The sequence below is a fragment of the Rosa chinensis genome, chromosome 4, assembly GCF_002994745.2.
Source record: "Rosa chinensis cultivar Old Blush chromosome 4, RchiOBHm-V2, whole genome shotgun sequence".
NCBI classification, from domain to species: domain Eukaryota; kingdom Viridiplantae; phylum Streptophyta; class Magnoliopsida; order Rosales; family Rosaceae; genus Rosa; species Rosa chinensis.
This window is the reverse complement of record NC_037091.1, coordinates 55,224,425-55,364,074: the sequence shown is the minus strand read 5'-3', so window position 1 is coordinate 55,364,074 and position 139,650 is coordinate 55,224,425. Positions and strand designations below refer to the sequence as shown.

Genomic DNA, 139,650 nt, shown 5'->3' with positions numbered 1-139,650 from the left:
TAATTTGTTATAGACGTTGTTGTTAATTTGTTTGGGTGTCTATGCTGGGTCGACTCTCCGATGGAGAGCTGTAGATAGGTTTATGATAAGTCTAATTTATAGCCTTTTGAAAACACTTCTTATGAAATTTGAGGTTTACACTATTGTTGGTGTTTCAAAAGTAGCTATTTACTCAAGTAATTAATTACTACTAACTGTAAATTTTGATGACCATCAACAGAAGGCATAGGTTTCTAATGTCTGCACGTGTACATACCAAACATGGAACATACAATTATCTTAATCACCAGTTACTTACTAATACTAGATGAAAAGAAATGGAATCATTTTTTTTTTTTTAAATTTTATCAGATAAATAACTCAAATACTACAATTAGTCTTTCGTGAGTCGAACTCACAACTTTCCACTAGACCAAATGGTATTGGGCGGAATTATATGTTTTGTTAATGATTTTCTGTACACATGGGACCTACTTTCATCCTTGCTTTAATTTTTTCAATTATAAGTAATAAATAATCATGTGTAACATAATTCACATAAATATACACCATCAAAAATATTTTAGGTATCTCTCAAATACTTATAAGGTTAAATTATATATGAAAATTTTGTTATCCATTATTTTGTAAAACTTAAAGGGTTTTTGACCAAAAGCACTAAAATTAGCTAAAGTTATCCTACTTACCCCAACAAAAGATTTTTATTCCTACTAACTCAATTTTGACGCAAATGACAAATGTACCCTCAGCCTATTAGGGGGCAATAGAAGTTTATTACCCCTCTATTAGAAGGCAATAGGTGTCTATTGGGCGGTAATAAACGTCTATTAGGAGCAATAGACGTCTATTGACCGGTGACCGGAATCCGCCGATTGGTGACCGAAATCCAACGACCGGTGACCGGGCTTCAGCGAAGTGTCCTATGGTCTATCTCTCTCTCTTTAAGTAACACATGGGTGAGGGTAAAATGGTATTAAAAAAAAACAAAAACAAAAAAACTTTAGGGGAAATGATCATTTACCTGATTTTAGGTTAAAAATTGCATACTTACTCCACCAACTGTTTTTAACCCCATTTACCCAAAACACTCTAAGGGATTATTTCCCCTTTATCCAATTAATTCTTTTTTTTTTTTTTTTTGAGACTTTTTTGCCCTCTCCTTCTTTTTCACTTGGAGGGAGAAGTCATCCTCCACCTTGCCGGCCTCCGGTGACCGGAATCCGACGACCGTGACCGGAATCCGGCGACCGGTCCCTAATAATATCTAGTAACCATATTATTGCCCCCCAGTAATCATATTATTGCCTCCCAAAAATCATATTATTGCCGTCCAGTGAATTGTATGAACTCCCAAAACCAAAATGAATACACTACAGGCACAATTGATCAATTTATAATCATATTATTGCCCCCCAATACAAAGTCCAATGTCTCTACTGCCTCCCAATAGACCACCAAAAATGCACCTTTTTGTAGAATTCATAGATAATTTGACTTTAATACACAGAAAACAACATGTAACTTATCAAAACATCACACTATAGTGATCCCTGTCCCTCGTATCAAAGTCTACTGGGGGCCAATAATGTGTCTACTGCCCCCCAGTAGACCATCAAACAAACCCCACAGTTATATTGCAATGTCAGATTACTTACATTGTTGAACATATAGTAGATCATTGGCCTCCAATCCAATAGACATTCAAAAAAAAAAAAAATGCTATTCCTTGCAAAAAAAAAAAAAGAACTGAACAACAATACTTAAAAAAAAAAAAAAAAAACGCAGCAACCGGAGTAATCCATGTCACTCCTCCGGCGACACCAGCAGCGCCGTCGCTCGGCCCAGACGAACGAGGACCTGCAGCGCCTGGGATATGCAAAGAGAGGTGCAATGTCTCTGCGGCCGAGCACAAGAACCGAGGTGAGGAAGAATTCTTACAAGTCGGGGGTGGACGCTGACGTTCCTATCTGACCCGAATTCCCACATCAGGACCAGCGCCTCCGGGAGCTTCCAGCACTAGCAGCAGCGACTGGAACGATGGGCTTTGACGGTGGGCTCGAGGTCGGCGAAGATTACGCCTGGGACATGCTTGCCGGCACCGATCTCAGAGAAGATGGTGCTGAAGGAGTCGTGGCTCAGCATCTGGCCGTCCGGCTGGGGGGGAGAGAGAGAGAGAGAGAGAGAAATCGGTGAGGGGGGAGAGAGAGAGATTAAAATGAGGGTAATTATGTCAGTAGAAGTTAGATTGGGTAAATGAGGTCAAAAAACTCTTAGTGGAGCAAGTGAGCAATTTTTAGGTTAAAATTGGGTAAATGGTCACGGCCCCAAAACTTTATATGGGGTATTAGGGAAGACTTCCTTAGAGTGTTTTGGGTAAGGGGGAATTAAAAAAACTTAATGAGGTAAGTGGAAAAAAAATCTCTAGAAATGGGATAAATGGACAAAAACCCAAACTTAGACTTGAAATCTCCTAATTCAAGATTCAATTTATTAGTTTGATTCAAATGAACTGATGTACACAGATAACTACAACTACAAGCAGCCAAGTTAACTAGAAATTTAAAACTAATCCTTACGTGTATATATGGAAGTGCACTGCTTTAACAAGCACCACAGAATCCCAAACAGTATTGCATTAAGCCATCTGTGTGTTTATCTGAGAAAGAAGAAAAAGAGTGAGAGATGGAGATGCAAAAGAGAACCCCGAGAGGTCAGAGAGTGGTCCTAGTTCCAACTCCATGCCAAGAACACATAAACCCAATGCTTCAGTTGGGTACGTTTCTTCACTCAAAGGGATTTTCCATTACCATCATTCACACCCATTTCAACTCTCCAAGCCCTTCCAACCACCCTGAGTTCACATTCATTCCGATTCAAGACTGCCTAACTGTTCCTCTAGTCTCATCCGGGAATATAATAGCTATTCTATTGGCTCTCAATGCCAATTGCAAAGCGAGTTTCGAACAATGTTTGACTACTCAAGTAATGAAACAAGAACCGGAGAAGATCACCTGCATCTACGATGAATTCATGTACTTCTCTGAAGCTGCTGCTAATTATCTGAATATTCCAAGCATCATCCTCCGTACTACCAGTGCAGCCAACTTTCATGGTCGATCTACTGTCGTAGAACTTCATTCAAAAGGCCACATTCCCTTCCCAGGTATGTGTCATACATGGGTTCCAAGTATTAGTTTCATAATTGCTAGAAAATATACGCAGAAGATGCTTAAGCTTAGTGGCAGAGTTTATATATATATATTTTACTTTCCTTGTCACAGAGTCTATGTCATAGGAGCCGGTGCCCCAACTTCATCCCCTCAGATTCAAGGATCTGCCCATCTCAGTTCCAATAAGATTTCATTCTTGAACAAAAATCTATTTTGTGATTTATTTCATCTATTCCATGACCGGAACGGGGGGGGGGGGGGGGGGGAATACATGTTACACCACGATTTTGAATCACCCTGGGACACGTTAGAAAACTTCTTAAAACTAGTAGTTAAGTCACATGATGTTGGAAGATCTTCGGCCATCATTTGTAAAACCATAGACTGCCTTGACCAATCATCACTAGCACGGATCCAAAAACATTGCCAAGTACCGATCTTCTGCATAGGCCCTCTTCTCAAAATCACAACAGCGGCCTCTAGTAGTTTACTTGAAGAGGACACAAGCTGCATTGAGTGGCTTGACAAGCAATCTCACAAGTCAGTTATCTATGTCAGTTTGGGGAGTATAGCATCCATTGGTGAGAAAGAACTGGCGGAAATGGCTTGGGGATTAGCCAACAGCAAGCAACCTTTTTTGTGGGTGATCAGACCTGGCTCCATTACCGGCTCAGATTGGATTGAGCTATTGCCTCAAGAGTTTAGAGAAGCTATTGGAGAAAGAGGTTTCATAGTGAAATGGGCACCCCAAAGGGAAGTTTTGGCTCATGGTGCTGTGGGCGCGTTTTGGACCCATTGTGGCTGGAATTCAACTCTTGAAAGCATATCTGAAGGGGTTCCGATGATTTGCAAACCATGTTTTAGTGATCAGAAGGTGCATGCGAGGTATGTTAGCAAAGTATGGAGACTAGGTTTAGAATTGGAGGATGAGTTTGAGAGAGGAGAGATAGAGAGAGCTGTTAGGAAACTCATGGTAAATAGTGATGGGGAAGAAATAAGGGCGAGGGCCAAGGATATGAAAGAGAAAATACAAGTTTCTATGAGCAAGGGTGGATCTAACTACAAAAGAAAGAGTGAACTTGTTGAATTCATTATGGCATTCTAAGCTGCAACAACAGCAGTGTCTTCACAATTAGCTATGTCCTATCTGCACATATTGATAGATGAGGCTTCTAGCATCTGGGTGTAAGCAAACTTTTCTTTGCGGTCCCCAAGTCAGTTCTATGCTAATGGATTTTAAAATTTTCAACATTTCTTTACTGATAAAAGCATTTATCTTGCTCATCCTAAAACTTGTATAAATCTGGCTGTTACCTATCAAAACGTAGCCAAAGAAAATTCAGTTACTTAATGAAGCAAAGATGATACTTATCGGCTAGGTCTCTCCAAACTAAGACCAACCAAAGCCAATTTTCTTGCATTAATAATCAGCATTTGGCTCTCTCCTGCAGAATTTCCTTCCCAAAGCCAAATCCCAAAAGGTTTCCTAATCTTATCTTAAAGGATGTACTGTATCAAGTATCAACATAAGACACTCTGGAGATGAAATAATCCTAATTTTTATAGAACACCATGGTTTCCTAATCTTATCTTAAGAGGACATACAACATTTCAAAGCGAAAATCCTTATCCAAGGTCATCTTCAGCCATTATTTAGAACACCATGGATTGCCTCGAGCAATTGACGTTAACACAGATCCAGTAGGAATACGGAGTTTGCATTGTTCCCTATTGGCCCTGTGAAAACAGATTTGGCCACCTCCAGAAGCTTATCCAAAGAGGATTAGAGCTGCATTTCATGACTTGACAAACAATCACACAACTCCAGCCATCTACTTAAACATCCAGAATCTATTCCATGAACAATTCAGATCTAGACCTAGCTAAATGGCATGGGATCTCACCGACATCTAGCACCCTTTCTTGTGGGTATTCGGACAGAATCCACACCATTTCAGAAGGTTTCCAAATGGCTGTGGAGACAAGAATTGCACATGGCATGAATGAACCACAACTTGGTTAGACACAGAGTACCCTCTATAGTAAAATTATAATACATACATAAACAGAAGCAACTTTTGGGAGAGCCGAAGCTGTATTTTCTTTCTCTATTTTCTTTTAGATTCTATGTGGCTGCATTAACAATCTTACATATCCAAGAAACATAAGTTTCTGTAACTATAGAAGCCCTCACTTCTTCTTCTTTTTAGAATTTTTTTTTTCTTCCTATTTTTAACTCTAGTTAACAAAGTTCAATACTTTTCTTTTGTGTGCTTAGGAAGCTTGGGAAAATCTAACAACAGAAAGAACACAAGACATGGGAAACATACAACTCTAAATCAAACTTTTCACAGGATTTAGAGTTCAGGAAGTAAATGAAAAGATATTTTTAGACAAAGTAGCTTCTGGTTCATCAGAAATTCGTGTAAATGTAACTTTTTGCACTTTGAACTTGCACCAATGTTTGACAGCTTTGAAACAACCCTTGTCCAATGCAAAACAAACACAAAACATCCACCAGGTCAAACTTGGGGCTTAAGATTTTAGTCCCAAATGACTGTAAATGTATAAACACACATATTTTGTTCTAGCATTCCTTTCTTTTGTTCTCAACTTCACAATTCCTAAAATAAATCCTAAATGTACACACACAATGAATGCACACCAGTAAAGCATAAAAGGGAGGAGATTAAACATTCTATTCCTTTCTCTCAAAAAAACATTCAATGAAGCTTTACACATGCTCTTTGTAAGAGACAAAAAATTGCAGCATTGTATCGTAAACTAATAGATCTTACTCAAAAATAAAGCCATCAACAATTACATCAAAGCATGCTCCAATTCCGAATCAGCCAGATAGCAAAATGTGAGCCCCTGCAACATGTAAACAAATCTTTAAGCCAAGTATTCAGTAGGAAACAGTTACTCCTTTAATATATCAATCAATGATTCTACGTAAATCCAATGAAACAATTTATAGATTAATTCCTTATACATCATATAAAGATTTAGAGAATCAAGAATCAACCTTTATAGAATAGCCGTCACAATCAGAGCCCATGGTGGAAGATAAGATGCAGGGTTAGATATAGAAGGGCCCTCATCAATGTCACCAAGAAAATCGAGAAAGCAAGCAGAAGCACTTGGAATGATGAAGGCGAACCGAGGAAGTGATGGAGGAACAAGGCTACAACAATGGCAGACGCCAGGGGATACTCACTCAAAAATTGGTACATGCCAAGCGCCATGCGGATGCCAATTGGGCGGAGGTAGGAAACGCAGTTCCGTCGAAGGAGGTTCAGTCCGGTGAGAGTAGGGTTAGGGTTAGATGAAACGGCACCGGCGAGAGGAGCCAAATGTGAGGTGGCAGCGGCGCCGGCTGAAAGAGTGAGGGGTGAGGTGGCAGCGGAGGGAGGAGTTGCGCCGGCGGGAGGAGCGGCACCGGCGGGAAGAGTGAGGGGTGAGGTGGCAGCGGCGGGAGGAGCGCCGGCGGCGGGAGAGGAAGCAAGTGAAGAGGCGCCGGCAGGAGAAGCCGCCGTGACAGCAGCCGAGTTCGGAGTAGTAGTTGATGACATGGTTGGTTGAACACAGAAAAATCAAGATGTAGAGGAAGACGAAGAAGAAACGCTAGAGAGAACTTTAGAGAGCCAAGGAAAACGCATACTGCAAAATCTGAAGCTCTTAACAATCTCTAACAAACTATTATTATATCATGGATTTAGCTAGTTTAGGAGTGCCAGATCATCATCAGTCTGTTCGAGTCAACATCTTGACCAAGAGTCAAGGAATTGACTCCTCAACACCTCCCCGAACGATGCTCTTCGAATGTAGGACTGTGAAGACCCTTAATTAGTAGTAGACACACATGCAATCAGCTAAGTTGTGGGAACATAATGACCACGCGAGTCTTGTTTCTGCACACGTTTTCTTATAAAATGGAAATCATTATCAAGATGCTTGATTCTGGAATGAAAGACTGGATTAGAACAAAGAGCCAATGCAGTCAAATTATCAAATTTAAGCAGAGCAGAAGCTGGAAGTTTAAAAAGTCACAAAAAATGTGTCATCCAAGAGATTTCAGCAGCAGTGTTTGCAAGAGTCCTATATTCAACTTTAGTGGAGTTTCTGCTGTGCGGAAGCGTAACAAACAATGTATTGATATGAATTCAAGAGTAACAAGCAAAGTTAAAAGAAAGCAACCAATAAACAAACCACAAAGAACACCAAGATTTATAGTGGTTCACTCAATCGGTGTGATTGAGCTACATCCACTTTCGGAGCCAGCAAGATATTCCACTATGATCAATTTGAGGAAACATATATACAACTAGAGTTTATGACTCTCACTACCAAAATCCCCAATACACCCAAACCTATTGACTCTCTTCTTGATTCAAATAGAGAAGAAAAAGAAGAATACTTCTTATATACAATACATAGCAACACCAACAACTAAGCTTAAGAAGCTTCAACTATGGAGTAGCTAAGTCACAAGAAGAGGAAAGCTCTATGAGTATTCAAGGATGAATAGCTTTCAATGTTTCTCTCCACTTCTATATATCCCTTACGGCTGCTATGTTCAACATATATATACACACACATACACAGCAAGGTTCCAAAGATGACGTCCTTGATATAGTTAAGTTGCGGATGGGTCAAGCACAGCCGTTCATTGCTTTAAATGAAAAGCAACGGCCCAGATTCATCTCTTCCCAAAAACAATCGCGGGTCGAAGTAGAAAGCCTCAAACCCACTGTAGACTCTCCACTTTGATGCAACCAAAGTCTCTGGTTCTCCACTCTGATGAGTCTCTTCTCACCCAAAACCATTAACAGCGCCGGAGTGATTCCACCGGCGACGCCTGATATCAGTCCCCGCCGAACCTCGTCATCTCCTTAGTCTCTTTTCTGTATTTGGTATTTTTTAGATTTGGATATGATTTGGTCAGTTTAAGGGATATGGATTTTGTGGTGTGTTTGATTTGTTGAGAAATAGCTACTGTGATTGGTTTTGCGTTTGTTGAGAAAATGTGTTTGATTTGTTGAGAAATAGCTATTGTGATTGGTTTTGAGTTTGTTGAGAAATAGCTACTGTGATTGTGTTTGATTTGTTGAGAAATAGACTTGTGCTACTCAAAAGAGTCGAGGTTACGCCACTAGTTTTCCAACGTTTTATTTGTTTCAATATATCGTTTAAATGGTGAGCAATTCAAAAATAATCTCCAAGTAAAATAGTGGGTGTTGCTTGTTTAGTGTACTTCCTTCTGGGTTATGCTTGTTTAGTCGGTTTTAATTTACAAGTTGTATAGAGTATCGGATTCTAAACTTATTACTATGCTTCTGTTTGTGTGATGAAGGTGAAATATTGTGCAAATGGGTGGGAAGCTACTCAAGTGGGTTTAGATTAATTGAACAAGAATGGCTGCGTCTGTTTATCTTGCTCCAGAGCTCTTCCCTCTTGTCATTTCCAGGACAGGGAAGAATAGAATGAGACCTAATAAAGAGTGTAAGCACCAAAGTACTAATGGGTATAGATTTTCATTTCTATAGTAATACAGAAACAGAATGTGCAGTCAGTGGCGTAGCTAGAAATTATATTGAGGAGTGTCAAAATTTTAATAGCCAAATTACCTTATATGTTAAAGAATTATCGGATAATTAATACTTCATTTAGTTACAATTGTCCACCAAAATAGCTTCAATTTAAAAGATGAATATATTACATTGAATTGATTTATCCCAAAATTTTTTGAGATGCCTAGCAAAAATATAAGAAAAAGAATAGTCTAATGTGCTATTGTACTCGGTCTAGTGTGAAAGTTTTTTTTTTTGTTTTTTTTTTTTTTGAATAAGGTAAGTTAGTCTTGATCTTCTTTGTTCGGAGAATAAATGTATTAAAATATGTGAAGCTAATCATAAGAAAGTGGGCCCAAAGTTCAATTAGACCAATGAGCCTATCTTCTCACAAAAGGTCAACTAAAATCTAAAATCTCAGCCAATCAAGTTTAGTGTTATATCAAAGATGCTTAAATTTAAGCCAATCAGGAACAATTTTCAAAAGTTGAGAGGGGTCATCTGACCCTTCTCGCCCTATATTGGCTACGCCCTTGTGTGCAGTGTCATTTATGCTAGATCAAAAAATTTCATGGGAAAGTTGTGTAGAAGCTATAATAGTCTTCGTAAAGATCAAATTATTACCCCAAATCCAGCTACATTATTAACTTGATATGCTTCTCTCCTGTAACAGATCAAATGCACTCCAAGTGTGGATTACCTTCTCAAGGAGCTTCATCAACTCGCCGACTTGTAGTATATGCGGGTGCTTCTATCCTTGCGGTTCTAGCCACTGACTATGCGTTAGTGCCATTGCCTGTTTTGGCAGATGACAAGTCAAATGGTGAAGAGGAGAAGGATGGAGTTTTAGGTGCTATCCAGTCGCTGCTCGAAACCAATACGAAAACGAAGTCTGGAAGAGTGTTGCCGAAGGCATATTTGAAGACTGCAAAAGAAGTTGTGAAGACACTGCGGGAATCAGTACAGGAAGATCCCAAGGATAAAGCAAAGTTTAGACGTACTGCAGATGCAGCAAAGGAATCAATTTGAGAGTATTTGAGCAATTGGAGGGGACAGCCTGTAAGATCAAATATGGACATAACACATATCATCATAAAGTAATTGATGATTAGCTTAATATCAATCCTAGTTTAACATGGATACAAATAGTAAATCAATACTTGTAACTTAATGAAGCAGTGTATCTATTCATTAAGGTAAGTAATCCTATTCTTAGTCTGCAAGAAAGATTACAATGAAGTGTTACATTAAGAATCTAACTAGGAAACCTAAACCGATATGGATAGCTTTAATGGGAAGCTTCTTGAGGGTTAAGTCTCCTATATATACAGATGAATTGGTCCCTGATTACTACCGACGTTTTGCATATTGTTCTGTCCATTGAGAAGCAAGTTGGTAAGTAACAGAAGGCCATATTCAGTGTTCGTGTTTGTAGCATAAGATGGAATCCATGCCAGTGATTGCTGAAGGTAAGCCTTAATCCCTTTTATGATTGTGTGCATATATTGTGAGCATGTATATGGTTTTTAACAATTGGTATCAGAGCATAGGCTCACATATATCAAAATCGTTTTAGGGTTTTGCAAAACAAATACAAAAAAAAAAAAAAAAAAAAAAAAAAAGGTTTTTGCTTTACGGGTCAAGTAACTGACCATGTAACTGGTCATGTAACTTATCAAAGTAAGTTACTTAAGTCGATTGCTGCATCTGGTTAATTATCAAATTCACGCTTCCGCTGTGATTTTTAGCAGCAAATTGGGGAAAAAGCAAAAACAGGTTTTTCTATGGAAATTGATTTCGATTCATAGCATGATAAATGAATTTTGATTGTGCTCAAGAACACTAGTTGCATTTCCGGGCGTTAGGTTAGAGTAGATGGTGACCGGATGAAATTTACAATTTCTTGATTGTTCTGTGGTTTCTTGGAATCGAAACAATTTTGATTGTGCTTGAATATGGATGATGAATTGATTGATGATATGGTATTGTATCTGTGATTGTGTAAAAATTGCATGAAGAACAAAAATCTCCCAGAATTTTTTACACATTATTAAAATTGACAGATATGAGAGCTTAATTTTCTTACAAGGATGAATCTGGGTAGAATATAAAGTTAAAAGCTCATGGGTTTTGTGGTTTTCTGTTGGCATAAGTGATTATGATGCACAAAGCATTCTTCATTGATGTTGGCAGAAAACAATGATCAGGTAACTGACCATGTAACTGGTCGGGTCACTGACCAAGTAACTGGTCAGGTCACTGACCAAGTAACTGGTCAGGTCACTGACCATGTAACTGGCCAGGTCACTGACCATGTAACTGGCCAGGTCACTGACCATGTAACTGGCCAGGTCACTGACCAAGTAACTGGTCAGGTAACTAATCAAGTAACTGATCGAATAACAAAACTGAAATTGTGTTTTGTTTTTTAAAACTATGCTTCAGTTTTATCTTCCAAAGAAGTGGTCAAGTATGGTTTTAGAATACAAAACAGCAATATGCGTGCTTGATGAAAATAAATACGGATACTTAGAAATTTTTCTTCTGTCTAAAGATGTGGATAAATTTCTTTGGATAACTTGTTTTCATTGAACATGGTATATTGATAAAGAACTCCAGGATGTTATGCTTCTGCTCAAAAGTATTGCTTAACATTATTTTTGGTTATGGATTGATATGAATGCAAGTATGGATTGTTTAGGTTTTCTGTATGTTCTTGTTTTGGTTGCTTAAAGCTAAATAAAACACAGAAAACTTAAAGTTATTTTCTTTACAAATTGAGAACTCACACGAATTTTTGTTTTGCTCCTTAGGTAACTCTTACATGAACTTGAACAGTGTCTTGATGCTAACTGGAACCAACTATAGAGCTTGGCTAGATTCTGTAGAGAACTATATGGGAATGCATGAGAACATAGACTATTGCTTCACTGAGGACAAACCTGAAGAGTTAACTGAAAAGAGCACTAAGAAGGAAACTGATCTTTACAAGAAGTGGCATAGATCCAATAGAATGGCTAAGAACCTCATTCGTACCTCTATGTCCAAGACTGTCAGAGGAAGTATAGAAGAACCTGAGCTAGCATCAGATTTTTTGGAACTCATAGGTGCTAAGTTTAAAGAAAGTGAAAAGGCAGAAGCTGCTAGGCTAACCAAGGAGTTTCATGATTTGAAGTACATGGGTTCAGGGGGAGTTAGAGAGCATATTATGAAGATGATCAATATAAATGGCAGACTCAGGGAGCTCTTGATGGGGGTTAGGGATGAGCAGGTAGTGCATTATGCACTACATTCCTTGCCTAACAGTTTTAGTCATCTTAGGACCAGTTACAACTCTCAAAAGGGAAACTGGACTCTAGATGAACTTATATCCATCTGTGTGGATGAAGAATCTAGGATCAAGGAAGAAAAGGAACCTGCTACAACCATTAACCTCATTGAGAAGCCTAAAAGGAAAAAGCCCCAAAATAAACTCAAGCCTATCAAAGCCATAACTAAGAGTTCAACAGCTGCAGTGGCCAAGGAAAATAGGCCATTTAGGTTCAAGTGCTACTTTTGCAAAAGAGTAGGACACATGAAAAAGGACTGCACTGGCTATAAAAATTGGTTAGCCAAAAAAGGTAAGATTTTTTCTAATACAGTTTTTTCTTTAGAAATTAATCTTATAAATGTTGAACCACAGTCTTGGTGGATAGATTCAGGCTCACCTATTCATATTACTAATTCTTTGCAGGGATTCATAAGGAGGAGAATCCCAAAAAGTGATGAAGTGAACCTGTGTGTAGGCAATGGCATGAGAGTGGCAGTCAAGGCTATTGGAACCTTAAAGCTCGATTTAGGATTAGGAAAATTGTTAGTTTTGGACAATGTTTTTTATGTACCTTCCATGAGAAGGAATTTGGTTTTGGTTTCTCTTTTAGTGAAATCTGGTTGTAGACTTGTTATGGATAGTAATGGAATTCTTATTTCTAAAAATTCTGTTCAAATTGGTTCTGGTGTTATTATGAATGATTATTTACAGTTAAATTGTTCAATGGCTCAACAAGAAATTTTACTTGTTGAAAATAACACAAACAGTACTAACACTTTAACAGGTGTTAAAAGAACCAAACTAAATGAAAAGTCTGCATTTTTATGGCATAGAAGACTCGGCCATGTTTCAAAAGAGAGACTGAAAATTTTGGTGAAAAACAACATCCTAAATGAACTTGATTTTTCTGATCTAACAGACTGTGTTGAATGCTTTAAGGGAAAAATAACTAATACTAGAAAGAAGACTGCATATAGAAGCCAAAATTTATTAGAACTCATACACACTGATATATGTGGACCATTTAGGCATCAAATTATCTGTGGGAATGTGTATTTTATTACATTCATTGATGACTTTTCTAGATACAGTTATATTTATCTACTTTCAGAAAAGGCACAAGCATTGAAAGCCTTTCAAATCTTTAAGTCTGAGGTAGAAAATCAACTAGAAAAGAAAATCAAAACAGTGAGGTCAGATAGAGGGGGAGAGTTCTATGGAAAGTACACTGAATCCGGCCAACAAAAGGGTCCATTTGCCTTGTTTTTGCAAGACAATGGAATTAAAGCTCAATACACAACACCCTATAATCCACAACAGAATGGTGTTGCAGAGAGAAAGAATAGGACTCTTTTGAACATGGTTAGATGTATGATGTGTACAACTGGTTTACCTAAATTTCTATGGGGTGAGGCTTTAAAAACTGCAAATTTTATTTGCAATAGGACACCTAGCAAAGCCATAGAAAATACTGCTTTTGAGCTTTGGTGTGGCAGGAAACCTAGTCTTCATCACTGTCATGTTTGGGGATGTCATGCAGAAGCTAGGATTTATGATCCAAGCTTGAATGAACTTGACCCCAAAACTGTTAGTTGCTATTTTATAGGTTATCCAGATAAATCTAAAGGCTATAAATTATATTCTGCTCATCATTCACCTAGAATTTTTAAAACACATCAAGTAAAGTTTCTAAGTGAAAAAGTTCACAATACAAACCTTGAGGATTTAACCTCAAATTTTGAGGAAATTGTGTCAGATGAAAATATAAGTGTAGCATTGCCTTTAGAACAAGATGTAACTGATCATGTCACTGGTCACGTAACTGACCATGTCACTGACCAAGTAACTGTCCCTGGTCGAGTAAGTGACCAAGTCACTGACCATGTCACTGACCAAGTCACTGCCCATGTAACTGACCAAGTAACTGTGCCTGGTCAAGTCACTGCCCATGTGTCCCTGGTCGAGTAAGTGACCAAGTCACTGACCATGTCACTGACCAAGTCACTGCCCATGTCACTGACCAAGTAAATGTGCCTGATCAAGTCATTGCCCATGTCACTGACCATGTAATTGACCATGTAACTGTACCTGGTCAAGTAACTGGCCATGTAACTGAACCTCAGAATCCTCCAGTGGCTCTGCCTAGAAGATCACAGAGAGCAAGAAAACCAACTTATGGGGGGGAAGAGAGTGACTACATTGTTTATCTGCAAGAAGCAGAAATTGAAATGGATTGTGCAGAGGACAATGATCCAACTACATTTAATCAGGCCATTGAAAGTAGTGAATCTCATCAATGGCAACAAGCAATGGAAGCAGAAATTAATTCCATGAGTCAAAATGCAGTTTGGGAATTAGTTGAACCTGACCCCAACCAGAAGCCTATAGGTTGTAAATGGGTTTTCAAAACCAAAAGAGATGCAAATGGCAACGTAGAGAGACATAAAGCAAGATTAGTTGCCAAAGGTTTTACACAGAAGAAGGGCATTGATTTTACTGAGACTTTTTCTCCAGTTTCTACAAAAGACTCGTTTAGGATAATCATGGCTTTGGTGGCTCATTTTGATATGGAGCTGCACCAGATGGATGTTAAAACAGCTTTCTTGAATGGTGAACTAGATGAAGTGATTTATATGAGGCAGCCAGAAGGGTTTGTACAAGCTGGAAGTGAAAACTTAGTGTGTAAGTGAAGAAAATTAATTTATGGCCTAAAACAAGCTTCTAGACAGTGGTACAAGAAATTTGATTCTGTGATTTCTACTTTTGGATTTACAGAAAATCTTGTTGATGAGTGTGTTTATTTGAAGACTGTTGAGAACAATTTTATTTTTCTGGTACTCTATGTGGATGATATACTTTTGGCTAGCAGTAACATTAAATTGCTTAAAGATACCAAGAGTTTTCTGTCAAGGAATTTTGACATGAAAGACTTAGGAGAAGCATCCTATGTACTAGGTATTGAGATTAAAAGAGATAGGGCACAGAGACTACTTGGTTTGTCTCAACAGAATTATGTTACCAAAATTTTAAAGAGATTTGGTATGGAGAAGTGTGCAGCTGGAGAAGTTCCCATGTCCAAAGGAGATAAGTTAACCAAGAAGCAAAGTCCCAATAGTGATGTTGAGAAAGAAAATATGGAGTCAAAGCCTTATGCCAGACTTGTAGGAAGTCTCATGTATGCACAAGTCTGCACTAGGCCGGATTTGTCTTTTGCAGTAGGGATTTTGTCAAGATTCCAATCTAATCCAGGCCATGAACATTGGGTAGCTGGGAAGAAAGTGTTGAGATACCTGCAGAGAACTAAAAGTCACATACTAGTTTATAGGCAAATGGAGGATCTGAAACTCATTGGATTCTCAGACTCGGATTTTGCAGGGAATTATCCAGACTCCAAGAAGTCCACTTGTGGATATGTGTTCTTGCTTGCAGGAGGTGCTATTGCTTGGAAAACCATGAAACAAACACTTGTTTCAACTTCTACTATGCAAGCTGAATTTATTGCAGTATATGAAACTGTGTGTGAAGGACTTTGGATTAGGAATTTTCTCATGCAGACCAAAGTATTGAGTCACATTGTGGCTGGAACACTTGTAATTTATTGTGACAATGAGGCTGCAGTTTTCTTTAGCAAGAACAGTAAAAGGTCAAATAATTCCAAGCATATTGATCTAAAGTATTACAGTGTTAGAGAAAGAGTAAAGCATGGTGAAATAGCTGTTTTGAGTATTGACACAAATTCACAGCTAGCAGATCCTTTCACCAAGGCATTGTCAGCAGCAGCATTCCAGAAACATACAGCAAGCATTGGAATTTTAGCTAATTTAGATGCTTAGGTTCAGTAGAGAGTTAGTCCAGTTGGAGCATTTAAAATTCTAAGGTTTTTTGAGTTCTTGTGTTTTAGTTGTGATCTTTTATTTTGTTTATCACAACTTGTTTGTAATGACAGATTTTATTATTAATAAATTTTGAGGTATTTTCAGATTTTGGTTATTACTGCAGTTTTTGTTGAATGTTCTGAAAATTATCGATTTTGTGTTTAAAGTTATACTTGCTATCAGATGGCTTAAATCATGTGAAGCATGATGTTAAGGTTCAAGCAATATCTTTAAGCCATCAGTGTTCAGTAAATTTGCTTGAGTTTCTGGTTTTAGAAACATAAAGTAGGACCTAATATATGTTTACTTGTTGATACACATTAACATATATTCTATCACTTCTGGTTTGACATATGTGGATTGCAGGAGCTTATGTTTGTGGTTTTGAAACTCTGCATTTTTGTTAAAATGTATACTGTTTCTTGCTCTGCATAAGTAACTGTGATCTGACCATGTTGGAATGGATTTTCGATTTGAGTTTGTTATCTGGCGCGCACTTCAGTAAGTTAAGTAGGTTTTGATGTTCTCTGGTGCAAATCATCGAGCATGATATGTGTGAGTCCAAGGGGGAGATTGTAAGATCAAATATGGACATAACACATATCATCATAAAGTAATTGATGATTACCTTAATATCAATCCTAGTTTAACATGGATACAAATAGTAAATCAATACTTGTAACTTAATGAAGCAGTGTATCTATTCATTAAGGTAAGTAATCCTATTCTTAGTCTGCAAGAAAGATTACAATGAAGTGTTACATTAAGAATCTAACTAGGAAACCTAAACCGATATGGATAGCTTTAATGGGAAGCTTCTTGAGGGTTAAGTCTCCTATATATACAGATGAATTGGTCCCTGATTACTACCGACGTTTTGCATATTGTTCTGTCCATTGAGAAGCAAGTTGGTAAGTAACAGAAGGCCATATTCAGTGTTCGTGTTTGTAGCATAAGATGGAATCCATGCCAGTGATTGCTGAAGGTAAGCCTTAATCCCTTTTATGATTGTGTGCATATATTGTGAGCATGTATATGGTTTTTAACACAGCCAACGGTGTCTCAAGAGGAATCTTATGTCGAGTTAGAGAAAGCAATAAGATCATTGCCGGCTTTTACTCGAAGGCAGGACCATCTGCCCCATTGCCTGAAGAAGTGAAGTCAGAAATATTGAGGGATTTAGATACAGCTGAAAAGTTTTTATGAGATATCAATCAAAATGAGAAATTAAACTTTAGTTTTGGATGCATACATTCATTCTTGTAAGTTTAAGAACAAATTTGAACTCATTACTGTCCACCATTAAATCAGTGAAATTCGTTTGTATATGACCACATTTGCTTCTAATTGTAGCCAATCGCCCAATCTAACATCCTTAATTGTACCCAATCTGACATCCTTACGAGCAGCTGTATAAAATATTTATACCACAAAGAGTGCAAATATAGCTAAAGGAAACTTTTTCATACAAGAGGGAACAAAAACCATCCGTGACATCAAATCACCAATAACTTATTGCTCAATAATAATGTTACATATACAACACTGCATTAGTATTTAGCCCTATTAGCCACTAGCAACTCTCAAATCTATATTTTTAACTTGACATCTCTGGAATCACCAAGACTCCAGCAGATCTCGTCCAAACTTGACTTGTCATAACATGGCGGAGCTTTGACCGAAGCTAATTTGGAAACTTATCAGAAATAATCCATCTAAATCTCCTTAATTATATGTGGGAACAGGAAGCATCAAGAAAGTGACAGGACACCTTTCGAGCTGCACAAAATAGGAAGCTTATATGAGTTCCAAATGCCGAGTAAATATTATCACTGATTTACCAAAGAGCAAGAAAGATTCCTGGAGAAATTTATCCACTCAAGGTTCTTATCAAACCTTGGAATGCTCCCAAGGCGACGTGGGTCATATTCTAGTGCTTGTCGAAGAGCCCTTGCAAATTCTTTGAAGGTTGCCTCAATAATATGGTGAGAGTTCCTTCCAGCAAGCTGGGGCCAACCAAAATTTAGAAAATTCTGTCAAACACTTAAAACTGGAGGAGCGATTTAATGCCTGACAGTTGATGAGTTGAAAGAAAAAAAGTACTGAAAGGTTCATAACATGCCCATTTTCATATTACAGAAAAAGAATGTTTTGAAGTTGACATAATTGATCCATATGTAGAAACAGAGATGGCAATTCATTCAAAAAATTTTAGTCTGAAAATTCTTATTTTTGAATGTTTTAAGATTTCAAAAGCTCTGTGACGTACCTGCATGTACCTGCCGGATTTGAGGTGTCATACCAGAAGTATTCACCAAAGACTGAAAAAAATGTCCCACCAGCTACAAGAAGGATAGTTCTAGCAATTAATTAGTAGATCTAAATCAACACAAATTTCCAAAAGCAAATCGAAAGAATATAAACAGCTATATCCTGAAATCATCTTGCAAATCCAAAACCTGAAAAATCACACACACCACAAAATCCATAACTCTCAAAATCTGAAATCTGAAAAATCCCAATTCTTCAGACTCAGAAAACTCAAAGCTTTACCTTTAACGGCAACTTCGGGACCTTTCATCGGGGTCTTCACCGGTGATGAGCTCCGTTGACCGCGTCATCGTCGAACCCAAACGCCAACAGTGAGGAAGACTAAGGAGATGATGAGGTTCGACGGGGACTGATATCGGGCGTCGCCGGTGGAATCACTCCGGCCCTGTTAATGGTTTTGGGTGAGAAGAGACTCATCAGAGTGGAGAACCAGTGACTTTGGTTGCATCGAAGTGGAGAGTCTACAGTGGGTTTGAGGCTTTCTACTTCGACCCGCTATTGTTTTTGGGAAGAGATCGATCTGAGCCCTTGCTTTTCATTTAAAGCAATGAACAGCTGTGCTTGACCCATCCGCAACTTAACTATATCAAGGACGTCCTCTTTGGAACCCTACTGTGTGTCTATATATATATATATAAAGTTTCTCAGGTGCGGAAGTTCGTACCTAAGGATTTGGTACGGATTTCCATTTTTCCCCCCTTTCCGATCACATATTTAAATCTTAACCGTTCAGTTTTTAGGTCCTAATGTATAGATCATCTCTACAAAATTTCAGCTAAATTGGTGATCGTTAAGGCATTCAAAACTGCAATTTACAACAATGAATACAAACGGTTCCGGTAGGGGGGAAATGGAAATCCGTATCTAATCCTTAGGTACGGATGTCCGCAACCAAGAACTTCTGTGTGTGTGTGTCTATATATATATATATATATATATATATATATATATATATATATATATAGGGCAGAGCCACATAGGGGCATAGTGGGTCCTGTGACCCACTAGAGTTTAGGTACAAATATATATTTTGCTTCAACATAGTGTAACAAATCTACTCTGGTGTAGTGGTTGTTTGATTGAATCAATAATAGCATGGGTATAGGTTTGATGCTCCTTGTTGTAAGCTTTAGGGGTCTACTTTTTTTCTCTCTCTTTTTTTCTTTTTTGGTCTGAAAATTTGGGTTTATGTATGTAACTATATATTACATATGTAGTTAATTATATATTAGGGGAAATGTTCATTTACCCAATTTTAGCTTAAAAATTGCCCACTTACCCAAACACTCTAAGAGATTATTTCTCTATTACCCAATTAAGTATTTTTTAATTCTTTTTGGGACAATTTTGCCCTCTCCTTCTTTGTCACTTAGATAGAGAAGTGATAGGACCTTGCCGGACTCCCGTGACCAGTGGCCGGCCGTAGATTCCGGTGATGGGACTTCGGCGACCGGTGACCTGAATCCCGAATCTGGTTACCGGGACCGGTAACCGAATTCCGGCGTTTGATTTTATTATCCCTGTTTGGACCCAAAATGAGCATTTTGGCCTGACAAGGCATGTGTTGGAGAAATTGAGCCAATGTCAGTGGCTCAAGCTATATATTGTCGACAAGTTCGAAATATATTATTTAGATGCTAAATAAAGCCTAATATGGAAGATTATGCGAGCTGCAAGAAAAGGAAATGATGGAAACATGGAAATGAAAAGTCAACTTTAGCACATTTTCCTACTTTGACTAGGAGAAACCGAGCTAAACAAGGAAGGAGGGGCGGCAGACTAATCAAATGAAATCCAAATGAGCTAAAACTTTCCAGATTAATTTTAGAAAGCCCAAGGATCATTTCTTATGAAGAGTACCATAGCTATTTTTGAGTGAAAGGCCTTCAAACAATCAGTCCAATTTTCTGCATAAGCAAAACTGGAAAACTGGACCTGTAAGAGGTCCAGCAGCGTTTTCGGCCCAACCACTATACCAAAAGGTCTGAAATTTTACCAGGATGATCTACACTCATAGTGGAACATTTTTTATAAAGAAGTTGAAGGCCCATTCTGAAGTCTTGGTGGAGAAATAATTGAAGGAATAAAGGGGCAGAAACTGACCTAAAACCAACTCAACATTCATCATGTTCATGTTTCCTACCCACATGAAGAAAGCTAGATGCTTTTCTCTTTTTCCTTGGATATATTTTTCTACTACAATCTCTTTAATAGATCATCATCACTTCCATGTTTCTGCACCTTCATGCTTTGCTTTCATTTCATTATTACTCTATCTTTTCCATATTTTACAAATCACTTCCATACTCCACTTTCATTATTTTTCTTCCACTCATCATTTCACTCTTCTTTTTCTTCCCTATATAAACACTTTCTCCTCTCATTCTCAAACACATATTCACAACATCAAAACATCTCTAAGATGATCTAAGTTCTCTCTAGAGCAACTCCTCTCCTTCTCTTTTTCTTATCGGTGATCACACTCCTAGTCCTAGTCTTCTCAGAAGCCGACTTTTAGTGCCACCAAACCCTCTGCCAACGTACTTCGGTCCTAGTCTCCTCGGGAGCTGACAGTAGTGTCGCGACCACAACGGTTACAGAACCAGCCAAGCAAGGGTAACGCCCTCGCAAACCAGCCAAGCTAAAGTCACGCTTTAGCAAGTTCTCCTCACTTCCCAGTGGTTCTCGCTCTGCTCGATCTACAACATCGAGTATCGATTGTGATTTTCAAGAAGCTCAGTAAAAGTCCTCGCCACGAGGCACAAAGAATCCCGCGATGAGGTTGGTGCTCTCCTCGTCTACAATCGCTCGACAGAAGTCAGGTCAAGGGACACCCCTGACGACCGCACCTGACGGTGCTAGCACGCCCGCTCAAGAAAAGAGACTGTTGACTAGCTGCAATAAAATTGGAGCCAAACAACCCCCCCCCCCCCCAATAATACCCAGTAATCATATTACTGCCTCCCAATAAACATATTATTGCTCCTCAATAACAAGTTTATTGGGGATCAATAACTAGTGAAAAATGAAGATGTTTTGAATTTTGAAAGCTTTTGGAGGTTTATCCAAATAAATAATTATATTATTGCCCTAATAAACATTTTATTGCCCCACAGTAATTTTTTTATTTGTTTTGTTTCGGGTTTTCACGGAGGCGGTGAAAACAGATCAACACCTGCATCCTGGAACACTTCACAGAGATAGAAACAGAAGAAGACTATCTCATTCTCAAAAAAAAAAAAAAAAAAAAAAAGGCACCCAAAAATTTGCTCTAGGCACCAAATCGGAGCAAGCTTCAGCAACCCCCCCCCCTGGTTGGGACTTTTTCTCAACCAATCCTTCCAACAGCCACCTCCTCCTCCTCGCCGGCGACTGCCAGGGATGCATCGCCCTCCTCCTCGACCTCTGCCACAAGTCTCCTTCCTCTGGTTCGACGCTGACACCACCAATAACTCCGGCCTCGCCGTCCAGGCCTTCTGCTTAGTCTAGGCCCGATCCGAATCCTACCTCCTCAGCGCCATCTTCGGACTCTCTTTCCTCTCCGTCTACGACCCCAACGAGTAGTCGAATCCAATTACGAGATCGAGAAGTCGCCGAGCTTGTTGCAGCAGACAAGCATGATGACGGCGACGATGGAGGCATAGGCTTGACGATGGAGTGCGGCGGTGATGGCTGAGAAATTCCCATTGGTAGCCGGCGGTGATGGAAGCTACGAGGCCTAGGGCTTGACGGCGGTGGTCTGGGTGATTAAGGAAGCAGATGTGTGTGTGTGTGTGTGTGTGAGAGAGAGAGAGAGAGAGAGAGAGAGAGAGAGAGATGATTGTAATTTAATAATTAAAATAAGGTCAAAACTGTCAATAGTTGTTAGATTGGGTAAATGGGGTTAAAAAACTCTTAGTGGAGTAAGTGGACAATTTTTTTAAGCTAAGCGGGTAAGTGGTCACGGCCCCTAAACAATTTACAAGATGTATATCACTTTAGTTATTATTATTATTAGTTTTAATTAAGTTTTGATATTTCGTGAATGCCCCTCCTTATATCAAAATCTGGCTCCGCTATACATATATATATATATATATATATAATAGCTAAATTTATAAGCTATTGATTTCCTTATTCTCCTGCAAATATGTCAATTGTAATATAGGGAAATAAGGGTCTCCCACAGAGGATTAAGTTAAACTAAAAGCTTAAACAAAAGTCACAAAACGTGACTGCAGTTCCTACTGAACAGCAGTCGAAAAACAAACTAAAATCCTAAACAAAACAACCCAGAAAAATATGAAAATTTACAGAGTTGTACTGGACACACAATGCGTCCATCACACAAAATTTGGGAATTTTTAGAGTTCGTTTACTGTAGAAATAAAATACAGAAATACAGAGAACAGAAAGAAAAACGAAACTGAAACAGATTTGAGATTGGTTGATATTAAGATGATGAAACTAGCTAGGAAGGAAGTATCCACCTCTAACAATCACACACAACACACTTTGTCCAATTTACTTCCAATTAACTTAGTTGAAGACGCTCAGATTGGCTCGGTACGCTTGAACACAACCTATTAGTCTTTCTTACTTTGTACGCTAGGCAGGAAGTGCTCTACACTTAGACTACTCCCAAGCCGTGTTCTAAAACTCGGCCGCCCAGGCCGCCTAGGCGGCTCCTAGGCGCTGGGCGGCGGCTCTCCGACTCGAGTAATGCCAAATCGGAGGGGTTGGGGCGGAGAAAAGCTCTGTTGCATCATAAAACATTTCTAATTTGTCTATAATCTCTTTCGTCTTTGACCAATCATCTTCACTAGGGGAAAATTTGTATAAAGCATCACGATGTTTCAGACGAGGAAAAACATCTTCATATATCATTGCAGTGTTAAGCATAGTATACGTAGAGTTCCACCTAGTTTTGCAATCAAGTTCCAACTTTTTAGTGCTTGGAATTCTTAATTGCTTTGCTGCCTCAACAAATTTCTCCTCTCTATTTGGGGTAGCTGTCCAAAATGCAACACTATACCGAATTTTTTCAACACTATCTTTGATCACATCTAAGCCATCTCTCACAACTAAGTTTAATATATGAGCACAGCAACGCATGTGAAATAAATCTCCATCCAACAAAAGTGAACTAGAATCGATCTTACCCAATATTTTGTCAATCATGGCATCATTGGTGGTGCAATTATCTACAGTTAGAGTAGATAGCTTGCGGTCAAGATTCCACTCAAACAAGCAATTCACCAAAGCATCTGCAAGTACCTCCGCTGTGTGTGGACATGGTACATATATAAACCTAGCGAAAAATAAAATAAGTTCAAATTTAGTTAATAAAATCAGATAAAAAATCAAAAGCTCACGAAAGATTAATTATCAGTTTACCTTAAGAGTCGATTTTGCAAATTCCACGAATCATCAATGAAGTGGGAAGTGATTGTCATAAATCCTCTCTTTTGATTACTTGATGTCCACATATCCGTTGTAATGGCAATTCTGCTTCTATTCGAATCCAACAACTTCATTGTTTTCTCCCTTTCAACTTCAAAAATCTTAAATATATCTTTCTTGATTGTGTTTCGAGTAGGAACTAGGAACAACGGTTGCAGTTCAAAAGAATACCTTCTGAATCCAACGTGATCCACAATTGACAACGGATACTCATGAAGAATTATCATATGTCCAAGTTCCTTCCTGGCATTGTCTGGGTTAAAGCTATAAGTGCCCAGTTTAGTAGACCCATCACTAGATTTTGTAGGATGTAACATTGACTGATCTATGGTTCTTTGTTTCTTGTAAAGACAAGACTTAATATGATCATGTAAGTGTGTAGTTCCACTATTCTTTTCAGAAATCAATTGCTTCTTACAATGGTTGCACGCAGCTTTTCTTTTACCACCAATTACCTGTTTTTCAAAATGATCCCATACAACCGACTTTGGTGCTCTCATAAACCCTGGGCGGTTTACATTAGTCAACTCATTCGTACCTGTTGGTGTTGAGTTCTCCTGGTTCTCAGTTGGTGGTGCAGCAATGGTCGAATTCTCTATTGATGTGATAGGAATTGGAGGCGATATATTGATTCTCCATCGTTCCAGCATCACCATTAATTAGTGGTGGTTGATTGTGAAGAGGCCATCTATTGATCTGCTAAACATAATTAGAAACTTGATTCATGGAACCACTACGTATAGCAATATCATATGGATATATAATAGATTTGCATGCAAAACAAGTTTCTGGTCCCATGTGCTTGAATTGATCAAGTTTTTACATACTATAGAACTTTCGTAGATCGTAGTATACTTATAGCTAGGACTAAGCAAAAAAAGAAAAAGAAAAAAAAGGAGAAGGAGTTTTAACCTTTGTGGCAGAAAAACTTTTCTTTCTGGTGGAAGAATTTGCCGTCAATAAGGCAGAAGATATAGATCAAAGAGACAAAGAGAGAACGATAGGAACGGCTGGGTTGTCGTTTATGAAGTTATGGTTTATATGGTGCCTTTTATATCGTAAAAGTGTAGCCATTAAAATAAAGTAGTAAATTTGTATACATTTATTATTTATATTATAAAAAATAAAATAATATAAATTTTTATATATATATATATATATATTAAAATATATGTAAATTAAATATATATATATATATATTAATATATATTATTGGGGCGGGTTTGGGGATGAAGATCACAATACCATCCCCGCCCCATCCCCAATCTTAGATAGCGGGGATTGGGGATCCCCATCCCCATTCCCCATTTGTCCCCAAATCCGCCCCCCATTAGGGGCGGGTATCCAATGGAGCTCCGCCCCGCTGGGGATTTTTGCCATCCCTAGGTTGGGCGACCGGCTAAGCGGCTTAGGCGGCCGATTAGAGGCTGGGCGGTTCGGCGATTCGGTGCTGGGCGGCCTATCTAGGCGGGTTTCTGCCTCTCTCTCAGATCAGCGAGAGGAAGAGATTGAGGTGATCTAGAAATCAGATAGAGATTGATGGATTGACAAAAGAGATCGATGAGACTAAATCGATTGTAAGATTGATAGGGAAAGAGAGAGAGGATTTGTGATCTGAAATTGATCAAGACTCCAATCTGGTAGTGGATTTTGGCAACTCGATCTGGGTATACTTCAATGTTGTTCAAAGATAACTGGCTTGGAACTCGATCTGGGTATTTTCCATAGAAGTTCTATGATAACTGGAACTCGATCTGGGTTTTCCAATGATGTTCTTTGATTGAAAGACTTGATCTTGGGAAAGTCATTTGCTTCTTCTTCTTTTTCATCGAAGTGGTCAGTGGCTAGCTGGCATTTGAGAAGCAAATGTTTTTTCTTTCTTTTTTGAGAAGCAGTGAAAGCCAGCTCACGTTTGGTATTAACAAGGAGTAAAATAAAAAGGGTTGGTGATTGGAAACGACTTAAGCTAGAGTTAACCACCGAATAGGTTTATTTTATGAAACTACCATTATTAATTATTCAACTTAGCCCAGCAGTCATCAATTAATCCAATATATAATCAACCATTATATATAATAACCTCAGTTTAAGCTAGAATTAGATAAGTTGGGTAATGGAGTTTTATAAAGAAGTAAAATAATAATGCAATATGCTTGAATATGTTTTATATATACTTAATTATATAATTAAATGTTATAAAAATAAAATAAAGATTAAAAAATATAAAACCGCCTAGGCGGCGCCTACGCACCCGCCTAGCCGCCTGGGCGCTAGTCCCCTGGCTACCGCCCGACTAGCGCCTAGCGATTTTTCGAACCTTGCTCCCAAGCAATGCAACCTAAAGGTAAGTTTATTAGATTTAACATGCAGAGATCATTAAGTTTGAAAAGAGTTTGAGCAATCACTAGGCATCGCAATTGACTTAGAGCCTTGCTAAACCTAGGGTTTTGTTTACTTGCTAGTGAAAACTACCAATTACTTCTCTAGACAATTTGAGGAATCCAACTATTGATCCAGGCATCAAACAATCAAAGTATTAGAACCCTAGCATGCATACTAAGTAGGCCTCCAAATCATACAAACATAGAATTCATCAATGAGAAATTGGTAAACAAAACCTCAACTTTATTAATTAGAAAACAAATTGATTGTCAAAGCATGTTATGGATAATGTCTAGGGCTTCAACTGCCCCCTAACTACTGGAAATTTAGTTACACATAATGGGAATAAAAAACACAAAGGAGTTCATGGAGAAAGAAGACGACAAAAATCAGAAAATACGGATCGGCGATCGATCTTGGAAATTCCAACGATCGATCGTTTCTGGTGTGATTCTGCAGTCTTGGTTCTCCTCCAGCTCTGGTGCGTCTATGCTTCTTCGTATGTGAGATGATCTAGTTCTTCAACGTCCAAGGAGAGATTTTTATTCAGTTGTAACTCTTTCCTTCTTTTCTTTTGGGACTTTCACTCCTTGGCTTCAACGGTAATCCCCTTAGTTATGGTCTAATTGATTTAAGATTAATTGACAACATTCTATCCAATAGGAGCAGCCAAGAGAATTAATTGCTGAATATCTTTTTCTTCATGTTGCCTTAAGCTTCCTTGATTCATCAAGAGTCCACAATTCTCCATTATTTGCACATATCTCCTTCCTTTTGCTCTTATTTCTTTCCTTGCTTTGGAAAACCTAATAAACATAAAAACAACTAAATTAACCAGAAAATAAGATAAACTAACAAAGTAAATATGGGAATTAACAACATTATTATTGCATTATTATGCTCCTATCAATACACACACACACACACACACACACACACAGATCCTATCCAGAGCGAGGTTAGAGTTTAGGGTCACTTTTCGGTCGTATATCCACATCTCGACAGTTTAGTTTTTAGGTACTAATGTATAGATCATCTCTGCAAAATTTCAACCAAATTGATGATCTATAAGGTATCTAACTCGTTCAAACCAATAGACGAATTAAATCTGTCTAACTTGGACCGTATTAGCTTTAAGGCAGTTATCAATGCCTTAACGACCATTAATTTGACTGAAATTTGGCAGAGATGATCTATACATTAGTACCTAAAAACTGAACGGTCGAGATGTGGATATGCGACCGAAAAGTGATCCTAAACCCTAATCTCGCTCTGAAATTACCTAAAAACTGAACGGTCGAGATGTGGATATAGGACCTTCAGAGCGAGGTTAGGGTTTAGGGTCACTTTTCGGTTGCATATCCACATCTCGACCGTTCAGTTTATGGTCACTTTTCGGTCGTGTATATATATATGTCTACAGTTGGGCTATTAACCTAGCACATGCAGCTCACGTGATCAGACTAAAGCATATCACTTGGGCCAAGCCCATCAAGTGAAGGCAACATCAACAGTTTCTAGATACAAAACCTTGCTTCTTGGATTGCCAGGAATCCCAGGATACAAGACAGTGACCAGGGTAAACAATAAAGCCAGTTGTTGATCTTTTTCGATTTATCTCCCCAGCCCGGTCAACATCACAATAAGCATTAATATAAGGAAGACTTCTCCCAAATTTGTAAAACAACCCCAAGTCAGTGTACCTTGTAGATACCTCAAGATCCTTTCTCACAGATGCAAAATGGACATTAGTTGGAGATGAAATAAACTGACACATGTGTTGGGCTATATTTGGTCTGTAGCTGTTGTATGAAGTGCACCAATCACGAGAGTTATTCCTAATCATATAATCGATAGGTTGATGGGCTAAGATTCTAGGATATATGTCAGGAGTCTTTGCCAAGCTATACAGGTGTTGGCGTCAAAGTGGAAAGAAACAAACAGTGTTGGTGGGCCCACTTTCTGAATGTACGAATTCATGCTCGTGCGGTAATGATAGATGGTTCCGTATGACGACAGCAACAACCCAAGGAGAGGAGCACACCCTTCTGCATATTTGGATGGGTGCGATCGTCTTAGCCGATTAGCCAAACAGCTGGTATGGACCCAGTGACCTCCAACGCCTATATAAAAGGAGTCTTGCGTCCATGCTCGAGGTATTGATCATTCCTTACTCCCACCTATTTCAAAGATGGATTCCGCTTTGCTCCCCTCTTACTCGAGTGTTCGAGGAGCAAAGTCCAGATAACGTACTCCTGCCTTCCTCTTAACGGACGCTCTTTCTGTTTGCAGGTCTTGGCGGAAGAGTAGTTCAGCATACGAGACCAGTAAAGCCCTAATCAACTTGAGTATCCCAGCGGAATAACACACTAACACGGAGTAGGGCTGTCAATTCCGACACGACCCGATAACACGACTCGAAACCCGCCCGAAATAAAGCGGGTTGAACCCGCACGATTAAAAAGCGGGTCAGCCACGGGTCAACCCGCCATGACCCATTTAATAAATGGGTCGGCCACGGGTCAACCCGCCAACACGAAGTGAACCCGTATAACCCGATTATGCTATATTTTATCCTGAAATTTTAGACGTTGGGAGTATTTGATCATAGGATTAAACAATTTGAAATATTTTTCTTTATAATTATTGGATTTAATTATTTATGAATTATATATAATTATTTATATTCTTCGTCTTGTAGAGTTTTTAGCAAATTTAATCAATTTATGCATTTTTTTAGTTAAATGGGTCGCATTGTTAACCCTTAAATGAGTCATTTTGTCAAACACAACAGAACCTATTTATTAAATGGGTTAAGCGGGTTGGAAACGGGTAACCCGTTTAATAAATGGATTGGGTTTGGGTTTAAATTTTTGACACGATTATTAAATGGGTTGGGTTTGGGTTTGTATCTTGCAACACGATAAATACCTTGACCCGACACGAACCCAACCCGACACGACCCATTGACAGCCCTAACACGGAGTACCAAACATGTCTCCATTCACTAATGTGGCATAAACATAATATAGCTCCATTCACTAAGGAAAGCCACATGAGCTTGTTTCCCCCAGCCAATGCAATCTCATGGCTTTAAAAACTCACGTGGTGCAACCTATTAATAAAGAATTCCACAAAGTTGCTAGAAGACCAACCAATGTAAATAAGCAGAACTTAATAACACATCAAATGTTTCGCCATGAAGCGTTGAATAAAGACAAGAATTGAAAGACAACTAAGCTGTAATAACCTGTGATCTCAGAGGTATATGTGGAGCACGATACAACACACATGCATAACTTATACACAATTTTGACTACTAAAATATACAAGCTGAACCTGTATGAGGCCATGTTGCAAATCTTCTGAAAATTGGAATGGGTGGTTACAAGTATTGGTATATTCAATTATTCATCCATTCGTCACTGATCAGCGACCCTTACTAAATCCTAACATTCACTCATACTTTGCTTCACAATGATATTCTACATGGTAAAAGAAAATGAGCAAGAATCTTTCTATTCTCTACAATCTGCCAGAGATTTATCCCTCTAACAATCATACGAGAGATCCCAAAACCAACCGAATTTCTAGAGTGCACAAAACTAATGTTATTCGTTTTCAAATCTCAACTAATACGCAATGACCAATTCTGTAGACACTAGACGGACTCTATCCCATTTTTCCTGTGCTTGCACATAAGTTCGTCTTCTACTACTGTTTGAGGTCTTTTTATCTTCAAAATGAGAGAGAAAAAAAAAAAAAATACTTCGCAAATCTCATGTCTAGAGAGTGGATTTCTTATAGGGTTTCGTATTTACACCAAGTACCCTAAAATCCTACACTCACCAAATTTGAAAAAGAAAAATATACAAATAGTATCCGAATTAAGGCTCACTCTTAACTTTAGTACCCGACTATGCAAAACTATCACTTTAGTACCTCAAGTTTGAAGCTCGACCCAAGAATCGTACACGCCATCCATAATAATGTTAACTAACAATCTACATGCTAAATTTGGATAGGTATTTGGGTCATTTCGTTATCTAGACCTTATCTTTTGCAAATCCCTTCTTCTTCCTCTTGTCTCCTTTATCTAGGTTTTGAGCTCTCTGAGCTTGGAAATTACTAATACCCTCGTCTCTAATGTCTTCAAAAGACGAATTTGAAGCAAAGCATTGTTGCAGAGAAAAGCCAATGCCGGAGGCCAGAGCACTGTCGCTGGTGGCTGCAGGCTCCACCATCCAATTCCTCTTCCTCTCCTCAACTACAACTGTGGATGACCCATTTTTAGAGGTGGGTTTGTCTTCATGATAAGTTTTAAGAGGGTTTAGATTGGGAAGCCTATAGATCAGCGACTCCACATCGACGTTGTTCTTGATGGCAACGTAGAGTCTCGCGATTGAGACGGCAGAGACGAAGTAATGGACGCTCAATGCCACCTTGCCGTACTTCTTCAGGAGCTTGCAGAATCGACCACTATGACAACTTGCATAAGACAAAGACACCTATTCACCAATTCAATATTCAATCCTCCTCTCCCTCCTTCCTTCCGTATGATCACAAAAACAAGGAGCAACTATGGAGGAGAGGATACCTCACCTATTGCGCACAGAGAGACAGAGAGAGAGAGAGAAATCGAGTTGGTATGTGTTAAAAATAGGAAAATTTTCAATTTACTACCATGTGGTTTGCACTCAACATCATGTTAGTCCCTCACCTTTCAATTTCATTAATAACACCCGTGTGCTCAAAATTTTGATCAAGTGGGCCCATGTGATCAGTTTGTCACTGCCATATCATCACTTAACATCTCATTTGGATGATTTAGCAAATTTTGGATACGTACGGTTGATCGAAATTGAGAGCACAGGGTGTTGTTGATGAAATTAAAAAGGGAGGGACTAACATTATGTTAAGTGCAAACCACAGGATAGTAAACTGAAAATTTTCCTATATATATATATATGTATAATCTGGGTTAAGATAGAGTGATGACCAAAATATCCTTCAAAATATGCCACCTAGCGCAAGACTTGACGCCGTTAATAACAGCGTGTACGATTCTTGGGTCGGGCTTCAAACTTGAGGTACCAAAGTAATAGTTTTGCGTAGTTGGATACCGAAGTTAAAAGTAGACCTAGTTCGGGTAGTATTTGTATATTTTTCTCAATTTGAAAGGATTTTTTAAAATCTTGATTGAATACAACTAAATTTTTAAGGATTTTTCAAAAACAAAACAATCCGAGAGAAGATGAGAAGAACCTTGAAGCTTCGATCGAGAGATAAGAGTCACAGATGTCAAATCTCAGGGTTTTCAGCTTAACGAAGCTAGAGAAACCTGAATGCGGGAAGCGATGAGAAGGATCGTACACTTGACGAGCAAAGAGATGACCACAGGATCAAGAGAATTTTATAAATATCCGAGTCTTTTCAATTAATGATTTGAATTGCATGGTCATTTTCAATAACTACAATTGTCACTGCAACACTGAGTCCACAATGTAAAATATGATGCATCTGTGCATCCAGCTTGATTTTAACGATTCCAGTTCCAGGGTTGCTATCCTTCAGATATTGGAGTGGCAGACGGAGAAAAAATTGCAAGTTAAGAGACAGCTTCTCTTTATAATTCGAGTTTAAAACAATTATTTTGTCTGGGTTCCAAGTTCGAGTCTATACTGTGGAATCAAACTTGAGACTGAAATTCAAAAGAAAACGTATTCTTCATAAGGTTTCAAATTCCTTATTCAGGCTTCCATGTTCGAGATCCCATGTCCAAAGTTCTGAAACCCAATTTTATATTCTTTAAAATGGATATAAGAAGAAAAATAATATTCGTGTACATGGATGTAAACCATACAGGAAATTGTTTCAACACTAGATCAATCAATCAACTGACTTGCGGTAAACCTTGGATCCCTGTGGAAACTTGAACCCGAACTTCCGATCTGGCTAAAAACTCAGGTCGGAATTATCGCTTGTTGAACTTGGAATTCTAAGCAATTTTTTTCCATCATCAGGCGCAACATATGGGAAGACATCACTTTTTCCAAGTAGCATCAACAAAGTGCTTCAAAGATTCAAAACCTATTACCATAAAATTCCTCCATGTTCAAAGTTTCCAAGCATTGTATCAATTCTTAGTGATACAGAACCAGTTGATATTCTTTCCACTACTCCATTTCTTACTTTTGAACAGACAGCGATCACAACTACTTCTTTTTAAAGTGTGATTTTTTTTTTTTTTTTCATCTGTTGAATGTGAGGGAAGCGTCACTGATGGATGATCATGATGTCGAGATGCTATTGTAACTAAATAAGTTCTGCTGATCTTCACATAGTGGGGCAACGTTAAAGAATGATTAATGAAGTCTAAGAAATAAAATAAAATATGAGAATCATTTGGGATGAAAAATTGAAAAGAACAAGGACCAACGGAGTAAAGAAGAACAGAATTTAAATTATAATGTCAAAGAAAGGTACTGGGAAATGTAGTCGAGAAAAACAAAATGACCTAAAAGTTATCATATTACCATTTCTGATAGAGAACAGGAAAAGAGTGATGAACTAAAACCAAAATTTGACAAACATTGGTTAGTAAATAAGTTATCGTTTGTACCTGTTGGAAATCAAAAGCTAGGATTAACAGATGTTTGAATTCCCACAGGTCTTGCTGAGCACATGACCCAAGTGACCTGGTCATAGTACACGACCACAAAACACAATTCAGTTGAAATACTTCAGAACCACAATAAAGGGTAATTCCAACAAAAACAGGTCACAGAAATAAGTACCTATTGCTCAAATCGATTTAACTGTATAACTAGTGGTGATAATTCAAAAGATGGAAACCATACTGGGTCACATGCATAATTTAGGATAATAATAAAAAAGACCCCGAAACTCAACAATGCAACCTCAAACTTAAATCCAGCAGAGTATTAAGAATAATATCATGCATTGATCTGCAGAAAAATCAAACCACAAGCCCCAAACCAAACATTTGCCTAAAGATTTGCTATTTCATCTGAAGTCCACAACATTAGTAGCCAGAAACAAGTCTCAAACAGTCAACAACATTCTGAAAAAAGATTCATTATACAGCTACAGGCTTTATAAAATTCCCCGTGCAAATTTGTCACTAATTTTAGCAAACCAACAGAGACTAGAAAGTGGATTCACAAGATTCACATTCCAAGCTATTATGAGACCAAGCATAAGACAAATTCAAGAATAGAAGAACATAACTTACCACAGAACCCAAGAAACGGGACTTTGAGTGTAGAACTGTAGATCCAAGAGATGTAGAGAAAAGCCCAAGAGTGAGATCCAAGAGAGCAAAACATTAACTTCTTACGCTCCAAGAGGGTTATAGCACACGTATAATGAAGTTTTACTTCCCTACTTTTTCTAGGGAAATACCTGCAAAGTGATTGATATTGTTTGAACGGCAGGCACTGCTGAGATTTCCCAACTCTTTTCATGGAGAACAAAAGAGGTGCGAAAAAATGCTTGTGCTTTATAACCTACCAGCTTCATAAACTCCCATTAGAGTTTTGTCCACTTTTTCAGACTACAATTCAGTCCATCATCAAGTGAGAAAGAAAAAGAAGAATTCGTTGAAGCACAATAAAATAAAGTAAAATAACTATAAATAAATAAAACCATGCACCAACTTAAATAAACTGGGTCCAGTCCAAACAAATCATGTATCAGCATTAAGGAATACTGGGTATGAATGGAAGTGTGAGCAAAGTATGATTGAATATATCCAACTAAAGTCATATGATACAAAGCAACCAACCTTACCGTCTTAAAATCAGTCAAAATAAACATCAACAGCCCCCAAGGACATCCCATAAAGATACTATAAAAACTGAGTTAACTGAGCTACCAAGGATTTGGTGTGAACCAGACAGGTCGAGAATATAATTGGGTAAATGAATGTTCCTCGGGGAAGGTGACACATTTGATGCTCCTATTTGTCAAAGAAAACACCCCAAAACTCCGCCCCTTCGATGGCAATGTTAAACAAGAACTATGGTAAGCAAAATAGATACAGTTTCTTTGAAATGCTTTATCATTGAGACCATTATGATTAAGGAAATTGCTGGTAGAGATCATTTTGTTACCACCCACAGCCACAAATAATATCTGGTCACCGAGGTCAAGAACCTCTATCCACTGAGGACCATTAATCTTCCACTCCATCTTGAACACTCGAAATGCTTGAATCTGTGGTGGAAGGATAAAATCACTACCAAAGATCACATGCCAAGGAGATTGATCCTCCTCCAGAATAAAGGTAGTACTGCAGAATATCATAAACAACTCCTCTGATAGAGAATTTTTTGCTAGGGAAATGAGTTCGCAGTTTGAATGGGATTCAACTCCATCTGTTCTCCAAATATTAAGAAACATGTTAGGAACTGGACTGGGCTCAAGCATGACCAACCTTTCAGCCCTATAGCCAGGAGGGCCATTGCCATAATGGACATCAAATACCATTAAAAACTTGGATGCCTCCGTAGTTGCAGCATATATTTTCCCATAAATTATTTCTATATCACAAAAAATAAACCCTCTAGCGTCCCCCTGATCAATGAGAGTCCATGAATTATCATTGGGCCTACTGAAAGCCAAATGACCACTTATGCAAAGGCTAACGACATAACAGTCCTGGCTTGTTGGTACTGATGAGGCAGCTACTTTTAAAATGCAGAAGCCAGGTCCATTGCTGCAGTGACATGGAAGGGTGGATTTTGATGATGGGAGGTTCACTCGAACACCTGATAATGGATTCAAAAAGAAGAAGTTGATACTAAAAGTACTGGTATGATGATTATACAAGTAAAATGACCAGGGTTTCATAAATCTCTCAGGACGCCATAAAACACTATCAGCCATGATCAACCACCCATCAATTGACCCAACACAATCCCCCCTCTTCATATTATAGGTAGGAGCTGACTTGCAAATAAATTTCTTGTCATCAGTTAGACTTAGAAAGCAATTATCTTTTATGGAGAAGGGATGAGAACAGAGCATAAGCCATGGAAATTCCGGAGTAGGACGACAATACTTGCTGGCAATTGCCATATCAACAGTGGCTTGCCAAGAAACGCATACTGCACTGCACCGAAAGAAATCTGATAGGCATAACCGTTGTAGAACATTTTGCATGATATCTTCTGGGAGTTCATTGGACCACCTGCTGGTATCTTCTTCGCATTCAGAATGACATTTTTGTGTGTACTCTCGCACCCTTCTAATGGAAATAGTGAGCTTGCGTTCAATAAAATTTAGAATGTGAAATAACGTCAATCTTGACAAGCGGTAGTGTGTAAAAAGAACTTCAAAAATTCTTCTGAGAAGTAGAGCGCATTTAATCTTCTTCTCCTCAGAAATCCTTCTAACAAAGATGGTGAGCAACAACATCAATCCAACTTTGCAGACTATGCATATATCCCCCAGAAACCTTCGAAAAGATGGACTAACCAATTCCATCCTTGTCTGTCTATTCAAAGGACTACTAACCGCTCTTGAAAAACCTGAACATTTGGAATTAAACAAATTTAGTGAGTTTGGTTTTTAGGTCTGAACAAAAGTTAAATACTTTGATATAAACTAAAATCAGCTATAATAGGATATTGGATATGTAACTCTCAATGTACAAAAAATATCATCATCACATATGTATATATGTTATTATTTTAATTTCCCGTATGCTAATGATACAAGGGCAGGATTGTTTGATTTTTTTTTTTTTATTCAGTTTGACTTGGGGGACTAGACTTGATCAGGCAAAACAAGACAAATAGGACCTGGAGCCCAAACACCAAGCATCAATCATAAACGAAGAAAAACTGTCAGAGGAAGGGCATCGAGGATGGATGAAAGTGTGTTTCTTTATCTGTAACTATGGACATTAGATAAGTTGCTTCAAGTAAAACTTTCAACTTCTGATGAGAGTATCAAGAAGATGAAGATTGTAGTGAAAATCCTTCATCAAAACAACATGAACTGCTAAACTATTTATCCTTTGGACCCCATCCAGATCTCAAATTAGCAGTGAACCCACATATCCATTCCCTAAAATACCTCAATTTCCATTACATCTCAATTTAATTGTCTGTCTTCTACAAAAATTTTAGTCTCAAACAGAAATCCTTAAAAAGAGCATGTAGAACAAGAACAGATTATAAAGCTTTACAGTTGATAACCTGAACATAAACAAATGCTTAGAACCAATCGCTGCACACATACATTTCAAACAAGAAACTCACTATGGTTCATGAAACTAAAAGTTCAAATTTCTCAATGAATAATTAACCAATCGTTTGTAGAAGGAGACATTGAGGAGCAGAAAAGAGTTAGAAAAGAAAGCTAGAAACTTTACCTGAAGCAAACCCAATTCTCAAAATCTGCAGCTCCCAGTAGATAGAGGGAGAAGTAGAAACAGATCAAAACTAGCGAAAAAGTTGAAGGGAGAGTACACCCACGAAGAAAAGCAAAAGCTTTCGGTCAGTTTCGGAAGAATAATTTAGAAACTATAGCCTATAGGAGCGCCTATATATACATCATATATGATAAGTATTTGTCAAGTCGGAAATGGAATTCTCCAAAAAAAAAAGAGTAGGAAATGGATATCCTAGATCCAATCGATGAGGAAACCTGGGTTGAATAGGTTTTTCTAGTAGTTCTGCTCCCTTCCGGATGAGACCACGTTTTTTTTTTTCCTCGTAGTACTTTATTTAAAAATTGAAAAATGAAAACGAATTATTTGTTTTTTTTTTTTTTTATTCTATCCGAATTTCCTTCCTAACTACCCATGTTGTCAGATAAGGGGTACATTCTTTTGGGGCATTGTCGCATTGTATAGACCATATGTTAAATGATATATGATCTAACATGATTCTATTGATGCCATCAACAAAAATACAACTTACAAAATATGACATCATATCCCTAACTCTCTCCTTCTCTCCCCAAGAGTCTATAAAGGCTCTGCTCAACGTGTTTGCGACGATCTAGCTCCACTAGATATTCCAACACTAAAACACTAGATGGACCAAAGTTGACCGACCGATAGCTCGGTCTACACTCGCTAATGGACCAGATCGAGAGGCCGCCACCATCGACGGAGAAGCCGCATCTCCAGCAATGTCTCGGGTGCATGGCCACCACGCGTGGTCCTCCTTAGCCAGCGGAATCTCTAACATCAAAGGCCCGCAGAACTTTACTACCAAAGCTGTAACTCAGCAACTTGCTCCTTTGTCTCTCCTAATCTTATCTTAAAGGACATACTGTATCAAGTATCAACATAAGACCTTCTGGAGATGAAATAATCCTAATTTTTACAAGTTGATCAAATACTGTTGAAGTTAATATGTTTTATAATCCTAGCTGTACGTAATCAAAATATTAGGTTTACTATGTAGCTTAAGCCTTCATTAGAAATCAGAACACCTGACGAAAATAGCTTCAGGCAAAAATGACAGAATTTGGTTCATCTCATGTGTCATGTGTGACTGGAACCAAAAGAAGCCTCGTGTGGCTCTTAAAGAGACAGCAATCTGCTGCACCTTAAATAAACACACATTACTCTCTCACTCTGTTGCACTAGCTATTCCTCAGAGGTAGATGGAAAAACAAGGACATTGTGCTGCTTCCCCTGCCCTTTCTACGGCGCACAACCTCGATGCTTTAATTGGGTACTATCCTTCATTCCAAAGACTTCCATAATTTCTCACACGAACCTGCCAACTACCCTTATTTCAACTTCTTAGTGATGCCCATGCCAGAGTGTCGTCATACACATACAAGGTATACCAAACTGCAAAACCCAGCTTTGGGAGTCAATGAATATATATCAGAGATTAAGGATCCCTGATACCTTACCCACCTGGAGTTTAGACTCTATGACGCTCGAACTTGTTCTAGGACTTCAACCACTCAGATCTAAGAACCTATAAATTAAACTATAAAGACCATAACAAATATCAGACTTTTTTTGTTTTTTTTTGATTTGTCAATCACACGGTGTCCTCAAAGGCTTCCTAGGCCCAGAGACTAATCCGTGCTCGGGGGATCTTGTCAGAACGCTTCCTCCCCCCTGGCCACCAAGAATATATTGGGATTTAACTCCAATAAGAGTCGGCGGGATTCGAACCCGGGTGTGGGGGTTCCACACCTGGAGGCTCTTACCAACTCGACCACCTGTGGTGGTTTACAAATATCAGACTTAAATGACTTGCTACATGTCAAAGCGAAAACCCTTATCCAAGGTCATCTTCAGCCATCATCTGGAACTAGGGTGGGCTTGCGAAATTGAAAACCGAAAAAAACCGAGCCAAAAAAACCGAACCAGTTCGGTTCAGTTTTCGGTTTTAGGGTGTCAAAAACCAGTTCGGATCGAACCGAACCTAACCGAACATACTAAAACGACATCGTTTTACCATTAGGTTGAAAACAAACCTTAAAGTCGCGATATAAAAAGTCTCTCACACAGCCGCACGCCCTCACTTATTTAGTTCCTCTCTCTCTCTCTCTCTCTCTCTCTCTCTCTCTCTCTCTCTCTCTCTCTCTCTCTCTCTCTCTCTCGTGTCTCTTCGATGGTTCTGCACTTGTGCCTCTCTTCCTCTCTTTCCACTAAGAGGATTACACATACAAGGGAGGCTGGAGACGAGCCGTGATTGTTTGGTGCAGTCGATCCTCATCTAGAGTCATGCTTTTCCTTCTATGGTTTTATTGGATCTGCTATCGATCTGCAAAACCTATCGGATAGCAGATGCTGCTGCTGGAAGCCTGGAACAATCCAAGCCTAAGGTATGTTGTATCGAATTTCAATTAAACATTATTCAATCATTCTGATATTGTCGATGGTAATCCTGCATTTGTTTTGTTCGTTCATAGATCAGTGGCTAAACTTCCTCTGGGACTTTGGGAGCGGTGGATCTGAGGCTGATTTGGGCAAAGGCGGTAACTTGAGAAGAATCCTTAGGTTTGTGCTCCTGCAACAAAGTAAGTAACTTTCTCTCTAGTTCAATTTCTTCTGTAGATGATTAAATGCAAAAAGAGTTTGTATGCTTATGTTTCACATTGTCTTCACTAATTCTGTAACATAATCTTAATCATACCTCAGTTCAATTGTTTCACCATGTCATTTCAGGGGCAAAAGTCCAGATCTGATCATGTTCTTTCTGCACTTTCAAAGATTAAGAGTGATCTGGAGTGGGTGCTACTGGTATGCTTATGTTTTTCCAGATTCCCTACATGTGATGCAAAAAGATTTTGTTTGCCTTATAAATCATTGTTCAAATGCTCTGTATAGGTCAAATTGGGAGACAAGCCAGTGTTTCAGTTGCAGTGACAGATGGAAAACTGTAAGTTATACTCACTACTTGATCCTCTTCGTAGCCTAGTACTGTTTTATCTTCCGAGTAATCAAATTGTTAATTTCAGGTCCTCCCTGAAACACCTTTAACATTTTATGGGCCAAAGAGTCTTCAGATTCATATGGTACCCACTGATGAGGCAGATGCATTTTACCAGGTAATCAAGGTCCCACTTGAGATTTATGTTCTCTGATTTCCCAACTAGAGCAGACTTATGAAGCATTTGAAATATATTGAAAACATTTAGCAATCAAATCCTACTGGCAATTAAGTTACGTTTCCAATTTTCCTTTATACTATGTTTTCATGCTTTGATTTTCCATTCAATGACTAGTTAGGAGCATGAGCTAATAGTAAACTCTACTTGGCTCCATGCATTCCACATTCTACATTCCTTATGTGTTCATTTTTGTGTACGTGAATTTTTTCTATTTATTAGTTTTGTAGTCGTTATTCATTATGTTGTCTTCAAGTAGTTTTGGATGGCTTGAACTGGCAACTTGAAAAGAAATATGTGATGGTCTACAGTAGAAAGAATGCAATATTTTCACTTGCTTGCTCACTTGAATGTCAGCTCTACTGTGGTGTAGGATTCATCAAGTATTTGTATTATTATTCTTGTTCATATTGAGAATTCATTTATGATGCTTTCTTTCAGCCTGTGGAGTTGGTGTGCAAAGGGGCCTAAAAAAGACCGGCAAGGTTAGTCACTTAGTGTGTCTTCCATCATTATTTTTTACATCAGATTCTCAAGTTCCTCTTTTAGTTTAGTTTTTATGGGGTGCATCTTAATTCATTAATACAAATTTAAGTTCTACTGATGGATGAAGCCAACGAGTATAATAAAGGACTAGCTAGTTTGCAGGATACATGATTTCCTCTCTATAGTTGAAATAGTAACATTCAATTTGGGTTGTGCTAGAGGACAATGGAGCACACTGTAGGAAGCAAAAGATTTTGACTTATCCAATCTTGTTGCAATATGATGAGGAATTACAAGGTTTCATGCTCCTCCTCACTTTTTTCTTGATTATATATATCTTCTCGATGAATCATTCAATAATTATGGATCTATGCTATTTATGAATCATTCAATCTAACTAATGGTTTTATACAATGTAAGTTTGACTCTTAGTAATGTATATCTGTGGCATTTTCATATTGATATGACTTAGATTGACTCTCACAATGTATGCAGGAGCTGTGATAGAGATTACGTTGGACAGATTACAAGCACTAGTTTAGGACGAGGGGGATCGATTTTTTTAAATTTGCTTTTGTTTTTTGGGTCTTTCTATTTTATGAGTTGTTAATGGTTGCTCTTTTATTTTATTTTTTAGGGTCCTTGACCAAAATCCCCAAAATAAGCTAAAGTTATTCAACTTACTCCAACAACAGATTTTTCTTCCCACAAACTCAATTTGAATTGAAATAACAATTTTACCCTTAGTCTAATTAATGAATTACAACCACATGCCTTTCTCTCCTCTCTCTCTCCCCCTCTCTCTCTCTCTCTGAACCAGTGCACGGCCTTCAGCTCCGTTCTCTGGACTAGATGGTCGGCGGCGAGGACGATGATGATGTCGATGAAGGTGATTCTCGGTGAAGGCGCAGATCCGGCGCCATCAATCGTCGCCGATGTTGGGGGATCGGCTGTCCCGTGACCTGAACACGATGGAGGTAGCGGCGACTTCGGTTGCCACGTAGGATCTCGGGTTGTTCTAGTCGATTTTGTACACCGTGCGACGCGTGTCCATGTCTTCCGACCTCTCCTAGCAATTATGATCGAAGCAGGGGTCGCCAACCTGGACAAAGACGACGCTGTGAATCTCTCAACCCCATTCAATTCTTGTGGCAAAGGAGAAAGATGATTGGGTGCCCAGAGCTTTTCTCTGGGTGCCTAAATCAATTTTTGGTAATTTTTTTTTTTGGTAAAATGGGGGCAGAACTGCAGAAGACTCAAAATGGAAGAAAAAATAAAAATAAAAAAGTTCTATGGGGGCAATAGAAGTGTGTTAAAAGTATATTGGAGAGCAATAGGCGCATATTGGGGGCAATAGACGTTTTTAAATTGATATAATCTCTTCGTTTTTTTTCTTTAAACAAAGTTTTATTGTCTAAATTTAGGGAGATTAGTTCATATTCTGGCAACCGAAAGTTCTATTGGGGGACAATAGACGTCTATTGGGGGCAATACATGGCTGATAGTCGTCTATTGGGGGGCAATAGAATTGCCCCTCTATTAGGGCAACTCCAACAATAGGTTCTATTTGGGGGTGCTATTCTCATTTTAGCACCCTCTTATTACACTATTCATATATGACTTTATTCTCATCTCCAACAATGAGGTGTTATATGGGAGTGCTATTTTCACTATTCTTGGTTAAAATATAATATGAGTATAATGTTGATGAATATTATACTAAAAGTATGTTAATATAGTTAAATAAGGTAAAAAAATTTAATTTTAATTTATCATAATATTTAAAAATTATCTTTTCATTTAATTAATTTTTTATTAAATGAATGGAGGATATTTGGTGTGAAGGAGATGGGTGAATGAATGAAAAATTGTGAAGGAGATGGAGGATATTTGGTGTGAGGAAATAGAAAAGAATGGGTTGGTATTTATAGAATTTCCCACAATTTGCTGTTCCAACTGGTATATTTTTTCCCTCAATTTTCTAGTAATTTCTTAAATTTTTTTGGAACAAAATAGAAATAATAACCCTTGATTTAATAAGAGCTATTGATCACTTTTTTTTCCTCAAATCTGAGCCGTCAGATTAAATAGGGCCAATTTGAGTAAAAGTAAATAATAACCCATTTGCTGGGCCCCATGAATAGTATCCGAGTCTTGGTCTTGGAAAAGTCTCAAATATGAGACTTAGGATGAACCCAAGTCCTATAATTTTAGAACCAACTCCCCCTAAAAAACATTGTTGGAGATGAAAAGTCCTATAATTCAACAAAATCTGATTTAAACCAACCCTAAAATGCAAGTGTTAGATACACCATGTACTTCCTTCCGTTCTACTAAAATTGTCCTATTCTCAATTTATTGAAGGAAAGGAGAGAGAAAAAATTATTTGCATCTTGTTTAAGTAAATCCAGAATATGTGTCTGACCCAAACTTTAGGTTTCTTGACCTAGTTGTAATAAAGTTTTGAATTAGAAATATTCATAGATATCCGATTAATTGTACGATTATCTTTCCTTGTACAACTCTGATTCTATGTCTTGTAATCTTCTATATAAAGAGGCCCATATTATCAATGAAAGCATGACTCAATTATCTCTCAATTCAGTTTTTCTTAAACACGTTATCAGCACGAAGCCCTAACCATGAAACTCTAAAATCGTAGCCTTCAAACCTTACCAACCACCGCCGCATATATTGAAGCACCCAATCCCAGGAGTCTATAAGCGATCGGAAAATTACGAACCGGCCCTCCATGTGAGAAAAATATCCCTATCCGGTTCACAAGCTTCCAGACCACCTTTCACAGTCAAACTTGGTCAACACCGCCGCCCCGACGCTAAGCTTCAGGAACCTGGACCAGTACCCAGGAACCAGCCAAAAATAGACCGGATCGGCCGGCAGAACTTCTGCAACTTGAACCACCAGCCAAACCTGCATCTACACAGCCACCCAGCAAGCGACGAGCCTAGAAGAAAAAGAATAGCACGGCCTAAAAGGAAAAGAAAGGAAAAAAGAAGAAGAAGGAGGCAGCGGGCCTAGAAGGCGAGGCCCGCATCAGATAAAAAAAAGGGGCTTGGGCCGAGGCAGAGAGAAGAAAAAAAAAAGTGGGGGGGGGGGGGGGGGGGGGAGGCAGGCCTGGGCCAAACTAGGAAAAAAAAAAAAAAAAAAGGGAGGCAGCCCATCGGTTAACCAACTCCGGCCACCGGCAACTTTTCCGGCCAATTTCCTATGACTTTTCTGGCTAGATTTCCAGCGACCCATTTCAAAGTAATTTTTACTAAAAGTTCCAGTTTTTTAAGTTTTAATTCTTTTTCTCGGGGACTTGCAAACTCCCCTCTTCTATCCCCCTTTCTTCATCATAGGGGAGACCTACTTAAGCCAAACTGTGGGGGTTCGTGCGCACTCCAAGCTTGGAGCTTGTTGAGATCACCAAACTTAGAGTTTGTAGAGAATTTATGATCGACCACTTACGTCATTATTTCGATCTAATCCAATACTTCTTGAAATTGAATTTCTTGGAAGCGATTACGCTCAGAAATTCTAAATTTCTTGGGAGCGATTGTGCTCAGAAAGTTTATATGTTTTCATGGTAGCTTTTTCCGCTCCGAAACTAACCCTTTTTCTTGTTCTCTTTCAGGATGAGTAACCTGAACAAATTGGACTTTGCTCCATTGGGAACAACTGGCTCTGGATATCACAAATGGGTTCGTGATGTCCGCCAGCATCTCAAGGCCGATGGAATCCTGGATACGATTCTCGAGCCTAGCAAGGACGTGCTAACTATTGAGTAAGCTCAAGCTTTGGAAGTAAATAGAGCAGCCTTAGAGGCAAATAAGGCGAAAGCCATCATCCTAATGACTCGTCATATGAATGATTCGTTCTAGTACGAGTGTATGAATGAAGAAGACCCCAGAAGGCTATGGGTCTCACTCGAAGAAAGATTTGGCAACGTCCGTTACTCCCTGCTTCCTGACCTAGAAGTGAGATGGCATAGCCTCTGCTTCTATGATTTCAAGTCAGTTTTTTACTTCAACTCAGAATAACTTCACAATAAATCCTTAATGGAATTCTATGGTAAAGATATCACAGATGCGATGTTGATTGAGAAGACTCTCTCTACCTTCCCCGTCTCTGCATTGATGGTTACTAAGAACTATCGAATCGATGTTATTGCAGGATGGATCACAAGGTTTCATGAGCTCATTGGAGTTATGAATGTCGCTGAAAAGCATAACAACATCCTTGTGAAGAACTATAATTCGAGATCCGTGGAAACATAGCAGATTCCTGAATCCAATTATAGTCATACCCCTAAGAGAGGGCGCCAAGAGCGAAACCCTAATCTTAGGGATACTTCTGGACGTTCTGGTCCATATAATTGCTCTACTTGGGAAGGTAACTGCCAAAATAGGCGAACCCTGAACCGAAGAGGTCAACGTGGAAAGAGAGAATGAGGCAACGCCTCTGGCCATGTTGGTGGCGCCACTAACACTAAGAGCCATCTAAATGACGCTTTCAAAGCGCCTCAATCAATGGAATCTGAGCAAAGAGATATATATTCTCGATGTGGAGTATTCGGTCATTGGACACACATTTGTAAAGTTCGTGAAGAAATTGTCACCGTCTACAAAGCATATTGTGAAGCAAGAGAAACTCACTATGTGGAACAAGAAGATCAAAAAGATGATCTAGAGTGAAGGGTTGAAGACTACAAATCTGACTGGGATCAATAGATTGCCAATTATGTTTAAGTCTTTATTTTTCGAAGAGATGTAATAGGCAATTGCCATATTCTCTGTAGTAAATGCCATTGGTTTAGTTTTTCTTCACATAGGCTCATCCAAAATGAGTATGATGTCTAGGAAGGTTTTGAGATAAGTGGTACTTAAGCGAGCTTTGCTCCTCTGACATCTCTCTACTCACCTGGTCATATTAATTTTGGAGTTATTGAAAGAAGTCAAACGACTACATTTGTTTTGCATTGGCTAGCATTTGGATTAAATTCTCCTAATGGTTAAGAGACAATAATGTACTCCGTTGGCTTATGAATAAAATTTCGAGTTCATTTCATTATGACTCCATTTTGATTCTGAGCATATTACTTTGTGACTACGATGGCTGGACCATCAGTATTAATTCAAGGACATGGAATAGTCCAAGTTCCCCTTGCCAAATGGCACTTTGATTACTGTCACTGAAACTCTCTATGCTCCTAGGACAAATCGTACCCTATGAATAACCAACAGATTCCATGTGAAATCGCATGTAGAGAACAGAAATGAGTTCCTTTGCAATACCTCTAATGATTGCGAACAAAGGCGAATCTTAGAGAAGTTTATGTCTCTCTAGTGGATTTTATGTCACCACTATTCGAGCTATTAAATCCAATAAAGTCATGAGAGAAGATCTCTTGGATTTAAACACATATTGGCTTTGTCAAGACAGGATAGGTCATCCTGGTCAAGATATGATGATCCGTCTACTAAAGACTTCACACAGACATCCATTCTCTCAAGTGAAACGAAGCATGAATCAAAAGTTGATTTCTGGACTGAGTGTGATCGCCGCCGCTGCCTCTGGCTCTGCCGTCGTCCACCACCAGCCTAGGGCTGGCACAGTCCTTATCCATGACACCATGGATTGCGTCCATCATGGTGATGGCGCCCTAGGTAATGCTGCAATCACCAACTTTACTTCAAATAGCATTTCAGACGCTCAGGCCCAACCAAAATCCTCATTGGTTGCTTCTGAAGCCTCTTGCTCGTTTTACAAAGCTCGTTCCTTAGGGAAATTAGGACTGAGACCGTCCTATGCAAAGGATATGACAATACTCATTCTGTTCTTACATGGATTCTGTGGATTAATTCAACCAACTTGCGGACGTTTAAATATCTCATGATGTTGGTTGACACACAAACATGCTGGTCACGTGTTGTGCCATTGTCCACCTGTAAATGCTGCTTATGCTACACTCCTAGCACATATCATATGACAACGGGCACACTCCCGGATCATCTTATTCAGTTAATTGGATTTGACATTGCTAGAGAGTTTACATCGAAGACTTTCGATGGTTATTGCAGTAGGACTGATGTTGGCCATCATATTCCCATGAACACACCCAAATGGTCTCGCGGAAACGACTACGATGGTAGTCCGGACATTGGTAATGCGCACCCATCTCTTTATATTCCCTTGGGGTGATGCAATATCGCATGCAGCTATGCTAATTCGTCTACGACCCACCGCCACTCAATCTACCTCTGCGTTACAGCTAGTGACTGGGTACAAGTATTGTCTTTACGCATATTTGAGTGTGTCATTTTTGTGCCAATTGCGCCACTACAACGCTCTATGATGGGTCCTTACAGATGAATGGGCAACTACGTTAGATTTGAGATTTTAACGATCGTCCGCCACTTAATGCCCTTGATAGGCGATCTCTTTACCGCATGTCTTGCGCATTGTCACTTTGATGAGACAGTCTTCCCGTCGTTAGGGGGAGATAAGAACACGAATGTTCAGCAGGAACGACAGGAATTGTCGTGGTCTGTCCCCACTATGTCTCATCTCGATCCCTATTAAAGTGACGAGATCACACATATCTGCTGCAAATATGCCTGCAACGAAGGACGTCCCTACGAGAGGATGTAGCGCCACCCTACACAGAGGTAGACATGACGCCAACGCCAAAGAGAGTGGCACTCTGGCATTATAAGCCATAGCCCCAGCTAGGATGTGTGGGAAGCCTGTGGGTTTGAATGATGCTTTGGCACAACTCAGTCCTTGGATCATTGACACTCAAAATCCGTCTCATGAGTATCTTTAGGATTATGGTTATCGTTGGGGGACGCCTCAACGTCAGAACCTATTCTAGAGAATATAGAGCTCTATGAAAATTACACTAGTGTACATGAGACGTGGGATAGAAACTCTGTAACGCCCCAAACTGCACCTCACCAGCTTGAGTATGTCATAATGTCGCGAGTCTCTAAAACATAAACCGAATGCTCGATTCACATCCTAGAAACCCTCAAGACATTTTGTTTAACAAATTTCAATAAAACACAGCGGAAACTTGTAAATACTTTCGAGGTGAAATACTTTGAATTGTTAACTTAAACTTGTTCGTCCAGAACTTGATATGAAGGATTTCTCAGAAAATAACAAACCTCAAGAAATAAGAGTTTAGCAAAGTTTCGATATAAGACTAACTTTCAACAAGTTTCGGGAAACACATTTGCAAGAAGTTAAAGTCGCGATAAAACCCGAAACCTGATTTCCATTACGAAGGTTAAACGAACTCATTTCCACACACCCAGCTCCGTCCGGTCCAATCCCGCTACCAGTGCACAGTACCTACAACTACATTGTTGTAGGGGTGAGCGTTCGTCCTGGCTGCTCAGTAGGGGCTTCACCCTTGTTAGGTTTGAAAGCCAATGCATAGAATAATAGTTTTAGGTACCCAGTATGAAAACATACTTGAACCAAATATTTAAAAGAACGACAAACTTTATGATACTTTTCAATTTGAAAACCATTGCATGATGCTTAAGTAAATACGGCGCCAAAACTATGTATTACCTGATGGTCGGTCCCATAAATCCACTACACGACCTTACCTCAAATTAGTTTATATCCAGGTAAGCGTAGCGAGAGTGTCCACTATCTAGCTACACACACGTACCGGGCCCGTCATTAAGATCGTGATACCGATCAACCGGTGTAACTAACCCTCCGGAGGTTAAGGGGATCGAACCCAAGGAAGTCTGTGCCACCCTTCGCTCTCAAGCCATCAACATCTCCCACGGTTTGGTTAGTACGCATTGCATTTTAACATAACCAAACCACATAGACTTAACATGCATCGCTATTAAATTAAATATGAAAAACAACTAACCGAGTGAGTTCCGAGTCCCCTACTTGGATTCTGATGCTTATCTTTCATGCAGTTCGAGAGTCACGAACCTTCCGTTCCTCAGGTAACTGGAGTCCCAAATCCGACATAATGATCGTTAATAATTCGTCGAACAAGTACTTAAAATCTCGATGACTAACTAATCGTTCGACTAACATTTCCTGGTTTGATTAGGGTTGACCATAGTTTGACCAACATTGACCAATCACCACAAATTCGATAATTATCCCAATTATTGAACATATCACTTCAACTTGAAGTATTGATTAATTTCCATGCTTTTAACATATCCTTTCTCATTCTATTCGTAGCATAGTAATTCGTTCGAACTACTATGGGTACCTAACCTTATTCCATTCTCGATTAAGGTGTGCCCAAAATACTAAGGGCACCCAACTCAATGTATAACCAATATATTAAACTTTTCCTTCCCTTCATCTTGCCAACTAACAATCACGACCAAACCAAACTACAAGTTCTTACAACACAAATAACTGCCACGCACTAAAACTAACAACATTTCGATTCACAGTGAGCATTATCACAACCACCAGAATTTATAACATTGAAACTATGCTCAAACCATTCAAGGAGACTTCGATTTCAACCACAGCACCACAATTCACCTAATCTGTCAAGAGTACCAAAAGAGCAGGACTTCAATTTTACCTTCAATAAGTTTGGTTTGCAAAGTTAACCTCAAGCTTGGATTCTAACTCATGACAGCCTTAAGGAAATTCCTTTCGAAACTCTACTGACGATGAACTGAGGTTTCGATGCTCATAACCCAGCAAGTTTCTGAGTTCCAGTTCCGATCATGGTCAACCCTCGTCTACGGAAGCACTCGAGCTAGAAACGAACCAAGAAGAGCTGGAAAAGTCATCGACGTCGGTGACAACGTTGAACCCGAAACCAACCCAGAATTTCATATCAGTAAAAATCGATCAAATTGTAAAACTAACTAGACTAACGTGTAGAGAATGACGAGGGGATTGATATTCATACCACATGCAACTCAATCGGTGGCCGGAATCACCGGAGAACTGCCGCAGCTGTCGAAGCTTCTCGAACCTAATTCTCTCTCTTCGATATATGAACGATCAAATCGATTCCAGAGACGTGACAGCGATGGCGAGAGGAAGAGAATGACGTCCGGGCGCCGACTGGAGGCGGCCTGAAGGTAGAGTGCCGATCGGATCATGGCGTCGGGTCGTGGTCTCCTTTTCACGGGTCGAGGCTGCAGGTTGCTTCTGGAGTGATCTGAAGCCTTGATCAAATCAAAGGGTACTTATACCCTGAGTTTCACTTTATCTCAATGGCTAGGATGAAGCGATGGCTGGATAGATGGCCACGATTGCACCGTGGAAATTCCCTTTTCTTTAAATCTTTTTCTAATATCACAGAACTTCAAAAAATCACGATAAATAGCTTGGGTATCCGAAACATTTCTCGAAAATACCCACGAACTCGTGACATTGCGTACTTAAATATTAGACCCTTAAATTGAAGATGTAACCTTGTGAAAAATTTTGAAAAATAATCCCAAGCATCTTGCTTATTACCGATATTATAAATTCAATCTCGAATAATTCCACTCTAGTACCTCAAATATTTCCAGGGCTCACAAACTCCATCATAATTGATGATATAATCACTCATTTCGTTGCGCATGAGGTTGTTGAGTCTGATGATATCGAACTCCGTTGATGAATGAATGCCAACATAGAGAGATTTGGCCTAAATGGAAAGATGCGATTCAGGTTAAGTTGGATTCTCTAACAAAGAGGAAGGTTTTTGAGCCAGTGATGCCAACACCTCCTAACATAAAACCTATTGACTAATGGGTCTTCGTTAGAAAGCGTGTTGGGAAAAAGATATGGTAATCTCGCCCTACGGTGCCAAGCTTCTCACAAAACGCCTTATAATCGACTATGATGAGACATATTCTCTCGTAATGGATGTCATTGCACTTCACTACCCTGTCAGTTTGGTAGTTTTCGAATAACTAAACATGCAGCTTACAAATGTGGTCACTATGTATCTCTATAGGGATCTAGATATGAAATATACATGAAAGTTCATGGTGAACTTCATTTACCCAAGTCAAGTGGCTCTAGACCACAGAGTGCGTTTTACAAAGAGGTTGAAACGCTCACTAAAGTGACTACTTGATTGGGAAGGGATATTCCCACGCGTTTCCATAATAAGTTTCGGATCCTATCGCGGTTCATGTTGGACATGATCTTCATTGGAAGCCCTTAAAGAGTTAAGGGAAACCGCTGAACAATTAAAATCCGATTTTGAGATGAACGATTTTGGGAGAACACGATTATGTCTCAGTTTGAAACTTGAGCATTGTGTTGATAGATGCTTAGGCATTTTGACAAGGTCAAACTTTCAAGCACCCCCATGATCGTCTGTAGTCTTGATCCTAAAAAGGATCCTCTTCATCCAAAGGATGATGACAAAAGTGCCATGCTTCAGTACAATAGGCGCATTATTGTACTTAGCTCAAAGCGCAAGACCAGACATCTCATTTGCAGTGAACTTGTTAGCTGGATATAACTTTGCGCCAACGCGACGCCATTGGATTGGTGTAAAAGATATATTTCTGTACTTGAGATGAACGATTGATATGAGTTTGTTCTATACCTACAGAGAGACGATGGATTCAGACTCATTACACACCAGGAACGCCGCCAACACTGGCTTGCGTCCTCTATCCCCATCCCGAAACATGTGTTTTGGAAGGTTTTGCTGATGTTGGGTATCTCTCTGACCCACACAAAGGTCATTCCCAAACTGGTTAAGAGTTCAGTATAGGTAAGACCGTGATATCTTGGAGGTTTAGTCGCTATATCTTCAAACAATGCAGAGATTATTGCTCTTCACGAAGTGGTTCGTGAATGTATATGGATTGAATCCATAATTACGCATGTTCGAGCAATTGTGGTTTGAAGTCTACCACAGATGAGCCTACAAGCATTTAGGATAATGCTGCTTGTTTTGAACAAATAAAGCAAGACTACATCAAAAGCAACAACACCAAAGATAATCAGCAACAACAGAGACTCTCCTCAAGATCAAAGTGAACTAGGTTCGATACTTCGATCTGAGGACAATGTAGCAGACTTGCTCACTAAGTCAATGACTAAATTTCACTTTGGAGAAACATGTTAGTAGCATCGTTTGCGGAAGTTATCCGAACTCCCATGACTGTAGTCATCAGGGGGAGATGCAGACATCAGGGGGAGATATCTACATGTATGGTCTCGAAACTTAAAGGGTGTGTTGTGCTCTTTTTCCCCTTCGACCGAGGTTATTTTTGTCCCACAAGATTTTTGTTAGTCGGCAAGGTTTTTAATGTGGCAACGAGAGGAGCACCACGTTTGGGTGACACAAGGGGGAGTGTTCAAATAAATCCAGAATATGTGTCTGACCCAAACTCTAGGCTTCTTGACCTAATTGTAATAGGGTTTTGAATTAGAGATATTCTCAGAGATATTCATAGATATCCAATTAATTGTACGATTATCTTTCATTCTGATTCTATGTCTTGTAATCCTCTATTTTAAGAGGCCTCCTATTATCAATGAAAGCACAACTTAATTATCTCCCAATTCAGTTTTCCTTAAACACTCAAAAAATAACTTGTAATCCTATATAGAATACTCATAAAGGGAAATGGTAGATACCCAACTGCCACGTGTTATGTGGCAGCAGATATAAGAGCATCTCCAACGAGTTGGTCAAAAAGCTTGTATCAAATTCGATTTTGAAAGATGACGTGTCATGGTCATTTTTAACAAATTTTTAGTCCAATGAATTAGTTATATTTAAATATTATTTTATTATTTTTTGAAATTTTTGATAACAACAAGCAAACTATTTTTTCTCTTTCTTCTTTATCTCTTCTGATCTTCGCTCTTCTTCTTCTTTGTGTTTCTTTTTTCTTCTTTGATGGGCAACAAGCCAACAATTGTAGGAGATAACTTTTCAATCCCAAAGCACCCAAACAAATCTTACCCATTCATAATTGGAAAACCATTCACTCTTCTTCTTCGAGGTTTAGTCTCCTTCTTGCTTCTGGGTCCAATCCCAAACTTCGGGGTTAAAAGTTGACGACGCTCGGTGCCATAGCCGGAGTCTCCTCTCTGTTTCTTCATCTGTTGTGGATCTGGAATTGGGCGGCAACGACCACCCTTTCGAGGCCGGTCTCTACTTCGCAAAGCTTGGAATCAAAACCTGGTCGAAGGACTACGTCCAAGTCGATATCGGCCGATGTTATTGTGAGTCAATTTCCTGAGAAGATGAGAAGATGCAGATTTGGAAAAGAAAAGAGAAAGAAGCTCTGTGGGGAAAGAAGAGAGAGAGAGAGAGAGAGAGAGAGAGAGAAGGAAGAGAGAGAAATAATGATTAAAAAACAAAAGACAGATTGAGTTTGTTTTGTCAAATTTGACAGCCCAACTCCATATGTCGTTTACACGTAGGATAAGACCTATGAGTTGGAGTGCTACCATGTCTTTTGTTACTAGTAAAAGTCTCTACCATGTCTTTTGTTACTAGTAAAAGTCTCTTATGTGGATTCGACACATCCATTGGAGATGGTCTAAGGTAGATTATTGATGCATTCTTTTTCTTATCAGTTTTGCCCTTATGCTATTTCCTCTCTTCTTCTCTTTCTGGTTACAGACGTTTATTCTCTTTCTTCTTCATCTCCTCTTTTGGAAAAACAACATAATCACGTTCTAATTTCATCGAATTCATTAAGGAAAGAGAAACAACGGATGAGAGAGAAAGCTCGAAGAGAGAGAGAGAGAACAGATATGGGATCTAATTTTTTTGTCGGTCAACCGGAGCTCCACCGGCAACACCTACACCAACACTGTGCCCAACGGCCTTCGACGAGTCCAGCCCAGCCTCCATGACACCCGATGACCAGTGTCGAATTAGGATATGGATCATGGGACAAAATAGGACATGAATCTTTTATTTTATTTTGGGAAAGAACTTGGCTGACCAGCCCTGGTCAGCCCATCCTGACCACAGCCACTAATAACTTGACATATGTCTTTTATTTTTTGGGCTCTTTCCCCTTCTCTTCTCCTTCTTTAGTTCTCCCCCCCCCCCCGTTCTCCTTCTTCGACTCCTGCAGTTCACCATCTCCACAATAACAGAGGAGCGGGACCTTGGACTCTTCGGCGATGGCGGAGATGAGATCGAAGCAGAGGAGCTGCTCCGGTGGCTTCTAGGCTGCGGAGGCGACCATGGACTTCATTGCGCTACCAAGTCGCCGAACTGAGAGAGCGACGGCGGAGATGAGATCGAAGAAGAACTGAAGAAGGAGAAGAGAAAGGGAAGCCGACGCCGACGCCGAACTGAGAGAGCGACGGTGGAGATGAGATCGAAGCAGAGTCGATGGGCAGCCATGGGAGTGGAGAAGAGGAAGGAGAACAGAGGAGGAAGAACTGAAGAAGGAGAGGGGGGGTAAAAAAAAAACAGGTGTCAAGTTATTAGTGGCTGTGGTCAGGATGGGCTGACCAGGGCTGGTCAGCCAAGTTCTTTCCTTTATTTTGTGGGATCTGCTACAGTTATGACATGAAGATGGAAAATTGAAGATTTTTCATATCCAGGATTTGGGCATGTAGAAGCAAGAACCTAATATTTTGTGATTGTCTCCAAAATAAGTTTTAATGGGTTTGATGAGAGAGAAGAAGAAAGACAATTGTTTTCGAAGAAGAGAGAGGAAAAAGAGAGAGAATGGAGCAGAAGGGCAAAAATGACAATGACAAAAAAAAAAATTATTAATTAAGGACTTGTTTTCTGCTGCCACATAACACGTGGCAGTGGGGTGTGAGATCTAGATGCAGGTCACCTGCCACGCAAATTTCAATATAAATGTGGAAACAGTACTTGCTTCCCTACCATGTACCAACACCCAACACTAGAAACGAAGACAAATATACTTATGTGCTTAATTATTCAATCTTAAAATTCCGAATAACTTTCAACCATGCCAGTACTCCTAGGCAACACATATACCTGCGGTCGGATGAAGCTTGAAATTAAACACTTGTTTGACCCCGGTGACCTACGAAAAACAGAACTGACAACCATTAATAGTCAGGAAAGGGCATGAACACTCATAACAAGACAAATGCAAAGCAGACACCAGTAATTGTGGCCATGAAAGATTGAATAATTAGAGTTTTGCTGAACAAGAATAGGAAATAGAGTTTTGCAAAAACAAGAGCACGCAGTTAGGAAAAACACAGAGAAGGGAAGATTTAATTGCCGCCAAAAAAAAGTTCATTGCAAGATTTGGACATTTATCCAAATATATGATCTGAGCTCTCTCTTTTTAAAAAAAATAAAATAAAATAAAATAATAATAATAGAATCTGCACTGTAAAATATTCGAACTGCGGACATTGGGTAGATGGAGGCACCACCCTAGAGCCGGCTGTGACAAATCAGATTCGATACATATAACCTAGAACAGAAGAGAACAAATTTGTTTTTGCTAGTGCACATTTCATATTCCAATACTACCTACCTACTGCAAGTCTGCAATTACTTCTGTCGCTTACAATGTGGCCCGATAATAATAACGAACACAAACTGATATTGACACGGACCTCACCTAAGTAGAAAATCAAAATCCTAGTAGGGAAGGAAAAGCCGTGATCAACTAAAAAACTGAAACAAGGTAGCAATTTGAATCCATATACCTACCTTCATTTCCGATTCTACATTACATTTCCAGCAAAAAAACGGAAACTGAAATGGCCTGTCACAACAACACTACCAGCATTGATCCCAACAGCGGCTTCTGCTCAAACACCAAAACATTCCACAGTCTCAGGCCGAAAGCCCCGCTCCCCTCCGAAACGACGCCGCTTTCGATCACTCACTACATTTTCTCCCACCTCCAAGCCTCCCCTCCTCCGCCCTCCACCCCGGCTCTCCTCGACCCCGCCACGCGCCGCCACATTCTCTACCCCGAGTTCACGCGCCGCGTCAAAACCCTTGCAGCCGCGCTAGAATCGCAACTCAACCTCTCCAGTGGCCACACCGCCTTCGTCATCTCCCCCAATTCTCTCGACCTCCCCATCCTCTACTTCTCTCTCTTTTCCCTCGGCGTAACCGTCTCTCCGTCAAACCCGGCCAGCACCACTCCCGAGATTTCCCGCCAAATCCACCTCAGCAGACCCGTCATCGCCTTCGCCACCTCCGCCACCGCTCACAAACTCCCCAACTCCCTCCGATACGGCGTTGTACTCCTCGACTCCCCGGAATTCCAGTCCATGATGACGTGTGCTCCGGCGCCGGAGCTTCCACGGGTCCGCTTCAGCCAATCCCACACCGCCGCGGTCCTCTACTCGTCGGGGACCACCGGGGCCGTCAAAGGCGTGGAGTTGACCCACCGTAACTGGATTTCCGTGCTGGCGTCGGCGTTCGCGGTTCGGAATCCGACGGCTCCGCCAGCTGTCATGCTCTGCGCGGTGCCGTTCTTCCACGTGTACGGCTTCGGCGTCTGCATGCGGGTGTTGGGGTTCGGCGAGACGCTGGCGTCGATTTCGGGGAGGTTTGATCTGAGAGCGACGCTGAGGGCCGTCGAGGAGTTCAGGATCAGCCACGTGTCGTGGGCCCCGCCGGTGGTGGTGGCGGTGGTGAAGCTCGGGAGCGAGATCGACGGCTACGATCTGAGCTCGCTGCAGGTCGTCGCCTGCGGCGGTGCTCCGCTTGCGAAGAGTGTCATCGATAAGCTGAAGAAACGCCTTCCCAACGTGCAAGTCGCACAGGTCAGTAGTGCATTAATATTTAATAGTTTTGCTTATTTTCACTTTAGACGTAGTAGTTTCATAATTTTATGATTAGAGTTCGAAAATTCTACGATATTCTAAAGTAAAGTTTACATTGTGCTTGATCCGAAAGTACAGCTTAATTATCGAAAAAATAAAGACCTAATGATTGAGAAATCTAGAGTATCACATATTGTACATAGCAATATAGAATGCATCATGCTAAAAGCGATTAAGAAATCTAGAGAATCACATACTCAACAGTCAACAACATGATAAAAGTATGTCAAATTAGAAACAAAAATATAAAAAAATAATTTAGATGACAGGATATGAGGACACGTTAGCTTTTATTGTTTGTATTCATTCTTTCATTTTATTCATTGTAATTTCTGATTCGTATTTTGATCCATGATATTTGTGCTTTGATTGCCTAATTTTCCGCTATCACATTAATTATTTGGAGTTGGTTCACTTAGTTGTAATAATTTGTTTTTTTTTAATTGGAGTTTAATTGTTAGCTTGACTGTACTTCAACGCTGGCATTGTTATAATCGAAACTCAATGACTTTGGTGGAATTGTGGAAATGGACTAGACTAATAATATGATTTGTGCAGGGATATGGGCTGACAGAGACAACGGGTCGAGTGTTTGGCACGGTAGGCCCAAATGAGACCCGAGTAGAAGGAGCTACTGGAAAGCTGATGTCAAACTTTGAAGCCAAGATTGTTGACCCAGAGACCGGCAGTGCCTTGCCTCCTCTAATGACTGGAGAGATTTGGCTTAGGGGACCAATTATAATGAAAGGTAATGATTGTTTTTTCTTGAGGACTGAAAATGTGCCTCATATTCGTAAATTGATTCATACTCGAGGTGTTGTTGCTTGTTATTTTGATTAGTGTAGGTTACATTGGTGATGAAGAAGCAAATGCTACGACTATGGACACTGAAGGATGGTTTAAAACTGGAGACCTTTGCTATATCGACAAAGAAGGTTACCTATTTTTCGTTGATCGGATCAAGGAACTGATCAAGTACAAAGGCTACCAGGTTTGTGTGCCATAAGCAAGTTTTCTGCTTTGCTTAGATATATAGAAGTAGTGAGATGCCTTGTGTTTACTATTGCATGTTTGCATTAGGTTGCCCCGGCAGAGTTGGAGCATCTGTTTCAATCCCATCCCGATATTGCTGATGCAGCTGTGGTTCCGTATGTGATTTTCGGTTCTCTCTATTGTTTGAATTTGAAATTATCCCGATTTCAGCTGGCTTGCTCATCAAGTCTGACAGTTTGTATGTGGAGAACTAATGAAAGTAATGGACAGGTATCCTGATGAGGAAGCAGGTCAAGTACCAATGGCCTTTGTGGTCAGGCGCCTAGGAAGTGTCGTCGATGAATCGCAGGTGAAGGATTTTATTGCCAAACAGGTAATTCAGACTATTCGGGTGACATGCCTAGCATGCTAGCAACTTTAACTATATATACTGCGTAATTTATTTGATGTCTTAACTTTATGAACTTCGTCATATGAATTACAGGTCGCACCGTATAAGAAAATACGACGAGTAGCATTCATCAATGAAGTACCAAAGAGTGCACAAGGTAAATTAATGAGGAAGGAATTAGTCAAACTTGCATTATCCATGTTATGAATTCCAGGTTCTTTCTTCGGGTGTTACATTTGGATCTAGAATGTAAATCTGCTTGCTATATTATTTCAGAGTCCTGGTATTTCAACATAATCTCATAAGAGCACTACTGCAGTTTTACTTACACGAGTACAATAGATGACAAATGTTTCACTACTTGCTGAAATACAAATTGTGATGTATTTCAACATTCTATGATGCTACTCACAGAGGCTTCTTACAAAGTAGATGGTAAGCACCAAAGATCACTAAAAACAACAAAAGAGAACCTACTGAAGTATAGCTAAGGCCATCAAATAGAAATGCTGTTGGGGATTCCACGGCCAGTTACCCCTGGGCCTGAAGAAGGGATCAGTAATTCATATGGGGGAATTCCTGCTCCGCTTCTGTTTTTAAAGTGGCCATCTTTGTTTTTCCTGTTAATGATCTTCTCTATCTCGTCTAGTCTAGAAGAGAATCTTTTGAACAACTCCAAAATTTCATGATCATTGATCCAATGGGTATGTAGAGGATTCACCTGACCCAAGTACTCTTCATCTGGGGAGTGAGTTGATAGAGTATCTTGAACGGCCATTACTTTCGTGGCTTGAAGTTTTGTTGCCAAGGAAGACAGGAAAGTTTGCTGCGGGTTTTGAAGAAACTTCTCATAATCAGGGTCATCTTCTTGTGGAATAAGTTTTCTCATAAGGGTAGGACGGTTTGGGACATAACTGCCAAAAGGGTACTGGCCAAAGTTGATGGCAGCATGTTGACCTGAAGCAGTCCAAATTATTATTGCAAGTATACCAGATAAGTCCTCTTTGGTATTAAGTTTAGGCCACCAGGGCTCGTTCCGCTTGTCAGCATGACCCTTGTTCTTGATCTCATTCCACCAGTCTTGGAGCTCAACATCTGATGTCACAGAATTTGGCTCGGAGTAGAAACGTTCCACATAAGATTCTACCCATTCTTTTATGGCAGACCATACAAGGAGACCATCTGCAGCATATGGATAGTCCTCAATTACAAGTTTTATGCCGCAAGCTTCTGAAGGATCTTCCACAGCCATGCCTCTAAGAATGTTAACACAAGTAAAACGACTCAGCTCATTTGCTCAATGTCGTTGTGCTTATAATTCTAACATGTTTCAAATTATGAAAGCCTTACCTTCGAATAAGATCGGCCGGTAATGCCTCCAAGTCAAACCTCCACATACTCTTGTAAGCTGCCGAGCTTACCTCCATGGCATATTTTCCCGGACTAAAAGAAGCCTCGATTACTCCCCCTCCATTTATTAAACTCTGCCTTGCAAGTGCATTAATTTCTAAGGTGTAGCGCATGTGAGGATGAAGTAGCTTGTAGATGGGGTGCATTGTGCTAAGCTGCCTATGAGTGGCAATTATATACGGCTCCATGCAAGCATGAGTCCTCAACCTAGGCAGAATAAATTACCACAACATTAGTTACATGCGACATACTGTAGCCTTTGCAAAATCCAATGTTAATCTGTTTTTACCAGTGATTGACTAGCTGATGGACGCCAGCGTCGTTTGAGCAAACATGAGCTTTGGCTAGCTTCCAAATCCAGTGTGTAGTAGCATGATGCCCATGAGTATATACATGTTTTTTTTGAGGAGATGAAGGTGTTGGTGGAAGTGAAAGCTCTATAGCTAGAGGTCTCAAAAAACCAGTCTTGGTATAGAAGAACACTGTCCTTGAGGCATAGGCTTTTCTTCCGGGCAAAGAGTTCATCTTCTCAATAAATGGCAAAAATATATCATGGTAGTCAAGTATAAACAGTCTCTTATCCTCAATAGCCTGTATCATGAATTGTCAGGGTAAGAGACGAAGGGTTAGGATAATATAGAAAGAAGAAATAACCGCTTTCAATTTCCAGAATGCAATCAGATACTAATACCTTTTCAACACTCATCCCACCGAGTTCTTGCTCTATCAATTCCTTCGTGATAGCTGATTCTGGAGAGCCGTAAACAGCAGGATCTAACTTGCTGAGAATTGGAAATTCCTGGAAATATACATAACCCAACTTAAGGACTCACACGATGGCATTTAACTAACATATAGTGATTGACAAAGGATCTGTCTGTATGTTACCTTCAAAATCTCAATGTTCACTGGATTGACTCCAGCTAAAGCTTGCCGTGCAAACTCATTATCACGCAACCAAGCAAATCTATCCCCTGATCACATAAATTGAACAATAGGAGAAATGAATGACATTAAAGACCAGAAGAATTTTCCCTCGTAAATAAAATGGTTTAACAAAACAAGGGAATAAAAGGAAACAAAGTGTAAATTACTTTTTATAATAGCAGGGATTTCATATTTCAACCACTCTCCTCCAGCATTAAGAACCTGTTTCATCATGTTGCCTGAAAACAGAACTGATTCTTTCTGCTCATCGTCATCTTTCGGGAGCAGACCATCATTATATAGCTTATCTATATCAGAGAAGCACTTGAAGGGTATGTCTGAACTTGACAACTTAACAGCAAGAGACGGTAACAGATTGTGGAGCAAAGCTTTCAACCTTCCACGAGAGAAAGTATTTTGCTTAATCTCCTCAAAAGTCTCATCACGAGGCACATAAACTGGATGGGGCTTCTCGATTCTACTCTCCGTAAGAGGATCTGTTTGAATGCCATTCAAAGTAGCACAGTTATATATCAATGCTACAAAATCCAACTGCACTAATATAGAGAAATAACATCTTATGTACCTGACTTGGATGGAGGCCGGCCAGTTCTACAGCGCCGAGGATAAGGCCTCTCCTCGCCACCAATGACCGGCCTAGCTAATTCTTCACTCTTGTCAGGATTCCCCAACTCATTGTAAACATCATAATCATAAATCCTATCATGTGGCTTTCTCCTGCCCTTCCCATTGCCCCGAATACTCAGTAAGTCTTCATGTCGAAGACCTTTAATCCCTGCTGGTGTTTGTGATGGCAGGTATGCCTGTTTACAACAATAAAACAATGTAAGCATAGCTCCTACAAAATCAATCATAAATGAAAGTAAATATGAGGAAATTCGTACTTGGTTTTTGAAGATGATTCGACTTTGGAAGTTATCCTTCTGAGAATGGATCCAAGTATTAGCAGGGAAGAAAAATGGGCCTTTATCGAAACCATGTATGACAATCTCCAACAAGTAAAACTCCTTGCCATGGAGATTAGTAACACGAACAGCTCCAGGACACCCAAAGTCAATTGGGACAGTGAAATCAGCAGCATATTCAATTATGTGGGAATGCTCCGATGGTAATGGCTTTGGCAACCAGCCTCTCACAGCAGATTCCACTATCTTTCCTGAATTAGTAACTACAAGAACAAAAATGGGAACAAATATTACATACCACCAAACCAAAAGAAACCCAAAGCAAAAATTCTTTGCACCCATTAAACAGTAGAACTCAAAAAAGCACAAAACTTTTGAATCTTTAGTGGTAATGACCAGGATCAAGAACAAAAATGAGCATGAAAATCTTGCATACCCATCAAAACCAAAAAAGCAAAAGAAAACACCTTTTCACAAAAAAAAATTTAAGTGTATCGATAAAAAAAGTGGAGGCCAAAAAAGGCACTGAAATTTTGATTCCGATAAATATACCAGGGTCAATTTCTTCACTGATGAGCTGGATCAGAATCCCCTGACCAATCCCATTAATAAAAAACTCCCACTGATCCTCAATCTTCTCCGAGACCTTCTCCTTCATTTTCTTTCTGATCGTCACCGCCGCCTTGACTTCGATCGGAGAAGAAGAAGAAGGTTTCAAAGTGCCACTAATGTCTTTGCTCTGCAATGGAGGAGTTGAAGCTTCTTCCACCGCCGCCTTGTCACCACCGCTGATCACGGCTCTGACTGATCCAAGCCCATTGGGCCGTGACCCGAAACTGGGGACATGCGCCTTCCGGAGCTTGATGACCTTCCCGGTTGACCTCCGGCCGCCGGCGAGGCTTGACTTGAAAGAAACCAGTGGCTGATTCAATGCATACATGTCTGTCTCTGACAAGACCAACAACGTTGTAACTCTCAAGTGATCACTTGTGTAAGTAACTCTAACGTCGCCGGAACGAGGGCTTTTCTTGTTTTTCCGGCGGAGTTACGATGTCTATAAGAAGTGAAGAACTCCAAGTGAGACTTCTTCTTTCTGGAAGTGTACGTGTAGTTTTTTCAGTGCCATCATTGGGTTTAATAGTGGTCTTTATTCAATAGTGCTGACTGATGGAGACTCTCCACATGTGGCGCGTGATGACAATCCCCTAATTATCTAAAGAAGAGTGCTGAATCATGTCAATGGCGCGTTGGTTATAAGGTGGGTGTGGGAGAGTGGGAAGATGGTGGGTTTCAGAGCAAGGACAACAGGCTGGTAGAGTGGTAGGTATTTATTTTACAGTAAAAGAAGACTGGCTAGTTTTGTCAAGCGATGCATGAGTACAAAAGAGCATATGTAAAATGCGTCACCAAATTATCCCCAAATTATCCAAGACAATAATTGAACCCAAAAAAAGGACATGCAATATCGTGCATGTATGCGTTTGGAATCTTATTATGTTGGTCAACATATATTTTGAAAGCACTTGTAATATGAACGATTCTTAGGTTTACTTCTTAAGAAGAATGAGCAAATTTATCATTTCTTGCGATTAACACATAATAAATTTATAATTTTTTAATTCAACAATTTATATTGTATAACGTAATATAAATATTAACTGTGTGAAAAATCAATCAAATTGAAGACTTTTTAGTTATTTATTTCTATGAAATACATCGACGGTTCATCATAATATTAGTAAGTGTTGTTAGAACCATTCATTTGTTTGATTCAGTTAGATACTTAAATGATTTTCGATTCGATTGATTTTTTACAGAGATGATATTTAAAGGATAATTTAAGATATAGACCGTTGGATTATAACTTTATTAAGTAAAAATATGTTAATCGACAACGGAGTGAATATGCTAATTCACCCTAGGGGTGAACTTAAGAATTGTTCTTGTAATATTAAATTTGAAAGTCGACCATTGATTATAACCGATTCGAATAGTCAGGTTGGACGAGCAGCTTAGCATGGAATTCTTATGTTTAGCGTTTGAGTCTCAACTCCCATTAATTTGTAGCCAGTAAGTTTGAGGGACCGTCAGGTTCTTGCGCCGATGGCGAGAGATTAATCTAACTTTGTTGGGATATTCTCGTGGACCTTGGTCTAAATACGATTGACTAGATGTGTTTTTAGCTCTCTAAAAGTAACCGAAATGACTTGCTACCTCATCCCTAATAAAAATTAAAAAAAAAAATCGCCTGATACATAGTACATATATGTAATCGTTGGAGGGCTATACAAAAGTATGTTACGTGATGAAACATTTAATACAAATATTTTCGGCTCAAAGGGTAAGTGGGTATCGAAACATCAAAGAATTTCTCCAGCTAAAAAATATATTCCTTGATTTCTAGACAGATAATATAGGCAATCAACAGGCTAAGAAAATCTGGAGGCTCTATATTATTGGGAAAAATTCACCAACGATGTCTGGACATTTTGGTGACTTTCAGAATGATACCTGAATTTACAAAGTTATCAATGTGATACCTGGACTCATTTTTTCATATCAACGTCGTACCTATGAACAGTTTCTGTCACGAAGCCGTTAAATTTTGCACGTGTGATGCACGTGAGTCACTTAATGAAGATAAAATGACCGATTTACCCTCAAAATTTTTTGGAAAAATTCACCAACGGTGTCTGGACACTTAGGGGACTTTCATAATGATACCTGAACTTACAAAGTTATCAATGTGATACTTGGACTCATTTTTTCGTATCAACGTCGTACCTACGACCAATTTCCTTCACGGAGCAGTTAAATTTTGCATGTGAGTAACTTGATGAAGACAAAAAGACCGATTTACCCTCAAAATTGTATTCTTCTTCTCTTTCTTTCTTTCTTTCTTTCTTTATTCTTCTTCTTCTTTTTTGTTTTCTTCTTCCCCTGATTTGAATCATGAAGATTCAAATCATCTTGCTCGGCCGATTCCCACAGCCGATCGCCGATCAAACACCGCTATTGCGTCTGAATCCACCTTCATGCACCGCAGATGCTTCTGATTCCTCCCACTTCAAATCTTACAGCAAATTGAAATTGTGCATTGAGGCTTCGCCGCTCACTCCAAGTTCATCCCCGCCGCTGACGACTTAGCCACCACCACTCTTGTTCTCTCCTCCGACCCCCTTTTATACACCATTGATTAGAAACTCAGACCCCGCCTGCCCTCCGCTCTCAAATCACAGCTCCAATCCCACCTCACCATCCTCTCTGTCATTCCCGACATGCAACACCACCTCCACACCATCCTCACCTGCAACTTCACCGGTCTAGCCGACAACTTCGGCCTCTAGCCTAACTTCAATCAGAGGCAATTGTAGGTAGACAAAGATTAACTTTAAATTCGGCCTCCACACCATCCTCACCTGCAGAAAATTCGAGCTGTTCTGATTCACCAGCTCCGCCACTCCGCTGCTGCCCACCATTGCGCCTCGCCAATTAGCAAACAAAGAACTCGGAGCCTCCACCATCGAGAAATGGAGGCTCGCGTTCTGCGTGTCCTGCGCCGCGGATAACGGCACCGTCGGAGAAGATGTTGTCTGAACAGAAATTGAGTTCGGGTTCCACGGCGGCAACTTGTCGATTGCTGCCTTGGCTTTCTTGATGAGCAAAACGAAGGCCATGCTGGGCCGGTCGTATCCGAGCCGGTCTTGCACGTTGTAGAATTGAATGGCGGTGTGGGCGGCGAGTCGGACGTGGTGGTCCCTGGGGCCTTTGGCGGTGCAGACCTTGCTGTGGCGGTCCTTCTGGCCGGTGGCCCTTAGAATGTGGCCTCGAGCCTCCACGATTTCGCTAGCGGTGGAGGAAGAAGCAGTCCTTATCCCCAAACCCAATCAAGAAGCAGCGGAGGACGACGTCATTGCGCGGTGGTGGAGGTTATTGTGGCTCTCCCCCATTTTTCTTCTTGCATATTCGATGGTGGGTTCTCCGAAAGCGGTGGTGTTGGCAAGGAGAGAAGGAGAGAATAAAGAATCCGAAAAAGAAGAAGAAGAAGAATAAAGAAGGAAAGAAAATAAAAGGAAAAAAAAAACTTTTGAGGGTAAATCGGTCTTTTTGTCTTCATTAAGTGACTCACGTGCATCGCAAATGTAAAATTTAACAGCTCCGTGACGAAAATTAGTCGTAGGTACGCGTTGATATGAAAAAATGAGTTTAGGTATTACATTGATAACTTTGTAAGTTCAGGTATCATTCTGAAAGTCCCCTAAGTGTCCAGACACCGTTGGTGAATTTTTCTAAAAAATTTTGAGGGTAAATCGGTCTTTTTATCTTCATCAAGTGTGATGCACGTGCAAAACTTAACGACTCCGTGACGGAAACTGTTCGTAGGTACGACGTTGATATGAAAAAATGAGTCCAGGTATCACATTGATAACTTTGTAAGTTCGGGTATCATTCTGAAAGTCCCCTAAGTGTCCAGACACCGTTGGTGAATTTTTCCCTATATTATTTGCCAAAAAATAAGAATGGATATAACAGAAAACTACATCACACTTTACCTTACATTTTGATTTCATAATAATCTTTGCGTTATGTTATCCAGGATTCACAAGTAGTGTAGATCTAATCTAGTTAGGGATGAGATCTAATTTTTTAATGATAACATCATTTTTTATGTGGAAAAAAACATCACACGTGTGGATCCTACCGAAAATAAATAGGGAAAGAACCATGTTCATGTTTGAACGCTCAATGGAAAGAGTGGGGTAAATAATGAATAAGGGTATCATAGACTTAAACAACAAAGGAAAAAGACTTAAAGAACAAGTAAAAGAGTATCTAACTTATCATGGTTCATGACAACCAGAAAAGGGTGTAGCATAGTTTAGCTTCTCTCCATTTGCCATGTGAATGATACATTGAATTAAAAATAAGATGCATTTGGCTTATCAAACCATCACAAATCTATGGTTGGTAGGCCTTGTAAACACATAAGATAACAATAAGAACTATCTAAATCTTCTCTTTCACATGTCTATTTTATTAGTTTAAGAATAACAATTTTTTTAGGCAAGGTGACTATTAAACACTATAGAAGCTCATTCTTTATTTCTTGCAAAATATAACTACAAACTGAGTAGTTTTAAATACACACCTCAATCTACTTAATACATATCCAAATATTTATCTTTGTTTTTAGAAAAATTGAATCCCTATATTACCCTTGTAGCAACTAAAAAAGAAAACTAAATCGAGATATATGAGTTGAAGAATGAGAAAAGCACAAACCGAGGGATTTGAGAATTTTTAAACAATATCATATACCCACGTTGTTCAATGGCAGTTGCAGTTTATTTGCTTTTCTTCTATTCTCTAAGGAATCTGTACTCAATTTCACAAGGATTTTGTCATCTGTCTAATCCATTGCATTTTATTTGCATGTTCAAAACAAACTAATAAAATTCTATGATATATATATATATATAGTAGATCATTTCATTCTTTTAATTGGAGTTGGAAAATAAAAAATCACTATATGGCAAAGTTATAGGCTTTGTTATTGTAGACGTATGCAGTATTGAAACATTAATCCATTCTCAAATTAATTTTCTTCATGAAGCTTTTTTGAATGGTGAGAAAAAAAAAATTGTTCCAACGATTTTTGCAATATTGTGTTATGGAGAAGAACATATATGGAGAGGTACAATTGTATATATAAAAAAAATTGGAGTGAATATTAAGTAGATTGTGATGTGTATATAAAATTTCTCCTACAAAAATTTAGAATAATACATTTCTCACTTGACATATCATGTGTATCACGTCTTAACCAAAATAAACAATAGAGTCGCTACTTTCATTTTGCTCTAGTATAGAGACTGAAAGAGAATATTTGACCGAAAAGGAAAAAGAGTCGCTACTTTCATTTTGCTCTAATATTATCTAAAAGTACTTTTAAATAATTAAAAGTGCTTTTAACAGAAATAGTTGATGCATATCGTACAAAAGGCTTCATCTTTTAGCACTTCTTGAGGGAGGTACTTGAAATTTTATGGAAAACTTCCAGCAACATACAACTAAGCACAAACTCTTCTTCAGAAGCAAATCCGAAAAATGAACCTAAAATTAGTTTGATCAGTTGTGCCAAATTGCTAATAGGTAGATATACTGTGGACTATTACTGATTTACTGCACCGGCAACCAAAGCTCATAAGCATTTCTTTTAAATTTTAATGGATTGGGGCTCTGAGCTTGGATTATATTTATTACCGTTTTAAGATTGTGCCAGCATTTCACATGTGAAAAACAATTTAGAACGAAATAACCAGTGAGATATGAGATTTGCTTTCAGCAACCACATAAATGCATCCAGATTCTTAGAACATGCAATAGCCATATGGGAGTCAGAAGTTTGTTAGGCTTGCATTATTACATTGGCCAAAAGATAAGTAGCAGCATTTTGGGATACAAGTGGGAGAGGTTCCAAGAAAAAGTTATAATGAGCCTAAAACAGGAAGTAATTCCGGGATAGGGGAACGGTGGTGGCTGCACTGCAGGTCAGAACCTCGCCGTCTGCTGTCACCGTGTATGTCTCTGGGTCAACTTTAATATTTGGCAGGGCGTCATTGAGCTCCATGTCGCGTTTGCGGAGCTTCCTAACATTGCCCACAGCTTCCACTCTCTTGTTCAGGTCATACAAGGCTTTAACCCCAATTCTTTTAGCTTCCTGTTTGCACAGGAACACAAAAAGTTATTGCTTATGAATCTCACGTGTGTGCAGAGTGAGAGATAGAGAAGAAAGAGATTTCATGCCTTGCTGACAAAGGCAATGGAATGAGCACTACTAGCCTTGCCAAATGCACCAAACATAGGTCTTGAAATGACCTGCCAAGAACAAAAGCATTCAATATTGCGTCCACCCAGCTCGAATATTACATAAGAAAATATTGTAGAAGTATAGACTTTACCGGTTCAGGTGTCGGGATGCTTGCGTTTGGATCACCCATATTAGCCCATGCAATTGCACCACCTTTGACCACCATTTCTGGTTTTGCCCCAAAGAAAGATGGCTTCCATAGAACAAGATCAGCGAACTTGCCCAACTGTAGAAGCTCATCATAGGAGAATGAGAATTCCATTGTGTTAAAGATTGGAAATAGCAGTCTCACTATTTCAGAGTCCAAGGCATATGCAAGTAGCATGTATACTATTTTCATTCAAAAGCATAAAACTTAAAGTTCAATATATTAATTTTATTTATCTTTGAAGTGTGTTCTGCTCAAAATTGATGAAGGGTAAGAAGAGGATGACAAGAATGAGTTTGGTTTTCTGTTGAAGCTAACATACCTGAACTGAACCAACATATTTAGAAAATCCATTTGCTATTGCTGGATTTATGGTGTACTTTGCAATGTATCTCTTGATCCGGAAATTGTCATTGTTGGATCCACTAGGTTCTATTGACCCTCTTTGTGATTTCATCTTGTCAGCAGTTTGCCAAGTTCTGGTTATCACCTGGTAAGAAATTTTCCACACAAATTTCAGCTAGCCTTACAGCTGTCTATGCTAGTGTGACTAATAGATAAAGGTCACTAGAAATAAGACTCTGGAAACACAGTATTCAAGATATTCTTTCAAGTGAAGATATGAACTTCCGTGGATTGATAAAATGTAACGATGCTAATCTTCTATAGCTCAAATTACCATGTAAGCAGACATATGCAATTTTAAAAAGTTCCGTATGGTCCAGATGAAAATGTAATACAGTTCAAACAAGGTCTAAAGGAAGTAAAAACCTCTCCAATGCGACCCATAGCCTGTGAATCAGAAGCTACCATGCTAATTGCCCCCATATCATGCAATATATCTTCTGCGGCAATTGTTTCAGCTCTTATCCTTGATTCAGCAAAAGCTACATCTTCTGGAATGTCCTTGTCAAGGTGATGGCAAACCATCTGCATGCATTGAAAATTTGAAATAATGTTGCTTGCTTGTAAACATACTGAATCAGTATACGTATTTTATCTTCTCATACCAGCATATCAAGATGCTCATCTATAGTATTGGAGGTGAAAGGCCGTGTGGGATTCGTTGATGAGGGCAGGACATTTTCCACACCACATACTTTGATAATATCTGGAGCATGACCCCCACCTGCACCTTCACTGTCAAAAAGAATCAAGCATAAACATTGACAATCAAATGCACCACAAAAAAAAAAAAGGGGCAAAAAAACACAAGGACTCGAAAAGTAACATACTGCACATTCTATTTCAAAGATGCTAACAATCAGAGTAAATATGTACACTATGCAACATAATTACATTGATGAGTCATGAATAAATACAGCTTATACAATAAGAGTGTGAGATTGCAAATTATTTCAAGTATGTAGGAAATGGTTAGCAATCAAATGGTCAAAGGGATAAAGATGTCAAGCTGTAGTCAATATGATCCACAACCAAGTTTGGATCAACAGCACTAGGCCATCCTCTTTATACAAACTATAATTTTCAAGAAATTGTAGAAGACCAAAAAGAAATTGCATATTAATCAAAATGGACAGATTGTACACCTGTGGTAAGTATGGATAGTTCTGTCTTTAAATGCAGCGATTGTGTGTTCCACAAATCCAGATTCATTCAAGGTGTCCGTGTGGATATTAACCTTTCAAGATCACAATTGGATTTGAACATGTTAAACTCATGAGAAGTTCCCACAGGCAGCAGCCTATATAACTTTTCAAAACAATAAATATTAAAGTACCTGGACGTCATATTGGTCTCCAACACTCAAACAATTGTCTATTGCAGCAGGAGTTGTGCCCCAGTCTTCATGCAGCTTCAGACCCATTGCTCCAGCCTTGATTATCTTGCATAGCCCATCAGGTTCGGCACTGTTCCCCTAAAGTGTACAAAGGGCATTAACTTATAGACAAAAGATTAAAGGAAACAGGTCAAGCCAGCACTTCGTATTTTTAATAGGTTCATCCTTTGAATGCAGGGTAGGGGAGAGAAGAAGAGTTTTTCGAGTACTCAAACAAATAAGCATACCTTCCCTGTAAAGCCAAAATTTAGAGGCACTTCATCAGTTGATTGCAGCATTAACTTCATTTGCAATGGAGATGGTGTGCATGTTGTTGCACGAGTCCCCGTAGCAGGTCCTGTTCCACCTCCCACTAGGGTTGTGATACCTGCATATATTTTGAAAGTTTTTGGAAATATCCAGAGGTCAAATAAGTGAACTTTAAATATCACAAAGTTCATGAGTAAATATTAGCAGAAATAAAGGATGACAGATATGGAACTTTACCAAAACAGAAAATATAGTAATCATTGAGATTTTATAACATGATGCAAATGCAGAAAATCTTGAGTGACTAGAGGAAAACCTTTAGAATAAAAGAAAAAATAGTGATTCTGTTTTTATTATACAAATACTGCTTTCTTTCTTTCATACTCTTATGTCTTCGAGGCCATCAGCATTACAGACAAATTAAGCATCTCCAAAGTTCTGTCATCAATATTTTTTTCAAGCCAGCACCCACTGAGAAAATTTGTTGTTCATAAATATTCAATCATTTTCCAAAAAAATTGCTCACCACTTGATATGGCTTCATATGCCAACTGAGGGCATATGAAATGCACATGACAGTCTATAGCTCCTGCAGTCACAATTTGTCCTTCTGCTGCAATGACCTCTGTGTTAACCTAATTACAAAGAAGGTGCAAGCATATGTCATTTACTTTCTTGGACATTATTCTTCCAAAATCAGCTGTAATATTAGATGGTAGTTACCCCAATGATCATATTGCTAGGTTCACAATCCATAACATCTGGATTGCCTGATTTCCCAAGGGCAACTATATGACCATCTTTAATACCAATATCTGCCTTGAAGATCCCACTATAATCAATGATTACAGCATTAGTTATAACTGTGTCCAATGAGTCAGCTGGTTCATTCCCTGATGACTGGCCCATTCCATCTCTTATAACTTTGCCACCTCCAAATACAGATTCATCCCCACAAAAAGTATAATCTTTTTCAATTTCAGCAAACAAGTTGGTATCACCGAGCCGAACTTTATCACCAGTAGTAGGGCCATACATGTTTGCATATGACTCACGAGAAATTACAGTGGTAAAAGCTGCATCTATTCCTGCAACACCTTCCCTGCAAAATTAGTACTGAGGTGAGGCATCCCCATTTTTCACTTACACATCTTAGTGGACAAGCCAACTGAATCAAATAATCCTACTATTACAAAAAAGTAGAAGCAAATTAGGCAACCAAGCATTTCCCAGGTAGAAAGTCTAGACCTAGCATTTGGTTCTTCTTCATTCCCAAATTGTCTGGCTTCCAAAGCTCCCTTGACTGCTTGGCTTCGTACTGCACCATCAACAATGTCATTTCCTCCTCTGACTACTCTATTACCTCCAACTTGGCTTCGTACTGCACCATCAACAATGTCATTTCCTCCTCTGACTACTCTATTACCTCCAATGCTTACAAGTACGACATGTTTACATTCCCCCGGCTGAAAAAAAAACAAAACAAGCTCCAGTAATGTACTTAGAATGCATAGAGTGGTTTAAGTAAAATTCTTAACAAGTCCTAGACGAGCCCAAGAAACAAAAGCTCAGTACTATACCAACATCCATGATGGCAATGTAGGACCAGCTCTATGAAAATAAGTTATGTAGAAGCAACAATGACTTAAAAACACTGAAGAAGACCAGCAGCAAATTGCTTTGTAAGCAACAATGTGAAACCGAATTATAGATTTAGAAGTGAAGGATGACTTGCAATTACTTGAGATGAACTAATGTAATTTCAAATACACCAGACCGAAAAATTAATAAAAATATTATAAAAAAAAAATATTGACCTCAAATCTCTTGGCTGTTCCAGCAGGTATATTCAGGCGCATACCATATGATTTCATTCGATCAAAGACCAGGTGGGGATTGACCTCAATAAAGTGATAGTGACTGCCAACCTGAAAAAAAGCAGGTGAATCATAACTCACTGTAATCTCTTGAACTGAGTCCTCCAGGATAATTCTTAATGTCATGTTGTTGATTAGTTCAATTTTCCAAAAGCGCCATATCATCTTAGTTGCTTACTTGATACACAGAACATAATAACTCTACCAAGCCAAAGTAAATGAGACCAATCTGGTAAACCTTGGTACCCCTAAGCATTGAAATGCAGCACACATTACTTGAGCTATCTGAAACCAATTGAAGCTGAACATAAGACTGACTTCTACAGTTTTCTTTTCATATAAATTAAAGATCATAGAGATTACCACTATAAAATTTAAGAAACAGACCAACTGTAAACGGTCTGTCATTAGAATCATGAGGTTTCAACAGGAACATAATTTAGTTTTATTCAGTATACACTATATAGACAACAATTGCTGACTGAACAAAAGTAGATATAAGTAGCAGAATCAACTGTGAGACCAAAAAGGAAAAGAAAGAACAACCAAAAATAAAAGATAAATGTGAAATTAAAGATGAAACACCTGAACTGGCCTGTCTCCAGTATTGACAACTTTCAGAATTATTGCCTTCCTTCCTTCATTAATTACAATATTACCACCTTTGACGATTATTTCACCAGGAACTCTACCGTCCACCATTTCTGGAAACTTATCAATTGAGGGAACTGCAGAACAAGTACGTTTCATCACTGCCCATGTGGTACTAAATAAAGCCAATAGGTCCCATAAGAAAGGAATTTGAAACATTCTAGCATACATTAGCCCTTACCAGGAAGAAAAGAGTTCTTTAAAGCTAGTTCCAGATCTCCATTATCACAAGAAATTGGATCATGAATGGTGATTAACTTGGTCCCATCACGAAACGTCCCCTCGACCTACATACAAATCTACTTGTTAAAATGGATTTAAATAGCATGTTTCTGACAAATTTTTCAGCATCACATTATATTTTTCTGGCTTCTCAAACTAACAAGATACAATCAAATTCGTTTCCCTAAAGGGTGAACAAAAGCCACAAGTACCTGCACCATATCCAATAGATATTGAACACCCGGAAGAACTTGCTTCCTGTTTTGAAAAGAAACACACACATAAATCCCAACAGCTCAACAAAACTAGGCAATCCTTATTAAGGACCACATAACTAAAAGAGAGAAACTTGATAGTGATTACATTCTTTCAAACCATTACCTCCCTAGAAGCTGTTTCCCAATATCCATCAACTCTGCCACAGATTTGTCACCATCTCTAACAAACTCCAATATCTACCAAGAAAGCTATATCAGACCAAAACCTCTCTATACAAAACCAATCACCAATATCCAATACATCTCAAATATGATTAAAGTTTGAAACTTTAACTGAAAAAAAAAAGAAAAAAGAAAAAATACAGAAGCACGCATCACCTGAGTGGCTATGAGTGCAACAGCTTCAGGGTGATTGAGCCTTAACCCACGAGCAAGTCTCTTCTGGGCTAGAAACCCAGCATTGTGGAGGCCCAATTTGTCAAGCTCTCTTGGAACCAGCTTCATTTTCTGCTTCCAAGTCAACGCCTTTGAAGAAGAAACAAGTGCATGCACTTATCTGGTAAAGCTGCGGAAATCAAAGAGATATAGATGATGATGATGATCAGAAATGATGGCACAGATGTCAAAGCTTCCTACTTCATCAGTCCGATGATACAGAAGAGATGGGATTGGGACCCTTTTAGTGAGTGTGAAACAACTGCAAGTCACCGATGGCCGTCTCTGTTTGCAGAAGACTTGTGGCAGCTCCTCATTGCCTTCTTCCTACTTAAATAGTCCGATGATACCAGAGAGTGTGAAACTGTAAGTCACCAATGGCCGTCTCTTTTCGCAAAAGACTTGTGGCGACTCCTCATTGGTTACATCCTCATCGCTGGTTCTCAACTGTTTTAATCGAATTTCCACAAAGTTCCAAGTGGAGTTGTTGGAGTCCATGTCATAGTTTTGTCTCTGAAATTTGTTTTAGATCTGAATTTTTTTTTAGATCATTTAAGGTTGGGCATGATGTGAAGGGACAAGTGCAATTGCAGAAATTTGGATCGTCATTAAAATAATGGATTGTGATGAATATATACTAATTAGACCCACTTTACCCAAGAGATTGGATCTATTTCAGAATACTTTGTCAAAGTGGCCAAAAGCTTTTGATTATAAGACTCTTAATACAGTGGTCTTAAGAGATTGGATCTATTTCAGAATACTTTGTCAAGTGGTCTTAAACTCTTAATACAGTACAATGTTATTGTATTGTTCTGCAAGATTGTCCCACATCGCAACAAAAGAAAAGCCGGGTAAGCGAAACTCCATATATTTAACTTTTTACCCACGTCGAAACAAAAACAATTACGGAGTCACGAGGTACCAGGTGGGCAAAGGAGCGACTACTTCGCGAGGTTTGGAGTAAATCTTTTGCTTTTACAGCGGAGTTCCTTAAAATTAGTTGCAAAACTTTTTTCTGAAAATTCATTGGTCCTTGTTTAGCTCTAATTTTAGTTACTGTGCTTCTATATCAGTCTCATCTTGGACAGGGCTACCTTATTCTCTTAATTAATCTCCCATTTTGTGTTGACTAATGACTAGAGCGACCAATTTAACTATAAAAATTTTGGATATAGCCGTCTTATACGTGGGTTTATATTCCGTATCTGGTGGTTGTTGGGTCATAACTTGGGGCTGAAGCAACTGTTCTCATTGTTTCTGGCCCTTTAGGGTTGGTCAAATCCAAGACGAGATGCGAGGTCGCAAACGCGAGTGCTCTGGTGTTGCACCTTCAAGAGAAGCTCGTAGAGTCCGAAGGGGTGAAAGGAAAATCGACTATGAGATGATCCACCATATGGAAGCCGAGGCTTACCATGCTGTCTTGAAGGCCTTTAGTGCTCAATCTGATAGTATCTCTTGGGATCGGGTGGCGCTGATGACTAAGCTGCGGAAGGAACTTAACATTACAGATGATGAACATGGAGAGCTACTCGTGAAGATTAGGCAATCCGACGAGTCTATCAGGGCGCTAAGGGAATGGCGAAATTCAAATGCTACTGCTGCTCAAGAGTTTGGTAATGTCGCTAAAAGATCTGGTTTTATTCAGATCGGTGCTACGGATAAAATCATTCATGAGGTTGAGAAGCTGCTTGACAGTCAAGATATCCTCTCCCCTGCGCAATTGGAACGGGCAAACTTGGTCCTTCGACAGCACGAAAGGGCTATCCTTGAAGCACTTGACCAGCTGGCTATAGACGAAGCTGCTGGTGACTAATTCGACCATGTAAAGTTGTAATACGTACTCCCATATGAACCTAAGACTAATTTCTAATCCTACATTGACTGACTTTCCAAAGATGTATATAAATTCAATCCTTCATGATATTTTATATTTTGTGTGCCAATACAATTACAAAATACTCTGTACATGATAGGAACTCATGATTCATCTCTCAACCTTTTTTTTCTATCCCCATCGCACTAATCCCACGGTTCCCACCTTCAATCTTACCCACATGTATACTGATGAAAATCGAACACATGGCCGACACTAGACGATAATAGTTACACCAATAACCAACAGCTCATCAATCAATCAATCTAATAAAAGAAGTTATGGATGAAGCAATAGCAATGATAATCATTATTGCCCACGAATCAGTAATGATGTAACTAATCGCTAATCATCCCAACGGTGAAATTGTGACATCGAATGGCAGAAGCAAACAATTTTGTTCCCTGTATGATCATTCTCAGACCAAAGCTCCTCAAATGTGGAAATATTTACACTGTACATGTCAACAAACGGCCAACAAACACAAAATAGGCCTATACGTAAGTCAAAATTTACCAACGATCAGCATTAGATAAAACAATTTCTAACAGAGACGGTTGATTGATACTCTCTAATCATGGACGAGGGTAACGTGATTTTGATCAGGAAATTAGGGTGTCAGTTTCATTAGCTTGGTTTTGGGGAGTGAGCATTGTAATTGATATCTGAGCAGCAACTATTCTCTCTTTCAAGCAGCCTTTAAAATCTTACTCCACATTGACAGAGAGCAGTACCAATGCGATGACTGTTCCATCAAATACAACTGCAGATTAAGCTCATTTCTTTCCTTTACGAGCAAGAAATCGTTCTCTGGCTGCTTGTATTTTACTTTCTTGATCATCAGGAACTGCTGTAACAGCATCTTTCTTTGGCAAATCAGAAATATTTCCCTCTGCATGCTCTTCAATATGACCACTCCCACCACTACAATACGGAAAAACACAGATACTTTTAGTATGAGACCTTGAATTAGGAACATAAAGATTTTCTACATAATTGTGTTCATGGAAACTGGCTTACCTCAGCTTGTTGATGTTTAGTTTATTAACCTTGTTCAAAATGGGTGTAACCCATGCAACATTTACAGCACATACAGTGCGCAAGTATGGACGAGAAGTGGCAATAAGTTCCTGGTACACGACATAATTTGGAAATTTCCCTTCATCATCTGGTTTTAGCACAGAGGATGGATGCACCTAACAGTAAAAGATCAACAATAAATCTCAGTTCTAGACTTCCAGAAACTCGGTACTCAAAACTTTGACTAATGTTAGAGAGCACCAAAGTCATAATCCCTTTCCTCACTAAATCAACTAATAGGAGGAGGATATGAGGTAAAACTCAGTAATCCAAGAGTTCAAACAAAATGATCCATACCTGTACTACTTGGGGCTTAAAACCTAAAGTTCGATAGCCATTGTGAAATACCATTCTCTCAGCAAGCTGATTTGCATACCCCACACATAAAGCCTTCCTCAAGTTATTATAATCCTGTTGGGTTTGTTTCCCTCTTCTGCTTGTCTGTACATCTAATGATCCTGTGTTTACAGGTACAAAACGTTTTGTCAGTGCAAGGAATACAACATCAATACGACATATTCCAGTGGAACCGTTGAAGGAAATAGTAACAACTTGGACCAGAGAACAATGCAAGAAGACAACCTCTAAACTGCACAAAAAGTTATGATATATTGTCCTCTTTTATTTCAAGTCGTTATTGTAGAAATAACAAAAAATACTTCATTGTCCTGAACAAATAGCTGGTGTTACTACGTCAAAAATAACTCTAGTTTGACTTCATAGTTATCCATTTATCTAGTGTGAGAAGAATGAGCAAACCAACTATATCATTCTTTCAGGGGCATAACCGCAAAACTATAATGCATGAAGCTGTGGGAAATCATGGTAGAATGCATTACAGAATTAAATCTTGAGAATACTTTTAATTGATATAAGCAACTTGGTACATATATGTAAGCTCATAATAACTTACTAACCCTTTGCTATTTTTTGCATTATTTGACATAGCTGTTTCCTTACATCCTTGACAAACGTCATCCCTCTTACCTACAACAATGAGTTCCAAAAAGATAGTGCATATATATCAGAATCATATTTTAATTGCCCTGGATATAATGCATAGAATTTTCTCCGTACATCAGCTTTTTATACAACTATAAGAAGGTACCTGCAAGCCACGGTCCTTGCACCAATCAATGTCATAGTGAGTTTGATGCCAGCACTCATAGATCTGCAGCAACTGGATGTGATCACCCCAACCCGAACCATCAGGAAGGTCCAAATGATCATGTTTCCTTTTCTTCTCAGTACTCTTGCTGAAATGGTATGCAAAAAGTACAATTATCTCAACTGAGAATATTCATATTCTAATGTATGTGTGCATATTTAGTTCCACCAATGTGAGATATCAGATATGTCATTATCACCAGAGCACAATGCATATTGTCTGAAAGCAAAATGGGTTTAACTAGATCCTACCCAACTGCTCGTTGAGATAATTAACAAACTTTCACATCATACACAGAAACACTACTTTATTAGTAATTTTAGCAGGCTAACCTTCGACCAGGAAGCAATGTAGTTTCTGCAGATAACATAGCAGCAACTGTCAAAGCCTGGGACAAGCAACCACACTCATTTGCCTCCATTAAGGTTCTTGACAGTGAAGGTTCTAGTGGAAGCTCTGTATATAATCAAAGGAGATACTCAGTAAACTTGTCAAAAGGATTATAATTAGTGCACGGACAATACTCATTTAGTAAAATAATTCCAAATACTAGTGTACTGTGTATGAAAAAATAGCCCAAGAAAAATGTGTTAATGTGATGCAAATATAACATGAATGGATAGATAGCATTTTCATAATGACATGCATTATTTTGAACTATACAATGATTTTCGTTCCTCAAATGGTAAGGCTGTGCAGGATTCTAAACTTAATAGAACTAATAAAAATCATTCATCCTTCAATATACATAAAGTATGTAAGAAAATCAAATAAAAAATCTTCAAAATAGGATGTGAATCTAATACCAGCCATTGTTTTCCCAACTCTCGTGATCAATCCATTTTCATCAATAGCATCAATAAGATACAACTGCTTCAGAGCATCTTGTAAAGATTCAGCTGCAGCAAACAACTAGATTTAATAAAAATGTGCAAGAAATTTTAATTTTATGCCTGAACAGGGAAGAAAAGCACCCAAAAAAAGTTTGTCTTACAGGAAGGAGAATCAAGAAAATCGAATGTGAGAATGTCAATATCAGGGAGGTCCAAGGATTTCAAATAAAGAACACTTCCAGCAAGTGAAGAACGTTGAATTTCAGGAATTGTTGCATCCAGCAGCTCCTCATGGTAAGCAACGGAAGGATATAACCGATAGCATTTCCCAGGACGTGTCCTTCCAGCTCGTCCTGCTCGTTGATTAGCTTGTACCCTGCAATCATAGGAATTCAAGGAGTGATTAGAATTGAGCAAAATATAAATGCAGAAAAGAAACAATAGACAAGCTATGAAGAAAATATGAATCTACTAACTCTCTTACTTGCTAATTTGAACAACTTCGAGGGAGTACATGCCAGTTGAGGGGTTGTACTGCCGTTGCTTCACATAACCAGAATCAATAACATACCTATTATTCACAGATAATTAATAAGTATGAGAGAACTGCTTAACATCATTCAACATATGGCACAAATCAGTGTAATTTGTCATAATAAATCAAACTGTGTATATAGGAACTAGGGAGACACAACAAGAAATGTAGCAAAAAATGTTTTCTTTTGATTATGTTTGCACCATTGGCATTACTTCCTTGCAATTACTAAATGAATTTCATCCAACCAAGCTCCTGGTTGTAAGCAAAATATATGGAGGGAACAAAAAGGATATAGACGAATGTAATAAACAAAGACAGCAACCCCACCTTAAAATGGAAAATGTAATGAAAGCAAAACATATGAAAGTAATCCCAAGGAAATAGTTTCTATATAAGTATAGGTTTTCTTACACAACACCATCAACAGTCAAAGAAGTTTCAGCAATGTTTGTGGCAACAATAAATCTCCTACAATTAGGAGGTGGGGGACTAAATACACGTACCTGCATAGAAAAGAAAAGGTATGAACCACAAAGTATTGTTTGATAGGAACAAAATATTATGAGCATAAAGCCCTCAAAAGTCACAAGTCAAGTCTTTGCTTGCCTGCATTTCAGGCTGCAGAGAACCGTGAAGAGGAAGGATTATGGCATCCAAGACAGATCCTTCTTCCAGGCTTCTAACTCTATCTTCTAACTTAGAGACCAACTTCTCTATGTCATCCTACAAAACATATCAAGTACTTGGTCAATGGAAGCATTGTATGGAACACCAATATTACAACAGTTATAATCCAAAATAGTAGTCAAAGGATACCGATTCCATAAAACAAAGCAAAGTAAGAGGAGATCATCTCACCTGCCCAGTCATGAATATCAAGACATCTCCTTTAGGTTCCTTAATATGTATATCTGTAACAAGAGAACTGGTTAGGTTTCTTCCTTCTTTTTGGTCCCAAAAAGCTAGTTAGGCAAAGAAGATAGAGTGACACTGACCAAAACCCTTAGTCGATATTATACTAACTAGATTCTGGATGTGCATCCGTGACACAAGAATGCATCTTGAAAAGAAGAATAAAAGTACCTTCCTAATAGTTAGATGAGAGAGAAAACAGGAACCGCGGGATAAGATTAGAGCAAAGAAGTGGAAACAAGATAATTTGACATTAACTATCTCACATGAAATCCAGGGTTGCGAAATTATTTACTCAGTCATCATAATGCAAAAAGATCATCTACTTACTGCATTAACATGTTCCCAATACTATTCTAAACATATTACACTCAAAGAAACAGTAGTTCTCTAAAACAACAGAAAGAAGCCACCACATTGAATACATAAAAGTTATACACAATCACACAAAAAAAAAAAAAAAAACATAAAATCGAAATCATACCGAGAGCTGTTTTCAAAGACGACTCAAGATAGCTCTTAGGACGCTCATTGCTGTACAATATCTCCACAGGGTATAGCTTCCCCGGAACATTCAGCACCGGGCAATTCGAAAAGAACTGTGATACTTTATCACCATCAAGAGTCGCCGAAGTAATAAGAACCTTCAAATTCGAAGCACGCCTCTTCACCAATCGTTTCATCAGTCCCAGCAATATGTCCCTAAAACCCAAAAATGCATAAACAAACATTGCACAACACTAAAAACCGAATCACAAGCAAATAAATCCAGAGAGAGGTAGCAATGTACGTGTTGAGACTTCTCTCGTGAGCCTCATCGAGTATAATTACAGAGTACTGATCGAGCTCCGGATTGGATAGGCTCTCACGAAGAAGAACTCCATCGGTCAAGTACTTGATCCGAGTCCTTTCGGAAGTTCTATCTTCGAATCTGATGGCGTATCCGACTTCCTCGCCGAGCCGAACATTGAGCTCCTGCGAAACTCGTCTGTGGCGCAATTTCAATTTCAGAATTACCAAATTTTGAATTCGAGGGATTAACGAGTGAAGCAGAAGAGGTAGGGAGTTTGTTGAGGTTACCTGGCAACGGAGACGGCGGCGACACGGCGAGGCTGAGTGACGCCGACGACGCCGGAGTTGGTGTAGCCTCTTCTGTGGAGGATTTGAGAGAGCTGCGTGCTCTTTCCGGAACCGGTCTCTCCGATGATGACAACGACGGAGTTCCGTTCTACTGTTTCGATGATTTTCTCTTCGAACTGAAGGATTGGGAGCTCCGCCATTGTTGAAACGGAACGGAGCTTAGAGTTGCAGAGTTTAGGGGTTTTGAGAATTTAGTGGGAAGACAACAGAAATCGGGGTTTTACAAAATTTAACGGTTTATAGCTGCTTTTCGTTTTGATGCCCGTGTTAAACTTAGATAATATAAATAGTTTCTGATGGAATCTAACGGTGTGTTTGGACTACGGATGAAGGAGAAAAAAAAAAAAAATTGAAAGGGAGAATTTTTTAATTTCTTAGAATAAACGCTCATACACTTATATTACGAATTAACAACAAAAAAAATTTTAAAATTCGACATTTCTCGTTTTTTTTTAATGAAATTGAAAACTTTCTATCGAACATTATGAGTATGGAGTACAGAAACTGAATTATCAAAACTAAGTTGTGTAATATGAGTTTTTTTTTTTTTTTTTTTTTAATAATTTTTTTATGACCAAGTTGTGTAATGTGTGTTGTACATCACTAAGGCCAGGTCCAACTTCTCAAGTTGCAAGACAAGGTTAAGGGTGGCTGCAAGGTGGTACGTAGATGAAATTCTTGTTAGTACTTTGTCTCTCTTGGAGCTAAAGGAAGCAGCAGCTAGAGGTTCTTAAACTGGAGTTCAAACAAGCTTGAAAGCAGGAAGGATCTTGTATTTCCTATGTTAGCTAATCCCAAGCAGCATTTGGAATTAAGCTTCGAAGAAGATTGATGTTTGCTGCCTTCCGATCCGTTAGCTTCTTTCATCAAGGCATCTCCTTACTTGCACAAACCTGTTTTAAAGTTGTACGTATTCCTATGGTACATATCAATCCAAGAGAAGAAGTAGAGTAGAAATTAAGTAAGCTAAACGAGTATTAATTGGGGTCGAACCAGTGTTTCTGAACTTGTACTTGATAGAGAATGCTGTGACCTAGAAATTTTTGTTATGCTTCCTAGCTCCTACCTGCAATCCCTGTTTCCATTGAGGCCACTGCGAGGAAATTTGAACTCGAGAGAGAGTGAAAAGAGATGCTAGGCAAGCAGGCATCAGCTCGAAGAAAAGAGTGCCTTCAACCATACTTGTATGCCAGCTTTAGTACTACTGCATGCTAGCTTATAGATCATTATTAGGCATCAGTCGACATAAAGTTGAGCTAAAGAGAGAAGGAAAAACACTCTTTGTAATTGTGATTGCTAACATTAATGTCCCTTGATGGAAGAAAAACCCAAAAAGTCAGAAATTTTTGGTGTTTTAACTGATCATAGAAGTTTGAGAAGAGTAATCTACAAAGACTTCTATCTACCTAGTACAAGGGAGGCTTATTCTTTCACTCAGAGTAATTCCACAATGCACAAGGAAAGGAATACAATGAGATAAACCGATCCTTAAAAATTGAACAAATCCCTCATGCACAACTTCACTCATTCATTCTTGCCAAATATAGCTTTCATTGTCACAAGCTTGATCCCTCTCACCCACAACTCTGCCATTTCCTTCCCCCCTTCACACACAAAATGCAGCTCCTTGTTTTTTGTAGTCACCACATGGAACATCCCGGGTTCATCACAGTCGAACTTCCTCCTGCGGTTCCATCTGAATGCATCACTAGGCCCGACCTCCGCCTTCTTGCAGATCACATTTCTCTTACTTGACTTCCCCCACCTTAAAAGCCCAGCAGCCCCAAGCATTCTCAGCAATTTACTATGGGGAGCTCCTTTACCACATTTTGTGTGCTTCTTGACATGACTCCCACCCAGCACCAGTTTTAGTGCAAACTCATTCAATATAGCCTTCTCTGCATCATTTTTAGATCCAGTTTTCCTTGCAAGAGACAGTGCCGTCTCATGTCTTGCATTCACAGTATCACATCTAGCCCCAAAAGAAATCAAAAGCTCACACAGCTTACCATGGCCACCTCTTGCTGCTAACATCAATGGAGTGTATCCCTCAGCATCGAAAGCATTAACATCATACCCCCGACTTATCAATGTATGAACCAAATCCAAGTCTCCGTGTTGCGCTGCAAGATGAAGAGCATAGAACTCAAGGGAACTACTATTGGGGCCCTTTTGAACTGCATGATTCAGTAATAATTTTTCAAATTCTTCACCGTTTTGGTTTGTATCTAGTAGGTCCAATGGGGTCTGACCATGTTTGTTCTGCAGATTCATGTCAGCTCCTGCACAGATAAGCAATTTGAAAGCTTCCAAGTTACCATCTGCTGCAGCTATCATTGCAGCAGAGTATCCATTTTCGTCTTGCTCATCAACATCGATGTCTGTCCTCTCAATCAGTTGTTTCAAAGCCTCAACATTGTTTTCTTGAGTCACAAGCATTAGAGGAGAACATATTGATGTGTTGCTTGATCGAACAACCTTCCCATCCCGAATCACATCTAGGATAGCTTGTTTGAAGATAGGAGTCCACTTAGCTGACTCTGCAATTGAGCTTGCACTCTGACCGCCAGAGTTGACAAGGCCAAAATCGGCACCATTTGAAGCAAGAACTTTGAAGCATTCCTGGTGTTTATGTCTAGCACAGATCATTAGTGCAGTTTCTCCAGATTCTGTTTGAGAGTTGATTTCACAACCACAATTGATCAGCTGTTTCAAAGCCTCAACATCATTTGCTTGAGTCACATACAATAGAGGAGAAAAGATTGTCATATTACTCGATTGAACAACCTTCCCAGCTCGAATCAAGTCTAGAACTACTCTTTTAAAGCCGAGACTCCACTTAGCTGACTCTGCAATTACACTTGAACTTTGACCACAAGAATTGACCAGGCCAAAATCAGCACCGTTAGAAGCAAGAATTCTGAAACACTCCTGGTGTTTATATCTAGCACAAATCATGAGAGGAGTTTCTCTAGAGTCCGTTCGAGAGTCGACATTGCAGCCACCATCGATCAGTTGTTGGAGAATCTTACTTAATCCAAACCGCGAAGCCATGTGGATGGGATACTCAGTTTCTGAAGTAGTTGTCTTAATCGGAACCTCTACATCTGCGCCACAACTCAACAGCACATCCACTGCTCTTTCATTATTGCACAAGATGGCATGGTGAATGAGAGTCCTCCCAAAATGAGCAATGTTAGGGGAGACATGTTGTAGGAGCATTCGCAAGATAGCACCGCTGGCTTCAAAGTACTCCACAGCACACCATGTCACGCTGTACGCCTCTGCTAGTCCTGCACCCACCCGAAACTCTTCTCCTGTACTTACATCCCAGGACCAGCCTCCAAGACTCACTTTGATATCTGTTCTGGCTCCAGCCTGTAATTTGTTTGAAAGGTAAATAACACTAGATAGAATCATAGTATTACTGCATATATAAGCTCTTAGGAGCTGAAATTGCATACCTGCAACAATAATCTCACAACCGAAATCTGCCTGCTGACAATGGCAGCAACAAGAGCATTGCAGTCGGCGTTGGTGTATAGTGATGGCTTTGAAGATTGAAGCAATGTCCGGTCAATTGCATCGATATTTACCCCACACTGCCACCAATCAAGTGCATCACACTCAATTTCAGACATATATGTACCAGAAAAACATAGTGTGTGTACTAATTCATAGTAGACCGCAAATTAAGGGTCTTGTTTAAGCAGAGTTTTATGTACCTTGATGAGTGTGTCTATAACATCAACAAACCCTCTGCAGCTAGCAGAAACGAGAGCATGTACAGCAGCTTGAGGACGGATCAACTCGGATGCCATGAGCATCTCAGCCAGCCTAGCCCGGCCCAAGTAGCTTGCCTCCAACAAGGCCTCCTCGCAGGCCTTCTGAGATGCTCCAGCATTGATAACAACCTCCAGTATCTGTGCGTGTCCTTCCCTCACTGCTGCTGTCGTCGCGTAGCCTCGAAACAGTTTCAGATTCACATTGGCTCCATAACTCTGTCACATAAACATGAACAAATTTTAGCCATGAACATCAAGAGTACTCTCCACATTTTTTATTTTGAATTTGAAATATTACAGATATGAAACTGAACTGAAATTTGTAAAAGAGAGAACATAATTCTGTTGCATGAAAATCTTAGAAATTACAGTTACAGATCAGTTAACGAATTCAAATTTGAAACAGGAAAAATCATTGTTGTATGGGAACATATATGATTTTGCATATCGCAGCTCATAAATGTTTGGTTTACCTCAACCTCACGTCAGTTACAGTATCCTACCATTTCAAATTATCAAATTCTCAATAGTAATCACAACCGTTAATCTGGATATGATACAATTTCCCGACCAAAAACCCACCTTGATCATCAGAAAATGAGAATTCCGGCAATGATTAATTGCAAATTAAAAATCATATGAATCACATAATATTACCAGTAGTTTTCTGACGAGCGTCAAATTGCCGGAATGAGCTGCAAGGAAGAAGGCGGTGACCTGAGTCTTGAACTCCTCGTACTCGACGCCAACCTCGTGAGCCGACTCACCTTTCAACACAATCTCTGTCTTCCTACTCTTCAAGCACACTGTTCCGACGTAGTTCACGTCGACGAAAGGATCATCCAGACACTCATACACCGATTTCGGATCATTGTCGTGAGCAGCGTCGACCAACCGCTGCGACACCTCGGCTTCGTAGTTGATAGGAAACACGTGCGCTTTTCCGGCGAACACCGTCATTATTTTCAGTTTGATTTCGTTACGGTTGTGAAAGCTCTGAGAGAGAGAGAGTGTGTGGCTCTGTGACTGTGTGTAGGTCTCTAGGTCTGGTTTTAGTTGCGTTTGTTTGCGTCAGGGAGAAGATGGCAGAGACAGAGAGAAGAGAGACATGCGTGACTAGTGTGGTCTAGTTTTGGTGAGCCGAAATATATTTGAGATTTTGAGGTTGTCTTTGACCTGGTCCTGGCATGGTTGGAATAATTAGTGTTTCAAATTTTACAGCCTATTTTCTTATTTCCTTTGTTTGTATAATTTTGGTTGGGATTTATTTATTTTCTCTTAAGGAAACTATCCTACTTTTTTAGGCCGAAAAGAAAAGGAAACAATCGAATCGGATATGACTAATCTTGTTTATATGGTCTGAATTAATACTCCTATGTTGGGCACCCTTGTTAGATTTTTTTTTTCTTTCACTATATTTCTTCCTGATTCACCAACTACAAAGGAATATCAGAATATTTTAGTAGGGGGGAGAGACTTCGTTTGGACCTTTTGTTCGAACAATTCCAAAGTGACAAAACTTGGGGCGAAAAGAAAAGGTTTTCACAGGCTTTCAGAATAATTTCCCTTAATCCCTTGTTGGAGTGTTTTGTAATTGGATGTGCTTTAAGTTAATTCTAACCCTTATTTGAAATTTAAAGATGACAAAAAACACGGATGATAATGTTTCTTAAGCATCTCTTGTGCCCTATGTTCATGAACTTTTATGCTTTCGAGTCGTAGCATGTAGCTAGAAGTGCACAAAGCACAAAATTCATGTGAAAATGTAAATTCTAAGATCCACAATCTTGTATCTTTTACTTTGCTATAATTTAGGGTTCCATCTGAAATTAAGAGACTACTTCTACAAAGATGAACTCATCAAGTCATCAGATCAGATTCAGGTCAGAATCTGATGTATCTTACATATGCAAAAAAAATCAATAATCACTTGGACTATATGGAAAACTTGAGCATAAATTATCAAATTGACTCAGCCGTCAAGCCAACTTCTCAACAAACCAAGTTTGTATTACGTGATCAAACTGATTTTGCAACTGTCCATTTGGCCAATCCCAAATAGAAGCCACAGATTTAATTGGCTCTGATATTAACCAATTAAACCAAGTGATAATATAATTAAGAACACAATCATGGGGTCACGGAGACAATGAATCCATGGACTTTGCTTGTCTTATATGCATATTTAGTTCAACTTATTACAAGCCGGATTTGGCCTGCATCTCATTTGCTCTACATTGACGATAGAACCAATATAAAGGATTATATGAAATTAGTAATACCTTTCATGATAAAGTCACCATAAACAACAATGCAAGTTTCAACACTATGATAATGGAGTCACCAATGTTCAAGAAAACATAAGGTTAGATGTTCCTAGAGAGCAAAGCTTATCATTATATGATTGAGAAAATGTAGCCTAATCTAACTGGAACAAGAAATCATGGTGATAATTAATGAAAGGGGAACGAATCCTAAACTTAATAGGCAAAAACACGAACATTACCCGAATGTCTTGAAACATAACTCAACTTGCAAGAAAATGAGAAAAAGGTAAGTCTGAATCGTGCATTTTTGTGCTTCTGCAGTTTTGAGGGAGACTCTGGAGAGGTTGCAAGTGACAGCAACTTCGGTCAAATGCTGCTAGACAATGTGAAACAATCATATGAACAACAATAACAAAAATTATAGTATTTCAATTCAGGTCAAAAATAAAGTTTTGAATTCTATTTAATTTCAGTCGTGAAATAGCGGTCGAAGATAACTTGGGAGTCCTCTACCTGCATCGGATAAAGAAGGATTTATTAAATCACAAATTTGAGCTCAAGGCATTCAGTGGACAGAAAATGATTATGTCATTTTCTTTTTTGATGGAACATATATGGAAATCACCACAATAATGAAAACTAGTCCGTCACTTCTCATTGAGAAATGTATAGTAATTTAATACATCATTATCGCATTATCTCTTTGCTGGAAGTGTTGTCAACACGTTGGTGGGCGACAAAGGTTGGGGAAGTAGCGACGCAGGTCGTTCATGGCGATGAATGTCGACCGGAGGTGAATTTAGGAGGATATTAGTGAATTAAATAGCAAATTCATAAAAAAGTTTTGGAAATAGTCAAATAGATAGGAAGATGTATATAGAATTTGGAAAATACTTCAGTACATTAATGTACCGATACATCATGTAGACTAGCTCGGTACAAGGGTAAACTAACTTCATGCATGTTTACCCATGTACTGAGCTAGTCTACCTCTGTATTGAACATAGTCTACTTGATGTATCGGTACATTAATGTACTGTAGACAATCCCATAAAATTTTTCGTCGGTAATAGTCCAGATTGAAAAGTTAACAACATTACCAATAAGGTATATTTCATTACCATTGTTTCCAAAAACTCCAAATTCTTACCTCAAAAAAAAAGAAAAAAAACTCCAAATTCTTTTCCAATATCAGACGACATCGAAAATCTAAATTGTACAAAATTCAGTCGGGTCATGCCCGGTTTGGTTCGGCCGGTTTCGGTAAATCGAGCCACCCCATCACTTTCGTAGGGCCTGGGCCAATGACCTTATCTAAGAGTAGGCAGAAGCAGGCCCAAAGTAGGTCCAATCTACGTGTCCCAGAACCACACCATAATTTTTTGGGATGGTCTATTTTACATTTTACATAGGCAAAAGCTTCGCAACACTCTCCCACTTCTCTCAAATCTTGTTCATTATCAGACGCATCAGGGTTCGTCTGCTGCGATTCATGCCATGGTACGCAACCCAAATCTCTATTCCCTTTTACATTTGATTACTGAAATTTACTTTTGACCCTTTTATTTACTGCTTTAGGTTTCAATCTGATTTGGGTTCATTTTCTTGCTTCTGTCAATCCATGTTTGTTTGGTATGATTGATTGTGTGCTAATTGATATCAAATGTTGGGTCTTTTTAGATCTGCTGTGTGACTTTTTTATTATTCTGGGTCTGCTTCTGTTTTGGGTGCTCGATTATTTGAGGAGAGTAGCTGAAAATGGAAGGAAAATGTAATTGAAATTGGGTTAGTTAGGTCTGAAATATGTGTAGAACCTCTACTGAGCTATGCCCATATTTTGGGTGAGGCTGGGTTGTAGAAAGATTTTGACTTTAGGTTCCAATTTGATTACGAGCTTTTGCTTCTGTTTTTCGGTTTTCTGGGAAAAATAACCTTAGGCTTCTTGGGTGCACTTAAATACCAATGTTCTGGGGGAAGAAAGTTTCTCCCCAGCTAACAAAGAGCGTCAGTTTTAGGCTCAGTGTATGAAAAATCGTGAAACTTTAGGTTAGAAATTGATTATGAGCTTTTGCTTGGCTAAAAGCTGTTTTGACATTGGTACGGATTCACCTTGGGCTTTTTGGGTTACGCGCCGAACACTTGAATCCCAATGCATATGCAAAGAAGATTTCATTGCAGGTAACAAGAGCGTTGATTCAGTTTCTTTCTAGGTTCAGTCTTCCACTTCAGTCTTGTGTGGAAGACTGTGAAACTATCAAGATCACATAGATACAGCACAGGTAGGATAAAAAGGAGCACTGAAGTAGTTAGGAATAAATCTAGGAATTGCGACAAAAGATATACACCATATTTCAATGTTCTAGTGTGCGTGCTCGTATTAGCTTCTATATGAATATATAGTCTGCAAGAAAAGTAAATTTTGTGGGTTCATTGTTGCTATGATTCATTTTAATGTTTGATTTTTTCATGCATGTTTTTGGGATGCTCTTTCATGTGAATTGTAGTTTGTTTTTGTTCTAGCTGTGAAGGTCAGATGTTATAGACATCTATTCTCTTTGGATAAATCATCTGATCTGACTTCTTTGGTAACAATGTAATTCATAGGCACCCATCAAGGGTATTCTTAATCTGCAGAGGGCAGTTTTAGCCCGACATCATGGTGAGAAGTGGGGCCTAGGGTATAGGTTATTGAGCACTCAGGCTGCATCAAGTTCTACTACTCCTCAACCTCCACCACCTCCCCCACCTCCAGAGAAAACCCATTTTGGTGGCTTGAAAGATGAAGACCGAATTTTTACCAACTTATATGGATTGCATGACCCATTTCTCAAAGGTGCCATGAAGCGAGGTGACTGGCACAGAACCAAAGATTTAGTTATCAAAGGTTCTGATTGGATTGTTAATGAAATGAAGAAGTCTGGCCTCCGCGGACGTGGTGGTGCTGGTTTCCCATCTGGCCTCAAATGGTCGTTTATGCCAAAGGTATCCGATGGTCGCCCTTCCTATCTTGTTGTCAATGCAGATGAAAGTGAACCTGGAACCTGTAAGGACAGGGAAATAATGCGCCATGATCCACATAAGCTTTTAGAGGGTTGCCTGATTGCTGGCGTAGGGATGAGGGCCAGTGCTGCTTATATCTATATAAGAGGTGAATATGTGAATGAACGATTGAACCTTGAAAAGGCCAGAAAAGAAGCTTATGCAGCTGGGCTACTGGGCAAGAATGCTTGTGGATCTGGTTATGACTTTGATGTTCATATCCATTATGGTGCTGGTGCTTATATTTGTGGTGAAGAAACTGCACTTCTGGAGAGCCTTGAAGGCAAACAGGGAAAGCCAAGATTGAAGCCTCCTTTCCCTGCTAATGCAGGATTATATGGCTGTCCCACTACTGTTACAAATGTGGAGACGGTGGCTGTTTCTCCCACCATTTTAAGGCGTGGACCAGAGTGGTTTTCCAGTTTTGGGAGGAAGAACAATGCAGGGACGAAATTGTTTTGTATCTCAGGACATGTTAACAAGCCTTGCACTGTTGAAGAGGAGATGAGTATACCCTTGAAAGAATTATTAGAGAGGCACTGTGGAGGCGTGAGGGGTGGATGGGATAACTTACTTGCAGTAATTCCAGGTGGTTCATCTGTTCCATTGCTTACCAAGGACATATGTAATGATGTATTGATGGATTTTGATGCACTGAAGGCTGTCCAATCTGGGTTGGGGACTGCTGCTGTTATTGTGATGGATAAATCAACTGACATTGTGGATGCAATTGCACGACTTTCTTACTTCTACAAGCATGAGAGCTGTGGGCAGTGCACACCGTGCAGAGAGGGGACTGGATGGCTTTGGATGATCATGGAAAGAATGAAAGTTGGGAATGCAAAGTTGGAAGAGATTGACATGCTTCAGGAGGTGACCAAGCAGATTGAGGGGCACACGATCTGTGCTTTGGGTGATGCTGCTGCTTGGCCTGTGCAAGGTCTGATAAGGCATTTCAGGCCAGAGATGGAGAGGAGGATCAGGGAGCGTGCTGAGAGGGAGCTGCTGGAGGCAGCTGCCTAGATGTCTTTCACAGGTTGAGTCTTGCCTCAGTTCTAGTATGCATTCATTTCTTCATTTGACTTCTAAAAATAAGAAACAAAGGAGAAAAACAATACAAGCAACTTCAACTTGGGTACTTTGAATTTGTTTGTTGTTATTTTGTTGTAACACCAACTATCAGGTGGCCTGATCTGGTTGGATGAATCTATACATGGGTTTTCTTGGACTCAAGTAAAAAGTACATTTTCTTAGAATGTTGCAAGGCTTACCCAGGTTGATGGTGTGGGCTTATCTTATGTGTTGATATTTAGCAATAAGATTAGTGACTAAAGTGACTTAAGATGGTCATTATTTTTGGTTGTTGCATAAGCATAAGCGTAAGCGTATTCTTTTTTATTTTTTGGTCTTGTGCTTCCAAAGTCAAGTGGTAGGAAAACCAAATGTTCTAACTAATGAATTCTCGATGCTATGCTGTTTATGACTTAGACGACCCTGAGATGATGACGCTTTAGACCTTTTACAAGTCATAGTTAATTAGTGAATTGTCGATTTCAGTTTTAAGCTTCTGCACTCTTTTAGTATTTTTCTATGGGCTAAAATATACATCAGCTGGGGTCGTAAAATGATTTTTCTGCTTGTGTAGGTTAAGCTTGTATTTTGGTGGAAATTATGGAATAAAGTGAAGTATGTGCCCAGATTTTAGAGGATAGGTGACTTGGAGGCAGCTGCTGGTCCAGCTGCTATTGTTTGTGTTTAAGCTGTATCGACTGTTGATGTCTGTCTCTGGGAAAGATAATCCATATTTGTTTCTAGATCATGTGTTCCCAACGCATGAAATTTTGTTAATAAAAATTCCTTGTTTTATTAATGACTACTGTTGGACCTGTGGATACACCGATAAATAACCATAAATCAAAAGTCATGCTCATCACTTTTATGTAGGATAATTTGGGAAAACCCCTTGAATCATAAATTAGTTACGAGTTTAATATACAAGTTGACGGATATGCTAGCATGCGTATGATGTATGAAGTCGAGAAATAAGAACAACAAACCTTGAGGAGGGTAGAGTAAACTAAAAAGTCACTAGCTAGGATATCATAAAAGATGGTAACTTCTTGCACTGCGTCAGTTGTGTAACATAAAACCAGTGGACCTATGTCCCATTGCTGTTGGTAGAAAAACCATGGAGATAGCAACAATGGCATGGGCCCTAATAGATCAAATGTTCTTCATGATGTTACTTCTAAATGATTTTGAAGCAAGACTAACAAGCAAAAATACAAACGAGATAAATAATATAACTAAATTAGGATGAAGTAGCTTATCAAGATAATCAAGCATGGGACACGAAAAAGGCGAAGCATTATCCTTCAATCATGAGAGTGACTCCTCTATGATCCATCTAATCCTACTAATTGACAACCAGGTTAAAATCAATTCAACCCACCTCTAGGTTAGACTCAATTCACCTTCACCCGCCTCTAGGTTAAAACAGGCCAAGCTTTTCCTAGAGTGTTTTCCTTTTAAACAAAATAACACACGAAAGTCATGCGTGTAAGAGCCCAAAAACTGAGTATCGATATTTAGAGCATATAAAAAGTTATCATGAAAACCGAATAATTTATTTCATAAACGAAATGTCATAATGATCATTTCACATGTCAAAGGTGCAAAGCGAGAGAGAGAGAGCCATTTATTTTTTCTATGATATTAAATAAGGAGATCATTAAAAAGAGATCCAAATAATAGTTTCAGACGTATAAATAGAACATCTCTCTATCATCATATTATGAACATTTTAAAACATGCAATCATAGTATTAAAAGCAACGAATTAAGTGAAAGGCACCGAATTAAGAAAATTTTAAAACATGCAATCATGGAGTCTTGAACTTCATTTGAAAAAGCAAAATATAGAGATTCCAAACACCATGAATGGGCCAAGAATGGGCCCATATAGATTTGGATTAACTCAGCGAAACACGCGGTATCGTCCTCTTCATTTTTTTTCCAAGTTCCAACCACCTTCCTCTTCTTTCTTCTTTCCCTCTCTCTCTCTCTTTCTTCTCACAAGCAATCTTTCAATTTCCGACGCCCACAGACACACTCACAGAATCAGCTTCACAATCTCTCCCGCTTTTCTTCTTCTTCTTCTTCCTCGTGATCATCTTCCACATTTCCCTCTCCAATTACTCAACCGTAAGTCTCCTCACATTTCTCTCACACTCGCCAATTTCTAATCTTCATTTTCCGATTCCCAAACTGGGTTATCCGATTCCGATCTAAATCTATTTCTGTTTATATCTCTGTATCAATGCCGGAACACGAAGCAGTCAAAATCTTTCTGCTTATTTTATTAATTCCCTGTTGCTATTCTGCTCACCGATTTTGTCTGTTTCGCTGATTTCTGGTTTTGTTTTGTTATTTTAATTAGAGCAGAGGTCAGATTCTTTGTCACCATTTATTTTTGATGTGTATTAGTCACTGTCATCATCATCATTTGTTTATATGTATGATAGGAGCTGAAATGAGTGGGGCAGGTGATGCCTGAAATTATTAGTAAATTTTTGATGCTGAAACCTCCCCACGTTTCTTTTTTATACTCAAAACTCAAACTATCAATTTTGACGTATTGTCTAGTGTGCATTGAATCGAGTTCTTAATGTCCAAGATATGTTAAATGGTTTGGATTCTAACTTTTCTATCTGATGCTTTGTTTGAAGGAAGGTATGATGAATGTAGAAGTGTTTTGATTGAGCTATTCGTGTTGTGTTGTTCGCATAACAATGGTGCTTGGGATAAGAGCAAAGAGTCGGAAGAGTGCTGCGGTTGAGGTAGATTATGTTATACATGTGCTGGAAATTAAACCATGGCCCTCGTCTCAGGCTTTGAAATCTGTTGAGTCTGTGTTTCTTCAATGGGGAAATGGTGATCAAGCGTCTGGATCATTCTTTCGTAATGTTGGAGACGAGAAGATTGAATTTGGGGAGTCGTTCAGGCTTCCGGTTGTTTTGTACAAGGAGAAGTCAAGAAAAAGCTCGGCGCGTGACACTTACCAGAAGAACAACTTAGAGTTTCATCTGTCTGCACCTCGAAAGGACAAGGCAGCTAAACTTTTGGGATCGGCTGTGATAAATCTTGCAGATTATGTGACCATAGTTGAAACTACGAATGTGAGAGTTCCACTGAACTTGAAGAAGAGTTCTAAGAGTTCAGCTCAGCCGGTTCTTTATGTTAATGTTCAGCCTTGTGGTAATGATAGCTCCCACTTGGCCAAACAAGTGTCGCTGGACAACCATGGAAGTCATGGGTCTCTGGATGACGAGATTGCCTCTTTTACTGATGATGATGGTGATGATCAGTCTTCACATTCATCACGTACTGTAACCTCTTCTGCTTTTGAGGCACCAGTCAGTTCATCACCAACTGCTGATAAGGTATGTGGAGACAAGGTTGATTTTTTTTTCCCTTCCCTTTTAGATTAGTTTCTTTGCTTTGCTGTCTCGTCTTATAATTTTCAAGATGTTATGTGAAATCATCGGACTCTCTGATTGGTTGCAAAGAGTATGATGACTTTAATGTAGGATTTCTCAAATTCAAGGAACCCTTGCATCTAATGCATTAAGTAGAATTTGGGTTATGTATTAGATTTTAATGCAACTGCAACTGCAATTTTTTTAAATGATAAGTCAACTAGCTGAACTTAGGGTCTTCAAAAACGAATTCTGAGAACCCAAATCATGTGCTCATAGTAATAGCATTGTCATTTCATTTGCATATGTATCTTCAAAGAAAACACTACAGTCATCTACAGATAAAAGATGGTTGCAATCACTGTTAGTTTACTCTAATTGTGGAAAGCTATTGTTTATCATTTAGAAAGACCTTAACTGTGTTAATCTGATGGTTTTCTCCTTTTTATTTGAGCACTGTTATCAATGTTGGCTGTTAGATGAGTTTGACAACCATTTCTAATTAATTGCAGAATGCGTCAGAATCAACAATTGATAACGCTAAAAGGATTTATGAGGAACCAACCATACATTCAATAGCAGCACCTGCAAACACTGTTATGAATCCAGTCGCTAATGCATTGACACATCAAAGTGGAAGTTCATCTCCACTGTCGTCAATAGGCTCTTCCTCCCCTCGGAAACCTGCTTATGATTATATTTCTTTGCCTCACCCTTCAAGGGAGAGATCAGTGCCAACCTTGAAAAAATCTGTGACTCAGTCTGTTCAATCATCTTCTTCATCCTCTGGCTATCAAGATGACCATCAAGAGTCTGGTAATTATAATATTAAGACCAACAGAATTCAGAATAGTCTTACCAGCAGAGGTTTCAGAATGCAAGAAAATGCACAAGAATCTACAATGGGCAAAATTGTGAGCAACCATGCTTCTGAAGGTACAACCTCAAGTACGTCTCTGCAGCAGGCTACAAACTCAATGTCTGCAAGCTATGCAGATTTAGAATCCCGTCGAGATGATGATCATCTCGTAAAGGTGAATGAATATTCTTTTGATGGCAAATTAGCTTCTAGGTTTTCACAAGATGCTACCAGAAAGCCAGTCACTTTAAAGAGTGAAACTTTTACAGTCAGCAATAATGTTGGATCACGGGAAAGCAAGGTTAAAAGTACTGAATTAAAGCATGTAAAGTCCGTGAAACCTTCTATCTCAGCTGAGACCAATAGTCGGTTAAGAAAACATGAGTTTATGAAAAAGTCAAAGGAAGCTGAGATTCCTGAAGATGGTCGTGTTGGTGGTATCATTAGTGCAAAGTGTGAAAGAGAAGAAACAACAACTAGCTGTTCTGATAGTAAAATTGAGCTGGAGTCTACAATTGAAATGCTTAAGGATGAGTTGAGAGAAGCGGCTGCTGTTGAGGTTGGCCTTTACTCCATTGTCGCCGAGCATGGGAGTAACACAAATAAGATCCATGCTCCTGCTCGCCGACTTTCTAGATTCTATTTTCATGCTTGCAAAATGAGATCTCAAGCTAAGAAGGCAAATGCAGCAAGAGCTGCTATTACTGGATTAATTTTGGTTTCTAACGCTTGTGGAAATGATGTTCCAAGGTATCGAATTTACCATTATTATTTACTGGCCATGTCCGTATCATTAATCAAATAATGGTCTAATTTGCAAATTGCAGTAACTAGAAGCCCTAGTAATATGGGACCCCTTTTTGTTTTGTGAAAAACACAAAGGATCAGGATGCACCACAAACAATAACTCTGCTTCTATGGGCTACACATCATTTTTTTTCCTCTTGTCCTTAATAGCCCTATCATTTGATACGTCGATTTCTAAACATCCTTGATGATGGAAAGATACTTCTCTTTTAGTTTGGCATTTTATTGACTGTTCTTTTCCCCCTATGAACAGGTTGACTTTCTGGTTGTCGAACTCAATTGTGTTGAGAGCTATTGTCAGCCAGGGCTTAGGGAAAGCTCAAGTTTCAAATGGACCATGCACTACAATTAAAGGTGGCGAACAGTATGCAGCGGATAGGCATTTATCAGCAAAGGATCGGATTCGTACTCGCAATGATGAGAAAGATAACATTCTTGAAAGTTTTGATAATTGGGAGGATCCACATATATTTATGGTTGCTTTGGAAAAGTTTGAAGCTTGGATATTCTCCCGGATAGTTGAGTCTGTATGGTGGCAGGTAAGTCCATATTCCTTCCAGTTTTCTTCTTTAACGTCATCATCATGTCTTTGCATTCTTTCACTACTGAGCTCTATGCTGAGGAATTTAGCCTAATCTGGGGTCTGTGCTAATTATGTCTGATATTGTACCTTGTTTTCTCCTCTCCAGAATATAACTCCACATATGCAGTCTGCAGCTGCGAAAGGCTCAAGCACAAGGAAAGCTAATGGAAGAAAGAAAGGTTTGGGTGATCATGAGCAGGGTAATTTTTCTATTGAGCTGTGGACGAAGGCTTTCAAAGATGCCTGTGAAAGGCTTTGTCCTGTTCGAGCTGGTGGCCATGAGTGTGGCTGCTTGCCTCTTCTAGCTCGTTTGGTATGTTTTTGCATCAAAATTTCTTCCTCAATACATTGTTGAGCTTTTCACTTAACAACCTCAGATATGTTACCATTATAATATTGATAAAGTGGAGCTCTCTCAGCAAAAATGTTATACGTAGCCACAGCTACACCATTGTTTTATTTCTGTGTCCAACTACTGGTAGAATTCCACTATTAGAGCTCTCGGTGTTTCGAGTCATTAAGAGATATGCAACATAATCATACTGCTTGTTTGCAACTGCCATCAAAATTTTATGCACTAATTGTGATAACAATCTATGTTGTTCTTTCAGGTCATGGAGCAGTTGGTGAGTAGGTTGGATGTGGCTATGTTCAATGCTATTCTTCGTGAAAATGCTGAAGAGATGCCCACAGATCCCGTGTCCGACCCCATAAGTGATTCCAAGGTTCTCCCTATTCCAGCTGGAAAATCAAGTTTTGGGGCAGGTGCACAGCTAAAAAATGCGGTAAGTGTAGGTTACCTTATTATGTAAGTTTATCTTGATATTATAGTCCTAAATTACTTGCTGAACTTATTCCAATAATTATCATGAAAGTAAGTGTCAAGGTTGTATATCCACAAAGAAATAGTAGCGTTGTATTCCATTGATAGAGAGACTGTACTTGTCTTTGCATCCCCAGATTGGAAGCTGGTCCAGATGGCTGACTGATCTATTTGGTATGGATGATACTGATGTTCCAGACGATGAGGATGAACTCAGTGATCACAAGGGGCAGGAGAGTGAAACATCCTTTAAAGCTTTCCGTCTTCTTAATGCTTTGAGTGATCTCATGATGCTTCCATCTGAAATGCTTGCAGATAAACCCACCAGAGAAGAGGTAAATACTTTTACTTGGATACTTCAGTTCTACCCTCCTTATTGTCCTCTGGAAAAGAAAAGAGACACTGCGAATGAAAAGACGGTCAATATTTTAACTAGTCTTCTGTCTTTATCTGGTAATGTCTTTCTGTGTTGATCACCATCTCATTGATTGTATGAAGGTATGCCCTACATTCGGTGCATCAATGATCAAGAGGGTCCTTTACAATTTTGTTACAGATGAGTTTTGCCCAGACCCGATTCCCGAAGCAGTTTTTGAGGCTCTTGACAATGAGGTAAGAAGAGACGCTGTCTTTTTTCTGTGCAAATAATTATGCGGCTTAAATACTTCCTGTACCGCATTCCTTTCTGAAAGCTGGAGTGCGGTATCATTTGTCGTTATATGACTATGTGGCTACTCCCTGGAGAAAAGGAACTCAGGCTCAGGGTGTAAACCTTTAGTTTCGTGGCTTTCGATGTACATTAATCCCGACTGTTTCTTACTTCAGGAGAATCTGGAAGCTGAAACAGAATCTGTTACAAGTTTCCCATTTATTGCAAATCCCACATTTTATTCACCACCTCCAGCTGCTGCTTCTCTATCAGGCATTACAGGAGAGGTGGGGAGCCCAGCTCACCTAAGGAGTGGGTCATCAGTGCTTAAGAAATCATATACTAGTGATGATGAGCTTGATGAGTTGGATTCACCGATGACTTCAATCGTAGAAAATTCCCAGGTTTCCCCCAATTCGTTGACAGCCAACCCAATGCTGAAGTGGAAGGGTGGTCGGAAAGTTGTCCGATATCAACTCCTCCGTCAGGTTTGGAAGGACAGTGACTGATATCTTCTCATTCATGTGTGTATTTGATGTACATATATGATGAGTATTAGGGAGTGTATTCCAGTTTTTCATAGCAATGTGATTATCAGGTTTATAAACAGGGTGCATCGAGGCATATTATTTTGTGAATAGAGGAAAGTAGCTGTCGTAACCTAAGCTTTGATGCCCCAGTCTTAGTATTTGTACAATGAAGGTCATAGCATTGTCGATTCCACAAATGATTTAAGCCATACATTATGATAAGGGAGAATTTTAGAAACAGTACATGAACTTTCCGCCAGTGATGATTAAGATTTCTGAATTTGGATAAATAACATTTCAGTACCTGAACTAGCAATTCTGACCCAATTATGGTGCCTGTCGTTAACGACTCCGTTAGTAAGCATGCCACTTGGCATATTTTTAGGAGTAATCTTGTCTCTTCTCTTCTCTCCACACAGAGTCACTTCTCTCTCTTCCATTTTCCCAAAATCAGAGAGATGGTGATGGAAGCCACAGGAGCTAAGAGCTTCTTCACCTCCAACCCATAAACCCAGCCAATCTCCCTCATCTACACCTCAAAATTCAATTTTTTCTACGACCCAAAAACCCAATCCCCTCCAATTTGCATTTAACACCGACCCAATTGCAAGGACTATCATCATCCTAATCGTTCCACGAACTGAGCTTGGCCTCTGGGTCTAGTAGCCCGACCTTGAACACAATCCAGCCCCTACTCGGAAGGGCTAGTGAGTGAGAGAGTGAGAGACAGTGTGTTAAGGTCAAAACCTTAACTGAGAGAGAAAGTAGAAAGCAAAAGAAGAAGAAAGAAGATAATTGTATTGATCGATATTGTGAAAATACACAGCCTGAGATTATATACCTAGATTTTGCCCACCAAAGGAGGGCACGTGTCCCACTTCATCTATTTCCAACTAATAAACTCTAATGCAGCTTAATTAACCTAATGAGTAATTAGCCTGACTCACGTGTCAACAACATGCACAATTAAGTAAATCGTCAACCCCTGTTATAATAGCAAATCATGAATTAATCCTAATTTCATAACAATCCATCCCCCTTTAATTCCAGCTTGTCCTCAAGCTTCAAAATCATGCTTCGAAATCTGGAAAACGTTGGAGTAATTTGCCTCCTCCCATGTAGCCTCCTCTTCAGAAGAGCCTAGCCATTGTATTAACCATTTAGTAACTGGAGCATTTCCTTTCTTGAATACTCCTCTGGCCAACACTTTAGCTGGATACCACCTAGGTTTATAAGGGTCAACATCCGGTGGTAAGTGAGCAGAGATAACAGCAGCATCCCCCACCTTCTTCTTGAGTAATGACACATGAAAGACAGGATGTACTTTGGCAGAAACAGGAAGTTTTAACTTATAAGCCACTGACCCAATTTTCTTTTCCACCTGGTAAGGGCCATAGTATCTTGGAGCTAGTTTGTGGACAAGTCTTCTCTCCACAGAGTGCTGCCTGTAAGGCTGAAGTTTCAAATACACCCAGTCTCCTATCTCAAAAGACCTTTCAGTGTGTTTCTTGTCATAGAATTGTTTCATTCTAGTCTGAGCAACCTGCAGATTTCTCTTCAACACAGCCAAGAACTCATCCCTTGTTCTCAATTGGGTATCTACAGCCTCTACAGAGGTAGATCCAGGAGTATACAATTGAATGGAGGGTGGTTCATACCCATATAGAGCTTGAAAAGGAGACATGCCAATGGCAGAGTGGTGGGATGTGTTGTACCACCATTCAGCCCAAGGAAGTGCCTCTACCCAAGTGTGTGGCTTCTCACCAACAATGCATCTTAAGTATTGCTCCAAGGTTCTGTTCAAGTTCTCAGTTTGACCATCGGATTGTGGGTGGTATGCAGTACTCTTGTTGAGAGTTGTGCCTTGTTCTTTGAAGAAAGTTTCCCAAAAGATGCTAAGGAACACTGGATCCTTGTCTGATATGATGGATTCTGGCATCCCATGTAACTTAAACACCCCATTAATGAACTTTTGCACAATCCCTGCAGCAGTGTATGGATGAGCCACGGGAATGAAGTGGCCATATTTGGTGAGTCTATCAACTACCACCATGATCACTGTCTTCCCACTGGACTTTGGTAGCCCTTCAATGAAATCCATTGATATCTGAGTCCATGCTTTCTCTGGTATCACATTTGGTTGGAGCAGTCCGGGGGGGTTTATAGTTTCATAGTGGTTTTGTTGGCACACATGACAGGCAGCCACAAAAGCTTTGACGTCCTTGTGCAAGCCAGACCAAGCAAATGATCTTGTTACTCTCTTTTCAGTCCGAGATACTCCAGCATGACCTCCAGTTAAGCCTCCATGAAACTCAGTCATAACCTTAGTTCTCCAGTCATCATGCCTAGGAACAAAGATCTTACCCTTGTATAACAGCTGAGAATTAAGCATAGAATAATGGGAATGAACAGGCGAACCTTGTCTTATCAGTTGGATGATTGTACTAGCTTCATTATCCAATAAGCATGAGTTCTGGATGTCTTGAATATAAGTATGAATTGGGGAAGAGATGCTAGTGCTCATATTGAGAGAAGCATACTTAGAAATAACTCCAGTGTTGATGTTGGCTAGCCCTTCCTTTCTAGACAAAGCATCAGGGACCTGATTATGCTTGCCAGCCTTGTAGTGAATGCTATAGTCATAACCAATGAGTTTAAGCAGCCACTTTTGCTGAGTTGGTGTGGAAATCCTTTGGTCTAAGAAGTACTGTATGGTTCTGTGGTCAGTGAAGATGTTGAAATGCCTGCCCAACAAGTAAGGCCTCCAGTTCTGGACTGCAAAGACTACAACCATCATTTCTTTGTCATAAACTAAAAGTGACATATGCCTTGGAGCTAATGCTTTACTCAGGAATGCTATGGGATGTCCATCTTGGGACAATACAGCCCCAATACCAATTCCTGAAGCATCACACTCGATGGTGAATTCCTTGGAGAAATCTGGTAGTGCTAAGACAAGAGTGTTCATCAAAGCTGTTTTTAGATTGTCAAAGGCTTCCTCAGCTTCAGGGGTCCATTTAAATTCAACAATCTTCAACATGTTGGTGAGGGGTTTAGCAATCATGCCAAAGTTCTTCACATACTTTCTGTAATATCATGCAAGCCCCAAAAACCCTCTCAGCCCTTTTACAGTTTTAGGTTGACTCCAGTTTTTAATACACTCAATTTTGGCAGGGTCAACAGACACGCCCTCGGCACTCACAACATGTCCCAAATACTCCACTTTAGCCACCCCAAAATTGCACTTACTCTTCTTTATCTTCAAGGAATGTTGCTACAGTCTATTGAATATTTTCTCCAAATGCTCCAAGTGAGGAACTGTATACAAGTATATCATCAAAGAAGACTAGAGCAAATTTCCTCAAGTAATCTCTGAGTACATCATTCATAACTGATTGGAATGTTGATGGTGCATTAGTGAGTCCAAATGGCATGACAAGAAATTCATAATGGCCATTATGAGTTCGAAAGGCTGTTTTGCTCACATCAGCTGCATTCATTCTGATCTGGTGGTACCCAGACCTTAGATCCAATTTGGTAAAAATGGTGGAACCATGAACCTCATCTAGCAACTCATCTACCACTGGTATAGGGTACTTATCTTTGATTGTGACTGCATTAAGGGACCTGTAATCCACACACATCCTCTAAGTGCCATCTTTTTTCTTTACCAATAGCACAGGTGAAGAAAAGGGACTAACACTCGGCCTAATAACTCCATTATCCAATAATTCCCACACAATCTTTTCGATTTTAGTTTTTTGAAAGTGAGGATACCTGTATGGTCTGACACTCACAGGTGAAGCATTTGGCAAAAGTTCGATTTTGTGATCTTGATGCCTTACTGGTGGTAGTGATGTAGGAGCTTCATACAAATCTGCATATTTGCTGATCAGATCCACTATTTGATGGTTTGGCCCTTCAGCAGCAGCTTCTAGTTGAACAGGTTGCACTTGAATCATCATAGCCTCTTTTTCTTTTTTAAGCAACTTAGTCATAGCTTTACAACTAATGACAGTGGCTTCAGTAGAAGTTTCACCCTGCAATTGAAATTCCTCACCTCGAATTGTGAACTTCATCCTCATAATCTCAAAGTTCCATAGAATATCACCTAAAGACCTTAACCATCATGCTCCCAATACAACCTCACAGCCAGTAACAGGCAAAATGTAAAAATCATCAGAAAACAAGAACTGTTGCAATCTCAACTCTATCTTAGCCTCACCTTGGGTCTTCATTTTAGATCCACTAGCCAATATGACATTCAAAGGGGAGAATTGATGCACATGTATCTTTGTGCCCTTGAGTAAGTGAGGATGGATGAAGTTGTGAGTAGCTCCTGAATCTATTAAAACATGGACTGTTTTACCATTGAAAACCCCTTTCAATTGCATAGTGGCTGGAGTAGAGTTACTATCTCCCATTACTTGCAGCCTTATCAGAGGTTCTTCAATATCAGTGATTGGGGGAACTTTAACTAATTCCTTGCTCGCATTAGAACTCACATCCTCCTCTTCTTCGTGCATAACTTCCATCACCATGATTTGCCCCTTCCTACAGTTATGGCCTGGCTTATATGTTTCTTCACAAAAGAAACATAGATTTTTAGCTCTTCTATCTTGATATTCAGCTTGTGACAACCTCCTGCTTCCACTGTTAGGCCCACCTACATTTCCTGAGTGTGTGGTAGTATTCCTGGGATGAAAAGAAGAACCTGGAGGTCTAGATACATTACTGCCAGATGAAAATTTGGTGGTTGGGCTATGGTTAGTTCCCATAGTTGGCTTGTGGTTGTTGGAAACTTTTGCAAAATGTCGATACCCTTCATTCCTTGTCTCATACACTCTAGCAAGTTCACAAGCCTCATACAAGGTTCTGGGTTTTTGAGCTTGTACATCCACCCTTATGTCTTCTCTAAGCCCACCAATGAAGCAAGCTAATAAAACTTCTGGAGGGAAGCTTGGAGCTCTCCTTGAAAGCTTAGTGAATTGTTCTTTATACTGTTCCACACTACCTGTTTGATTGATTCTTGCAAGAGCTGATTGATATTCAGATACATTATAGCCACTGAATTCTCGCATTAGTAAATCAGCTAGTCCTTGCCAAGAATTAGGGAATTCATGCTTGAACATATACCATCTATCCGATGCCTTATCTGTCAAGTGCATGGTAGCTATTGCAAGCTTTCGTTCCTCAGGTATTTGATAGAATTCAAAGTACTGATCAGCCTTATTGAGCCATTCCACTGGATCCCCACCCCCAAAAACACTGAATTCCAACCTCATTTGCTTCATAGTGGGAAGGGATGGATCCACATGGGGAGTTTGGAATTGGCCTGCCTGATGGAACTGAGGTGTGGGATTGTAAAGATTAGGGGGCAAGCCTTGATAAGGATGCATCATTTGTGGTACTTGTTGATGGTAAAAAAAAAGGTGCATGAGTAGTAGTGGTGGTGGCATATGTATGTGGATTGTGACTATATTGTGGGATGGCTACTGGGCTAACAGGTTGTGACATGGCAGTTGGGAATGTGGTGGTAGTTGAGTTGGGGAATGTAAGCATAGTAGCAGAATATGGACCAGAATAAGTCATCCTGAAGGGGTCACAGTCATTTAGAGCTTGACTACCCCCCTGCGTATGCAATGGTGGCATGTGGTGAGTAGTCGAGTATGCTCCAAATGAAGTCACATATGCTGGAAACCCATAATGAACATGCTGAAAATACTGTGATGGAGGTTCCCTCATCATTCCACCGATTTGAGCCAAAGAAGCCATAGAATTACTGCTATGAACACTCGTAGAAGCAAGCGGACCTTCGACATGATTACGTTGATCCAGAGCACTACTAGTATTCACCATAGATGTAGCATCAACCACAGTAGCAGGTACCTCACTAATAAACCCCAGCAACACCTCATCATTACCCAAATTCAAAGTAGGGATAAGAGTTGAGCTACCTTCAGATCTAGCCATCGTAGAGGATGATCCCTCGAAAATGGAGGTTAACTTCTGTGGAATGACCGGCGAAGGCACAGATCCAAACCTGACCGTCCCATCCGGCTGAGGGATGGCAGTGCTGCCGTGCTTAGTGAGTTGGAGCTGCTTGATCTCCTCCAGTAGCCCCGATTTGAACCTGACTAGGGTATTACCACTGATTCTTGGATGTTAGCTTGCATTTCAGCGAGCCGAGGAGTGGTTGCATCTCGATGCACCTGGAGTTCGAATTCCATGTGGGAAAGCTCACCTGAAGAATGAGTAGGGGAGGTAGGTTTCCCCGCCCCCTTGAGCTTCACCATTGCTGGCTCTGGATACCAATTGTTAAGGTCAAAACCTTAACTGAGAGAGAAAGTAGAAAGCAAAAGAAGAAGAAAGAAGATAATTGTATTGATCGATATCGTGAAAATACACAGCCTGAGATTATATACCCAGATTTTGCTCACCAAAGGAGGGCGCATGTCCCACTTCATCTATTTCCAATTAATAAACTCTAATGCAGCTTAATTAACCTAATGAGTAATTAGCCTGACTCACGTGTCAACAGCATGCACGATTAAGTAAATCGTCAACCCCTAGTTATAATAGCAAATCATGAATTAAGCCTAATTTCATAACAGAGTGAGAATAATAATGGTGTGTGTGTCGTTGTGGGTGAGGACCGACTGATTGCTTCGGACTCTTACTGCTGGTGTCGCCCACATGTACGTTGTCCCACTCTCCATCCTCTCAAAATTGTTGTTCTTGCAAAGGACGAGGATGAGAAGAAGTATCTGGAAGACCTACGGCAAAATAAGGATTGACATGATTGGATGTGCGATAAAGTTACCTTCTGAATCTCAATCAAAAAAAAAAAAAGTTACCTTTTGAATTTAAAGTGTCATTTGAAAAAAACTTGAGCCAACGACCATTAACTACAATTGTTAATATTTTTTTCTCATGGGCAAAAGTGGAGGAAGTGGTCCCCGTGCGGATATATGACGTTAGTTCAAATGGTAGAAAAGACAAGATTTTGATAAACTTTGATATATTTACAGAATATGCCACCACTTCTTTCAGAATTCATTTCTTAGTTCTTTTATTTACTCTATCAAAATTTCATTGATTATCTTGTTTAGATCAAAACCCTCTTATTTACATGCTTCAAATTATAGCGGATAAACATAGACCAAGTTCAAATTTTCCAATATCTCTGAAAATAATCCAGCTTTCATAATTGAAGTAGTGAAAACCTGTTTCCCATCAAGCCAAAACATAGGGTATGTTAGATTTTAAAAAGTGAAGTTAACATGGTGATATTAATGAACTTATAGATTTCACTGTTTTCTACCCCGCACATTGACAATCTTTGAAATAAAACGCATATACATTTTACCTGCATATATTCTATAGCACTTTTGACTTGGGGAATCAACTAAACAGAAGGTATTGGCCTGCACAAAGAATTTGCACATCAATAATTGTAGATATAGTTATTCACCAAGTTGAATCATGAAAGAATTTGAACTTCATAACTAACAGCAACCCAAATGGCAAAGTAGAATCCAGACCTAAGACTAATCTTAATTCTCAATACTAGTTATGCAATCCTACTAATCCTTAGTAGATTTGCGTAGATCTATTAACAACAGCCTAGTATTGTGGCAAAAAGAGCTAACAAATAATACATTTGTATCTCTCCTAGTAGTGTAAACTAAACATTACAGAACTCTATTGAATATATTCTACTGACCTCTAGTAGAATATGACAATATGTAATTCAAAAAGGTTATAGCATGTATATAGTGCACAATTTTATTGTAACTACAATAAAAAAAAAATAACCATGTATAAAATAACTAACCTCATATCATTCCCTTATTGTTATAAAACTTTACTGACCATTAATAATAGTTCTACTGAAAGTATATTTATGCAATGCTACTGACCTTTAGTAACAAAATTGCAAATGCTATTGACCATCAATAACAAGCCTACTACCAACAATATTTCTACTAGAAGTATATTTACGTAGTTTACTGACCTTCAATAGCAATATTCTGAATTGTTAATGACTGTCAGTAGCATTTACAATTGTACTGACTGTTAGTAGCATTCACAATTGTACTGACTGTCAGTATCAGTTGAGAATCATAGACACTTATTAGGGATAACAAATATGATATGTTATTGAACTGTTATACGGTAAATAACATTAAATCTCTTCTCAAACCTCAAAGTAATAACCACCTTAAAATTTTGAGCAAAATAGCAAAGCAACATGCGAAGACATATATTATTAAATTCTGCTGCACCTCAGTAACTAACTAAAAAACTCAACCTAGAAGATAAATATATTGTTGTTCAGATCCAAACAATCAACATAGGTATCTTTTGACAATAAAGATACATATAGTTTATAATCTTTTGTCGATTTGGGTCTCAAAATAAAAATTTGAATAGACGAAAACACAAATTAATAGAAAATTTCAAATCATATAGAGAAATTCAAAGTAGAGAAATACATACCTCAAATGATCGCAACTACAGATCTAAGTACAGATTGGAGTGAGGATCTATAATTCCTTGGCCTTGAATCAAGAACACAATCTCGATCTATTTGATCTCTCTCTCTCTCTCTCTCCCCGTCTTTATCAATCATTTTCTCTCTCCAACTCAGCAAAGAGATGAATATAATTGGAAAGAACTCAAAAAAGGAAACAAAAAGCTAAGACGAATGGGTATTGTTGTCATTTCATAATTAACTGAAAGCTTAGGAAAATAAACAAAATTTAGCCCATACAGGCTTAAGCTTTCCGCATGGATCAGTTTGATGTCCACATGGGTCTCCAAAAAATAAGGCCTGCGCATGGGCTTTATGTTCTAGATTATGTATCTTGTGGTAATTTGCTAAGTCATCATGAGCTTAGTATTCGTATAAGAGCTAGCATGACTTTTAAAGTATATATGAACTTGCGGAACACTAAAATGTTGAATGAATTCATTTTTCCCATAAATTTTCTTGCTTTCTGACTTTTTAAAAATCACAAAAAAGAAAAATTTGTTAGAAATTTTGGAATCTTTTCAATTGGAACACATTCTAAAAGATCATGTTGTACCAATAGTGAGCTATTTTTTTTTTTGGTCAAATACCAATGGTGAGATTAAGAAATATGATGATTGGAATAGAAATAGGGTTTTACATGGTTTGACGCATAGGGAGTTGACATGCATGGGAGCACCTGTGCAATGCAATACTAACGCTGAGACATGTTAAAGTTTGCTAATAATATATTTTCTAAAGATTCTCTTGCACCATACGCTTACTATTTTTAGAGCATGATTTATATAATGTTTTCCAATTAACGGAACACCAAAACTTAAAACAATTTTTTATTATTTTCTGACTTGGATTTTTCACTTTTGTAAGTTAAATAAGTGTTTACAAACCATTATTTGAATATAGAAAAATTTTGGTAAGAAAATAAGAACATGCAATTTTGACCAAAAATCGTATGCTATAGTCCACAATTTTGAATAGAAATCATGGTCTTTGAGAAACCTTTTTTTTTTTTTTGGTGTGAAAGTGATGGGGTCCAACTTTCGCAGGGCATGAATTGTGTATTTTTTATTTATTTATTTTTTAATAGAAAGACGACAATATGTATTAAATGAAACTAAGGAGTATATAAGAGTGATGCAATAACATCGAAAAAAAGCAATAAAACATAACAAGATGCATAAGCGCATCTAAAATGAAAGTTAACCAGGATGTGACTAGATGTCGAAAGGCTTCGTTGCTATATATGTCACTCTAACAGTGTAAATATTATAGTAACCGTAACCGATGATATGATATCATGATTACCTAGGAGTCTCTGTCGGGCCAGCAGGTAAACTATGATAAAAGTTGTATTTCGTTTAGCAAAAATGTGGAATTGGAGTTTCAGGATGAGCTAGCTGTGGTCCTTGGAGTATCCAGGGTGGAGAAGCATGACAGGTACCTCGGGCTTCCTACTGAGGTCAGCTACTAGAAAGAAGAAGCGTTCTCCTTCTTGTATGAAAAAGTGCGTACCAGAACGCAAGGTTGGAGGGAAAAAACACTTTCGGTGGCTGGAAAAGAAGTCTTAATTAAAGCCGTGGCCCAAGCTATTCCCTCATATGTGATGAGTTGTTTTGAACTCCCAAAGCATATGTGTCATGAGATGCAGCGATTGATGGCAAAATTTTGGTGGGGTGACTCAGAGGATGGCAGGAAAATACCTTGGGTATCTTGGGAGAGGCTGTGTCGCCCTAAGGTGGAAGGTGGTTTGGGTTTCCGTGACATGCATTGTTTCAACCTTGCATTGCTTACTAAGCAAGGTTGGAGGCTGATTAAAAGACCGGACTCGTTGATTGCACGATTATTGAAGGCAAGGTATTTTCCCAATTGTACTTTCATGGAGGCTGAGCTTAAAAAGGGAGCCTCATTCACTTGGCGAAGCATTATGTGGGGTCGTGCAGTGCTTCAACGAGGTGTGCACTATCAGGTTGATGATAGGGCCAATATTTCACTGTGGTACGATCCATGGGTTCCAACTCTATATTCTTTTAAGCCCTTCTTCCCTGTTATGGAGGTGACGGAAGAGTGGAAGGTGGCGGATATTATCGATGATGAGAGTAAGGTGTGGCTGACTGACATTATGGAGGAATTATTTACTAGGGAGGAGGTGAGCAGAATTGCTTCAATCCCTTTGAGTATCCGGCCGGCAGAGGAGAGGATGGTTTGGCATTATGATGCTAAGGGTATCTATAATGTTAAGAGCGGTTATCACACTTTTCATAATTACCATAAGATGGAGCACATGGCTTCTCCGTCTACTGCAGATCGGGGTGGACCGCTCAAGAAGTACTGGAGTAAGATTTGGAGTGCCGCTGTTCCTCCCAAAGTCAAGTTAATGGTATGGAAGCTTGTGAATGGGATTATTCCTACCAGGTCAGTATTATCTCTTCGTCATGTGCCTATTTTGGATGTTGCATGTGTTTTTTGCAATTATCCTATGGAGACAGCTATGCATGTATTCAAGGAATGTGAAGCAATCCAATGCTTTTGGAGGTTGGGCCCACTGAAGCTAAAAGCTAGAGAACATGCTGCTAGTAATATGAAAGATTGGGTTTTTGATATGATTGATTTATTGAGCACTGATCAGATTAATTACTTCTTTATGGCTTTATGGGTCGTGTGGTATGCAAGGAATCAGATGGTGTGGTAGGATGGGAGTTTTTAACCCATGCATATGATTCAATGGTGTGAGAGAAATATTGATCGTAGTTTCAAAAATTTCACCCAAAAGCTACAAGGAAGGAAAAAAGGCCGTTGACCAAGTGGAAATGCCCTCCACGGGGTAGGTTGAAAATAAATGTAGATGGAGCTTTCAAAGTTGATAGTGGTGTTGGAGGTATTGGGGTGGTGGTCAGAGATGATTTAGGCACGGGTATTGCCGCTATTGCTAGGCCCTTTCTGCATGCACACTCGGCTATTAATATGGAGGTTGAGGCGTTCAGAGTGGGTCTTCTACTTGGTATTCACCAAGGCTGGACTGAAATAGTTATTGAGAGCGACTCTACCATGCTAATTGCTGCACTCAAGAGTGAGGATGAAAATTTCTCAGAGGTAAGTCGGGTTTTTAGTGATTGTAAGGATTATATGACTGCTTTTCAATCAGTAAAAATTTGACATATTTTCCGTGAAGCAAATGGTATTGCACATAGGCTTGCACACCTTGCTAGTTCTGATTGGCTTGATGATGTTTGGATAGATGAGACTCCTGCTATTATTCAGAATGTGCTCTACGAGGATTATTGTACTTGTTCTATTGTAGAACGGGGTTCAGGTTTTATGTCCCCCCCGTTGCAAAATTTTACTATTAATATGATAAATGGAACCAGGCGTGGGGATAAGCCTCCCAGCTAGGCTGGGTTCCAAACCCCTTTAAAAAAAAAAAACTTAGAGCCTTAGGATAAGATGATGTTATGTAATATGGAGTGTAGAATTTTCGCTCAACTCTAATTGAATTTGTGAAGCATTAGAGTCAACATCGGTAAAGGATGAATTGGCTGAACAATTCTTAGGTTTGCCCCTAGGGTGAATGAGCAAATTCACCATCTCTTGCGATTAACACATAATAACTTTATAATTTTCTAATCCAACCATTCATGTTGTATAACGAAATATAAAGATTAGTTCTGTAAAAAATCAATCAAATTGAAGACATTTTTTTTTTGAGGGGAATGAAAGACTAATTCATTGATGGAAGATCATTACAATCAGAGATTAGAGTAGCCTCCACAGACTGAGGAATACATGAAAAAAGATCTAGCTGATAGTCAGCATGCTTGGCCTCTTGAGCCAAGAGGTGAGCCACATTATTAGCCTGTCTTCCAACCTTGAGGACTCTAGCGTTCTGTGCATCATGCAACAAGACCCGCAAGTCTACCAATAGAAAACCCAGTTCTGACAAATCCAAGGAAGAAGAGGATATTGTAGACACCAAATCCAGACAATCAGTCTCTACTAGCAAAGGTGTAAGGTGATTATCAATGGCCAATTGCACGCCCAAGACCAATGCTAAGAGTTCAGCATGTCTAGCAAAATGAGCAGCTGCGAAAGTATGTCGAAACCCAAAAAGAAAGGCCCCATTGTGATCTCTGAACACACCACCTAAACCCGCTCTACACGAGAGTTGATCAAAGGCTGCATCCATATTCAATTTTACAAAGCCAACTGGAAGTTTCTGCCACTTCGGAGTCGCCCTAGTAGCCAAGGATGGCTTAATGTGAGCTTCTTTAAACTCTTCTAGCCAACCCAAGGCCATTGGGACAATCTGTGAAGCATGCTTGAAGTCTCCCCCCCCCCCCCCAAACTTTTGCATTCCTATTTCTCCAAGTAGCCCAGAGGATCTTTAGGGTAGAGGCAAAAGTCTGCGGGGTGACAGATGAGAGCCAATCTGCAACATTTGTGGGGTTCGAAACTAAAGGTAGGTTGGCCCCCTGAAACAAGACAGTAGCATGAGGACAATCGCGGACTGCATGAATAGGAGTTTCAACTTCTTTATCACAGAGTGGGCATTGGGTATCCAAATCAATACCTCGTTCACTAAGCCTACTCCGAGTAGGAAGAATATTAGATGCTGCTTTCCATGCACAAATCTTGACATTACCTGGAACTGGAGCGGTCCACAGCTGACGCCAGAGAGAAGCACTAGGGTTAGGTAGGGCAGGATCATCATTGAGAATCCGGCTTCGAGCTACATGGTAGGCTGATTTAACCGTGAACTGACCTCTTTTGTCACCACCCCAAATCCACCTATCATCATGGTTCCGAGGACTAAGAGGAATAGAAAGAATCTTCTGCACAATATTAGCAGGAAATAATTCTGATAATAATGTAGAGTTCCACACTTTTGGAGATGTGAAGAGATCGGCCACTAGAGTTACTCTGTCCGTGAAATAGACACTCAAATCCTCTTCCATCAACCATGGGTCCAACCATATATGGGTAGAAATACCATTCCCAATATGTCGTTTGATACCAGCTCGAAGAATGTCTCTACCTTGCAATATGCTTCTCCATGCGTAGGATGGTTGTGAGCCTAGAGGAGCATCCCAGAAATTACTATGGGGAAAGTAAAGAGCTTTGAAGAGTTGACCGATTAAAGAGTCTGGATTCTGAATCAACCTCCACCCCTGTTTTGCCAACATAGCCAAGTTGAAAGCAAAAAGGTGTCGAAAGCCCATTCCTCCCAAGCTTTTGAGTTTGCAAAGTTCATCCCAAGCACGCCAATGTATAGCCTTCTTCTCATCTATGCTGCCCCACCAGAATTGGGCACACAATTGATGGAGTTCCTGAATGAGAGTCTGAGGAAGGAGATAGCAATTCATAGTATACAATGGTAAAGCCTGAGCTACCACTTTAATTAGAATTTCTCTGCCTGCAACACTGAGCAACTTGGATCTCTAACCTGTCAACTTTTTAGACAAGTTATCTTTAATATAAGCAAAGGTATCGGACTTAGATCTACCAACAAGAGTCGGAATTCCCAAATACTTATTATGCTTGTCTACCACTTGAACCCCAAGGACTTGGGCCATTGCATCCCTCAAATGAGGTAAAACGCTTCCACTGAAAACGACATTACTCTTTTGTAGATTCACTTGTTGCCCATAGGCTCTTTCATAAAGATTGAGCACATTCCGGATCCGGGTGCAATCCTGGGGAGTAGCATAAGAGTAAAGCATGCTATCATCAGCAAACAAGAGGTGACTAATAGACGGAGCACCATCACAAATGCGCAGTCCCTTCCATTGACCATTAGAAACCTCATGCGAAATCAGAGCAGACAAGCCCTCTACACATAATAAAAATAAATAGGGAGACAATGGATCACCCTGCCGCAAGCCTCTCTGCGGTGTAATGTAGCCCCGAGGATTACCATTAATAAGAAAAGAATAGTGTACCGTAGAAAGACAAGACATGATTAGTTTCACCCACTGCTCCGCAACCCCAATTTTAGCATTATACGTTGCAAGAAACCCCATTCCAACCTATCATAGGCTTTACTGATATCCAGCTTAAGAGCCAAAAAACCTTCTTAACCACGTCGCAATTTGTGCATGTAATGAGCTAGTTCTGATGCCACCAAAGTATTATCAGAGATAAGACGATTAGGAACAAAAGCACTCTGCTGGGGAGATATAATGTCGGGCAAGAAGCTCTTGAGCCTACTAGCAATAACCTTGGATGCTATCTTATAAATAACGTTGCATAAGGCGATTGGTCGGAGATGGGACATATTCACCACTTCTTTGATCTTGGGAATGAGGACTACTACATAGGTATAATTCAAATCAGGGGGAATTTCAAATTGCGTAACATCGAAATCACTGCACTACTCACTTCGTGCCCAACTAAATCCCAGTACTTCTGAAAGAAAAAGGGGGAAAGACCATCTAGACCCGATGCTTTCGAAGGATGCATTTGGAACAGAGTCATACGAACTTCTTCTGAACTGTATGGAGCCAATAAAAGAGCATTCATCTCTACCGAGACTCGGGGTTCAATGGTCTAGAGAACCAAGTCTTGAGCCTGCACATCCGGAGGCTGGGAACTAAAGATATTCTGGAAATACTCCAACACAACCCCATCTATACCGGCCTTGGACTCTTGCCATATCTCGTAAGCATCAAAAAGACCCTTAATCTTATTTTTTTTTCGTCTGTTGGAAGCTCTCTTATGGAAAAACCGGGAATTCCGGTCACTGTCTTTAAGCCAAATGGCTCGAGAACGTTGCCGCCAATACGTCTCATCAATGGACATCAATTCATTCAATCTCTGCGAGAGTTGTAGTTTGAGAGCATTATCATTTTGGTCAAAAGGTTTTTGTAGGAGAACATCCAGTTGAACCCTAACCCCTTCCACTTCCTCCCTTCTGCTACAAAAGACAGTTCGATCCCATGCTAGGAGATGATCACCTAGCCCTTTAACTTTGCGGCAAAGCTGAAGCATGGGGTCCCCCCCCTGTATGGAACACTCCACGCCTCATCCACCTGTGCCGAGAAGCCTTCGTGGCTACATCACATCTCTTCAAACCTGAATTGACGCCTAAATCTTTCATGTCCAGGCTGCTCCTTACGTACCTCTAAAAGTAGAGGGATGTGATCTGATCGACTAGGATGGGGATTGATCACACATGAAAACCCAAACTCCGATAACCAGGCCGGTGTACAAGTGCCCCTGTCCAACCTTTCTTTCGTGTTCGAATCACACCAGGTATACAGTCTTCCAGCTGCACCCATATCTTGCAAATTACAATCCGACAGAGCTTCCCGAAACGCTTGCATCTGACCCTGACTACGTAGCCTACCTCTTGACTTCTCTCCCAACTCCAAAATCTCGTTGAAATCCCTAGCAACAACCCAAAGCTCACCAGGATTCCGGGCCAAGGATCGTAACAAGTCCCACGACAGATGACGTTGGCCTGTTTCGGGATGACCATAAAACCCTGTGAACCTCCATTCCACTTCGTTAGGGGTTGCGACAAAAACATCAATGTAAAACCTCTCCACATCCTGAACCCTAACCGAGATGGAGTCATCCCAAAGCAAGGCAAGGCCCCCTGATCTCTCCACACGATCGAAATGAGTTATGTGAGGAAAGCCAAGAGAATGACACAGAGACTGATGTTGTTCTTTGGTGCAGTGAGTCTCACTAAGGAAGACGAGACTAACACGATGCTTTTGAATAAGCATCTTCAGAGCATGTCTGGTCCTGCAATTAACAATACCTTGACAGTTCCAAATCAATATATTCATATTGGAAGCGAAACAAGGTGGACGAACCACCCGTTGAAGCCGGCCGACGGCACCACAGAAAACTGGAAAACGCTAGGGCTAAACCTAGGCTCCGAAGTTTTCGCTCCGGTTTTTTATGGAAAATGAATCTTGATGATGGGTCAGTTTCTTTTTTTTTTTTTTTTTTTTTTTTTTTTTCAAATTGAAGACATTTTAGTTATTCATTTCTATGAAATACATGGACGGTTCATTATAGTAGTAGTAAGTGTCGTTAGAACTATCCATTTATTTGATTCAATTAGATAACTAAACGATTTCCGATTCAATTGATTTTTTACAGAGATGATGTTTAAAGGATAATTTAAAATATAGACCGTTGGATTATAAATTTATTAAGTAAAAATATGTTAATCAACAACGGGGGTGAATATGCTCATTCACCCTAGGGGTGAACCTAAGAATTGTTCGAATTGGCTTATTAAAAAAAAAAAAAGGATGAATTGGAATCGATCTAATGTTTGAACGATTTTATTCATAACAGATGATCAAATCTAGAAGCAAAGCAATACAGTTCAAGATTCTCACTATGACTACAGCCCTAACACTGCATCTCTGTTCTTTGTTTCAACCTGCCAATAACCACATAAGAATAGTCAGTGCAAGAGCAACTTGTTTGTGTTTGATGTAAAACCAAAGCAGGATGTTTTCGAAAGTAAGACCAGAAGGTGAAAACACAAAGGAGTAAGGACAGTTAAAATCTAACCGTGCCAGAGCATACAGTTTTCAATGAAATACACATAATAACTAATAAGAACCAAGAAATCTTACGGCTTGGACGCTGCACCAGTAGTTGGACTTGGACCACGCAATGCATCGTAGTGTCCATAGCCATGATAAAGTACACGGATAGGGTTATCCTTACCATACTCTTTACCATATTCAGCTATGATTCTGAGACTCCTAGAATTCTTGTCCCGCATATAAACTGTAATCGGTATCCTAGAAGTAGAAAATTGCATCACCATTTTAAAATAATATGAGCCTTTGTATATCAGAAACTTTCTTAGCTTGTACAAATTGTTATCTGATGAGCAACTTCACAAGATTTTGTAAAATGTTTTAGGACTTGCAATAGACAGGGCAACTTAATTTGTTTTTAATTTTTGCTATTTGACAATTGTCGACATGGATATTTTGAGATAGTTAGCTGGTGACTCGGTTGCCATAATTGAATTCCCCAAGAAGCAAAAGAAGTTGTTAAGAGTGAACTTACTGCAGGACATGCGAGGACATAAGCAACTCAGGCTCGCCTCCCCAAATGTGGGGTTGCCGCATCTGTACAACGTATCTCTCAAAATCATCTTCAAGAAACCTATAAGTGAAACGAAATACCAAAAAAAAAAAAAAAGATGGAAAATTAGTATCGAAGCTGGCTTATTTCTGATTATCAGTTGAGGAAGAAGCTCATCATTTGCTTGGAGAATGATATATTTAGGAGAAGTACAAGAAGTGATTGATTGTAGTACTATATATTAAGGCATAGGTCCGTAGATTAAGCAGTCGCTTAGTTGCCTTTTCTAGCAAGTAACTGGCAAAATCATAAGTTCATAACTAATCCAGAGATCTCAAGAATCTTTACCATTCAGTGTCAGCCCTCCTCTTAATGAATTCATCTGCTACCTGTCCAAATCATACAACAGCTTCAATTCTGTTGGGAGTGCTTTGACAAATGAAAGGAAACAACTGATACAAATTCCGAGCACGGAAAATAATTAAGAAGCTCTATGTCTGGAAACACAAGCATACAGGATAAGTTGTAACAAAGAATGGGGACAAATTTCAATCCAAAAGCTAGCAATTTTCTCTCTTTTCAAATTTTTGCAAGTAGCTCAACCATCTTTTGTTCACGGGATTCAATCATTGAACCAAGCTATGCTTGGTAAGTTGGTAGCGGGTATAAGTCAAATTCTTGTTGATGTACTTGATGCAATTAATCCGTAGATAACAAGCTCGATATCAATTTATAAGAAGTTAGAAGTTGAAACATGGGGATATAAAATTGAGTTCATCTTGTACCTTCTCTCTAAGCTCATCTGCAAGTTCTTTCTGATGGCTGTCACTTGGAGATGGCTTCCCTGCTCTTAGACAAGCTCCATGAACCACAGAACGAAACAAACACCTTCCATCTCCGCGTATGCCTGTACAAAATAACCATAAAGTCATTCGATTGATCAATATATGCTTGCAGCTCCAACAGAAATATATTCCGTTCAAGAAACAAATTCTACCATCAATATATTCATGTTGATTATGAAAATAATTGAGCAAATTACTTTGAAGATATAAATCTAGAATCAAAATAAAATACACACTACTCAAAGATCAGATTTCATAATAAAAAAGTCTTTAACACACCATTTGCTTAGTCATCATATCGATCAGAAACCGAGATTAGGAATTAAAAGAAGAATAGGGAGAGAGATTACTAAACCATAGAAATGAACCAATAAGTTTCAGGTGCAGCCCAAAAATAGCATCCAAAGAAAATTATGCAAAGAAAAAAGAAGACACAATAACAACTACAATATGCCGGGAAGAACTTCTGGAAACAGTATATATCTACTCGTACTCTACATTTGAAGTGTGTTGAATCAAGAGCAGACAGTAAGCGTCTTTATTATGAACGCTTTCACGCATCATTCCATTCCAAGCGATTCAAGAACGGGTGCCTCATACTGGTGTTTCGATTCAAAAAACTTCTCAATTTGTGAGTTACACGTTGAGAATCAAAAGTTCAAAACAACCATTTTCGAAGAGGCTTATAAAAAAATTGAATTAATCAGGCATTATGAACGGCATGTCTTACAACATCAAAATCAAACCTTGGTGATTATCCATAATAACCAATGCACAAGACTCCTTAAGGGAAACAACAAATCGATGGAAAACTTGATAGAAGCAATGAAAACGACAAAATGGCAAGGAATAAAGCGGGAAAAAGATAAGCCAAAAGCCAGATTGGGTAGAGTGCTTCTGTGCAAGAAACGAATCTCTCATACATAACATCAACAAATATATGAAGAAAAGTGAGCATTACACAACATGATTTTTGTTACCAAACATAGTTTCCGGATTTGGCATTGCTTGAATTCAAAATAGAAGTTGTCATAAAAAAATGCTAATTTATGAGAACGAATAATTGATGCCATGCCTTCTTTGCTTCTTGGTAATTTTGATTTTGATATGCAACTGATTGCGAACCGTCGAATAAGCCCACAAGTGATGTGAGAACAATTCCTCCAAAGTGCACGACTTTTGGTCTTCAAGTGCGATGCCAAATTAGCCAGCATCAAAATTATAGAATCGAATTCGATGCTCTAATTTGCTTTCTTAGGTTTCAAGTTTCACCCACCAACGGCTAGGATCGGTTTTCTTTTGGACGAGCAACACGTGTCAGTCACTAAGAGAGCTCTCCCGCTCAAATCAATACGACCCACCCATTTTCAACTGACACCGCCCGAAATAGGAAAATAAGCTCTCCCTCTCAAATCAATACGACCCACCAATTTTTTCTTCCTATTATCAGGTGCTTCAAATTTAGACACTGCTAGGAATTCCTCTCTCAAATAAATATAAAAGAAAATCATTATACCGTTTTCATGATTAAAATTTATGGATTCCCGGGCTTCGCTTGCGTCCCAGGTTTGCACATCCCATCTTCAACTCTGCTTGAGCATTTTGTCAATATATCATGTCATATGGACAGAGAGTTTTATCACTTTATGTGAATATGTGAATTTGGCAAGATAATATTGTGCACTACGTAGTACAAGTGTGTGTTCTATATGAATATTGACAATTATTTTTTGCTTTATTTATATCACATGATTTCAAATTTTATAATTTATCAGGAATCAACAACCCAAATCAAAATGATGAGTAGGAAACGCCCATTGCACACTTGTGCGGTTTCCATTTTAGTGATAGCTGACAAAGCCTGCACCAAAGTCCAAGGTATACATGGCCCTTTAGGCGTAATGGCAAAGGTGGCAGCAAAATTTGCAACATTTGCCAGCCCCATTATTATCTTCATGCAATATCAGTGGATCATAATGGCAGTCCTATCATTTATTGATGGTCGAATACTAGCTGTTGAAAACATGATAGAGAGATTTTACCCTCCATCAAGCATCGTGTTTAACAAGATTGATGACTTTGTCCAAGTCGCAGAAACCCTCCCCGAAAAATTAGATGAAGCAATGAATAAACTCCCCTCTTCTATCCACCAAGGTTCGGTTTTAGATTGGGGATTGGTTCGTGCCATTATGATGCTAAATTTTGTTAGTGGTACGCTGACTTGCTGGAGAATGTCAAAAGGTGCGAGGGAGAAGGAGATTGTAGTTGATACCAGCTGCAATGATAATAATAATCATCATCACAATACTAATGAAGAAGCTGCAGCTAAAGCTAATGGAGCTGCAGAGCAGCTTCTAGATTCCTCAAAGCATGATGCTAATAATAATATGAAGAGTAATCCTAGTACTCCACCTCTTGGTGCTATTATGAAGGGTAGTTACAAGGAAGCCCTAACCAAGGGTAAAAAAGAAGGGACTGAAAGTAAAAAAGAAGGAAACAAGTATAAAACGAACGGCATACACAGTAAAACAGAAGAGAAGTACTACAACAAGGAAGAAGTGAAATCTGCTGCTGCTGATGTTAAGAATGGAGGCAATCGTCAGGGTGATATCCTAGACTTGTTTGACACGGCATGGCTAATGAACCGGAGGAGAAGTTTCGAAGGAAAAGCGCCACGGTCGCTATCATTTCACGGGGGTTATTAACTAACAAAACTAGAAAAGAATAACAGCTTTCTATGAAGCTTTTCAAGAATAGCAACTTCAGTCATGTAAGACGCAATGCATCTCGAAGTTCTTGAAAAGTTGTATAGATTATGCTTGAAAAGAAAAGATATTTTGCTGGTTTTGTTAGGAAGTTTCCATACACAAATGTACACATCATCATATGTTTTAGAATATGTAAATTATGTAGGTGAAAAATGGCACTATGGTTTAGCTGTCCAAATGTATAAATTTTTAAACCTTTGGAAGTGAGTGCATGGGATACCATGTTATGGTATAGAAATTTGCATGATTTTGGTTGGATAACTGTATGATAACTATACATTGAGAAATTCAATGGTTGGAATTGTTAATTATTTCCTCGTATACAAGATCAAACTAAATTCCAGAAGTCGGAGAAGAATATAGTATGTGATTGATTCTCAATAAGCGCTGAGCCGAGTATCTATCATTTTGCTTGTGAACCTCTTATGCATGTACAAATCAGTCAGGTTAATTTGTGTTTTCCATGTCAGGTCTACTTATATGTATGTGTAGACCATATTTGAAATCTGAATCAAACTAAGCTACTATCTATAGAAGAGAAGCATCATTTGCAGGGTTCAATTCAAGAATGTGAGAAAAGTAGCGCTGTAAATCTGGGGAATCATAATAAAATGTGGGTTAATTCTTAAATTAGAATTTTATTTAAGAAATAATAAATTTTCTTTCAGACTCAAACATGGATACGTGTGGACAGTGTGGTCAGTTTAGGGTTTCAGTTCTCTTGCTCTTACCCAAGACTGGTCCTCGGGTCTCACGTACTTTTCCTTCCTCTCTCTTTCTGTTTCTTTCTGCTAATGTTTATTTGGAGACTACTTGTGGTGGAGAAGTGAATGGAGAGACAGGATGAGAGAACAAAGAAAGATCGAGAACCAGAGGGAGGTGGAGAAGTGAATTGGTCCATTCAAAATGGACGGTCAAGATCAGCACATGAGGGCATGCATATGAGGATCGATCTCTCTCTCTCTCTCTCTCATGCATATGAGGATCGATCTCTCTCTCTCTCTCTCTCATGCATATGAGGATCGATCTCTCTCTCTCTCTCTCTCTCTCTCTCTCTCTCTCATTAAACGGAGCTTTTTGCCTTTTTCCATCTACTCTTATTCGCTCTGCTTCGCCCTCGATCCAAATTGCTTTGTGTCACCGACTAGCGTCGTTGAGGTTGGTGGTAGTGAACTACTCGCTTGGTCGTCATTTGCTAAGGAGCGCTCTGATACCAAATGATACAGGTATGGCCAGAAAATCTGGAGTCCGCCAAAAAATTTGAGAAAAAACTCTCATTTTTAAAAAAGGAAACTAAGAACCCAAAAATAAAAAGAAAGATTAAAGTTTGTTTAGTCCCTATACTATGACACTGTCATCGTTTCAGTCCCTGACATTTTCAATTAATCTAAAAAGTCCCTAACGTCACAATTTTCATCTAATCGGTACAGTCCGTCCAATTGCTCCGTTTGTAAGCTTATGTGGCAGCAAAATGTTGGCCAACTCAGCTCCACGTAAGCCTTTCCAATAGCTAAATGTCCATAATTTCCATGCCCTCTATTGCGGGTGTTTAAGCCGAACCCATAACCTAATCCTAAAACCAACCCTAAAATTCAAATTCCAGTTCCTTGCTCTCCAACCCCGTCCCAACCCTATAATCCAAAAGCCCAAATACGATCCCATCGAAATTCAAAAATCCAAAGCCAGATCCAGTCATGGCCTCCAGACCGCCGCTGGGAATCGACTGAAGATCACATGCCTACTCATCCTTTTTGTTGCTGCGCGCTGCCGCCGTGTCGGGTTCGGGTTCGTGTCTGGAAGTCTCCATCGATCTCAACTCCTTCAAGCTCAACCTCCGGCTTCTCGACGCCGACAGCTTCGTATTGCTGAGACGAAGAAAATGGATGCAAGGAAAGGTCAGATCGGGTCTGGAAATACGGTGATGTTTTGCTTCCCGATTTGCAGCTTGAAGCTGGGTTTAGGATGGAGACGAGTCTGAGATTCAATCTGGTGGAGGAAGGATTGTGTTGAATTGAGACCGAAAACCCCAAACCTGGCCAACTCAGCTGATTTGGACTGAGTCCGGCCCGATTCCGAACGATTCTCACCTATTCTTTGTGTTTTTTGACAGGTTCAGCCATGAAAGGTGGGAAATCCAGAGCCGCGACGTCAAAACGGTTGGAAACAAAGTGAGTTTCTGCTTTATTTTCGTATGTTTTGTGTGAATTTGGCTGGAAATGGAGCGATTAGATCTGGATCGAGTTAATTTTGTTTGTTTGTGCGGGTAGTTTGGATTTTGATTTTTTTTTTTTGGGTGAATTTCAGCTGTTGTTCTTCATGCTTCGATATAGATTCTCATGTATAGATATGCTTTTCTTTTATTTAATTTCATTGTATGCAACACTAGATCTGCAACAAATCGTTTTTGTTCTAAAAAATCTGTTATCTATTGAGCAGCTATGGTGAAGAAGCTTATTTCCAATCCAGAGAGATTTTACTCTTTGGAGCTTCTGTTGTGGATGCGACGTTGTTTTTGATCCGGAGGTTATGTTTCCGGTGACTAAAGGAGGCTGGAGCTCATGGAAATCAGTTATTCGGTGTGCGTAATTATAAATTTATGAATGGGAAGATAACGAGGAGTTTTAGGTTTGAATTGGGTTGAATAAGTGTTGCAGAGTGGGGGTGCTTCTCATCAAAATTTTGGGTTTCATGATGTGGTGTAGGATCAAGGTTACGGCAGCGCCTTTGAAGAACACAATATTGGGAGTTTGAATGGGGGAAATGGATGGGGTTTTTGGAGTGAAAAATTCACTCACTTTGGAGTTATTTTTTGGTGAAGAATAGGGGAAAATGCATGGGGGGTATATTGGACAATTTATAGATTACGTGGCATGCAAAATGCTGAGGTGGTGTGGCTTCGAGTGCCACATCATCAAGTTAACGGCATGAATTGACAGAATGTTAACGGGGTGTACTAATTGGATGAAAATTGTGACGTTAGAGACTTTTTAGATTAATTGAGAATGTCAGGGACTGAAACACAAAAAGGGTCATAGTACAGGGACTAAACATAATTTAATCCTAAAAAGAATGTAAAACTAGCTAGCCTAAAAATATTAAATGCATAATCAGATAATTAAAACGGTGTTTAAGGATATCTCTATTTGTGTTTGGCCCAAACTCTAGGTTACTTGACCTAATGGTAATAGGGTTTAATTAGAAGAATCTAGAGATTATCTTTCCTTGTATGCTTCTAACTCTATTCATTGTAATCCTCTATATAAAGAGGCCCCTATTATCAATGAGAATACACAGCGATTATCTCTCAATTTCTGATTTCCTACAACACGTTATCAGCACGAGCCCTAACCCTGAAACCCTAAATTCGTAACCTTCAAATCTCAGAAACCACCGCCGCCTACCTTGAAGCTGTCAATCCCAGGAACCCAGAACCGGCGGCACCACCCCCAAAACCGGCCGAAATCAACCTGAATCGGCCATCGGAAGTGTTCAAACCGGCCTCCCAAGAGAATCTGTCAATCTTCTGCCTGATTTCGCATCCTTCCCATCCACCAATCAGAGCTACCTCTTGTCACAAGCTGCAGCGCCACCCCAGGATCCGGGAACCGGTGACAATTTTCTGGAACCGGCCGTCAAGGCCCCTGACCGACTAGCAGAAGCACCGACGTTCTCATTTCGGTCTGCATCTCCAGAAACTCAATTCAGAAGCAGAAGAAGCCCAGCCCAAAGATCAAGCCTAGGCCCAGTAGTAGGAAGAAGCCCAGAGGCCCAGTAGCAGGTAGAAGCCCAGCAGCCTAGTCAACGCAGCCCTCTGACGTCAGCATCCAGTCAGCTGCCTACGTCAGCGTCAGAGTGCCACATCAGCAACCAGACGCCACGTCAGCACCTCCGGTCAACGGTCAGTCAACGCTGGTCAATACTTTTTCGGCGACTTTCCGGTGACTTTTCCGGTCAATATTTCCGGCAATTTTTCAAGGTAAACTTTTCTAAAAGTTACCGTTTTTGAAGTTTTTCAATTTCTTCTTCTTTTCTCGGGGACTTCCATCATCCCTTCTCCTACCCCCCTTTCTTCTTCATAGGGGAGACCAATAGCCGAACTGTGGGGTTTTGTGCTCACTCCAAGTTTGGAGCTTGTAGAGTCCTCCAAACTTAGAGTTTGTTGAGAAGAAAACGATCGACCACATACATCATTGTTTCGATCTAATCCAAAACCCCTATTGGAATCAGATTTTCTTGGAAGCGACTACGCTCAGAAATTTAATAGTTTTTCGTGGTAGCCTTTTTCGCTCCGAAACTAACCCTAATCTTGTGTTGTTTTTCAAGATGAGTAACCTGAACAAGTTGAACTTTGTTCCACTAGAGACAACTGGCGCAGGATACCATAGGTGGGTCCGAGATGTGTGCCAACATCTTAAGGCTGATGGACTTCTGGGAGCCATCCAAGAGCCTAGTCAGAACGTGCTCTCCATTGAGCAAGCTACTGCTTTTGAAGCAAAACAAGCTAAAGCCATAATTCTCATGACAAGGCAAATGAATGACGCGCTCCAAAATGAATACCTCAATGAGGAAGACCCAAGAAAGCTATGGGTAGAACTTGAGCAGCGATTTGGCAACGTTCGTGACTCCTTGCTTCCTGATTTAGAAGTGCGATGGCATAGCCTCCACTTTTGTGATTTCAAGTCTGTGCTTGATTATAACTCGGAAGCTCTTCGTATCAAGTCTCTGATGGAGTTTTGTGGCCATGCCATAACTGATACGATGTTGATCGAGAATACTCTCTCTACCTTCCTCGTCACTGCACTGATGATTTCAAAGAATTATCGGATTGATGTAAATGCAGGACGTATCACAAGGTTTCATGAGCTCATTGGCGCCATAAACGTAGCTGAAAAGCACGACAATATTCTTGTGAAGAACTATAATGCTAGACCCGTGGGAACTAAGTCTATTCCGGAGTCTAACTATAGTCGCGCCCCCAATAGAGGACACAAGGAGCGAAACCCTAAGAGTATGGACAATTCTGGACATTCTGGTCCATATGTTCGCCCTAAAGAGGAAGAAAATCGCCAAGAGAGGCGTGCACGGAACCGTGGAGGTCAACGTGTGAAGAGAGAGAGAGGCGGAGCCTCCGACCATGGTTGTAACGCCACTAAGAGCATAGGTCGTCCAAATCGCGCCCCAATGGCGCCTCGATCAAGGGAGCCTGACCATAATGATGTTTGTTTTCGATGTGGATCAACTGAACATTGTGCCAAAGCATGTACAGCACCCCAGAATGTTGCAAACACATACAAGACGTATCGTGAAGCAAGGGAAGAAAATTACATGGAACAAGAAGATCAAGATGGCAAGCTCGATCTAAGGGTGGAAGACTACAAGGATCAAGACCCAGAAACTGGCGATTTTGATTAAGTCTTTTTATTTTCCAAAAGATGTAGGCGATTGCTAGATTACTTTTGTAGTAGATGCCAATGATATTAGTCTTTCTTCAAAGTAGGTGTACTCAATGTAAGTGTGACGTCTAGGAAGGTTTTGAGATAAGTAGTACTTAAGCGAGCTTTGCTCCACCGACATCTCTTTACTCACCTGATCACATTTACATTGGAAATACCGAAAGGAGTTAGACGACTACCATTGTTTTGCATTAACTAGTTTATTGGATTAGATTTTCTTTGATCAAAGAAACAATGATGTACTCCGTTGGCTTATGAATACAATTTCGAGTTCTTTTCATTTATGACTCAGTTTTGATTCTGAGCATATTACTTTGTGACTACGATGGCTGGGCCATCAAAATTAATTCAAGGACATGGAATAACTCAAGTTCCACTTGCCAAATGGCACCTTAATTACTGTCACAGAAACTCTCTACGCTCATAGGGCAAATTGCCCTATGAATTGCCAATGGATTCCATGCGAAAATGCATGTAGAGAACGGAGATGAGTTCCTTTGCAAATACCTCTAACGATTGCGAACAAAGGCGCATCTTAGAGAAGTTTATGTGTCTCTCTAGTGGACTCTATGTCACTATTCGAGCTATTAAATCCAATAAAGTTATGAGAGAAGATCTCTTGGATTTAGACACATATTGGCTTTGTCACGACAGGATAGGTCATCCTGGTCATGATATGATGATCCGTCTACTAAAGAGTTCACTTGGACATCCATCCTTTTGAGCAAAACGAAGCAAGAATCTGATGACGCCATAAAAGGCGCCAACCATGAGCATAACGCCATGGTTGTGCCTCCTTGTGGCCATGACGCCATACATGCTAATTTCCATGGCTCCAATGCCATGATGGGAGATGTAGTCACACATTTTGCTTCTAATAGCGGTACAGACGCTCAGCCCCAACGAAAATCCTCATTGGTCGCTTCTAAGGCCTCTCGCTCATTTTGCAAAGCCAGTTCATTCGGGAAATTAGGACTGAGACCGTCCTACGCAAAGAATATGAAAATACTCATTCTGTTCTTACATCAAATCCATGGGGATTCTATGGACTGATTCAACCAACTTGCGGACGTTTAAATATCTCATGTTGTTGGTTGACACACAAACACGCTGGTCACATGTCGTGCCATTGTCCACTTCTAATGCTGCTTATGCTACACTCCTAGCACATATCATATGACCACGGGCTCACTCCCCAAATCATCATATTCAGTCAATTGGATTTGACTATGCTGAAGAGTTTACATCGAAGACTTTCGATGGTTATTGCATTAGGACTGATGTTGGACATCATATTCCCATGTACACATCCAATTGGTCTCGCGGAAACGACTACGATGATAGTCTGGACATTGGTAATGCGCACCACTCTCCTTATATCCACTTGAGGTGATGCAATATCGCATACATCTATGCTAATTCGTCTATGACCTACCGCCACTCAATGTACCCCTGCGTTACAGCTAGTGACTGGGTACAAGTATTTTGTACTTATGCACATTTGAGTGAGCCATTTATGTGCCCATTGCGCCGCCACAGCGCACTATGATAGGTCCTTACAGACGAATGGGCAACTCAGTTGGATTTGAGACTCCAATAATCGTCCGCCACTTAATGCCCTTGCAAGGCGATCTCCTTACCGCTAGATTTGCGGATGTCACTTTGATGAAGCAGTCTTCCTGTCTTTTGGGGGAGATAAGAACACAGATGTTTAACAGGAACGACATCAATGGTCGTGGTCTGTCCCTACTATGTCTCATCTTGATCCCTATTAAAGTGACGAGATCACACAAATACGCTGCAAACATGCCTGCAAGGAAAGATGTCCCTACTAGAGGACATAGCGCCACCCTACACAGAGGTAGGCATGGCACCAATGCCAAAGAGAGTGGCACTCTGGCGTTATAGGCCATGGCCTCAGCTAGGATGCGTGGGAGGCCCGTGATTTTGAAGGATACTTTGGCACATTCCAATGATTTGATCATCGACACTCAAAATCCGTCTCATGAGTATCTTCCGGGTTATGGTTATCTTTGGGGGACGCCTCAGCGTTAGAACCTATTCCTGAGAATATAGAGCTCTATGAAACTTACACTAGTGTACATGAGACGTTGGATAAAAACTCCATCATGATTGATGATGTAGTTGCGCATTTCATTGCGCATGAGTTTGTTGAGTCTGATGACATCGAACCATGCTCCGTTGATGAATGAATGCCAACGTAGAGAGATTTGGCCTAAATGGAAAGATGCGATCCAGGTTAAGATATATTCTCTAACGAAGAGGAAGGTTTTCTGAGCCAGTAATGCCAACACCTCCTGACATAAAACCTATTGACTAATGGGTCCTCGTTAGAAAGCGTGATGAGAAAAAGAGATGGCAATCTCGCCTTATGGCGCAAGGCTTCTCACAAAACGCCCTGGAATCGACTACGATGAGACATATTCTCTCGTAATGGATGTCATTGCACTCCACTACCTTGTCAGTTTGGTAGTTTTCGAATAACTGAACATGCAGCTTACAAATGTGGTCACTACTTATCTCTATGGGGATCTAGATACGGAATATACATGAAGGTTCATGGTGAACTTCATTTACCCAAGTCAAGAGGCTCTAGACCACAGAGCGTGTTTACAATAAGATTGAAACGCTCACTAAAGTGACTACTTGATTGGGAAGGAATATGCCCATGCGTTTCTATAACAAGTTTCGGATTCTATCGCGGTTCATGTTGGACATGATCTTCATTAGAAGCCCTTAAAGAGTTAAGGAAAACCGCTGAACACTTGAAATCTGAGTTTGGGATGAAGGATTTTGGGAGAACACGATTATGTCTCGGTTTAGAACTTGAGCATCGTGTCGATAGATGCTTAGGCATTTTGACAAGGTCAAGCCTTCAAGCACCCCCATGATCATCCATAGTCTTGATCATGAAAAGGATCCTCTTCTTTGAAAGGATGATGACGAAGATGTGCTAGAGGCAGAAGTGCTGTTAACGTTAGTGATCCGAGGGATCTCTAGTTAGCTTTAGAGAGAGAGAGAGAGAGAGAGAGAGAGAGTGACACGAGATGTATAGTGGTTCGTCTCCCGCCTTAGCGGGAAACTACGTCCACTTGAATGTTACACTAGTGTGTTGAGCCTTGCGGCCCAAGGGGATTACAAAAGATGTAATGGAGTCATGTTTAAGTGGGAGGAGGCATTCCTTTTATAGGTGAAGGAAGCCATCTCCTTTACATTTTCTTAGATGTGGGATGACTAAAATCACTATTCTAGTCTAGAAAGCATGTTTGTGAAGGCAACTTTGCAAGGCCGGAAAGGTGGCTTCCCGGCGACGGATTTGCGACTTCCGGATACCGTAGCGTAGCTTGAACATAGGGCTACAAGATGCAAGTAGGGTTGGGCCTCACCATGGCTTGTGGGTGTCCCAAAGAGGGTGTTACTTATGCTTGGTGAGATAGCAAACTAGTGTCACTAGTAGAGGTATCTACAAGTGCCTTACTTAGTACAATAGGCGCATTATTGTACTTATCCCAATGCACAAGACTGGACATCTCATATGTTGTGAACTTGTTAGCTAGATATAGCTCTGCGCCAATGCGACGCCATTGGATTGGTGTAAAAGATATCTTTTGATACTTGAGATGTATGATTGATATGGGCTTGTTCTATCCCTACAAAGAGATGATGGATTCGGACCCATAACACACCAGGTACGCAGCCAACACTGGCCTGCCTCCACTATCCCCATCCCAAAACGACATGTGTTTTGGAAGGTTTGCTGATGTTGGGTATCTCTCTGACCCACACAAAGGTCATTCCCAATCCGGTCAAGTGTTCACCATGGGAAAAGACCGTGACATCTTGGAGGTCTATAGAATAGACCCTAGTTACTATATCTTCGAACAATGCAGAGATCATTGCTCTTCACGAAGTGGTTCGTGAATGTATATGGATTGGATCTATAATTACGCAGGTTCGAACAATTGTGGTTTGAAGTCTACCACAGATGAGCCTACGAGCATTTAGGATAATGCTGCTTGTTTTGAACAAATAAGCCAAGGCTACATCAAAAGCGATAACACCACGCATAATCAGCAACAACAGACTCTCCTCGAGATCAAAGTGAACTAGGTTCAATCTGAGGACAGTGAGGCAGACTTGTTTACTAAGTCATTGCCCAAATCCACGATCGAGAAACATATGGCAAGAATTGGCTTGCGGAAATTATCTGAACTCCCATGATCGTAGTCATTAGGGGGAGGCGCAAACATCAGGGGGAGATGTCTACACAAGGGCGGAGCCACGTGGGGACCCAGTGGGTCCCGTGCCCCACTGAGTTTTATATATTTTTTTTAATTTATGTATATGAAAATCAATATAAGTAACTGAGAGTCTGTTAGTTTCACTACAAGCCAACTTGGCGCAGTGGCAAGGCTGTTGGCTTGCATGAATTGTGCTAAGTCCCAGGTTCGAATCACACTTGTTATCTAGAAATATTAGTTTTCTCAATTTTCCGTTTCTTTTATGAACATTAGCACAATTTTTTCTTATAATTTTAAAGTTTTTCCATAATATAAAAATTGTCTAATAACTAAAAGTAATAAATTTTACTAATAAAATATGTCATTTTAAAAATATTAATCTTACTATAATTTTATCAAATTTATTATTTTTTATTAAAATTTTAGGATATATTTTAAATTCTAATTTTTTTTTTTTCTAAAATTTCTGAGTGCCCTAGTTGATATGAAACTCTGGCTCCGCCACTGTGTCTACATGTTCACCTCGAAACGTGAAGGGTGTGTTGTGCTCTTTTTCCCCTTCGACCGAGGTTATTTTTGTCCCACTGGGTTTTTGTTACTCGGCAAGGTTTTTAACGAGGCAACAAGAGAAGCACCGCGTTTGGACAACACAAGGGGGAATGTTTAAGGATATCTCTATTTTTGTTTGGTCCAAATTCTAAGTTACTTGACCTAGTGGTAATAGGGTTTAATTAGAAGAATCTAGAGATTATCTTTCCTTGTATGCTTCTAACTCTATGCATTGCAATCCTCTATATAAAGAGGCCCTTATTATCAATGAGAATACACAGCGATTATCTCTCAATTTCTGATTTCCTACAACAAACGGTATATTTTGGCCTAAATCTGATGGGGCTCACTAAAGTGAGTTTTGAAGATCTCGTTGTTTCCATTCTGGAAAGGTATCATGCGTCTCAAACGGACATTCTGGCCAAAAATTAATCCTCATCTGATTCACAATTAATACTTGACTTTTTGCATGAGAAACCGGAAAAATCCAAAACCAAATTTTCTTGAATATTTCAGCGGCTAATAACCTCATTGCGCGTGAGTTACCTATTTTCCAACCACTGTTCTTGATTCTACGCCGCTTCTTTGCTTTTATGGTTTTCCAGCTAAACTGGGCCCATTCTCGTCCTACATCAAAAATAATGGCAAGAGTGAGATACAATCAAGAAGGGAACAATTGAAAATAAGCTCTGCTATGACCATGATTTTAAAGGAAGATGATGGAGAGTCTACAAGGCATGGATTTGAAAAAGACCATGAGTTTAGAGGAATCTGATCAAGGGTTGAAAAAGCCTGGGTTTGGGTTTGAAGAAGACAAAGGAGCAGTACTTGGTTGTGAAATGAGAAGAATTGAAAAAATAAAGTAAAAGTATAATGGAGAAAAATTGATATGAGCCGTTAGATGCCTCCTATACATGTGTTATCCTGTTGTTTAAAATGTATATATTGCACCAAAATGGCAAAACTGTTGGTTCATAATTAAACAAGTTAGTTCGGTAGACCTTAACTACATCAGTGTGCTATCTATCTAATTAAACTCTTGATCGGTTCCAGCCAAATGAGTTGCTAGAATTTAAGAGCTTGCCTTAATTGAGTACCTAACTCCTGCCCAACCTGATAGTAACATGCACATATTTGCTCACCTTAGGGACAGTTTTAAGAGACTGTGAGGGACAGATGCATCTCAACCACATGTATTAAATATAAAAGCATAAATTATAACACTTTAGGACTGTGCATTTATTTTCAGCCGTCAGATTCACTTGTCCCTCACAGTTCCTTAGGTGAGCAAGCCTTATAACATGCACATGCAGTTCCTTTTTTTCTGTTCTTTTTTCTTTCTTCTCCTCTTTTTGGAAGAATGTAAGATGCATTTCTTACCTTTTGAATAACGAGTCGCACTTGGCCAAAATATTTATAAAAAAAATTTGAAAAATAAACGAGTCACAATTAATTTGGCAAGAATATACTAACTTTTGTGTCCTACTACCGCTAAAATTATATCCAACGACTCATCTTTTTTAATCAGAGATAATTTAGTTGGTTGATTGCCAATGATAGTCATTATTGACCTTCCGATCTTTTTACTATATGTTAATTAATTGGTGGATCATTAGTTGTCTCTGTGAATTTCAACTTCTCTTTCAGTCTAGTCGGAAAAAAAAAAAAAAAAAAAAAAAAAAAAACTTCTCTTTCAGTCATTATTCCCATACTCAAGGATATAGCCACAACCTATGATGATTAGGTTCTCAACCTTCTTCTTTCTTCTAAAAACAAAAAATTAAAAAATTAAATAAAGAAGAAGATATCATCCTTTATATTTTGCAGAAAAAGTTTGGCATACACAATCATTCAAATTGGAGATCCTTTATATTAGCCAACTTGGTAACCTGTTCACAGTTTCAGTGATTCATGTGCGTCTTTCATGAGTCTGCAAGCTAGTTAGAGAAAAGATAAACATGGATCTCTTGAGTTGTATGATATGCCTTTGTTTTGCCTGGACCACCATCCAAGCCTTGTATTTCTTTGCAAGAAGAAGCAAAGAAATTCCAAGAACTAGGCTTCCTCCAGGACCAAAGCCATTTCCATTGATTGGGAATCTGTTTGAGCTTGGAGACAAACCACATGTCTCTCTTACCAAGCTTTCCCAACGCTATGGCGCCATTATTAGTTTGCAACTAGGCCAATTAACCACTGTTGTAGTTTCTTCGCCAACTCTTGCCAAAGAAATCCTCCGAATTCATGACCAAGTCTTCTGCAACCGAACCCTCCCAGATGCAATCCAAGCCTGCAAGCACGCCGACTTCAGTTTGGCTTGGCTTCCTGTATCAGCAAGATGGAGGAATCTTCGCACAATATTCAACTTGCAATTGTTAGGCCCCAGAGTTCTTGATGCCAACCACGCCAACCGGCGTATAAAGGTGCAAAAACTCATGGATGATGTCAATGAAAGCATGAGGGCCGGTGAGGCAGTAGATGTCGGAAGGGCTGCTTTTACAACAGCACTCAATTTGTTATCGCAGACTGTCTTCTCTGTGGATTTAGCTGATCCGAGTTGCCAGACAGCTAGGGAGTTCAAGGAGACTTTTTGGGGTATAATGGAAGAGGTAGGGAAACCAAACTTGGTGGACTATTTTCCTTTGCTAAGGAAGCTTGACCCACAAGGCATAAACAGGCGCGCAACGAACTACTTCCGGAAGACGATACTCATCTTTGATCGAATTATCCATCAAAGGTTGGAATCAAGAAAAGGGGGCAATTATATCACAACTAATGATATGTTGGATACACTTTTAAACATCAGTGAAGTGAAAAGAGAGGATATGGATATTCCGGATACCCAACATTTGTTTGTGGTTAGTCACTCTTACTCTTTTTGTTTTTCTTTTTAATTGCTCCAATAATTTTATCGATCACTAAATTCTACTACAAATTAAAGCAATATGTGGGTACAAATTAATACCAGGTTCTTAGTTGTTAAAAATAGAAAGGTGAATTTTAAGTTAGGTAGATTGATAAATGAATACTAATAGAGAGCAGTTCATTAGTGAGTGGAGCATACTTCTACTTCCAAGTTTATGATCACAATATTGGGTTGTGATGCATTGATTTAATAATTACAATTAATATATATCGACTATACATATAGGACCTGTTTGTTGCTGGCACAGAGACAACTTCAGCCACAGTGGAATGGGCAATGGCTGAGCTATTATGCAACCCAGAAGTCCTCTCCAAAGCTCAAGCGGAACTCAATCAAGTGATTGGAAAAGGGAAGCTAGTTGAGGAATCAGATATTGTTCGACTCCCTTACTTACAAGCAATAATCAAAGAAACATTTCGGCTTCACCCAGTATTTCCATTTCTACTCCCCCGAAAAGCAGGAGCTAACATAGAAATTGACGGGTATGTAATCTCAAAGGATGCACAAGTTCTAATCAATGTTTGGGCCATAGGCAGAGACCCCCTTACTTGGGAAAACCCAAACTTGTTTAAGCCGGAGAGGTTCTTGGGATTAGACAACCAAATTGATGTTACGGGAAAAAACTTTGAGCTTATTCCATTTGGTGGTGGGAGAAGAATATGTCCTGGACTGCCACTGGCAATAAGAATGTTACACTTGATGTTGGGTTCACTACTTAACAACTTTGACTGGAAGCTTGAAAATGGAGTCTTCCCCGATACTATGAACATGGAAGAGAAGTATGGCCTCACCTTACAAAAGGCTCAGCCTCTCAGAGCTGTTCCCAAGAAGTCATAGAAGAGCAGCACCTATTTATTGGATACTAAAATTCAAAGGTCGTGAGTTTTAAGTCATGCTGGTAAGAGTGGTAGAATAATGATGTTTAATTGCAATGTAAATTCAATCCCAACCCACAATAAGAGGGACTGGTGTAAAGAGGCGTGTATCTTCATAAGAATTGAAATACAGATGAACAGAGAAATTGTATTCATCAAAACTTCAAAATTGAATCACACTATAGAGGCCATGAAAGGCACCGGAGCTTTTGATATATTTGTTACAGAAGGAATCAAGAAGAGACTCGAAAAAAAAAGCTAAAAAGAAGAGGAACAAAGTGTAATCCTATACGTCTCTGCAAGCAAGCCACACAAAACAAACTTCTAACCGATTTTCCAGAGTCATAAATATAAAAAAAATTAAAAAAAGTTTATTTTTCAGATTTGTGACACATGGCAATGCATTCTAATGAGAAAGCTTCATAATGAAGAAATATTGACTGTTGACTAACTGTGCCTTGACTTTCTTAAAAGCCTTCAGAACCTCCTCCTCAATAAATAAGGCTTGTACGTGCCTCACAACAAAACACGTTTATCAACTTGAAGTTTGGCATCACATGTTCTCCATTATGAACATGCTAGTCATGACATCAGAAATGATCCAAAATCGTGTGAACTGTATCACCCGCAACCTAAAGTCCCTCTCAAATTTAAATGCCAGAACTTTCAAAATTGAAAAGGTTTTTCATATAAGGGAGCTCTACTAGGAGCATTTGTGTTTCAGAGTTGTAACGAACGCAACCTAAGATATGGATTTCGTATTCGCCATAATCTTATGTCTTGCCTTTGCCTGGATCTCCATCCAAGCATTCCATTCTTTTGCAGGAAGGAAAGCCATACCCGGAAAGCTTCTTCCACCGGGACCAAAGCCATTTCCACTGATTGGGAATCTGTTTGAGCTTGGAGACAAACCCCATGTCTCCCTCACTAAGCTATCTCAACGCTACGGCCCCATAATCAGTTTGCAACTAGGGCAGGTGACCACAGTTGTAGTTTCCTCGTCAACTCTGGCCAAACAAATCCTCCGAACTCATGACCAAGTCTTCTGCAACCGAACCGTCCCAGATTGTGTCCACGCCTGCAATCACAGCTACTACAGCTTGCCATTTCTACCCGTATCACCAAAATGGAGAAATCTTCGAAAAATATGCAACTCCCATTTGTTTTCCGCAAAAATTCTGGACGCTAACAAAGCCAACCGGCGTGTGAAAGTGCAACACCTCATAGATGATGTTTATGAAAGCATGAGGGCGGGTAGGGCAGTGGAGATCGGAAAGGCTGCCTTCGCAACCACTCTGAATCTGCTGTCCCGGACTATCTTTTCGGTCGATTTAGCTGACCCGAGTAGCGAGACGGCTAGGAAGTTCAAGGAGAATGTTCGAGGTACAATGGAAGATGTAGGGAAACCAAATATGGTGGACTTTTTCCCTTTGCTTAGGAAGCTTGACCCCCAAGGCATAAGGCGACGCGTGACTAAATTGAACATCAGTAAAGGTTGGAATCAAGAAAAGGGTACCAGTATGTCACAAGTAATGATATGTTGGATATCCTTATAAACATCAGTAAAGAGAGAAATGAAGATATGGACGAGGCACAAATTGAACATCTCATTCTGGTTAGTAATTTTATCATACGCACTTCATAATCTAATTAGTTAATTGCTTCAGGAGTACGTGCTAGTTATTGGACGTTATATTTTCCTAAAGGGTGCAGCTATTGCCACCCTATTAGACTCTTTGTTCATCCTACATACTTTTTTCACCCTAATTATTTATAGATATATATATATATATATATATTATATATATATATATATATATTAGAATTATAATTTGCTTAGTTTACCTACTTATTCTTCCCAAATTAGCCTCAAGTGTAAAATTTCATTACAACTCACAAAAAAAAAATGCCATTTCATTTGTTCGGTAAGACTTTGCTAAAACTTAATGAGATGTTCGGTAGTACTTTACCAAATGATCGTTTAGGGTTTGGTAAAGATTTACCAAATGAATCTATAACAAAAAAATCATTTGAAGTTTTTGGTAATACCCACCGAATAATATAAAAATATTTAGTAGACTTCTACTGAATAGTGTCAGAATGTTCGGTTGAGTATTACAGAACAAAGTGCAAGCTAGGATTCAAGAATCACAAACAATAAAATTTGATGATGGATGCTAAATTAAGGTGTTAGGCTTTAACATGAATGATGAGATTGATATTGAAATTAAGTTTGATATGGGCGTAAATGTTTGATATGATATTAGGATGTAAGTAAGATACAATGTAGTTATTAATAAAATACTATCCATAATTGTAATTTTGCATTAGAGTGTATTGGTTTTTTAATAAAAGAAGCAAATGTAGGGTGAACAAAGTAGTTGGTACGGTGACAATAGTCGCACCCTTTCCTAAATAATACGTTAATACGGATATCTTATTGTATATTACATTTGTGTAAATAATTTGTTAATGTAGTACAATTGTTGGTGCATGCTTTATTTATTAAGAATTATTTGCCTACATTTGATACTGATACATTACATACAGGATCTATTTACTGTTGGTACTGAAACAACTTCGGCCACAACAGAGTGGGCAATGGCTGAGCTACTGCGCAACCCAGAAATCATGTCTAAAGCTAAAGTAGAGCTTGGGCAAATGATTGGAAAAGAAAAGCTAGTTGAGGAATTTGACATTGCTCGACTTCCTTACTTGCAAGCAATAATCAAAGAAACTTTTCGATTGCATCCAGTAGCACCATTTCTTATTCCACGAAAAGTTGAATCAGATGTAGAAATCGGAGGGTACATTGTCCCAAAGGGTACACAAGTTCTAGTCAATGCTTGGGCCATAGGCAGAGACCCCGACACTTGGGACAATCTAGACTTGTTTAAGCCGGAAAGATTTATAGGATCAGGCAATGAAATTGATATTATGGGAAGAAACTTTGAGCTTATTCCATTTGGTGGTGGGAGGAGGATATGTCCTAGATTGCCTTTGGCAATGAGAATGTTATACTTGATGTGGGGTTCACTTATTAATTGCTTTGATTGGAAACTTGAAGATGGAGTCGTGCCACAAACTATGAACATGGAAGAGAAGTTTGGCCTCACCTTACAGATAGCTCACCCTCTTAGAGCTCAGCCCAAGAAGTCATAATTGATTTCTACATAATTATTAGCTATTTTGTTAGAGCATTAATTTTTCTACCAAGATTCTAAAGAGCTCTACACCTAAATATAAATAGCAAGAATAAATTATTTATTATTTTTTTTTTAATTTAAAACATTCAGTTTAAATATACTTAATTGCTAATTTCTCCTATATCTAATGCAACCACCCTAACTTGTGCCAAAAAAAAAAAAATACAACCCTAACACTAGACTTGTCAATGAGGCAGGTTTTGATCCAAATCCGAAATGAAATGATCGGATGCCGGAGTAAGGCTACTACTGTATCTGTAACCAAAGATAGTAGTACAAAATCATATCAGAATACCTAAACAATAACCGATGAAAAGTATTTTATGACGTTTTGTGTAACCCTCTTCCGATCCATTAATAATAAATCAATTAGGAATTTAGGAGATAAGCATCTCCCCAATTCTCTGTTGTTTTTTTTTTCTTCCTACTTATTCTTTGGATATTAAATAGAAACCCTTACATCAAGAAACTACAAATGTCTCCATAATAACAAATCTTTAAGAGCTAAATTCATTTTACCTCCTTAAACTTTACACTCAAAATTGTTTGTGGCCCTGAAATTTTAATCTAATCTCATGTGCTCTCCAATTTGATTAATCATAGTCAACTATGATCTAATCTATCATTTTCTTTATGAATTATTGCTTAGGAAGCCCATTCAAATTAGTTTTTGTCCTTGTGTCAGCCAAGAAACACATCTATTAGAGCATCTTTAGCCGACTCTCTATTGTGGCTCCTTCGCTATTTTGGAGAGCATATTTAGCTTTTTATCTATTTTAGCAGCTGCACCAGACTCCTAAATGACTCTCTATTATAACTTTTAGCTATCTCGCTCCTAAATATAGAGAGCGGGATGAGGCTCTCTATAATTTAAAACATTCATTTTAAGTTATTTTATGTAATTTATAAATACATTTAAACTATTTAACATTCATTTAAAAATAATATAAATTCAAAACTAGCTAAAATAAGGAGCATTGATGCAGACGTAATTCTAAAGTGGATAGGTAAAATGACTTTTTAGCTACTTTAGCTAAAATTTGACTCAAAAATTGCTAGCATTGCTAAAAATACTCTTACATTGTCAAGACTGAAATGGACTCACATGAACTCGTCAAATCAACAATATATGAAACAAATTAATGAATTAGTTGATTGATAAAATTGAAAAGTATATGGGCAAAGATGGTCAAATTAGGAGTCCCAGTGCATATACAATTTTAAATGTAAAATTCAAGGATGTAAAATGAATTTATATCTCATAAGATATTTGTATGATCTCACTTTGAAATTAATAGTTCCGCGACGCAAGTGGTGTTTACCAATCTCCATCAAGTTGGTTAGTTAGGGCATGCATTACTTGAATCATGTCTCTAGTCAAACCAAATAGCACCCCAAAAAGAAATGTCTTAAGAAAAGAAAACTAAATGAAAACCAAATGTTCGAGATCAAACAGAAGTGATAATTAAGGTTTACCTTTCAAAACACTATTCAAACCTTCATAGGTAGAAGTACCGGCAGTTTCAGCAATTCGATTAAGATCTGTTTGAAGAAGTGCTCGCCCCGTGTTTGGCAAACTAACCTTACAGATCATATGGAAGGGTATTAGAAATGATAAACAATATAGTCCATTAAAAAGTAATCCAACCGAAAATGAAGCCAGTCTATAAATTAATTCATCACCACCCAATTACCAACATATATGCATTAGGAAAAAGAAAGTAAGGCCAGTGTATCATATAAGGCAGAGTTCTAAAAATCGGCCTAGGCGGCCGCCTAGGCGGCGCCTAGGCGCTAGGCGCAGTATTCCCGTCCCGATTCTCCCCTAGTCGAGAGAGCTAGGCGCTGGGGGTAAAGTCGGCCGCCTAGGCGGCCTAGGCGGGGCTGGGCAGCACTAGGCGGGCTCTGGGCGGTAGGCGCCTAGGCGGGTTTTTTAATTTTTTTTTTCTTAAAATCGATCAATTTTAACTAATTAATTCTCTCAGACTCAATCAGCCTAAGGCCCTAAACTCGAACTCTCGACTCTCGACTCTCGACGAAATCGAAACGCAGCTGCCGAACGCCGCTCCCTCGTCCCTCAGACTCTCAGTCTCTCTCCGAGTCTCCGGCCAGCTCTCTTGCTCTCCAGCTCGCCGGTAAATCGGATTTGTGTGTTTGTGTTTCAGTCGAATTTCAATTTCTAGGGTTTCAATCTCACAATTTTTGGGTTCGATTTCTTTTCAGGCCTTTCTGGGTTAGATTTTGGGTTCGATTTATGGGTTGAAGCCTTCAAGGCTTCTAGCTTAGTGATTCTTCAAGGACGAAGCCTGGTGATTCTTCAAGCGCCATTTCTGGGTTCGATTTCTGGCCTTCTGGGTTCAACACAATCAAGCTCGAATCTTGAAGTTGATTCTTGAATATTGATTCTTGAAGCTCGATTCTTGAAGCTCCATTTGCAATTTTGAATAGCTCGCCAGCCCCGATTCTTGAATCTTCAATTTCTTGGTAAGTTGCTGCCTTGGTTAGTTGCCTTTGGTTCAAAATTCAAATAATGCTTGGTTGAATATTGAATATTGAATATGCTTGAATGTTGAATTCTTGGTTAGTTGCTGAACGCTGTTGGTTTGAATAAGGGTTGGAATGTTGCTTGAAGCTTGATGATTATTTTCATATTTTGTGTTCTGGTTTTGCAATTCTGTGTATTGGAATCCATTGATTCAATCCCTTTTCAATTACCCAGATC

The 139,650-nt window shown here is 39.4% G+C and overlaps 17 protein-coding genes, 2 long non-coding RNA genes and 1 pseudogene across 26 annotated transcripts; 9 read left to right on the top strand and 11 right to left on the bottom strand.

Moving 5' to 3' along the window:
- Window positions 1-2,582: 2,582 nt before the first annotated feature.
- Window positions 2,583-9,798, top strand: LOC112199589 (UDP-glucose iridoid glucosyltransferase). Its single transcript, XM_024340582.2, has 2 exons — window positions 2,583-3,163; window positions 9,417-9,798. The coding sequence occupies exons 1-2, from the start codon at window positions 2,683-2,685 to the stop codon at window positions 9,770-9,772; spliced, it is 837 nt and encodes a 278-aa protein (XP_024196350.2). The 5' UTR covers window positions 2,583-2,682; the 3' UTR covers window positions 9,773-9,798.
- LOC112196379 (UDP-glycosyltransferase 76E2-like) lies at window positions 3,442-6,040 on the top strand. The gene has a single exon (XM_040517829.1). The coding sequence runs from the start codon at window positions 3,442-3,444 to the stop codon at window positions 4,273-4,275; it is 834 nt and encodes a 277-aa protein (XP_040373763.1). The 3' UTR covers window positions 4,276-6,040.
- Window positions 9,799-17,373: 7,575 nt separating the features above from the next.
- LOC112200665 lies at window positions 17,374-18,057 on the bottom strand. The gene is made up of 2 exons (XR_002936411.2): window positions 17,825-18,057; window positions 17,374-17,707 (listed from the first exon to the last, which is right to left on the bottom strand). It is a non-coding gene; the product is annotated as an uncharacterized LOC112200665 (long non-coding RNA).
- A 310-nt stretch (window positions 18,058-18,367) lies between these two features.
- On the bottom strand, window positions 18,368-24,357 carry LOC112199588 (zinc finger BED domain-containing protein RICESLEEPER 2-like). The gene is made up of 3 exons (XM_024340581.1): window positions 23,636-24,357; window positions 22,954-23,549; window positions 18,368-18,387 (listed from the first exon to the last, which is right to left on the bottom strand). The coding sequence occupies exons 1-3, from the start codon at window positions 24,355-24,357 to the stop codon at window positions 18,368-18,370; spliced, it is 1,338 nt and encodes a 445-aa protein (XP_024196349.1).
- Window positions 24,358-31,815: 7,458 nt separating this feature from the next.
- Window positions 31,816-36,807, bottom strand: LOC112200558. Of its 2 annotated transcripts, XR_005809153.1 has the most exons (3): window positions 36,486-36,807; window positions 33,509-35,637; window positions 31,816-33,373 (listed from the first exon to the last, which is right to left on the bottom strand). XR_005809153.1 is itself a non-coding variant. In XM_024341596.2 (2 exons), exon 2 carries the CDS (start codon window positions 35,591-35,593, stop codon window positions 33,977-33,979), a length of 1,617 nt encoding a protein of 538 aa, XP_024197364.1. In that variant the 5' UTR covers window positions 35,594-35,637; window positions 36,486-36,807; the 3' UTR covers window positions 33,382-33,976. The 2 variants fall into 2 exon arrangements, 1 of the variants encoding a protein (XP_024197364.1); XM_024341596.2 differs by lacking the exon at window positions 31,816-33,373 and having other exon boundaries at window positions 33,382-35,637.
- Window positions 36,808-54,774: 17,967 nt separating this feature from the next.
- On the top strand, window positions 54,775-57,755 carry LOC112196727 (4-coumarate--CoA ligase-like 9). Its single transcript, XM_024337134.2, has 6 exons — window positions 54,775-55,909; window positions 56,528-56,717; window positions 56,815-56,960; window positions 57,050-57,117; window positions 57,233-57,335; window positions 57,447-57,755. The coding sequence occupies exons 1-6, from the start codon at window positions 54,890-54,892 to the stop codon at window positions 57,558-57,560; spliced, it is 1,641 nt and encodes a 546-aa protein (XP_024192902.1). The 5' UTR covers window positions 54,775-54,889; the 3' UTR covers window positions 57,561-57,755.
- On the bottom strand, window positions 57,597-61,743 carry LOC112196726 (lipoxygenase 6, chloroplastic). The gene is made up of 9 exons (XM_024337133.2): window positions 61,169-61,743; window positions 60,596-60,879; window positions 60,277-60,514; window positions 59,858-60,187; window positions 59,652-59,737; window positions 59,455-59,562; window positions 59,053-59,354; window positions 58,704-58,970; window positions 57,597-58,609 (listed from the first exon to the last, which is right to left on the bottom strand). Exons 1-9 carry the CDS (start codon window positions 61,554-61,556, stop codon window positions 57,850-57,852), a joined length of 2,763 nt encoding a protein of 920 aa, XP_024192901.1. The 5' UTR covers window positions 61,557-61,743; the 3' UTR covers window positions 57,597-57,849.
- Window positions 61,744-66,946: 5,203 nt separating this feature from the next.
- LOC112197273 (urease) lies at window positions 66,947-73,591 on the bottom strand. Its single transcript, XM_040518637.1, has 18 exons — window positions 73,032-73,591; window positions 72,817-72,890; window positions 72,648-72,693; window positions 72,395-72,500; window positions 72,148-72,290; window positions 71,503-71,613; window positions 70,934-71,151; window positions 70,409-70,787; window positions 70,212-70,320; window positions 69,664-69,803; window positions 69,377-69,514; window positions 69,186-69,277; window positions 68,646-68,775; window positions 68,407-68,565; window positions 67,958-68,125; window positions 67,579-67,713; window positions 67,424-67,495; window positions 66,947-67,337 (listed from the first exon to the last, which is right to left on the bottom strand). Exons 1-18 carry the CDS (start codon window positions 73,155-73,157, stop codon window positions 67,116-67,118), a joined length of 2,568 nt encoding a protein of 855 aa, XP_040374571.1. The 5' UTR covers window positions 73,158-73,591; the 3' UTR covers window positions 66,947-67,115.
- Window positions 73,592-74,003: 412 nt separating this feature from the next.
- On the top strand, window positions 74,004-75,071 carry LOC112199587. The gene is made up of 2 exons (XM_024340580.2): window positions 74,004-74,044; window positions 74,361-75,071. The coding sequence occupies exon 2, from the start codon at window positions 74,383-74,385 to the stop codon at window positions 74,902-74,904; it is 522 nt and encodes a 173-aa protein (XP_024196348.1). The 5' UTR covers window positions 74,004-74,044; window positions 74,361-74,382; the 3' UTR covers window positions 74,905-75,071.
- A 231-nt stretch (window positions 75,072-75,302) lies between these two features.
- LOC112197272 (probable pre-mRNA-splicing factor ATP-dependent RNA helicase DEAH4) lies at window positions 75,303-80,875 on the bottom strand. Its single transcript, XM_024337891.2, has 15 exons — window positions 80,576-80,875; window positions 80,286-80,483; window positions 79,980-80,197; window positions 79,442-79,494; window positions 79,190-79,306; window positions 78,995-79,086; window positions 78,530-78,616; window positions 78,207-78,421; window positions 78,019-78,111; window positions 77,545-77,668; window positions 77,153-77,300; window positions 76,962-77,031; window positions 76,342-76,502; window positions 75,985-76,160; window positions 75,303-75,888 (listed from the first exon to the last, which is right to left on the bottom strand). Exons 1-15 carry the CDS (start codon window positions 80,773-80,775, stop codon window positions 75,741-75,743), a joined length of 2,100 nt encoding a protein of 699 aa, XP_024193659.1. The 5' UTR covers window positions 80,776-80,875; the 3' UTR covers window positions 75,303-75,740.
- Window positions 80,876-81,916: 1,041 nt separating this feature from the next.
- LOC112200156 (ankyrin-1) lies at window positions 81,917-85,525 on the bottom strand. Its single transcript, XM_024341176.2, has 4 exons — window positions 85,078-85,525; window positions 84,361-84,636; window positions 84,100-84,237; window positions 81,917-84,013 (listed from the first exon to the last, which is right to left on the bottom strand). Exons 1-4 carry the CDS (start codon window positions 85,378-85,380, stop codon window positions 82,160-82,162), a joined length of 2,571 nt encoding a protein of 856 aa, XP_024196944.1. The 5' UTR covers window positions 85,381-85,525; the 3' UTR covers window positions 81,917-82,159.
- Window positions 85,526-88,045: 2,520 nt separating this feature from the next.
- LOC112197177 (NADH dehydrogenase [ubiquinone] flavoprotein 1, mitochondrial) lies at window positions 88,046-91,592 on the top strand. Of its 2 annotated transcripts, XM_024337756.2 has the most exons (3): window positions 88,046-88,187; window positions 89,292-90,762; window positions 91,372-91,592. In XM_024337756.2, exons 1-2 carry the CDS (start codon window positions 88,185-88,187, stop codon window positions 90,747-90,749), a joined length of 1,461 nt encoding a protein of 486 aa, XP_024193524.1. In that variant the 5' UTR covers window positions 88,046-88,184; the 3' UTR covers window positions 90,750-90,762; window positions 91,372-91,592. The 2 variants fall into 2 exon arrangements, with proteins under 2 accessions (XP_024193524.1, XP_040374098.1); XM_040518164.1 differs by lacking the exon at window positions 91,372-91,592 and having other exon boundaries at window positions 89,292-91,094.
- A 1,129-nt stretch (window positions 91,593-92,721) lies between these two features.
- Window positions 92,722-98,621, top strand: LOC112197612. 4 transcript variants are annotated; one of them, XM_040518384.1, is made up of 9 exons: window positions 92,722-92,929; window positions 93,458-94,182; window positions 94,716-95,812; window positions 96,123-96,408; window positions 96,559-96,765; window positions 97,064-97,237; window positions 97,413-97,610; window positions 97,774-97,887; window positions 98,101-98,621. In XM_040518384.1, exons 2-9 carry the CDS (start codon window positions 93,517-93,519, stop codon window positions 98,431-98,433), a joined length of 3,075 nt encoding a protein of 1,024 aa, XP_040374318.1. In that variant the 5' UTR covers window positions 92,722-92,929; window positions 93,458-93,516; the 3' UTR covers window positions 98,434-98,621. The 4 variants fall into 4 exon arrangements, with proteins under 4 accessions (XP_040374318.1, XP_024194119.1, XP_024194122.1 ...); XM_024338351.2 differs by having other exon boundaries at window positions 93,454-94,182; XM_024338354.2 differs by having other exon boundaries at window positions 92,723-92,929; window positions 93,454-94,167.
- A 6,263-nt stretch (window positions 98,622-104,884) lies between these two features.
- On the bottom strand, window positions 104,885-107,095 carry LOC112196796. Its single transcript, XR_005809054.1, has 3 exons — window positions 106,957-107,095; window positions 105,824-105,881; window positions 104,885-105,230 (listed from the first exon to the last, which is right to left on the bottom strand). It is a non-coding gene; the product is annotated as an uncharacterized LOC112196796 (long non-coding RNA).
- Window positions 107,096-110,705: 3,610 nt separating this feature from the next.
- On the bottom strand, window positions 110,706-111,170 carry LOC112199586. The gene has a single exon (XM_024340579.1). It carries the CDS (start codon window positions 111,168-111,170, stop codon window positions 110,706-110,708), a length of 465 nt encoding a protein of 154 aa, XP_024196347.1.
- A 1,252-nt stretch (window positions 111,171-112,422) lies between these two features.
- LOC112199585 (uncharacterized mitochondrial protein AtMg01250-like) lies at window positions 112,423-113,004 on the bottom strand. The gene has a single exon (XM_024340578.1). It carries the CDS (start codon window positions 113,002-113,004, stop codon window positions 112,423-112,425), a length of 582 nt encoding a protein of 193 aa, XP_024196346.1.
- A 2,248-nt stretch (window positions 113,005-115,252) lies between these two features.
- Window positions 115,253-118,125, bottom strand: LOC112200281 (OVARIAN TUMOR DOMAIN-containing deubiquitinating enzyme 4). Of its 3 annotated transcripts, none has more exons than XM_040518919.1 (6): window positions 117,968-118,125; window positions 116,833-116,954; window positions 116,396-116,436; window positions 116,030-116,128; window positions 115,585-115,755; window positions 115,253-115,385 (listed from the first exon to the last, which is right to left on the bottom strand). In XM_040518919.1, exons 1-6 carry the CDS (start codon window positions 118,104-118,106, stop codon window positions 115,355-115,357), a joined length of 603 nt encoding a protein of 200 aa, XP_040374853.1. In that variant the 5' UTR covers window positions 118,107-118,125; the 3' UTR covers window positions 115,253-115,354. The 3 variants fall into 3 exon arrangements, with proteins under 3 accessions (XP_040374853.1, XP_024197079.1, XP_040374854.1); XM_024341311.2 differs by having other exon boundaries at window positions 117,873-118,008; XM_040518920.1 differs by lacking the exons at window positions 115,253-115,385; window positions 117,968-118,125 and adding an exon at window positions 117,639-117,841 and having other exon boundaries at window positions 115,605-115,741.
- Window positions 118,126-118,324: 199 nt separating this feature from the next.
- On the top strand, window positions 118,325-119,921 carry LOC121052991. The gene is made up of 2 exons (XM_040519247.1): window positions 118,325-118,458; window positions 118,668-119,921. Exons 1-2 carry the CDS (start codon window positions 118,429-118,431, stop codon window positions 119,595-119,597), a joined length of 960 nt encoding a protein of 319 aa, XP_040375181.1. The 5' UTR covers window positions 118,325-118,428; the 3' UTR covers window positions 119,598-119,921.
- Window positions 119,922-131,748: 11,827 nt separating this feature from the next.
- LOC112196551 (geraniol 8-hydroxylase) lies at window positions 131,749-133,897 on the top strand. The gene is made up of 2 exons (XM_024336913.2): window positions 131,749-132,779; window positions 133,073-133,897. The coding sequence occupies exons 1-2, from the start codon at window positions 131,883-131,885 to the stop codon at window positions 133,682-133,684; spliced, it is 1,509 nt and encodes a 502-aa protein (XP_024192681.1). The 5' UTR covers window positions 131,749-131,882; the 3' UTR covers window positions 133,685-133,897.
- Window positions 133,898-134,408: 511 nt separating this feature from the next.
- Window positions 134,409-136,899, top strand: LOC112196552 (annotated as a pseudogene).
- The last annotated feature ends 2,751 nt before the right edge of the window (window positions 136,900-139,650 follow it).

Coding starts and splice junctions, on each gene's coding strand:
- LOC112199589 (XM_024340582.2), top strand. CDS start 2,683: ATGGAGATGCAAAAGAGAACCCCGAGAGGTCAGAGAGTGGTCCTAGTT. Junction 3,164..9,416: donor AGGCCACATTCCCTTCCCAG/GTATGTGTCATA, acceptor CTCCTGTAACAG/ATCAAATGCACTCCAAGTGT.
- LOC112196379 (XM_040517829.1), top strand. CDS start 3,442: ATGTTACACCACGATTTTGAATCACCCTGGGACACGTTAGAAAACTTC.
- LOC112199588 (XM_024340581.1), bottom strand. CDS start 24,357: ATGGTGATGCTGGAACGATGGAGAATCAATATATCGCCTCCAATTCCT. Junction 23,550..23,635: donor TTGCAAAATCGACTCTTAAG/GTAAACTGATAA, acceptor ATTTTTCGCTAG/GTTTATATATGTACCATGTC. Junction 18,388..22,953: donor TCCGATTTGGCATTACTCGA/GTCGGAGAGCCG, acceptor GTGATTTTTCAG/GTTTTGGATTTGCAAGATGA.
- LOC112200558 (XM_024341596.2), bottom strand. CDS start 35,593: ATGGAATTGGTTAGTCCATCTTTTCGAAGGTTTCTGGGGGATATATGC.
- LOC112196727 (XM_024337134.2), top strand. CDS start 54,890: ATGGCCTGTCACAACAACACTACCAGCATTGATCCCAACAGCGGCTTC. Junction 55,910..56,527: donor CCAACGTGCAAGTCGCACAG/GTCAGTAGTGCA, acceptor TGATTTGTGCAG/GGATATGGGCTGACAGAGAC. Junction 56,961..57,049: donor TCAAGTACAAAGGCTACCAG/GTTTGTGTGCCA, acceptor TGTTTGCATTAG/GTTGCCCCGGCAGAGTTGGA.
- LOC112196726 (XM_024337133.2), bottom strand. CDS start 61,556: ATGTATGCATTGAATCAGCCACTGGTTTCTTTCAAGTCAAGCCTCGCC. Junction 60,188..60,276: donor CCGGCCTCCATCCAAGTCAG/GTACATAAGATG, acceptor GCATTCAAACAG/ATCCTCTTACGGAGAGTAGA. Junction 59,563..59,651: donor TGAACATTGAGATTTTGAAG/GTAACATACAGA, acceptor GTATATTTCCAG/GAATTTCCAATTCTCAGCAA.
- LOC112197273 (XM_040518637.1), bottom strand. CDS start 73,157: ATGAAGCTGGTTCCAAGAGAGCTTGACAAATTGGGCCTCCACAATGCT. Junction 72,891..73,031: donor TTGCACTCATAGCCACTCAG/GTGATGCGTGCT, acceptor CTTTCTTGGTAG/ATATTGGAGTTTGTTAGAGA. Junction 72,501..72,647: donor ATCTATTGGATATGGTGCAG/GTACTTGTGGCT, acceptor ATTTGTATGTAG/GTCGAGGGGACGTTTCGTGA.
- LOC112199587 (XM_024340580.2), top strand. CDS start 74,383: ATGCGAGGTCGCAAACGCGAGTGCTCTGGTGTTGCACCTTCAAGAGAA.
- LOC112197272 (XM_024337891.2), bottom strand. CDS start 80,775: ATGGCGGAGCTCCCAATCCTTCAGTTCGAAGAGAAAATCATCGAAACA. Junction 80,198..80,285: donor CACGAGAGAAGTCTCAACAC/GTACATTGCTAC, acceptor TTTGGGTTTTAG/GGACATATTGCTGGGACTGA. Junction 76,161..76,341: donor TTAAGCCCCAAGTAGTACAG/GTATGGATCATT, acceptor TTTTACTGTTAG/GTGCATCCATCCTCTGTGCT.
- LOC112200156 (XM_024341176.2), bottom strand. CDS start 85,380: ATGACGGTGTTCGCCGGAAAAGCGCACGTGTTTCCTATCAACTACGAA. Junction 84,637..85,077: donor CGCTCGTCAGAAAACTACTG/GTAATATTATGT, acceptor TTTATGTGACAG/AGTTATGGAGCCAATGTGAA. Junction 84,014..84,099: donor TTGTGAGATTATTGTTGCAG/GTATGCAATTTC, acceptor AACAAATTACAG/GCTGGAGCCAGAACAGATAT.
- LOC112197612 (XM_040518384.1), top strand. CDS start 93,517: ATGGTGCTTGGGATAAGAGCAAAGAGTCGGAAGAGTGCTGCGGTTGAG. Junction 95,813..96,122: donor TGTGGAAATGATGTTCCAAG/GTATCGAATTTA, acceptor CCCTATGAACAG/GTTGACTTTCTGGTTGTCGA. Junction 96,409..96,558: donor TTGAGTCTGTATGGTGGCAG/GTAAGTCCATAT, acceptor TCTCCTCTCCAG/AATATAACTCCACATATGCA.
- LOC112199586 (XM_024340579.1), bottom strand. CDS start 111,170: ATGGATGCAGCCTTTGATCAACTCTCGTGTAGAGCGGGTTTAGGTGGT.
- LOC112199585 (XM_024340578.1), bottom strand. CDS start 113,004: ATGGGGTTTCTTGCAACGTATAATGCTAAAATTGGGGTTGCGGAGCAG.
- LOC112200281 (XM_040518919.1), bottom strand. CDS start 118,106: ATGCTGGCTAATTTGGCATCGCACTTGAAGACCAAAAGTCGTGCACTT. Junction 116,437..116,832: donor CAGATGAGCTTAGAGAGAAG/GTACAAGATGAA, acceptor TGATTTGGACAG/GTAGCAGATGAATTCATTAA. Junction 115,756..116,029: donor ATGTCCTCGCATGTCCTGCA/GTAAGTTCACTC, acceptor TTCTACTTCTAG/GATACCGATTACAGTTTATA.
- LOC121052991 (XM_040519247.1), top strand. CDS start 118,429: ATGGATTCCCGGGCTTCGCTTGCGTCCCAG. Junction 118,459..118,667: donor GGGCTTCGCTTGCGTCCCAG/GTTTGCACATCC, acceptor ATAATTTATCAG/GAATCAACAACCCAAATCAA.
- LOC112196551 (XM_024336913.2), top strand. CDS start 131,883: ATGGATCTCTTGAGTTGTATGATATGCCTTTGTTTTGCCTGGACCACC. Junction 132,780..133,072: donor ATACCCAACATTTGTTTGTG/GTTAGTCACTCT, acceptor CTATACATATAG/GACCTGTTTGTTGCTGGCAC.